Source organism: Ornithodoros turicata, chromosome 1 (genome assembly GCF_037126465.1).
Source record: "Ornithodoros turicata isolate Travis chromosome 1, ASM3712646v1, whole genome shotgun sequence".
NCBI classification, from domain to species: domain Eukaryota; kingdom Metazoa; phylum Arthropoda; class Arachnida; order Ixodida; family Argasidae; genus Ornithodoros; species Ornithodoros turicata.
In genome coordinates this window covers 78,948,639-79,092,817 of record NC_088201.1, presented here as the reverse complement: position 1 = coordinate 79,092,817, position 144,179 = coordinate 78,948,639, and the positions used below count along the sequence as shown (strand labels likewise).

Genomic DNA, 144,179 nt, shown 5'->3' with positions numbered 1-144,179 from the left:
TGAGAATTCTTACACACATTAAGAGAAGTGTGTGAAGTTAAAGTGTGGAATATTCGTCTTCTTAGCAATCTTCAATCTAATCATAAGCTCTTTTCGTTGCGATGTGTAGAATACGTTACAATGAAAGAATACAATTATTATTTCAATTATATGCTTGTTTATTCCGATAAATTACAATTCTATTCCAAACTCTGAAGTTTTCGTTTGTTGTCTTGATTCATGAATTCCGAAGACATCAAGTAGTTTATTCTGATTATTGGGCGCTTGAATCCAGCGTTGATTAACGCAGGTGATATGTTGTCGCCGTGTTTGAATTGCTTCAACAACTTGCACTTTGTCGCGATGAACTTGCACAGTCTCTTATTGATGTTTTCTTTCTTTGTATGAAGATTCTTGAATGGCGTACAAGAGAGTATTAGGTGAAAATCGTCCGGTGGTCCATCGCAATTGATATGTTTGTTGAGTTTCAATCAGTGATGATACATCAGACCTTGCACGACAATATTGAACTTCTGTTCATTCGACACCACTGACTGGTAGAATAAAATAATTGCGTTGCCGTGGTAGTGGAACATATCACGTGATAAGATTTTATGTACTTTTCATCTCAGATATGTGTAATTTCAACAAATCCGTAATTAACCGTGCGATATAGACCGCTTGTATATAATAATTTGATCTTACTGCTTTCTTGATGAACGCAATGCCCATTGCAATGATTACAATTACATCTGGTCTAGTGTATTTCAATTCTTCGTTAGCAAATCTAAAAAAAACCGCCATCAATCCCAGTGGCTCTTCCGACGTTGATGTGCAGATATTTTTAGATTTATTGTAGATTCGGCATATAAATTCTTGCATCTTCAGTTCTGTAGTTTGTACTATATCTCCGAATACGACCATGTCTAGGACGTATTGAAATGCAGCGATAATGGAATCGTTTCGCGGCTCTTCCTTTTCGAAGCAGTGTTTTATCACACCTTCCCATGACTTATGGTAGCGAGTACAAAATCCGTCTATCTTTTCAATGTAGAACAATTGTATCTTCTGTTTTCAAGTGCGCGTCGGCACTTAATTAAAAGCATATCAATGCTCATTTTATTGATTATTTTTTTTAGAATGTTATTAATATCCACATGCCATGAGAATTATGGAAATTGACTTACAAAAAGATGTGATGAGTAAGAAAAAATGTGTGCTTTCAATGATTCTATGTACACGGCCATACTCGATGTTGGTGTTTGGGGTCGTCGGGTTTCATCACAATTTATCGCTTGAATCCACTAGTTGAGCATGTTTATTCATTGAAAATGACAAGTTTCTGTACAGATTCTACGGTGTATTCACGCTGCTTGCTTAGAAATGATTTGTCTGAATTAATTATTGTTTTGCTTCAGGTTCGACTGATATTCTATGAGTTGGACATTATGTATGCATGATGTATTAATTGTGTCGTATTTGTTTCAATTGTTCACTCGATTGAGATAAGTAAAAATAATCTCTCAGTTGGGAATGCCTCACATTTCTGAGTTGTGTTTCACATTTGATTTTTCTGTGTGGTTCATCTATACAGGGTGTCCCAGAAAACGTGTCATTGAATTATAATTAAAAAACTACACCACCCAGAGTCATGCGGTCAAGGACATTTGTTCTTACTGGGTTTTTGCCACCTACTCATGTGAATGTCGTGTAACGTAAGTTTAATTATGTAAATTTTTGCGAGCTTAAGTCGGAAATTTGCCGAGTAAAGGTCACTTTTTTACCCCACCGATGTGAAGAGCGTGTCTAATTTAGTGAAATTAATGATAATTGACAGGGATATTCGGGAGCTATCCTATGGGAAAAAATAGCCGAACATCATGCTCTACGGAGGTCGCTCAGAATAGCGCACGATGAATTTTTCAGCGCAATCTTTGTCAGTCCGAAGAAAGGAGGTTGGAAACCCAGCCCTCCCCGACATCGCAGGAAGAGATAAAACAGGCACGGCTTATCACGTCCGACTTTCGCTGGGATAATGCTTTCCCTCTCCCAATTTTAGGAACTGTTACTTTTTCTACTATCACTCTGGGCTGGCTTCGGAACCTCCTTTCGTCGCACTGAGAGCGATTGCGCTCAAAAAGTCATTACGCGCTATGGTCCGGTGCTCCGAAAAGCATGATATTCGTCTATTTTTTCCGATGGGATAGCTCGTGAATATCACTGTGAATTATCATGAATTTGAGTGAATTCGGCACGCTCTTCATATTGGTGGGGTAAAAAAGTGACCTTTACTTGGCAAATTTCCGAGTTCAGTTCGCAAATATTTACATAATTAAACTTGGAGTACATGACATGCACATTAGGAGGTGGCAAAAACCTAATAAGGAGAAATGCTGTTGACCGCATGATTCTAGGTGGCGTAGTTTTTTTATTATAATTCAATGACACGTTTTCTGGGACACCCTGTATAGAACTTTCTGTTGCAAGATATTACAGAAATTGCTGTAATTAAATTTCTTTCTCGTTTTTGATTGAGTATTGTTGCTACCATTTAATAATTTGGACTTTCTCTACATGTTCAATAACAATATCGCATCTGTACAAACTTAGTCGACTTGTCAACCCCTTTGACCAAAGATTTCCGTTTCAAGGAAAGGATATGAAAAGATAGTGATCCCCGCGAATAATATCGGCATCTATTTGCGCTGCACAATAAAATATATCGCCTTTGAACTATCTTATCTGACCTCTAGAACGTCCTATTTTCTGAACGAAGGAATATAGCCCCCAACCCTTCGAGTGATAAAGCAAGGGAGCTTGGTCATATAGATACAGACATAAAGTCTCCCGGCTATGAGGAAAAGAGTGAAAACCGAGATGAAAACAGTGCATATTTTCTATGTCTTGGATACCTCCATCAAGGTTCGTAGTGTTTGTTAGAATGAAAATTGTATGTTGGTCGATTTTATGATGGTTCAATGATAGATTATTTTCCTCTGTTGTCGTTTACATGTCGCCGCTTAGAGTGTTCCCCTGTTCTTCAGCGTTAAGTCCGTGCTATATTGTAATATTTCTCCTTTTGATAGATTGATTAGCTATTATTTCTCTATGAGTTGGATGGTACGCAGGTTTGGCTCTCTATTAATTGTAGCTGTTGATTGTGTTGTTTCTCGTTATTTCCTTCTGTCTATGCTGTTCACTTAATAAGAAATTAAAAGTTGTGTAATGTTTGGAATTGCGCTCGAAATGTTATGACAGATATTCACGCTATTGCAATGATGGTTCTCACGTGTAGGAATATTAGACTTTTTATAATACAACTTGTAATTTGATTGTGATCATATTGATTAGGAATATCTTGTTTGTTGTGGAATAGATTTTATTTCCTCTTGTGTTCGGGTGTCGTTCTTGTTCCGTGGTCTTCCATACATCTAACGGCACCCGTCCTCTACAAATCAGGGCAGATATCATCAGAGTTGGTTGTTCGCTAGGAGCGTGCTATGTGGTGAAGTTCATTTTTAACATATCTATTTTCTGTGTTGGATTCATAAAACAAAGTAATGTTTGTAGTGTCTCTTAGAATGAAAATTGTATAGCGTTCGATTAGATTATGTCACGAGGATGATTTTATGATAGTTAAAATGATAAATTATTCTCCTCTGCTGTTTTTGATTAAGAATAACTTTTTTGTAGTGGTATAGATTTTATTTCCTCTTGTGTTCGTGTCGTTCTTGTCGTTCGTGTTCCGTGGTCTTCCATACATCTAACGGCACCCGTCTTCCACAAATCAGGGCAGATATCATCAGAGCTGGTTGTTGGCTAGGAGCGTGCTATGTGGTGAAGTTCATTTTTGAAATATCCATTTTCTGTGTTGGATTCATAAAACAAAGTAAGGTTTGTAGTGTCTCTTAGAATGAAAATTGTATAGTGTTCGATTAGATTATGTCATGAGGATAATTTTATGATAGTTACAATGATAGGTTATTCTCCTCTGTTGTTTTGATTAAGAATAACTTCTTTGTAGTGGTATAAATTTTATTTCCTCTTGCGTTTGTGTCGTTCGTGTCCCATGGCCTCCCAGGGTCTCTGCTGTTCACATTTAATTACATACAACTATCATAACTTCCCACTATTGCACTGATGGTTCTCACGTATAGGAATATTAGAATTTTTATAGTACAACATTGTAATTTTGTTTGTAATCATATTGATGAAGAATATCTCCTCTGATTAAATGTGGTGACTGTTTCTCGTTTTGATATGGTATTGTGTAGCTATTATTTCCCTACATATTGGAGGATTGGTTCTATATTAATGCTATGTGTTGATTCAAATTATTTCCTTATGTCTGTGCTATTCACTTCAATAGGAATTGGTTAATTAAATTTTTGTCATACTGGAACATTAAACTTAGCTTCCATATTGTGCTCGAAATTACTTAAATCTATCAGGTTCTCACATCTCAGACTTTTTATAATAAAACTTGTAATTTTGATTGTAATCGTATTGATTAAGAACATCTTTCATTAAATGTGCTACTGCATTTTAATTCTGATTCATTGAAAACTTGTGTGTATCATTACAGTTAATAAAAAATATTGTGTTTGATCTGTGATACCTATTCAATGCTATTGTATCGTACCTGTAATAAGTCTATTCTTTGTTATGTGTATTGTGTTTCTTCTGCTCCAGGTTTTTTGGCTGGGTTTTTCTCCTTCACACAGAGTCACAGCATAATTTCTGACACTAATGACTTTATTTATAAATATATTTTCACTTGTACTTTTTGTGTATGGCTATCCTTTGCATGTAAACAGCCTACTGCACAGCTGTTGCAGCTGAAAAAAAAAATACGATTGAAGTCGGCACAGATTGAAAAATCACGAAAGAAGTCGACCCAGGCTGAAAATGTGAGCAGGTAAGCGCGCAATCAGCCCTCCAGCCACGCGCCACCCACCAGTAAGCGCCTCCACCCGAGCGCCGCCCACCGGATGCGGAAAAAAATACGCGAACCAAGTTGGCCAATGCTCAAAAATGTCGAAAGAAGCCGGCCCAGGCTGAAAAATGTGAGAGGGTAATCGCGCACGCAGCCGTCCCCTAGCCGATAAGCACGCGGACAACTCTCCGCACACACGCCGCGCGGGGAAGAATACGCGCAGGGCTCAGGGCAGGGGTCATGGGTCCATGTTGCTGAGTGGACCCCCCTACCATACGACCAGACCAATTACTACTCATCGCCTCTGGGTAGCCACCCTTTCCTATCTTTGTCACCTGTGCGTGAAAACTGTCCGTAACACAGTGCTCGCATGACCTTGCAAGGGCTGAGTCCAGGGCGTTCATGACAATTCCCCTTTTGACGATCTTGGAGTGGGCTGACTTGTACGGGAGCACTTCCTTCCTTGACCTGGGATCATGTGCCCAGCACATATGGAGACTCGCGTCATGTAGGCGAAGGTCAAGAAAGTGAATGGTTCCATCCACGGGGATTTCGTATGTGAAATTGAGGCCCTTTGCGCACGTCCTGAATGTATTTAGGACGTCCTCTTTGGAGATGGGGTTACTACTTGTCACTCCCCGAAAAAAGACCAGAAAGTCATCCACGTACCGGAAAATTTGAAAGTCACAGGTCCCTTCTAGAGCCCGGTTGACGTTAACGTCACAGGCGCCGAGATATATATCACACAGCACGGGCGACAGTCCTGAGCCGATGGGGGTCCCACTGTTTTGTATGAAGAGCTGATCTGCTTGCCTGATGGTGGTTGACGACAGATATGCTGTTAGAAGCTCCATGAAAGCCGACGTCGCCATGCCTGTGTTGTTTTGGAATGCGATGATTCCAGACCTGCTGATCACTTCTTGTACCTCGGGGAGAAGGACCTCTTGAGGAATGGAATAAAATAGATCTTCCACGTCGATGGAGAAAACGTTCATGTCCTTCGAGGAACCGTTCTGTAGACATTGTAGCACCGGGTCCGAGTTTCTTACGAGGAAGGGATCCTCTATCTCTGGTCTGGACAGATGTTTCTGTAAAAAGCCCGAAACGCACTTCTGCCACGTGCCCTTCTCGGAAACAATGACCCTGAAAGGGATGCCCTCTTCTACACGGCCAAGACACATAAAGAGGACATCCCTTTCAGGGCCATTGTTTCGGAGAAGGGCACGTGGCAGAAGTGCGTTTCGGGCTTTTTACAGAAACATCTGTCCAGACTAGAGATATATAAATCACATTCACATCACAATTCACATCACACATTCATTCACATCACAATATAAAAAACGTCGCCAGTAGGCATGGCGTTCCCGTCGTCATGTCGGCACCCATCAAGTTTGGTTCCCTGTGCGCCAAGGTCAACCGACCGAAGAAAAAACAAGTGTGTGCCCTCCAATATAGGAACCCACATGTAGAATGCCAACAACGAGTGGTCTACCGGACCCCACTGCAGTGCGGACGCGTTTATATAGGGCAAACCGGAAGATGTCTTAACGGTAGACTTCAAGAACATGGTACATCCATTAAGAGAACACCATCCGGACACCTCGCTTTGCACTGTCGTGACTGTGGGTGCAAACCAGACCTCACGCGAACAGATGTCCTAACACAATGAGCAGCTAACGAGGGAAATAGTAGAGACATTTTTCATTACAAAACACGACGATGATCAATGCGTAAGCGCTCCGTCACTGAGCCTCTCCCCCGCGGAGATAAGTTATCTCGGGAACACATTGCAGTGCAATCCGATGGTGTCACGTTACTAGGAATAGGCTCCCCCTCCCCTTCTTTTGTGTATATAAGCACGTTTTGTTTGGTAAAAACTGCCAGTTGAGAGTTAGCAGTCGTCCTGTCTTCCTTTTTGTCCGTGTCTTTGTGCTGCTTAATCACGATCAGAGTGAGCGACATCAAATATATCAAATCATAACGCCCACTACAAGTTTTCAATCGACATCAGATGAACATAGTGCAATAAATATTCAACGTCCACTATCATGTTCACTGTTACAGAAATTTTACGCTACTTCTATATCGGAGGCCTAGTCGTTTTCAATGACCATGCATGTCATGCAGAAACGTAACAATCATTGTTCAGGCACGCACTACAGACATCAAAGCACAGCTCACAATGTGTTCAAGTAGCCGAACAAAAGGAGCAGAAATATAAATTGAAGTACATATTTTTAACCTATACAATGGCATCCATGATCAGTGTAGCAATTCTAAAGGCTAGTTCCCATATATAGCGATTTGCTACAGAGCGCTCTAAAAGAGCGCTATGTTTTCCTATCCCAGTGCTGCAAACCACTATAAAACAGCGCTTGACGAAGTAGAGCCCTCGTCAACTTTTCTAGCGCTATTTTGAGCGATAAGTCTGCATTAACAACGGTTGCTTCTTTCACCGGTGACGTCGCGGAAGCTGGTGTTTGTATTGCTTCCGGCCACTCAAGCAGCAAGGCGGGAAGGCGACGACGACACGTGAAATTGGCCACGAGTTTTCCAAAACGTTCATCTGCCGGTTGATGGCAACCACAGCATCAAAAGTGTCACCCGCCCTGGTGGTGCGAATATCCGACGCGGACAGTAAACAATCACGGTATTACCGGTGCATCACGTCGCAATGAGATTTCCCGTGACCCGAGCAGGATAGCGCTATGTGCTCGGTTTTATGTCAGAATGGCAAGCGGGAAAACATCGCTAGGTTTCAAGCGCTATTTTCTAGCGCTGTAGACCGAACCGCTGTATATGGGACCTGGCCTTAGGCCTGCTATATGCGGTCACTATTGTGCAACCCTAAAGCTCGGAACATCAAGCTAACCTTGTCATTATCCATTAAAAACGCTTGCACAAACACAATAGATCACAACTGGAATACATCAAAGCGTCTATACTATCCTTAAAGATACAGACATGTGCTGATCGCCGTCGGAACTTCCACGGAAGCGTTCACTGCAAGTTCACTGCATAGCACGCCTCTAGCCAACCATCATCCCGAATCAGATTGATCTGCCCCTGCTTTGTTGAAAACGTGGGGTGTACGCCGTATAGCAAAAAGCAGAGATGACGATATGACTGATTTGAGAGAATGGTCACTGAACGTCTTTTCCGAAGAAAAGTGAGACCGAAAATCCTTATACATTCGTTTTATAAAGCATCTTTTTTGCCATGTTTCTGCTGAGCTTCCACACTTCTTGAAATGTAGTGTTTCCGCGCACCTAGTTCAGAAAGGTTAATACTAAAGGTATCATTCACCTTGACAACCCCAGGCATTAACGTGTGCAAGTGGGCAGATTAATTATTGATAGAGCGAGATAACAAAAAGTGCACCCCACTTTTGCACGAAGCAAGTGTCACCCCCCCCCCCACGCACGTATCGGGAGAGAGGGAAAAGCAGGCGAAAAGAAATGTGGGACAGGAAGGTACAGCTCGAAGCAGAGTTAACTGGAACGCCGTTTCGACCGGCGGAGCAAGAGGGGAGCCACCCTGGCGGCCTTTAGCAGAAATAAAGAGAGAGGGCGTTTCGACATTTCCATTCCACACGGAGGGGTGCTCCCTGTGGTCTGCCGAACAGTGCCCAATCAAGCTGGCGTTATCAATGCTGCGCCTGTTTGTGTTTTGCGCAGGCGATTGTGTCTGAGATAATGCGAAGAATCGATGTCATGGCACGCGCCTGGAAACAGGTTGGCGCATGGGCACGCGTCATCCGAAACGCCCATTGTGTGATCGAATGAAATGAATAACAACTTCTCTTTCGGAAAATTTACTGTGCTCAGAATAGAGGATGCGAAGAGGCTTGAAATAATTAACGATGGTAATCGCGAAACCATCGTAATGAGTTTTTAAATAATAATGAAACAATTCTTTCATGGTGTAGCATCTCGCGTTTCTCGGGAGTTTCTCGGAAGAACAGCCAATTAGTACACACAAATATTTGTGTGCATGCTGCACACAGTGCAGGGAGTCACCGTGAAGGTTTTCTATTATTGGTGTAGTGAATGATGATCAGAGCTAGACAAATTGACCATGACCTTTGTCCTCACTTCAATTTCCGTCAGCAGAGGTTCGTCCCTACATCGACTGCACGTTCGCCAAAATTGACTCTTCCACCTTTCGTAAATCGGATTAAATCGGATAGGAACGCTCAACGAACGTGTGCATTTTTTATATACGTAGAGGCGGGGAGTCGCCTGCTGTATGCCGCGGCGACAACTAATATCGCGATGGTAGCACCCATAGCGAATTTCTGAGGAAACCTCAGCAAGTCTTATACTACTACCATCGCTCTCAGTTTCCCCGTCATAACGGTCCCAAAGGTGAAAACACGACTTCCTTCACCGAAGAATATATCTGTATGTATGTATCGTAATGTAATTGAACGCGTCACCGCAAAATATTTGGATTGTGTTTCATTACAGCCAACGACAGCTACCCCAAAAAATGCAGATAATTTCTTTTTACGAACACTGCACCTACAATTCTTCATTTCTAGGAAATAGAAGTGCAAGCACCACCTGGAAGGACAGTGGGCTTAGTCTACGAGTAATGTTCACTGTACAAATCATCATTCAGCATCTGCGACCGCAAGGGAATTCCGACAATGCGGGTGTATAGGGCCTTGCTTTACGCAGAGCTGGGCATGCTGCCCCGTTGTCAAGTTTCAGGTATTATTCTTGCTACTCGTTTCGCTTCCTTGTTCTACAGGGTGTCTTTTTTTAAGCGATACAGATTTTTAATTAAAAGCTATACGGGCTATAGACATGCTGTTTTCACTTCTATCATCTCTGGGCCGGCGGGCGTTCTTGGCCATATGTTGCTCAACCATCAAATGACTAATTACCTGAAAATGGTTACTTATTTTTTTAATTATAAAAGTTACGAAGTTGCCCCAATGAGAACATCTATTCCTTTCGGTGACCTGATATCGTAGCCGTTTTCAGAAGAAAAATCCGTTTGGTAGATCGTCCGCAAAAAATTCATAAAGCAACACAATTTTTTTCTTTATTTTGTTTATTGCACAACTTCGGAGACCTGTCTTTCCTTCACCCCAATGTGGAGAGGGTGAAAGAGCGCACTGTCGCCTCTTGCATCCTGGAAAAAGATTAAAAGAACACAGAAAATGCAACCCAAGACAAGGGCAGTTCGGATAGCCTCACCCGATACATGTGTTTTTGTTTTGTTTCCGCAAGTTAAAGCTCATCTTCGACGCATGAGGCTCCGTCACGCTCTCACATTGGGGGTGAAGGAAAGTCTCCGAAGATGCGCAATGAACAAAATAAAGAAAAGAATGGTGTTCCTTCACGAATTTTTTGCGGACGATCTACCGAACGGATTTTTGTTCTGAAAACGGCTACGATATCAGCACACCGAAAGGAATAGGTGTTCTCATTGGGACAACTTCGTAGCTTTGATAGTTAAAAAGGTCATTAATAATTTTTGATAATTAGTCATTTGAAGATTGAGTAACATATGGCCAAGAACGTCCGCCGTCCCAGAGATGATCGAAATGAAAACAGCATGTGTATAGCCCTCATAGTTTTTTAACGACAAATCTGTATCGCCTAAAAAAAGACACCCTGTATGCTCCAGCGTTGAAAAACACAGAACAATGTTTCAAAGTGTAGCGTGCCGCCGTCATGTGCCAAGTGAATAGATAAGAGAAACCCTCTTCCAACCTCAATGCTGACAACATATAATCCACTTGTTCACGCCTGAGGGAAAGCCGCCATGACTTCCTCGGCGAATCGTTGCTTAGGTAAAGCAGCAGCTTCCAGAGTGGTTTCATCGCACACTTCAATGCGCATACTTGTAGCTGTGAACGATCTGGGACACTGAATGGTCTGGGAAACTCTCCAAAGGGTTCCGTCTCCGAAAGGGACCTATAGGTAAAGATGAGTGCGGGTTTCCGCGGGTATACCTACGTAAGTTTGTTCTTCGCGGGTACACATTTCCGTGTCATCCCGGGTTGCGGATAATGCGCGGCTAGACCCGCACTGATTCCGCGTATCATGAGGCCCGCAGTACCCGCAAGCGCAAAGCCAGCCGTCGGCTTTTGGTGCCCGATTCATTGCGAATTGACCCAAAATACTTTAGGTCTGTAGGTTTAGGACTGTAGGTCTATCTATCGTTTACTGTCTTAATCCGTTTGTCCGCGTCCTTTTGCTGCAGTTTTTACTTTAGTATACCCAAAATACTTTCCAATATGCCTCCCCATACCCAGACCTTCCGTGGTGTATGAGATTTGGAGAGCTTTGTCGTTTACTGGCACCGCGTTCTATGCTTACTCTTTGACTAATGTTTGCCGCATGGGGCTAATTTGGGCAACCTTTCGGCACCGCGACTGATAAGCTTCGCGTTAGTAAGCTGGCAACCATTGGTCACAGCGTCTTGCGCGTTACAAAAATGGTTCGCTAATGGACAGTGTCTGCAGCATCAACAAATCATTTCGCGCTGCGAATATCATGTGGCATAACTGGGACCTGCGTACCCTTTGGACCGCTGGTACGTCTGCGGGTATGCGGGTACGCATCGCGATATGCGAGTGCGGGTTGCACCAATCGCGTTGCTGCGGGTGCGGTGCTGGTACGAATTTTCATACTCGCACTCATCTCTACCTGACCTGTCCCTGACTGAGCGCTATTGTGTGTAACACGACAGTTATCGCCTTATCAGTGTAAACCAAGCCATCAGGCCATCTGAAGGTAGACCATGAACGGTAACCGAAGTAAGTTTCCGCAGCACATTAAGGAGAAGATTTCACCGCCCCACCACTGGCAGTCGGAAGCAGGCACTCGCTTGCGAACGTGAAGTAGAAATGGAGAGTGGTAGGCGAACAGTGAATACAAACAAACTAGAGCCTGGGGATATACTCTGTGGTGGGGGTAAGTAATAAAAGGGGGATGGTTCGCAGAACCAGAGATGCCGGTGACCACAGGTATTGCGTGTATGATTTGATTTAGAGATATATTTGGAGCAAGATACTCAGTGCCAAGGAGGGGCAGGCGCCAAGACCGCCCACACGTTTCGCGGCTGCACGTTTCCTTCTCACGTATAAAGGGTTTTCGTTGTCACGTTCGGGTATACATCAACATGCAAACTACATGCCAGTTTCACATGCATTACATCAAGAAGAAGGAGGTCCAGTCCTTGGAAGAGCGTTTCCTTTCCCCATGCTTCCCCTTAACCTAGCGTACATTCCTTCTCGCTCCCAGACACGCAAGCAATAGGCATACAAAATTGCACATGTGAAAATATTTTATTAATCTAAAGTACTGGATATCAGCATAGAGAGGTGTAAAATTGAAACGAAGAATTGAAGCAGGCAACGTTCACGCACACTACAAATTTTATGATATCGTAATATCTGCAGTTAAAGCAATTTAATATCAAATGGATAGGTTCAATGACCCGAGCGCGCAGACTATCACTTCCCCAGAGCAGACAATATTTATTAAAGGACTTCCAGGAACACAACTTTTAATTAAGGAAGAGATTCTTAGCCCATACGATGATAATTAAAATTAAAATCTCTACCATAACAAGTCTGAGCTTCCTGTATGTGACCTCCATCTTCGCGATGTAAATCAGCATCAAACAAATCCTATACAGTCAATTAATCAATCAAACATGCAATTAATTAGTCCATGCTCGAATTATTTGAATGCAACTGAATACAAGTCTTTCGATTGAAGAGCACAACAGAGGTACACACCACAGCATCCAGGGAAGCAATAATTCAACAAGCAATAGTCAACACTATCAGAGAGATATCATTAACACAACTTTTAATTAAAGAATCTTTAATTTCTAAGCTGGCTATCAACGCGACCTGAGCTAGGACGAACGCTGAGGAACACGAATTTCAATATGGGGGACAATTTTCATTGATATGAAAGATGGTACAGAGCTCGCTTTCTTGTGCATTCAGAATCATTACATTACACACATTAAATGGAATTTTGACTGACATTCTCGCATTTTGCCGAACATTTCCATGAGAACACAGGCTGTGTAAGATCAGAACACAGTGACACACATACACATATGCTCAGATAGACATATCCACTGGAACAGATTTCACCTCTCCTTTCACACATCCCTTTTTTCCCTCTTTCCTCGAAACGTGCGGGAGATCTTCCTCCACCCCTAATCGACGATTCCCTCCCAAAGTCAAAATACATATTGGGTACCATCATCATTAGAGTGAAGCATTATATCAAAACAGAAGTAGCACCATAAATGCAACTACTAATCTTGCTGTTACATGAAGGCGACATTTTTTATTATCGTGATTGAACAATATATAATGGTCACAAATACTCCATGCGTAAGCATCAACATCCTGTAAGGAAATACTAATTATCTGCTCACATTAATCGAAAGCTACCAAATACGAATACATCAAGTGAAGAGCAGAATACAAGAACATGCAGATAAATGGGGAAAGTATGGAGGAGTAGAATCAGACACACACAGACAATTATGGCAATAATTATCATTAGTCAAAGCTAGAAATATTATGCTGATAGAGGAACAAGCACAACTTAGAAACATGTCGATAGATGGTGAAACTATGGAGAAGTATAATGAGACACGCAGAATCGTAGCAACAATTATAAATAGTCAATGCTAAAAGAAATAATAATTATCTGCTTATATTAATTGAAAGCTACCAAATACGAATCTGTCAAGTGAAGAGCAACGTACAGGAGCATGTAGTTAGACAGAGAAGTAGAATCAGACACACACACAGTCATAGCAACAATTAGCATTAGTCAACACTAGAAACATTATGCTAGAGGAGGAACAAGCAGAACTTAGGAAAATGTAGATAGATGAAGAAAGTATAGATTATACTCATTCTGACACGCAGAATCGTTGCAACAATTAACGTTAGTGAATGCAAGAAGTAACATGCTAACAGAGGAACATCAAATAATCATTAAAGCGACATAATCATCGCGAGCACACGAGCAGTCATAGAAGTAATTAAAGCTATCATAGTCAGTGCTAAAAACTGTCAGAGGGATGTCATTAACCATAGAGCACAATCTTTAATTAAGGAAGAGTTCACTTCTAAGCATGCTGTCATCGCGACCTGAGCCAGGGCGAAGACCGAGGAACACCAATTTCAATAGCAGGACAGCTTTCGTCAATCTGAAAGAGGCTACAGAGCTTACGTTCTTGTACATTCGGGATCATTACATGTGCACACATTAAACTCAATTTTGACTCACATTTTCGGATTTTGTCGAATATTTTCCATGAGAAGAACACAATAACACACACATGCACACAGACATAATCACTGACCCCCGCCACGCCAGAACTGGTTTTCCCTGTCTTTTCATACCTTTCTTTCCACCCTTTTCTGGAAACGTGCGGGAGATGTTCCCCACCGCAACCCACGGTTTCCCCAAGGCGGAAATTCATGTTGCGGGGCAATATCAGTGGACTGAAGGATGATAACAACACACAAGTAAGTCATAGATTTTACAACAGATTAATAAAATATTTTCACAGGTACAAATATGTGTGCCTACACTCTTAAAAATGAACTTCACCGCATAGCACGCTCTTAGCCAACAATCATCTCGAAGGATATTGATACCTGCCCTGAGTTGTTCAAAACGGGGGCGTACGCCTTTTTTGTGACACTTATGCTGTTCATAATTGTCACAAAAAAGGCGTACGCCTTCCATTTTCAACAAATCATGGCAGATAACGATATCATTCGAGATAATGGTTGGCTAGAAGCGTGTTATGCGGTGAAGTTCATTTTTAAGAGTGTATGGCTTGCCTGTCTGGGCGCGAGAAGGAAAGCACGCTATGTTAAGGGCAAGTATGGGGAGAGTAAACACTTCCAAGGAGTGGACCTCCTCGTTCGCGATGTAATGTATGTGAAACTCGCCTGAGAGGGAATAAGATGGATGGGCAATAACATTTTGGTTGATGGTTATGTACTTTGCCTGTTGATGTGTGGCCGAATGTGAGAAGGAAAGCCCTTTGTAAGCGAGAAGGAAACGCGCGGCGGCGAAACGCGTGGGCGGTCTTGGCGCCCGCTCCTCTTTGGTGCTTAGTATCTTGCTCCAAATATCTCTCTAAATCAGGCCATACACGCAACACCTGTGGTCACCAGTATCTCTGGTTCTGCGAATTTTCCCCCTTCTACTACTAGGGTACTTGGCTTTAGCGTGCATGTGCTTCATGCCAGAACAAGATTGACTGCCGATTTCGCGTTACCCTGAGAGCTTGCCATGGTTTGGTGTACCGAGCTTCATAATCGTATCAACATGTGATTCCAATAAAAGACCCGTGTACAGTACTTGCTCCCCATAGTTTTATTAATATTGGTAGATATGGTCAACCGGTATGCATTCTTGTAGTTCTGAATCGAATGTGCATTGATCTTCAGCGCATTCCCAGTCAAAAATTCCAGTTGTGTCCAATTGGGTTGCCTATGGGACCCAATAAGAACTCAATGTGTACAATGTGACTTCCAGTTGGGCGCAGTTGTTTTCCGTTTGTGCATTGGGAGACCAATAGGTATTACCTTTCCTGATTGAGATTCGTATCGTGTCCAATTGGGCAATTGCTAAAACACTGAGGTTGATTTATGTAGATGCACTCGTTTACATAACCTTGTCTTAGTCACTTAATGCCGCTACAACTCCAACCAATTTGCTAATCACTGATTGTAAATAAGAATTCTGCTAGATATGCTTTTAAGTCTTTTCGTGCCAGATGGTATTGGTTCAAAGTAACACCTAGCTGTTATTTGCTTATATAGATTCCCTCCTACTAAATAGGAGAGCTGTAACAAAACTTATGTTGGCACAAAAATCAAGAGAAGTTTTATATACTGTCAGTCTCGACATATGTATGACTGCCTCAAAAAGCCTGGCGGTGAAGCAGTTAGTTAATTTATATGGTGGTTTCACGAAGCACCATAACAAAAGCTGAACTGATTAAATGCAACATAAGCGAGGCAAGAGCATGCAGCAAGAGAAATGCATCAACACTTTTATTGGATTGGGATGGTCAATTACAACGCTGATATGTGCAATAAGAGAAAAGAGCTCTCCGTGAATGAGCTGGCACATAAGTACGATAGCAGTTAAGTCATACAAGTACAAACGTGTATATACAAATATCCTACAAATCCTACAAACTAGGAAGGTTAAGTATGAGACAGAAAGAGAAATAACGAGGAATAATAGCCTCTCGTATATGATGGAGATGAAATTTTCACTCTGATTGGACAATTACAAATACACAACATACTACCGCACAATGAGACTGTCACATACAAATGTTCAATTTGATATATCAATACATAGGAGCATATTTATATGACCAACGTATGTACAAACATGCGATAAGACATCGCATAAGTTAAGATAAGAGAGATAATATGACACGAGAGATAAGACATGACAGCAGCACTTTTGGTACAGCCATAACGTATGTCTTGCTGGTTTTCGCAAAGACACAGGGGCAACAGATATTAGTTGTTCTCACAACAATGGGCAACGCTGCTTCACCTGTCATCTCTACTACAAATGCGTCCTGCACTTGGCTGTAATTTGGTGGCTTATACTTCAGCAGCTTTATAACGGCAAAGCTGCAGTTCCTGTTATGTATACAACCCATCAAAAAGGTTGACTATTGAGTTATTGCTTTTTTGCTTTTTTTTTCGTTTTTTGTTGAGAACGTAACCAGAAGTTGTGTATAGGGTTTTTGCAATGAGCATTCTGCTGTACTGAACTGCGTCCACTGATAATTTCTCTTGCTGCAATGGATCAGAAGGCACAAATGCACCAGGCCGGCCAAAAAACTTGACTTGTTCTGAAGGCACCGCGGTTGTCTTCTTTATTAGCTGCTGGTCGAGCTCGGCACAGTACCTTACAACACTTTTGTTTGCTCTCAAATCTCCTAGCCTTTCGGCAAGGGCCTGCATTGCAAGCGTGCGGCACATTTGGTGCGGAATGCCTTTCGCAGCCTTAATAGAGGCTTTGATTTGGCCATTCCCACACTTAAATGGGAAAGATGAATGTGCCCACAAAGGTGTGGAAAGTCTGGAAAGTGTGAAAGTCTGTGGAAAGTCTCACACTTTTACTCATGTGCAACAATTCATGCACATTGAAAGTTATTCATGCTTCACCATACAAGTGCTGGTTTTTTACGACAAACGAAAGCAAAAGGCTCGCTGTAGCATCAACTGCGTTTCTTGGAATTGACGCTTGCATCATTGCATGCAGTGACACTACTAGCAACGCCCAGTGCTTCAGGTAAGTATTCCCTTGTATGCCCTCCAGAACTAGGATATAGTACTTGAGGATCTAGTTCTGCAACTCTCGCTGTCGCTGTCCAAAATCGTCTCTCTTTTAGTGATCCGGGAAGACGTCCAACTTCTGCCAATGACTTCCCTGCGTAATACGTCGTTCCTGCTCCTTCTAGCCAATAGTCCAAGAACTGACGACCAATGCCGAGAAGTATGCAGTGCATATAGTCGGACGCAAAGCTCCACCAATATTAAATTATGCCAGACCTATGGGAGGTGAGACAGCTTTGACGCCTCGTGCTGTATAGTTCCTTCTGTGCAGGCTGTCTACATGTCTTGTAACATCTGCACCTGTGTCCTATCAGAACTGTCTTCTTCTTGAACAGGATATTTTACAGAGCCTCCCACGTACTTCTCAGGATGTTGGCACCAGCTACAGCCGAAGTAATCATTGAATTGGCATACCCGTATCATGGGTGCTCGGGCTACCGAATCAACTGCACAGCAGATGCAAAACGCTTTGAATGTAACACCTTGCCTATTGTACCGCACTGTAAATCCATTTTCGCGCAGATCATCCATGATGTCCACAAAAACCTTTTGAAAGATGTCCATTCTGGGCTTCTCACGGCCAAACCAAAGGGCTGCTATCAGGCGTTTTTTTTTTTTTTTTTCATTCTTCTGTTCGCAGGAAGCTCATTAACTGTAAGCTGTATCGGCCATACAGCAGTTTTTGAAAACATAAAGATGGGCACCGGGTCAATGTTCAGAGACAGACGGACACGATGTCCCTCTTGAACAGTAGCCGCAACAAACTCCTTGTACGTGATTCAATCTTGAATGTTACACAGATTTGCACTGTCTGGATGATGGAGAGTTAAGTCCACATAATCACCTTCCTGTAGTACCCTCTAAAGCTGGTGGCGAACGTCAAATGTCACAAAAAAGGGCGCGTCTACCATGCTTGGCAGCTTGCATTTTGCCTTGCAGTCAGGGCACTCAAAAAACGAGACCTTACCTGAAAATTTTCCAACATAATGATAGCAAGAGGTGCAATTTAGTAATGACAACTGTCATCACCACCTGCTTTACTGCGGATAATTTTATCAATGTGATACTGAGTTTCTGGAAGAACAGGGTTGTGAAATATACTGTTCACTAATTTGATCAAATTTGCTAGCCCAGTAAATGTCAGTTGTTCTTACAGGCAAACTTGAGCACCATGAACAGTATGTCTCCATTGGATACAACAACACGTTCACTAATCACACCATCAAAAAGTCCTGGGAGTGAATTTGTGGCAGCAGCGCCCGGTGAGTTGGCGACCCTCTCTTGTGTAGGTGTGCTGTTTTCTTGATGCTCCTGAAAAATTGCATAAAATTGAACCTTGTACAGCCACAGGGAACCACAGGCTATAGAATTGGATATTATTTTTTGGCTCACCATGTTTAAGTCAAGGAAGGTATGGTTGCCACTTTGCAGACGCATGGCGATTGCCCTCGACACTGTCAGTGTTGTCTTCATCGTCCTAAAAAGACACTGTAATAGGTTTGCAACACAAGGCGTGCGCTTGGAATTTTACTCCTGCATCAAAAATGAGAACTCGCCAGGAGGCACAAGCAGGTGTGTTCAGTTGGCATTTAAACGTTTAGTGCATTATTATCGGGTCGTTACCATGTACAGGTGCACTAGTGGATTACTTTCTTCAATAAATCTTGTTGCAGGCAGGTCATCGACAGTAGTCTCGTCAGTGTCGTTTTGATCCTGAGAAAACGAAATACAGTAATGTATGAGATGATAAGCATGTAGAAGTATCTGTAATGAAGACACTCTGAGCAAAATACATACCAGGATAGGCTCAGGGTCTTTCAAAGGATGGGTGCTGGTGTCCTGTACTTCTTGTTCGACGCGTGACTCCTGTAAGAAAAATACAAAACTCGAATGAGACAATGGAAGGCTGTGAAAATTTCACTTCAAATTTGTACAATTATTTTCTTGTGCGTGTAAGTTCCCAAATGTGTGCGCAGCACCACTCACGTTCAACCCCGCTCGCTTCTTCCTGTTGGTTTCTGTGCCTCGTAGACTTCGGAACAGAGACTTGGGAGTTCATGAAGAGGTATTGCCTGTACTGTCCTCGTTTCCTCTTTCTTGAAGACGACGATGAAACAGCAGCGTCGGCGATTTCTTCCATTTCTTTCGACGACATGCGATAGTGCGCATGGACGAATCACACGGATATCCGCGCACTTTTACTTGAACCTTCTAACTTTAGCGTGCAGAATTACACAAGCTCGCGAAACCACAAAAGGAGTACGATCAAACTCACGAAAAGTTGAAAATGGGTTCGCATGTGATGAGGCGACAGCAGGGACGACGTGACAACGAATTCGCAGTATTATAGCAAAACTTGTAATAATGGCAAACAAAATATTATTAATCTTCATATTTTTATGGTCGAACTAACCTAGTAATATTAAAAAAACAGACAATTCGTAACACAAGCCTATCCACAGTAGCCACAACCACATCGCACGATTACGATATACGAAGGTCAGCAGCCCCATCGCCATCACTATCTAGCCACCATCGTATTAGGACGCCAGCCCGTCCAACCTGCGGCCCACGTTCGTATAATTAACTTATCTGTTTTCTATGGCGTGTGCGGACACACAACCTACGCACGCATATAGGAAGGGAGTTGCCTCAGGACAGAAGCCGCCGATATTTCGAACAGAGACTGTGAAATGGATGGAGACAGAGAAATATCGGCGGCTTCTGTCCTGAGGCAACTCCCTTCCTACATCTCTACCGGTTCGCTGGATTTCTACCCATCTACGCACGCATATGTTAGTTACGAAGAGGATCGTGTGTTTGCCGTTGTGCCAATATCTGATATTACGGCATTTAATCCGAGACACCACAAAGACTTTTGCGAACGTGCGACACATATGCTAAAATGGAGAGGTGACGACAGCGACACAGAAACGTACTGCAAAGCGAGGATTCTGCTGCTAGGACGTAAGTACACATAATTATATGAACTTATAGGTTGTGTATAACACGGGATGTACGCTGTTTTACACCATTAAGAATAAGTAATCGAAAAACACACGCTTAAAATTCCAGTCACCAAAATCCATCCGCTGAAATAAACCGCCGAAAAATTCATCTCTTTGAAATCCACACTTTCAAAATAAATCATAGTTAGGCTTATGTGTACGCTATACTGTGCTACATTGGGTGAACAACGCAGTGTTTTATGTGGGTGGTAATAAAAGACTGGGGCATTTTGCGATGTTCTGCCTCGCATTTATCGTGTTTCTTCAAGTTTATAGCTTGTATCATCGAAATATTGGCAAACTGAAGTGTCGCGTATGAATACACCGACCTACAGGTCCCTCAGCGGAAAGCAACGGAGACGAGGCTATCGGATGGTATCATGATGTCTGTACGAAGCCGAGGACGTAAACAACGAGAATTGTCGAGGCAGACCACAGTTAGGGAGGACACAAACAAGTAAGCCTCAAATGCCCAAAAATGAAGGAATTCAAGTAACTCAAGGAAAAGAGGTGGTGACGTCAGGAATGGAGCGATTGCTAGCGTGAGCACCTGTTTTCTCGGAGTTGTTTGAACTAGTGGTAGTTGTATCTGGTTGTGTTTCCTCAACCTAATATGGCGAGTAGGAGCATATAAAAACGTAGCGAATTACCGCATATGTATTCATTTCTCATGCGGCTGATCTTGACAGATAACATTTTCCCCCTTTCGTGTATCACAGATTGCTTGTGCGGCGTTTAGCTGTGTCTAACAACTATTACACTTCGTGTCTTCGTTTCTTTTTACACCTGTCATTCGTCCTTTCAAGTATCCCGAATCCTCCTCTATACACTTGCAGCAGGGTGGGAAAGCATAATATGTAAACTTATAACCTGCCTCCATCCATAAGTGTTACAATAGGTATTGCACAGATGACCCTATAGCTAATTTCTGAACTGCACGCATGCCATAAATCTCTGTTTTATCTTTATTGCGGCTGTGTCAGTAGCGATCCTCGCACAGGACCTTTTCAGGGATGGCCTCCTATTCGAGGAAGCAGGCGAACTGGTGATACAGCTGTGTCCTACCCATGCGCCCTACCTATGAATTGAATTGGATTGCCTGTTTAATTAAATAAAGAACATATCTAATTAATGAACATCTGCAAACCTGTACCAACATGCTGGTAATGGGCCTGATGCTATAATATACATTAACAGTCTTTAGGATCTAGAGGTCAGGATATCCTGACCACCCCCACCCCCTCAATTTCCATTGTTACATAAAGTTTCTATTGGCCTTGACAGTGTGGCAGCATGCTATCCTGGTGCAAATCTGCTTGCAACAATGTGAAAAGAACTAGAAAACAGCGATGGCACTAAAACACTTATACACTCTTGTGACGAATGCGTTACCTGATTTGGACAAATCTAATGGAGCCACTCCAAACATAGAGCCTAGTGAGGACAGGTTTAATGTTATGCACTCTATTTCTGCCTGCAGAATTCCATACCTTCTCCTTGAGATTCCTTGAAATGCTGCAGACATACGACCATATGCATTACTGATCTTCCTAAGATTGGAGTTCTCTAAATCCTTCTCCCTGGTCAATCTCAGTTTAGGATGTAACAAGTGAACTGAAAATGGAAAACTACAATTAGCAATACTATGCGTGAGAAACTGTACATTGTTTAACAACGTAATCAACTCTAGAACTTTTTTTTTAAAAAATAAGGTCAATGAGGGGCTGTAGTAGTTCGTAAGAGCCATGATTCATGACATCTTTTCTGTAACCTAAGAATAGGTTCAACATAGGGCTGTACACTGTGGCCCAAGGATTCTGAACAGTAAGCGAGATATGAATGACCTAGTGTGAAATAAATAGAGCGTAGTTCACTAATTGGAAACAGTTCTATAGCAAGTAAGAGCAGGGAGCAGGCTTTAGAAAGGTTTTGACAAATGTGCTGAATGTGATGTCCCCCCTGAAGATGTTCGTCCATAATTACACTGAGGTGACTTCATCAGCCTGCAGTATAAGTTTACCATGAACAGCAAGACTAAGTGTAAACCTTCAAATTTAGATAATGTACTACGAAAAACAATTGCACGAGACTCATTTATGTTTAACATAATTTTGTTTGATCTGAACCACTCATCAGCGTAATTCTGAATTATCTTCAGCGTGCTATCGAATTTGTGCGACACTTGCGCCAGACATAAAGAAATCGATGTCATCAGCGTACATTCTACATTTGGAATTTTTGAACCCCCTCTGAAGGTCATAATTGTATAAAGGAAAGTAATATTGGTCCCAAACCTGAGTTCTGTGGGACTCCTACACAGGTACACACAGGCTGGGATGGGACATTGTTACGTACGGCTGCTTGTGTAGCGAAGACAGGTAACTGCTGAAAAACTCTAAGGCATGGCCATGGAAGCCATTTTTGTCAACAAGATCTCGTGGTTTATTGTGTCACATACTTTTTTTAGTATATAGAGATGCCAGCAACTAAGGTTACAAGGTCAAGGATCTTTTAACACGTCATTAACAAATTTTGTGACAATTACAACAGCGGAAGAAGTGGATTGCTTTGCTCGAAAGCCATGTTGCTCGGAAGGAAGAATCTGAAACTTTTCTGAAAAAGAATTAACCCTAGCACTAACAGGTTTTTAAAAGACTGTGTTAAGTACGGATAGTACAGACATGGGCCCGTAATTATTCTAATCATTTCAGTCACCACTCTTATATATGGGAACAACCTTGGCCTTTTTTAGTATGTGTGTCCGGATACTTGTCTACCTCGTTAGAATGGCTATACAAATGTGTTAGTCCGTCACCCAGAACGTCAAAACTGTTGTTAACAACAGTAACAGTATCTAACAAGAATTTCTCAAGATAAGCTTTGAGGAATATTGTTTTAAATTCCAATGTTTGTTGTTGCTGAATTATGATACCTGTGCTTCCTAAAATACAAAAGATAGTATATGTTTCTGTTTTGTTACCCTTAGAGTACCAATAGGATTTTTACTTAAATGGGTTTAAACTTGTCGATGTCATCCAAGGACATGTCGGTTGGTCAAAACGTAAATACCGAAGAATACAGGGTGTTTATTTTTAGCATCTACAGATTTTTTTATAAAAAGCTGTGAGAGCAGTATAGATGTTGTATTTTGCTGTTGAGTTCTACGGCCAGGATAGCATATTGAGAGGCTATCTTCGTTGAATGCTATTCCACCTTTTAAAATGCTGAAATGTGCACGTGTGTTACAATATGCATCCCAGAATTTTTATATGCAAATGAGCCTAAACCGAAAAGCGTGGCGGGGAGCACCGCCCTCGCCGATGGAGGCTTATCTGGACGGAAAGCAGCTTATCTGGCCAGTCGAGCGGCACCTACTCCAATCATCTCCATTGCTCTAAAGCACATGGACCTCTGACGTGTTTTCTACTCCGTGCGTTAACGGTCGCCTCGGTTTCAGTTTCGGCTCATTGTCATATCAAAGTTCAGGGATGGATATTTTAACGCACATGTGTGTTTCAGTTTTTTTTTCTAGTCTGAAATGGCCTGCAACGAGGATAGTCTCTCAATCTGCCATCTTGCTTTTGTCCGAAATCCCATAATTAAAAAGTTGATTAATCAATTAGTAGATTAATGAATTAGTAAATAGGTAATTAGTCGTCTTGTAGTTGCGCACTTTCATTGAGAGGATGTCTGGCAGGGCGTAGAACTGAACTGGAAATACGACATCCTTGCTGCTCACAACTTTTTTATAATAATTCTCTAAAGGCCAAACATAAACACCCTGTATAACTAGATATAATAGATCTTGGTTTACACAGAAATATTGTGAACTATTCATTTATGTCAACAGTTTCTATTACTCAGATGAGTAATCCAGGTAATCTGGTAATCCAGAAGATGTGGGTTCCAGTCCTACAGCTGGCTAACCTTTTCAGTGACTTTCATCTTCCATCGTTAATTTCTATTACTGCCACGTTGGTTTTGTCCTCGTGTAAGAGAAATAACGAAATTCGTGGGCATTTTAAATTTCGTGCTCTATGTTCCGGGGAATCTAGTGGCATGATGTATAGGCACACTGATCAGTTAAGCACCAATCCCATAACACTAATCTAGTGGGTAGGGGAAGCTACTGCACCAAACACTTGAGACGAATCGAGCAATATCGTTTTAGGTCCAACTGCCAAAAAAATTCATTTTTTCCACGTACGTAGAAATTAATGTTGGAACCCAAGTAGAATTCACTTGAAAACCAAAATCCTTCCATTTTGTTTCCCAAGTGGTTCCACTTGTTTCTCAAGTGGAATCACTTGGGATTCCAGCAGCTGGGCAGCCGTCGAAATGAAAATGAAATGATATATATTTTAAATTGCAGTAAGCTGCCGAATGCGGCATGTTGTCCACTTCTACTAGCTAGAAAGTAAACCTTGGCACTGGCTTGACACAACAGAAAACATTTCAGAACAGACGTTTCATCTTTCATACGAGAGACATCATCAATGCAGCCACATGCAGAATTCAGGGAAAGGCCAGAGAGGCTACCTAAAAGGGTCAGAGTACAATTCGAGAAATGGGCCCACAGTTGCTGTTGCAGACAGTTCTGTCACTTCTTATGTGCCACGGTTCAAAGAATTTTCGTGGTCCCCACCTGTGTTCTCATCTTAGGGTCACAGCGTTGTTGAAATCAAACTCGTGTTTGTGGCCCTTCCTACACCTCGTCTACGCTCCTTGAGTCGTGTGCTTCTGTTTCGACCGTGAGTGCTGGAATCGTTAAGGAATCAGCGAAATCTTTATGGTTATAATCATTTCATTGACTCCACACGCAAACGCTCATGCAAAGACAGCAGCAGGATGGGAACAAAGATGTTCAAGACGTCATCCCTTATGTGAAGGGTATTTTAGAATCTATCTGTCGTGTCCTTTGGGACTGAGGACAGCTTTTAAACCTCATACCAGACTCCATGATCTCATTTCAAAGCCAGAATAGCTGGCCAACCCTGATTTCCAAAGTTGTGTCAAATATAAGTTGAATTGTCGTGGCGTTGGTGTCTCATACATTTTGCTAGACCAGACGATAGAGAAGCACGAGGTGTAGAAAAGGCCACACACACGATTAAATAAAAGACCAAACTTTTTGAACATTTTTGGAGAACCAGTCACAGTTTTGATTTTGACAGTACTCTGACCTGAAAAATAGAAGTAGGGCCTATGGGGACTTATGGCACATAAGGAGTGATAAGACCATCTACAATGGTAACTGCGGGCCCACTTCCCAAATTGTACACTGTTGTTTTTAAGTAGCCTGTATGGTCCTTCCCTGCGTTCTGCCCTGTGACTGCACTGACGATGTGTCTCGCATGAGGGACGAGACTTCTGTTATTAAATGTTGTGTTGTGTCAAGCCAGTGTTGAAGCTTCATTTTCTACCCGTAAGTCCCGAATTTTTGAACATTTTTTGTCTTCTGCTGCCTTAGTTGAAGGTTAGTTGAGTTGAATTTTTATTATCGTGTGCATTACTGTAGTGCTCGCCCTCTAAAGCGTATTGTTAAGCAGGAGATAAACAAACATTTCACCTGATGTTGATGGCATAGCTAAGGGCCAGATGAGCCATGTTTCCTCAGTACACATACAAAAATCTGGATGGGTGACCTAGTGAGTGAATACAGCTACGTAGCTTAAGTATCTGTGCCTTCTGTTGCTTCAACTTATGTGTTGTATCCTTTATACCAGAAACAAGATACCACAAGTCCATAGTATGTGGCCCGCTGACACCAATGAGTTCAGGTCCCTCATCTTGGCTTGAAACTGGAACTGAGGAGCTGTTGCAGGTGACCACTGCTCATTAGTCGCAGAAAACACCCTTGTCTACAACCTGTGGTCTGTCGGTAACAATTACCTTTTGTACCAGTCCTCTCCGGCTGTGAGTGATACACAATGCGGCTAGCGACTCCTTCAACTGGCTGGTGTCTGAAATTCTACCCCTCAATAACAGTGCCGTAATTTGCTCAGGCAACAATTGCTACTGACAGTGGTTTGAAAGTTGACCATACGTTGCTGACTATGGAGCATTACCTGAGGTGGACCCACACCCAGTGAGACAATGCTATGGACAACAAACCAATCCAACTGACCTTAGACAACTGAGCAATATACCCGGTCTGGCACATTTGGATCTGTGATGTCTTTGTGCCAGAAAATCCCAGTTCATACCAAATCAAAACCAAAGTCATACACAATACATGCATTAATGCATTCATCCAAATGCTACCATGCTCCAAATGCTACCGTAATTAAGAGGTGCAGAAAACAATGTCATATTGTGCTCTTGAACAGCTGCCAGGTCTAGATGAGTTGGTCTTTGTTTTCATTGAATAAAAAAGAAAGGAGGCAAACGAGTTGGTGTAAAATATGCAGGAGTGGCTTTTCCTTTACTTTGAGGAGCAGGGAACAAGACGCCAACACAACATATAAGAAGTCGGCCTACCTGCAGCAGCACTCTCGCAAGTAATCTGCAGCTGTAATGGAGTCACAATGAGATATTACGTATTGCCTTACACCAATCTATGACTACACATGGTTTTCCAACCACAGATTTCCTGGGCAATGTTGAAGGAAAGGGACAACGAAGAGCATCATGCTACATAGCTCCCCCCATATACAGCTCAGTTCATTACACACTCTTAAGAATGAACTTCACCACATAGCATGCTCCTAGCCAATCATCATCTCGAATGATAGCGTTATCTGCCCCGATTTGTTGAAAACGGGAGGCGTACGCCTTTTTTGTGACAATTATGAACAGCATAAGTGTCACAAAAAAGGCGTACGCCTCCCGTTTTCAACAAATCAGAGCAGACAGCGATATCATTCGAGATGATGGTTGGCTAGGAGCGTGCTATGCAGTGAAGTTCATTTGTAAGAGTGCAGAATTCTTGAGTACAAGTTGTTCATTGTTTCTGTCCAGACTTATTGTCAGTATTTAATGAACAGTCTGTGGACAAGTAGGCAAGTCCCATCCACAAAACACACTCTGGTCTCTGCAAGCAGGAGAAAGTGCTCTTCACTAGTGAAGCACAGTTTTGTGTTGCCCATTGCGCTCCAGGAGCCTCCTCCTGTTCAGTCTCACCATAGTAACCACTGAGTCCATCGTCTGCTGCAGCCTGTGGCCAGCAGTGACCTTTTTCACATTACATTACATTATGGCTTGGACAGTGTTGTACAAGAACATACCATACAATTCTAAATTGAAGAGTAAAATTTCTAATTAAAAATTCATATCTGAAGTATAATTTTTACTTCAAAAGCAGTGTCAAATTCTACAATGATTTCGCATTTTGTTCCAAATTCCAATTCTAAATTGAAGCATCATTCTAAATTGCAAATTTCAATTTCATTTGTTTTTGTATTTGATGTTAGTGTGTAATTGTGTTGCTTATAATTTATGTTGTGTGTTACTTTATCTTTATGCATGTCAAAAGGCCAGCATCTTTTGCCGGTGCTGCAGTGAAAATTAGAATGGCACCCCTTGTGTCGGGCAGGCATAAACACTACCCACAGTGCATCTATTTGAAGCCCAAAGCTATTGAAGATTTCTCTCGCATTTTCTGCTCAAAGCCTCCAAATGCTTGCTCATAGGCCTCCCGGCTGCTTCTAAGTATTAACAAGGCATTACGCATTTCTTGTTCTTGGGTTGTCAGTGTTGTCACCTAAATTTGTAGACAAATACACTGAAAATTCTCATATTCCACTCTAAATTCCAATTTTAAATGGAATCCATATTTTATGTTTAAAATTTCAATGTGCAGAGCCAAATTCTGAATTGTAAATCCTTATTGAATACAGTTGTCTTTTTTGTTAGAAATTCCATTTCTATATCACAGTACCAAACCCCTAATTGAAAATTATACGGACAACCTAGAATAAAGACTGTTCAAGCATGAGCTGGCACACTGATCTGGCCTATGGCCCAAAAGGGGGAGGTTCCCTTTTTTTCTTTACGGTAGATGCCTGGACGGTGCTATACAAGAGTATACTGTGGAATTACAAATCAATAATTCACATATTGCATTCTGAATTCCAATTCTAAATTCAAGTGTGCAATGTATCATTAGAATTTTGATTTTATGTTCAAAATTCCAAATTGCACAGGTAAACTTCGAATTGGAAATCCTCATTTTACATTCTAAATTCCATCCCCTAAGTGTGAAATCTACCATTACAATTCTTGTTTTATGTTTAGAATTCCAAATTGCAGAGCCAAATTCTGAAATGAATTGAAGCCCATGATATGAAATTCTTGTGTAAAAAAATCATCATGTTTTCATATAAATAATCTTGTTCAGTGAATGTCATTCGGCTAATTAATATGAGATGTAAGTATAGACAACTAGTGTGTTGTGGAATTTCAAATATTATGCAGGTGATCTTGAATTTTATTGAGATGTTGCTGTCAGAATACTCATTGGCCACCGTCTACATCTGTCCTAGTTGCTGACCATATTTCTGTAATGTGGAAAGGGCAGGAAGTTCATACCTGTGCCACGATTCCGTTGCATCATTTGTCCATGTACCACGGTTCCCATGTTGGTTCCATGTTAACAGAGAGTATTGCCCGTGCATCCATGTGTTTTCGAAGTAGGCTACAAAAGTCCTGAACCCTGGCACCTGGGGTGCATTAGCCTTCAGTAGGCCCTATGCCATGTGCACAAAAGCGACTGGCACAAATGCCAGGCTTAGTCTGTCTCACAAACACATTTATATGTTCATTTTGTGCTATTGTGTGTGTTTATGCTGCCGCTAGTCCACAGGCCTGCACGCTGCGCCACATTGCCTGCCCATTATGAAAATGGCACCCCCTATGCAGGGCAGGCATGAACACAGCCTGCAACGCACAAATGAATGCCTGTTCAAAGTCGCTCTTCGTCACGTCCAAGGATAATGCAAGGTCTCGATCTTGCATTTCCTGCAGAAGCTGACGAAACACACGTTCGTAGGTGTCCCGGCTCCTTCCCGGCATCAACACTAATAGTCAGTATTTTGTCGAAAATATGCGCTGTAAAAAATTGCCCTAAATTTAACGGCAGTACTTCTCCAGAAGTGGCCGTAATTTTGACGGGAAAGGTCCGGCAACATAGCTGCCATTAAAATATACGTAAATTTTACGGTAGTTTTTTTACAGTGTGTGGACAAGTGAAGGAACATAACTTCCACGAAAACCTTGAAAATTCTAATTTTTACATCCTACATTAAAGTGTGAAATTGATCATTCTAATTCTGATTTCATGTTCAATATTGCAAAGCCAAATTCTTATTTGAAAATTCTCATTTTACATTCTAAATTAAAGTGTGAAATTTATCATTCTAATTCTGATTTCATGTTCAAAATTGGAAAGCCAAATTCTTAATCAAAAATCCTCATGTTACTTTCTAAATTCCAATACTAAATTAAAGTGTGAAATTCGTCATAATTCTAAATTCATGTTCAAAATTCCAAACTGTAAAGCTGGACTCTTATTTGCAAATTATCATCTTATATTCCAAATTCCACTTCTAAATTAAAGCGTGAAATTTATTCTAATTATGATTTTATGTTCGAAATATTTTGTGTATACGCTGCCACTAGTCGGCCTGCACGTTGAGCCATATAGCCTGCCCATAATGAAAATGGCACCCCCTATGCCAGGCAGGCATAAACACAGCCTGCAACGCACCAGGGAACGCCTGTTCAAAGTCGCTCCCCGTCCAGTCCAAGGATAGTGCAAGATCTGGATCTTGCATTTCCTGCAGAAGCTGTTGAAACACACATTGGTTCAGGCTCCTTCCCGGCATCAAGAAGAAAGTCACAATTAAGGGCTTGTCATCCTTTTCTACACTAATAGTCAGTATTTGGTCAGAAATATGTGGGCAGGTGAAAAACGTGCCATCTACGAAAACGTTAAAGATTCTCATTTTACATTATAAATTCCAATTCTAAATTAAAGTTTGAAATTTTTCATTCTAATTCTCGTTTCCTGTTCAAAATTCCAAATTGCTAAGCCAAATTCTTATTTGAAAATTCTCATCTTAAATTCTAAATTCTATTTCTAAATTTAAGTCTGAAATGTATCATTATAATTCTGATTTCATGTTCTAAACTCCAATTTGAGAATTCTGTGAACTTGCATTTTTATACTGTGCATTCTCTACACTTATTGTTGTGCTCCATATTAACTTCGTTTTTGCTGTGGGTGTCTCAGGTCTATTTACATATCTATATCTATCTGTAGCACCAAAAATGATTCTAAGTTTAATAAAAGTTATATAGGTTACAGATGCACTATTTACATAAATATGTGTTGCTGTTGTAAGCAACTACAACCCGCAGTATCGTTGGGCTTCTCTGAGGAATGCATCCATCGTCATCTCCCCTGCCTGGAGTTTTTCTTCGAGGCGGAGGATTGCGGCATCTTTCTTCTGCCATTTTTTTTTTTCGTTGTCGTAGAGTGGCACCATTTGCTGCTTGAAGGAGCCCCACACGTTGTGCCGATTCGATGCGGCGGAGCGCCTCCAAGCATGTATAGATGTTTGGGTGGGGTTTTCCCACCACTCTCTTGAGTTTCCTGCAATAAGCCGCAGCATGTTAGGCCATGGATATTGCAGTGGTGAGGGGTTTCCTCAACAGCCATGAGGTAATAAGAATGTACGGTCGGTTTATTATTATGCTTTCATTTACACGTTCATGTTGCATGATTCTACAATGATTTCGCATTTTGTTCCAAATTCCAATTCTAAATTGAAGCATGATTCTAAATTGCAAATTTCAATTTCATTTGTTTTTGTATTTTATGTTAGTGTGTAATTGTGTTGCTTATATTATATGTTGTGTGTTACTTTATGTTTATGGATGTCAAAGGCTTGCATCTTTTGCCTGTGCTGCAGTGATTGCATGCACTATTATGCATATGCTTAGCATGTTATGGCATGCACTTTATGGTATTGGAAGTCGCCGGTGCCGCAATGCACACATAATAGTCAGCCAATCAGACAATCAACATGGAGGATGCCTAGAATTCCTCGCACAGAAATGGCCACAAAGCTAGACCAGGGACATTTTCCGAAGCTTTCGAACCTCTGGCATTGGCTAGTGGTGAAGGGAGACAGGAGGATCAGACGGCATTTATTGCTACGGGCATGATTGCTGTTATGCTCACAATAGTTTTATTAAACATTAAAATCTGTTACCTAATGACGGCACCATTAGATGGTCAGCAGTATTACGTTAAAATTCAATGGCACCTGTGTGACAGGCCAAAAGGACTTTGCCACAAGTTAGTAGTAGCCACACTATTAATTCTGTGTTAGTCCTTCACTCTTAAAAATGAACTTCACCGCATAGCACGCTCTTAGCCAACCATCACCTCGAATGATATCGTTATCTGCCCTGATTTGTTGAAAACTGGAGGAGTACGCCTTTTTTGTGACAATTATGAACAGCATAAGTGTCACAAAAAAGCGTACGCCTTCCCTTTTCAACAAATCAGGGCAGATAACGACATCATTCGAGATGATGGTTGGCTAAGAGCGTGCTATACGGTGAAGTTCATTTTTAAGAGTGTTCCACTTTCTGCAATCATATTGCATACTTTCTTGTGTTTAAATCCAGTAGAAATTTTTCAAGATGCCCTGCAATTTTGTAAAATGGTATCTTGCGGGCTTAACATGATATTTTTTGTCCAAAATTTTGTACAAAAAATGTTTGCATACAAATAATCTTGATCAATTGACGTCATTAATGTCATATGAAATGTAGCTACCAACAACTGATGTGTTGTGCAATTTTAAATATTATGCAGGTGATCTCGAATTTTAATCTCGAGTTGCTGCTTTCAGAATTCTCGTTGGGCACCGTCTTTATCTGTCCTAGTTGCTGTCCGCATTTCTATAACGTGGAAAGGGCAGGAAGTTCATACCTGTGCCACGATTCCGTCACATTATTGGTCCGCGCACCACGGTTCCCATGTTGGTTCCATATCGGTGGAGGGTACTGGCCGTCCATCTATGTATTTTGAAAATAAGCTACAAATGCCCCCATCCCAGGCACCTGGGGAGCAGTAGCCTTGAGTAGGCCTCATGCCATGCGCACAAAAGCAACTGGCACAAATGCCAGGCTTACAGTCTTTCTCACAAATACACGTACATTTTCATTTTGTGTGTATGTTGCTGCTAGCCCACAAGCCTGCACGTTGCGCCATACAGCCTGCCCATAGTGAAAATGGCACCCCCTATGCCGGGCAGGCATGAACACAGCCTGCAACGCACCAATGAGCGCTTGCTCGAAGTCGCTCCTCGTCAGGTCCAAGGATAATGCAAGGTCTCGATCTTGCATTTCCTGCAAAAGCCGTCGAAACGCACGTTCGTAGGTGTCCCGGCTCCTTCCCGGCATCAAGAAGAAAGCCACAATTAGGTGCTGGCCATCCTTGTCCACACTAATAGTCAATATTTGATCAAAAAAATGTGGACAGGTGAAGAACGTGCCATCCACGAAAACCTCATGGCTCTCCTCAAGCAGAAGAAGGTGCTGTTCGGTGGAGAAGCACAACGTACATTGGCCATTGTTCTCCGCATTGAAGAGCAGAAACCTCCTCCCGTTCACATTCTCCCTGTAGTGACCACTCAGCTGAAGATCTGCAGCAGTTTGTAGCAAGGGTGGTTGGCAGTGATGGCCAGTAGTTAACTACATGTAGTTAAACTACTAGTTAAACTACCTCATTGTAGTTAAAAAGTAGTTGTCAGCTACTTGCAGAAATGTAGTGGCAACTACTAGTTAAACTACTATTTTAAGTAGTTAACTACAGTAGTTAGGATACTGAAGGCGCCAACTACTTCCGATTTTGCCGCAAGCTTTACGGCAGGATTGTGTCTCCGACTTTTACCTTGAGCTACTTGTTTGATGAGAACGGAGGTGCAGAGCAATTGTGTCGTGCATGTGTACTAAATCTTCACTTTTAATGCTTGTCTAGTGAAGCCTCATTTGCTGTGAAATAATTCTGCAACTTAGTTTATCGCGTAGGCACAGAAAGAATCCCGCCGCAAGCTTTGTATTTGACGATCGTAGCAATGGCTTGAGCCAAAGTTTATTATTGCTTGTGATTCATATTTAGGTGTCCAAGAACACTACAAGGGATTGGTGTTGGTGGACAACGTTAAGTAGTTATAGATGTAGTTAAACTACATTGCAGTAGTTAAAAAAGTAGTTTTTACTACTCCCCTGAAAAGTAGTTGAACTACTAGTTAAACTACTCAATCACAAAGTAGTTAGTAGTTATAGTTAAACTACAGGGTGTATGCTATAAAAGGTCAGTGACATTTTCGCGCGTGACACTATATCTATTTGAGAGACGGAATTGTGCTGCCATACAGTGAATCACTTATGCCAGAGAAACCTACGAAAAAATTGTGGTTACCATTCACTGCGTAATAAAGTAAACACGGCCACGGAAACTTTAGTCTTCATGTGTTTCCTATGCGCAATACCGATGGATGGAGGTGAAAGTTTGCATGGTCATATTTATTTTGTTACACAATGCTAGGTAACCACAATCGTTTCGTAGGTTCCTCTAGCATAAATGATTCACTTTGAGGCAGAGAAAGTCTTTTCGTGATAGAGGTATAGCATCAAGGAGGTATCACTTTTTGCACGAAAATGTGACTGACCTTTTATAGCATACACCCTGTACTGTAGAAGTAGTTAGTGGCCATCACTGGTGGTTGGTTCCTCCTCCTTTCACGGTAGATTATACCCTGTATGGTGTTGTAGGAGGGCAGACTCTGGAATACGTCATCACCAACCTGCAAGTGAAGGGCACCAAGATAGTTCCACTTGCATATTTCTGTATGTTATGGTAGCATTTTTTGCTTCACCATTCTTTGTTGTTCTGTGCCTCTATTCTGTCTTTGTGTGTGGATGAATGTAATTTTTGTAGTATTATTTGTAGGTATTTGTGGTATTGTTCTGTGGTTATTGTTTTTGTGGTATGTCTGTGTGTACTTACTGTATTTCTACACTCTTAAAAATGAACTTCACCGCATAGCACGCCCCTAGCCAACCATAATCTCAAATGATATCGTTATCTGCCCTGATTCGTTGAAAACGGGAGGCGTACGCCTTTTTTGTGACACTTATGCTGTTCATAATTGTCACAAAAAAGGCGTACGCCTCCCGTTTTCAACAAATCAGGGGGCTTAATCGCTTCATCGTCGTTACGGTCGTTACAAGCTAACGAGTGGCGGGAAATTAAAAAAGGCGGACGGGAAATTTAAAAAGGTGGGCACGTGATAAAACACGTGCACGGCGCTCTTCGCGCGATACGTGAAGGCCGTGGTATACGCCAAGCGCAATGTGTCACGTGCCCACCTTTTTGAATTTCCCGCCACTCGTTAGCTTGTAACGACCGTAACGACGATGAAGCGATTATGCCCCCAGGGCAGATAACGATATCATTCCAGATTATGGTTGGCTAGGAACGTGCTATGCGGTGAAGTTCATTTTTAAGTGTGTAGTGGTCACGTTTTGTTCGTGTTGGTATCTGCAATTGTTGCTGTTGTATTGGAATTTTGCATCACAGAAGATGTGTGACTCATGCATTTTTTGTATCACTTTTTGTGATGCTGTGGAAATACTACTTACGTGTGCTCTGTCCAGGGATACAAGCTCCTGCTCGTAAATGTCAGGGGCAGGCAGGTGAGGCTCCTCCCGTGCTCGGTCTTTCAGCCTCGCCCGCAGCCTGTCTTCCGTTGCACAGGCAACGGCAGGAGCATGGTTGTGATCTCCTAGAACATAAATATTCATGGTATGAGAAGAGTTGTTCTAGTTCAGGAATGTGTTTAACTGACTTCCAACTTAAGATATACCATATTTTCTGGTGTATAACGTGCATGTTATACACGTTCTGAGAAAGAGTTGCAAAGAGGCAATGTGTGTTTTCTACCAGTGTGTGCTACACAGGGTGTTCTTTCTTTATTTGTTAGATTTTTATAGAAAGCTATGACATCAGCAGAGATGCCGCGATTCAGTTTCACATCAAGGCAGATGTCCTCTGGAAGACAGTATGTAGAGCTTGGGACAAAAGTTTACGGAACACCCGAGCAGCGTACTTTTTCTTCGGTGCCACACCCCAGCCGCTGCCGGAGGCGGGTGAGTTCACTGTTTCGGAGGGATGGAAAGGTGCGCTGTTAGCTTCACACAGTGGTACCTTCCACTTCCCTGGCACACCCAAACGACACGGGAACATCCACTGTGCATCGCTAACAGTGCACCCTTTCAGCCCTCCGAAACAGTGAACTCACGGGGTTCCGGCAGTCGCTAGGGTGTCGCACTGAAGAAAAAGTACACCGTTATTGTGTTCCGTAAACTTTTGTCCCAACTTGTAACTAGTGAATAACTAATGACCTAAAATTTCCTCATTAGCTCTTCATTTAGGGGACTTAGGATAAAAGCGATCTTTCAGAGTGAGAGAGAATACTAAATGAAAATCGTTCCACCTTCTAAAAACCCTGAAGCCAGTGCGTGCATTCAAATATCCATTGCCAAATATTGCTATGCGAATCAGGCAAAAGCACATATAAACCAGATGCGCTGGGGAAAAAGGGTTTTCGTTTCACTCAAGTATGTACTTCAACCAACTACTATTTCCCCCACGCATGTGCTTGGCACATATGCTTTGGAGCGATGGAGACAATTTGAGCTAGTGCTGAAGTGCTGGCAAGACTTTGCAGCCTTGATAAGGCTGCGGGGACCAAGAATATGTACTTCTCAGGTGAATAGATTCGTCTTTGCCTCATCTGCATACCAATGTTTGGCGATGGATATTTTAACACACGTGCTCACTTTATGCTTTTAGAAGATAGAATGGCTTTCAGCGAGAATTGCTTCTGACGCTGAATGCTCACTTTTATCCTAAGTCCCATCATTAAAGAGTTACGTTATCGATATAAAGAGTTATGTTATCGATATACGTTAATTAGGGAATTTTACGTAATTAATCACCTAGAAGCTACATACTATTTTCGAGAGGACGTCTGCCTGGTCGTACAGCTGAACTTCAAAAACCGCATCCCTACCGATCTCATAGCTTTTTTTTAATAAAAGATATGTGATGAACCAAAGAAAAATACACTCTGCATATCAGATCCTTTCCAAAAATTCAACCTTTCTGGGAGAGGTCAGGTGACCTATAGCCGGAGTTTGCATGCATAGAGTTTCAGTGCTGCACCTGATTATGACAGGGCAGTTGTCAAAGAAAAAAGGGACACTACATATTCGGTTCTGGATGGATAGTTGCTGTCCTTTGCACCTGTATTGCTCGTCACTGACGGCGACATAGTGCACATGAGTCAGCTGAGGGACCCCAGATATCTTTGGAATACCCGTCTACACCGCTGTTTTCACATGACATGATGTTCTCCAGATCATCACTCAGGTGGCAGACATTCCTACTTTAAAGTAGAGGGAGTACATTGTAGGTCATTCAAGTGTGATAATAATATAATAGCGATAGTAAATAATACACCATACTTGTACCCGGCGTGTTCCACTCTAGCTCCCGCTCAAAAGCAAAGAACTGGGAAGTGTATTAAATAGATGTTCGGTTAACTATCACTGTGCATCACACACTTAACTGTTAGTTTCTGCAAATTTTAAGTGGTGTGTGTTATACACTGGAAAATAAGGTACACAACATATATCGATTTGTATTCCATTCTGTATAGTTTCCTGTATACACACTCTTATCTTACGTTCGTATAGGTCTTTCCTTGCACACAAGCAATTAGCTATTTTCTTGACTGATGGGCCATCCCATGTTATAGATTGTGATTAATGAAGCAAAATCACACGAGACCTGAACTAGTTTCGGGACAGTTGGAAGAACTTCACGTAGGGGCACCTGTTTTCTGACCACCGGGGTCCGCAAGGAGAACGCAGAAAAACAGCGTGCCACAAAAAAGTAAATGTCACTTTCCAGTAATCTAGCAATTTGAAGTAAGCCATCCCACAAATAAATGTAGTAAAACAAACCATTGAATTTGATTTCGGTTGCCTAACATATCTGAAGCTTGTATATTTGTCACTTTGTTTAGTTAAATGTAAGCAGTCTTCGTTTAGTGCGGAGGAGGCCGTAAGGAAGCTATAATATGATCCATTGGTTTATCCAGAGTCCCATGCATGGGGGTAATCATTACACACATATAGTTATCAGCATGTCATCATAACATAAGTAACCGTCCCTGTGGGGTTTAAACATTTGGGGGTGTCACCAAACATGACGGGATTGGAAAAATAAATATGAGAGAGTCTCTTGAGCAGATTGGGAATTGTTTTGCTAGTGCTGATGAAACTTAATATTGTGCTGTTTTCCTAGTGCAGTTAAAGGTACTGGGTATTCAAACCTACCACTGATCTCTTGCAGCTGCCCTTCCACAGTCCGAGCAACAACTGGGCAGTTGATCGTCCAGTACTCCTTGCATTTCCACGTGGAATACATTAAATTGTGACGCTGGAGGACGTACTTATACCCGTCCACGTGCAAGGCATCTTTTCCCTTCTGAGTTTTGATGAATTGGACATCCATCTTGCCGCCTGGGAATCTTCGCGTCAAACGTCTCTGCGTCTCGTGCGCGTGCGGGTGGAGCGAACACGTGCAATTTTTATTTTGCATGATGCAATGATGCAAGAAGAGTAAAGTGAGAAATAAATATATTTTCCGAAGTGCAGCGACCCTGTTTGTGTGAATGTACAACGTTGCGGTGTTACAATCATTCTTGAGAGATCAGAGTGAGTTAGTTATCGAACGTACTCATATGGCGCATACAGGTCTGCAGGACTATGGCAGTGCAAGTTCAGATTCGGAAAGGACACAGGTGCCTTAGGCGGCTTTCCTCATGACAGTGTCTGGGAAACATCAGCGGAATTTATTTGTTTTTGAGCGAGTAGGAAACCGAAACATAACATTATAACGACCGTTACTCCGGCCATTGTTCTGAATGGCCTCTAAGCATTTTGCTTGTCAGGGGGAACTGTGGCAGTTGATGTGAAAAGTTCACCATTTCGAACCTAGGCCGTCGACCCAAACTCGTCGTTGAGACCAGGGGCGGATCTAGGATTTTTCCGAGGGGGGGGGGGGGTCAGCTATATGCTATATGGACAAGTGCCAGGTGCATGCTGGGATTGGTCAATTGAACCCTATGTTGAAGTCTGGAATTGAGGGGAGTCTGGACCCCCCCCCCCCCCTAGATCCGCGCCTGGTTGACACTCCGCTCCTCGTTTGCCGTTTCCTGGGTGAGGTCGGAATTGACGATTTCTTGCATTTCTAGGCTTTTTTTTTTTTCGCATTTCTAGGCTCTTAGCTTGATTGTTACTGCTCACGCAAGCATAGCAGGCGTTTATGTGCTTGGTGAAACAAAAAACTGTTCACGGGTTTCGGTTCCGCACGATGTCGCTTGTATTGATGGTCGAACTTAAAAATACCACAGAAGTCATTTTTTACATCCTGTTTTCTTCCTATAAAACTATTAAGTTGCAAGTACGATGCACCATGCGAAGTAATTCACACCACAGGGTCATAATTATTGCAGAAATCGAATTCAAACTATGCAGCAAAATGTGACCGTGCGCAACGGCGGCGGAGAGCAGCACCAGCCTATGATCTGCCTGGAACCCCGCGCTGACGCTACAAGGATCACGCTCGCTGATTGGTCTAGAGAAATGTCTGCTACTCCGCTGTCGTCTGCTACACGGCTATTCGGCGTTCTGAAAGATCAAGCTCGGTCATTATTCGGCCGCTCCTTCTAATCCCCAATTCTCCAGGAGAACCGGCAGAACTGGTTTACGGCGGCAAAGGGACAAGGCGCACATCACCACTGACCGGCGTACCAGAACTAGTTCTCTCTTTAACATCATCGGTGACGTGGCACCACCTCCTCCTCCTCGTTATACCCGGGTGAACGCCCTGTTTATTTGAGGGGAAAAAAGGGAAACGAATTGCACACTATAAAACCTTTCGCACTATCCGGTAAAATGACACACACACACACTTTCATCAGATGTCTTAACCTGAATTTGTTTCCTCTTTCTTTTTTTTTTTTTTGATGGCCCTTTGCACTCCTTTAAAACCAGATGGTGGTGATGGTGAAAGGGCTTGCCGTTCTTTAAAACCAGAGGTGGTGGTGGCGGTGGTGGTGAAAGGGCTCGCCGTTGTCGGCCGTAGGTGGACAACGTCACGACTGACGCCCTGGGGGAATGTGCGTCCTTGGCCGACGTCTAAGGGAACTGTGCCGGCATATGTCTGAAAGCGTCTGCGGAAAACCCAGGAAAAACCACAGACAGCACAACTGGCGCCGGGATTTGAACCCGGGTAAAACAGAGCTTCACAGCGTGGCATGCTCCCCGCCAACCACCATCCCGCACGACATTTTCTGCCTTCTGTTGTTGAAAAGAGGAGACATGCGCCTTTTTTTGTGACACTTACACAGTTCTTTATTGTCATAAAAAAGACGTACGCTTCAAAGTGATCAAACGAGCCGGCCTTTCCTCAGAGTGCAGAATGGAAACATTGAGATCAGCTGTTTCTTACGTTATTTGTTATTTGAAGCGAATATCGTGGAGTTGTGTGATTTGCAGTAATTCTAAACCGTCAGAAGCAAAATTGCTGATGGCGCATTCATAACTTAACCTGACAGTCAAGATCGCAGTGAAGATACATAATTTCATCGTGGCCGTATGGGTATTTAACGTGTTGATGTGTGTGTGTGTCTGTGTACTCCTCAGGTTCTAGCGCCTCCCCTCTGTGTGTATGCTGATGGCATCTGCGGGGTTAGGGTGGTTTGGGTACCGTAACAAAAACCTGTTTCTTTCTCTCTTTTTCCGGGAACGAGTCGGTGCTATTTGGGATGGTGCACCCATGAATCATCCACGTGAGGTCTCTGAAGGCTAAAAGCATACTGATGAGGTCATATATACAGATTCATGTACCCATCAGTGAACGAAGGGGTTTCGTGCATAGAAGTGCGCGTAACAACGGATACTTCCTTTGTACGTGAACCAAAACGAACAGGTGACAGTCTTTGTGTTATTCTCTTCGGCAAGCTGTGGGGATATACAGGTGGGAAATTTTTGTACAAAACATAGAATATCTCAAACATCAGCAACTGCTACTATAATGCGTCTTCCATATATTCTTTTACTCTGCGTGCATTTCTTTGTTCGTTGTATTCCTTCTATCTGATGGTTCACACTACATTGTTACACATCATGGATGTTCCATGGGATCAGGGGCAAACCTAGGATATTTCATAGAGGGAGGTACAGGCTTGGCACTTTGAAGGGAGAGAAATTGAGGAGGGGGTCAAGACATCGTGAATTCCTCATCCCCTCTAGATCCGCCACTGCATGGGATCTGTTCCACAAGTGTGGCCTCAAAGGATATTGGTGCCTGTCCTGGATGTGTCAGCTGTACTGTAGGTTGCTTTATGGCATAGCGTGGTTTATTCTAACAATAGAATGTTCCTGAATACAAAATACAAAGGGTGAGGAAGTGTGCGACAACAGGATTGCCAATACAGGCATGCTGTTCATGCTAACCAACAAAGAGACCCCAAAGAAGCAACGAATTAAGCACTTCATTGCCATATAGCCATTATAAGGATGTTGCCTTAAACTTGTTAGCATTACAAAGAAGGCTGTTAGGTGTATTTTGCTTAGTCTACTTATTGTAACACTGTAAAAGTGATGTATGTATAGTGTATATTGATGTATAGTGTATAGATAAAATAGGACAAGGCAATCCTAAAAGTGAACTTTATTCATAGACAAGCCAATGTTAAATCCAGGAAAAACCCCATCCCTCTCCTTTATTGGCACATCCTTTAACTCCCTTCTTGATCTCTAGGATATTTTAGGACTACATCTTCCTTGGAGAGATCAACTGCTCAGCAGACTTTGTAGTGCCACAATGATTACAAAACATATTGTTCTTGTTATTCATATCCTGTTGGTAGCAGAAAACACAAGACATACATATGCAAGACTGTCTACGACTTACCTCCCCTGCGAGATTTCATCAGTGATTATCACTTTTTGCTGCCAGTAATGCGTGTGACACGACCAAGTTTTCAGATTGGATAACTTAGGGTGACCGCATCTCGGCCCCGTGCAAAAACCTTGCCCTACAGCACCATCTCCAGTGAGCTCAGTTAACCTCACAGTGCAATGATTCCTAAACATGCTGTTCTTGTTAGTCAGGTCAGTGCATTTTCTGCTATACATAGTGATGACTGCACCTTCTACATCTTATCAATCCCAACAGTGTACATGAAACTCTTGTGTGTTTCCAAGCAGCTTTTATTATACCGTGATTCTCGAAGTAATACGGGCCCTATTCTCATCATACACTCTTAAAAATGAGTTTCACCACATAGCACGCTCCTAAATATAGTTCAATTGCCGGAAGTAGACATCTTTACTTGTTTGAACCGCACCGGCTTTCAACAAACATAACAAAATACAGTTAACGTTTCGGGTCCCATTCGGGTCCCATCATCAGAATGACGCTGTCCTGGTCGTCACCGGGTATTTACGTAGAAGAGGAGCGTAGCATTCTGGGAGGGGGCCTGGTTGTCGATTGATAGCTTCTTTTGTTTTCTTTATGTGCCATGACTCCAGCTGTCTCCTCACCCCCCATTTGTTCTTTTTCGCCAGAATGCATGGGTTGTCAAGGTCTAACACGTGCATGCATTCTGGCGAAAAAGAACAAATGGGGGGTGAGGAGACAGCTGGAGTCATGACACATAAAGAAAACAAAAGAAGCTATCAATCGACAACCAGGCCCCCTCCCAGAATGCTACGCTCCTCTTCTACGTAAATACCCGGTGACGACCAGGACAGCGTCATTCTGATGATGGGACCCGAATGGGACCCGAAACGTTAACTGTATTTTGTTATGTTTGTTGAAAGCCGGTGCGGTTCAAACTAGTAAAGGAGCACGCTCCTAGCCAACCATCATTCCGATTGACAACGTTCTCGCCCCTGATTTGTTGAAAACGTGGGGCGGAGCCTACTTTGTGACACTTATGCTGTTCATAATTGTCACAGAAAAGGCGTACGCCTCCCGTTTTCAACAAATCAGGGCAGATAACGATGTCATTCGAGATGATGGTTGGCTAGGAGCGTGCTATGCGGTGAAGTTCATTTTTAAGAGTGTATGTGATCGACCTTGACTACTTTAACTGTTGGGTGGAGCAACCTGGACAAGCTCCGCCCATTTCTAGGGACGTCTATCCTAAATGCATGCACAGTATGTTACTCAGACATTTAGCTAGTTGATAACTCATAAACACTTTCCTTCACGGCCACAGAGTCACATTCAGATTTCTGTCACGATAAAGCCTTCCACTTTTGGTGAGAACACACAATGTTTGTCCAACACAACTGGCGATACAAATCAAGTGATTGACTGTTGGTTGAGAGCGTGTGACATTTGTCTCTTTTCTTCACGCTTTCTTCACATAACAACTAATGGCATGCGAAGTACTTACTAATCGAGGTAGATTATATTGAGGAGAATAGTGCACCTTGAACCAAAGTGAAAGTCAACCCCAAAACAAGCAACCCGATGAAGTATTACAATTACTATACAAGCTCGATGCCCACACCACAAGCCATAATACAACCGCCCTCATGCAACTGGACAATGAGGTGAACCAGAACCAGCAATCGTTTGAAAACAATCTATCAAATGCCAGTAACCATCCTGACAACGTACAACAAAAACAATTGTCAATAGTTGCTTTTCATGCTGCGAGAGATGGCAGCCAGTATGAAACATGATAACATTGTCCTTTCAGGTACTCTTAGATGAGTATGAGGGTTGGTCTCAGCAGGATAACCTGATAATGCACGTTTCTTCAACAGTGGCTCGTGGCAGTTTCATCTGAGATGAACTCATGTCAGAGTGTCTGATTGATATTAACAGTGTACTTAACATTGTGTGGATGTTACTAGGATAGTACTACTTACCGTAGAATAATATTTAGTGTTTGTTATCTCTCCTGACCTTATCCTTGAACATTTGTTTATGACTTACTCTGTGAACCTCGCAACATTGTCACTGTTTGTCATCCGGGTATGCCGCTTTTTCTTTTGGGGGATTCAGCTATTCAAACATTTGTCTCTAGTGCCACCTTGTATAGTCGACCCCCGTTTATTCGGATTTCACCGTTCCCAGCAAAAATGTCCAAGTAGTGGGGTATCCAGATAAGTGAAATATGATACCTTGAGCTGTCTGCGAGGTCCGCACTTATTTCATAATGCATATAAAACTGCCCATACTAATTTGTTCAAGGTTCCTGAAAATTCTTGTCTAGATCTGGAAGCTGAAGCCCAGATAAATCAAGCTAAAATGCAAGGACTGAAATCTGTCCCCATGATTTTTGTCCGGATAGCGCAGGATCCGCGTAAGTGAAGCCCGGAAAAACAGGGTCTGACTGTACAGTATATTTTTTAAAATTCAAACCCTGATAATTCAAATCTTAAGTTAATTCAAACAAATATGGAATTTTGTTTAAACTGCTACGTTCTCCATAAGAAGCTACCTGGATCATTCAAAGTGCACCTTCCCCTAATTCAAACTTTTAACGCATTGGTAGAATTTCCCAAGAAAAAAAAGTGCTGACCGACAAGTTATTTGCATGCTGACAGAGCACCATTCTATGCCTAAAAGGGCTACAGAAGGTACTGACAACGCATCCTGATCTTGTCACATCACTTATTTCCTTGGATGGTCAAAGCGATCATGCCAGAATTTATTCCACAGTGAATTTTTGGTATTACAAAATCACGAGTAAAGGGAAAACGGTTGAGAGCATTAAACAGTTTAATTTGCGAAAAACAAGACTTTCGTGTAGGCTGCACTTCTTCAGGTTTGAGGACCTACGGACCTACCTAGGACCTACCTTCACGTTCTACAATATTACAAAATCACAAAACATACCACACAAAAAATATATCAATGATCATGCGAGAGGCGATTACAACACAGTTGTTTCTAATCGCTTAAAGTTGCGCTCATGTCTTTAAATTATTTTCAAAAATGCTCAATCCAACAAAACTGATATATTCAGGCATAAAATCCGGTACCTTATAAACAAATACATACTGCTCCATACTGTGAAGAGTTCACATATGTACGCCATGGTATAAGAAAGCTCTGAGTAGGCTACACAATAAAAACCAGCGTCTGTATCAAGCAGCCAAATTGTCAAAACCTCCTTCCTGCTGAGCTACTTATCACAGAGCTGAGGACTATAGGTACAAGAGAGGGTTTAAAAATGAAAAATGTTCCTTCTTCCATGAAACATTATGCCAGATACTTAAAAGTGTCAAAAAATGCACTTTGGAGCATGTCAAGAAGGGAGAGAATTGTCCTTCAGTGGTACAGTGGTAAAAAGATTTCACCCAAGTTATTGTGAGAACTATGTAAACCAGTGTTTCACTGAAACATTGTAATCCCTGTGACCGCTATACCTCTTCTTTACACACGATATGAATTGTGTCCATGGATCCATTACGTATTAATGTGTCTTGCATAGTCAAGATAAATGTCATACTCATCTGGTACTGATAATATTAACTCAAGGCTCTTGAAAAATACTGAATTGTGGTCTTCCATCACTGTCGCTAAGCTTTTTGAGCAGTCTCTGTCATGTGGACAATAGGTAAGGTGGTTCCAACTCACAAAAGAAGTAGTAAATAAGTGCCTACCAATTATAGATCAATATCCCTAACAAGTGCCTCATGCAAATGTTTGTAGACACCTTATATTTAGTCACTAGCAAAGCATCTTGAATCCCATGCCTTTTCATTTTATTATCAGCTGGATTTTTTAAAATCCTTTTCCTGTGTGGCACACTGGTATTCCTAACCCATCACTAGGGTTCCGGGATTTCGGATTTAACGTACTCCGGTAAAATTTTAAGCAATTCGGATTAATCCGAAAAAGTCTGCTTGGCAGATGTTTTCCCTGATAGCCGGGTTATTGTCCTTGGCATTCTTTTGTGTCCTGGGTTAGTTCTGACCTCGGATACCGGCCCCACCACAGCGTAATAATGGTTTCCGTGACCTAATGTTTTCCTCGGCGGTCATCTTGACCACTTGAGGATTCACCGCCCGGGTTTTCCCCCAATCTGTTTCCCGATTTCCTTGTCCTACCCCTGACCTAAGCACTAAAATAAGCATCGAACTGAGGTAATACGGAGTGGTGTTTTTGAATGGGCAACTAGATGCAGTGCTGACGACAAGATGGACGCAAGCGAAAGCTGCCCTGCGACTACGTCAAGGCGACTACCCTGATTTCGAGGATTTCACATCATCCCGCTATTGCGATGCAGAAGTTGTGGTATTTAAGCACTACCACATAACAGTGAGCACTGCACGGAGAGGGTGCACTTGGAATTGCGGAACATCTCAGTGTGTGTCGCACAAAACGTATTGTTAAGCTTGTGACTCTTTAGTGTCGAAGCAATAAATGTTGCATAATGTAAAAACCCCGAGACTAGGGAGCACGAAGGGACAGACACAACACGAAGCCTTGGGACTTCGTGTTGTGTCTGTCCCTTCGTGTTCCCTAGTCTCGGGGTTTTTACATTATGAGTCATCTTCACCAGCTCGCTTGCTTCCTAGCCATTTTTTCATTGCAATAAATGTGACAGCGCGTTTTCGATACAGTACTGTGCATTCGTCGTCAAGTTTTCTCCGAATTTCTGATATTAATTGAGCTGTAACCATACACTCCGAAAAACCCTGTTTTTTCAAAAAACAATATACTCCGAAAAACGTCCTCCGGTAACGGCCAGAAATAAACTCTGAAAACCCGGAACCCTACCCATCACTTACGTAGTTTTCTTGACTATGGTTGTGATACAGATTGCATTTTTTTTACATTTCTGGAAAGTATGTGATAAGGTATCCCACTCACTTTTAAAACTGTACAGTCTTAATATGGTGATTGGTTTGGTTGGCATGGTTGGAACGCTTGCCGGCTGGTTGTTTGCAATATGTAAATGCCACTGCTTATGAGTAACTACTCAGATGTAAAATCTTAAGTGCAGCAGTGCTCAGCCCTTGGTCTGCTACTCTTTCTAACCTATATTAATGACATTGTTAAATCTGTTTCTTCATCTCCGATCTAACTTACCTCTAATCTCTACCTGGTGTAAAGAGTGTGGCATGGAACTTGTGTAAGCAAATGCACGTATCTTGTCCACATAGCGTTATCTGCTCCTATTTCATAAGTAACATTCATCTGGGAACTGTAACCACAAACTAGTATATAGGTGTGCTAGCAACTTCCGATCTTTCCTGGAAGGGACAGGTTGGATGCATTATTAACAATGCTTATTGTGCACAGTCGTATATATTACTTACACTTCTCAAAACATTAGTTAAGCCAAAGTTAGAGTACACATCACAACATCAGTTGGCTTTTTCTTTTTCACTGTAGCCATTTTCACAACCTCATCTTAAAGATCATCTTCTCGCAACCTCTACGTACCACGTGTCATCTCACATTGACCATCAGTTCAAAGTACCGATACCACAATGGAGGACTAACACATTCTTCATTTCTTTCTCTCCTCCAACGAGTGTGTGATAGACCCAACTTCCACCACCATAGTTTTGTATGAAGGGTTAAATGTTACTTTGCATTATAACTAACGATTCCCCTCCGTAGTGCTCTGCCTTTGGGGGCATATTAATAAGTAACTAACTACATAAACTGATGGCCTTTTTGTACATGTGGTACCGTTCTTGATGTCAGGGTATGTACAGGGCGTTCAAACACGTGAGAACCCTGGAACAAAAAATGGTATATTTCAGGGCCTTAAATTGCTTTGAATTTTGAGGCATCCTTGAAATTGGTTACGAAAGTCCTGCGTAAAAATTATCAGTGATCAGTTTAGCTAAAGTGCCATAGCTCTAACATTGTGTTGTAAATCATACTCTCCAGGCCAAATCTGCCATATTTTTTCTCTTGCCTCGGCCATACTTTGAATGAGGACCATGTCATCCGCATCACCATTATTTATAAACACCACTTGGCAACTTTTACTGCAAGCATTTCATCAGCATAACATTGGGCTACAGTACACGAAGAGCTGGTAACGCTGTCTTAGTGTGTAATATTGACACTTGACTCTAGCGGCATAAATGGTCTCCTATATACACAAAATGCTGAAGCGTGCGACTGATTCCACGTTGACTGCAAAATATAGTTGTCTTCGGCAAACTGCAAAAGTGAAAGTCTTCGTATGCGCATACATCATGAGACTAAGCAAAACGGGAAGCAACACTAGACATGGCATGCTCCAATTAGTCAATGTGTATAGGTACCTAAAAACCGTTGAAAGAATTCTCAAATTCTCTATACGAACAATGTATGTACATAAACTTGGTTATCTAAAAAGAAATCGTTAATGCAGTAAATAATGTTCTTGAAATAATTCCAAAGGCTACATCATTATTTATCCATATAGTCCACCAACATAACTGGTAATGACTGATAATAAGTACTGTTAGCAATCAGAGACAGGGTGTCGAACCGAAACGTTTTTCGTTCCGTTTTTCGTTCCGGTTACATCATAAACGATCCGGTACCGGTTCTGCTCCGGAGCAAAAAAATAACGGTTCATACCGGTTTTTAACCGGTTCCGCTTCTGCTGGGAATATTCATCCCCACAAAAAAAAAAAAATCAATGTTACAAAATGTAAACCCGTTTATTCCGCATACATGATATTTAATATTAATAGACAGCTGTGAAATTGGTAGCTCCTGGTTCCTGTATAGGTTACTGTCTGTGCAAATGGGCTTTCTCCTTTCTTGAAGCGCATGCTACAAACGGACTTGTTTGTCGTGATGTCATACGTAAAGTGCTTTCTTGCTGGGTTGGAGCGATTGCGTCCCATCCGAATGTCTGTTGCTACTGTCTAACCAGCAAGCACCACCGCACGAGTACGGTTGCAAATCGAGGAACACCTTCACTCACTAAAGCGCTCGACGGCTTCGTTTTATTTTCTTCGTGTCCTGTCCACAAAAGAGTTACCACTTTGCACGGGCTTGCCCTCGCGTATACGTAAATGTATTCAACTTAGCTGCTCTCAAACAAGGGACGCGTTGCGCGACATTACCGATAAAGAAGCCATTATGCAGCCCCCTTGGGTCGCTGTTTAGTTGAGGAGAGTTTGGGGGGATCAAATCAAATTAAATGGGGGGGGATCGGATCAAATTAAAACCAACATTACGGCACATTGCTAGAGAGTCACATGCACCTCGAAGTCTGTGTGCGTGCGCGAACTACAAAGGGAGCCTAAGGGTCATACTATACCGACATACATTCCACCGTAATCGTCACCCTCGTATAGTATCCATGACATGACTTCAGAGCACACGACATCTGTTTCATTCGCCTATCCGTAGTCCAAAAACCGGCGAAGTTTTTTCTTGGACCGAAAACCGGCAAATATATTTTTCGGTTTCCCTCCTGAGCGAAAAAAAAAACGTATACGGTTTCGATTCCGTTCCGGTTCGCACCAAAATAGCGTGTTTTTTTTCGGTTTTCGGTACCGGTTTTCGGTTCGCTCCGACACTCTGATCAGAGAGAAACATAATATCACGCAGAGCAGTAACTCACAGGTGCTACCTCCATCACTCTACATACACAATTTGGATTTACTTATACTGCAGGGCATACTTTTAGTCCAAACAAAAACAGCTGGAAGGAGATTCTGTGGCATAAGTCAAAGATGTCTATACTAGTTTCAAGCCGGCCATTTTGCATGATTTTTTTTAGGTAATGCACATCAGAAGAGAAGATGTTATTCTTGCTTTTGTTCTGGTGCAATATAAGGTGGTCTAACTTGATGAGATGCTTTTGACAAGCCTTTCCTGGAAAGGCTTGCTCTATTTGCTTATCCAAGAATCTGTTATTTGGGCAAAGAGGGAAGATTTCTGAGGTATCTGGATAAGTCACACCCGACTGTATACAATGTGCACGAAAGCAAATGGCCAGGCAATGTTCAAAAGTACTAGATATTCAAGAGGTAATGTAACATTTTCCATTTGAGTTGAGTAAAACTCTTACAGTTATGGCTTAAAAATCTTACAGTTACAAGCGATGTCATCCCTCACGATCTATGTTTTCACCTGCCTTCAACACCGATGACGGTTGCTCGCAAACTACGTTACCAATGATCCCTTCTTCTCCCATAAACCCCGTCGATGTCATCACCCACAGAATTTTCCACAATGATAATAACCATCAAACTGATGCCATCGTCTTAGATTTCCCCAAAGCTTTCGATATGGTGCCTCACCTGAAGCTTCTGTACACAATTGTGCTTGACCCGATTCAATTTCTTTCCAAGCTTTCGTTCTCAGCCTCGTGTAACAGTCACATATCTTCAAGTGTTCCTGTTCTTTCAGGACTGTCACAAGGCTCAGTTCTTGGTCTCATCCAATTTCTTATAGACAGGGTGTCTCAGTTAAATCCCCGAGTGAATAATTCGCGAACGGGTGCACCAATCGAAGAACTCTCTTTTTTAAAAGTATCTGTCCGATACCACCTGCAAGCCGTGCACAGTGTGAATGATTCCGAGGGGCTTATTATTTAAATAAAAACTCAAATCAGTTTTGTGGAAAACATAACTTCTGAAGCAGGGCACCGCCGGCATTAAAATGGGTGTTAGCCCCTTTCGGGCCTTCAGTGCACACCTTTTAGAGAAAAATATCTCAACGAAGCGGGTCATTTGTTCCAGTAATAATTTGTATGAATAATAATTGCAGTAATAATAAGTTCCAGCTGGTCGCGGTGAAGCGCAAAAGGATACTCTTCCACTTCCTTATGCACCAATGAATTGCATGTTATTGAGCTTACTTCGCTATGGGGAGTGCTGAAGAAAAAATGGAAAGCATGTGATTAACTGTGTTTCATCTGTGCGATCCTAACAGAGAATTCTCTGCAGCAAAATGTACTGAAAGTCGAGTGCAATAGGGGTGGACGGGTAGGTGGAAGGCCTCGAACAGACTCATGAAACTAAAGAACATTGATAAGACACATACCGTCCACCCCTATTGCACTCGACTTTCAGTACATTGTGCTGCTTGGGAAAGGGCGCATATCACTCAGATAAGGTCGGTGGGGACTGGCGTAGCCTGTCTGACGCTGTTACGTTTTCTTCAGCACTCCCCGTTGCGTTATTTAGCCTGGGGATTTAACTGAGACATCCTGTATATATAAAAAATATACAGTAAGTAACATTCCCTACACTAGGGCATCAACATCTTTTGGAGAAATCTGGAGCTATTAGATTGCATGAATATGAACTCTGCCTCTGGGACAACACAGTAACATGAAAAATTAGTGAGAGTTGCAGACTAATGGGGAGAACCCTCCTCCCAGTACACTTAACAGAATAAACATGACCCCCGCAACAAGGTAAATATGGTCTTGAAGCACAGCTGTACAGATATTAAACACCCTATGTTATGGCCAACTGCACCTGCTATATTGAAACATGTCACCTATGGTTACAACAATTTTAAAATGGTTGATTTCATTACGTAATGTTGTGGATACTTGAAGCCCTTATGTCTTCAATTTAATACATGTTCCTCTCTCTTTAGCAGTGCCAAACTTGCCATAACCAGTGAAGCCGTTCTGGTGTATGTGGTACTACATCGAGGATGCTGTTACAGACTTTTTCTCTTTTATTCAGGGTGTACTTTTATAGCAGGAATGTAGTTCCAGAATTGTCAACACAAAGAAAACAAAATAAAGTTTGTAATTTATTCTGTTCAGTAGTCGTAAGTCTCCTTTAATGCAATGAAACACACAAATACATGAGTATATGACTTCAGGCATACATAAGATAGAAAAGCATGACATTGAACTCAGTACAACGTTCTGTGCTAAAAGCACCGTAAAAGCACGTGTGTGGACACCGTAGTACATCAGCCCTCATTCTGAGGTGACTAATTACTCAATTTCACCACATTTCTACCAGCAAAGGGGTAGGACATCACCCCTGGCATTGAAACTCTCTAATCATTAAAAATCCCATTGCATGGAGACACTTAAAAACAACATAAGACCCAGACATTTTATTTTCCAACTTGAGTCACCCCTCGTATCTCAAACTTCTTCAATCATCAATAAAATAAAGTTGTTGCTCATGGGGATGTTTGGCTTGTTCCAGGGGGGCTGTGAAGGCACACCCTTAACATTTCACTCTTGCTGTCAAATGGTCATAGAAAATAATGCTACCTGATCAATACTTCACCATGAAGAACGTAATGCCGTAGCTCCAACTGGTCCTCGAAACCCTTGAGTACACTAAAAATAACTGTTTGAAGGCTTTGAAAACTGGAATTTTCCAGCACTCCTTGAAACCTTGAATTTGCATCTTCTCCTTATTCCCACGGATCACCATGCAGCGCATACTCTGTGATCCGACGTGTGAACGATAGCTCGAAAACACAAGAATTAGCACTCATTGTAATAACAACTTTATTGCGAGATGATGACCGAGGGACCCCTGGCAAAGGGTATTAGATAATGAAGAGGACTGAAAAGGTGCACTACCAGATACTTCATTGAATGCAGCACTCCCAATGCACCTATTCTGTCGTGTGATGACTCTAGCTTATATTTTTGTGAAATATGGATGGCGATAACACTTGGACCCCTGGCAGAACCACGGTTGAGCCTTGAAAGGTCCTTGAAGCACCTTTGAATTGTTTATCCAAAATTGATTGGGAACAGCATTTTCCTCTGAGTAATATTTATCTCAGTTGCGGAAAAATGTGGAAAGTAGGTCTGTACTTTTATGCACTGTGCACAGCCATTGTATGTTACAAAAACTCAGTTTGCAAAATAGAAAGCCTCATTATTATTATTCAGCTCATAAAACTCAACGAAATGGTTTCTTCAGAGGCGTAAACAGTACGTCACAAGTAGATGGGTGATTCTAAATCACTGACTTCGGTGAAATCCTCCACACTCTAGATGCATAAGGTTTTTAAAACAAACTCTGTCATGGTATATGGAATTTGAGACGCTTTGTGAGGTTTTGGAGATTAATGATGAAAGGCTGATGAGGTTTTCTATGTATTTGTCCATTCTATGTGTTCCAGCTTCAGAACATCAATTGCCATCATGTTTGGAGAGTCCCATTGTAATTTTTCTCAACTCTATTTTGTAATCAAACTTTTCTACACTAGTTATTACTGCCATAACCTTCACAGTGTATTGGTCTATAGTTACTGTCAAGAACAGGTCTGTATCACCTTGTGCCGTATAGAAGTAATACATAAGTAGAATACGTCATCCGTACGAGTTTGTGGGATGCCATCTCCAGTACATTCAACATACCTAGAATCCAGCCATAGTTTTCTACTCACATAACCTTAATAAATAAATTACCGGCAGTGACAACCTCTCGGCGACAGACATCGCCCTTACACGGATGACGAAGACAACGTATAATTTCCTAGAGATGCGAAGATATGCAGTGATGGTAAAAAAGGATGCGACGCGACGTAAACCAATATGTACATCACTGCTAGAATTAAAACCCGGCACTGCTTTAACAGCGACAAAGCAATACGCCAATATATATCTGAACTCAAGAGCAGCACAATGAAATACACGCAGTACTAATCAACACAATCAGTCAACCGCAGCACATCGAAATATGAGAGCCGTCGAAAAGGCTAGGCAACAAGAGGTTTCGTCTTGTCTGGTTAATCCTGTTCATTCCCCGTTCACTAAGCACAGCAGAACAGCACATCCATCAACACACAGGTCCATTAACCGACATTTTCGCCAAAGAATAATAAATGGCAGAAGCGCACGGGTATAGCACGGGTGAGCTGGCACCTAGTACTTCCGGCAGGTATTCTCGGCCCCGGGAGAACACACTCAGGGAGGGAACTACATTAGACGTGGATGCGGAGAGCCTCGGCTGCTCGTCTTGTCGACCAATCACAGAGGGTTTATTTCGAGGGTTTTATTTCGCTGGATACAAAGTTGATGTTTACGACTTTATTTTTCCATCGTGGATATGTACATGATTGATTTTGACGTGTTTATTTCGAGGGTTTTATTGTTAAAGGATTGATTTTTCAGGGTTTAATTTTTACAAGATGTATTTCAGCGGACTGCCATAACACGTGCGTAATGGTAATACAAGTGTTGCACATTGTGATACCAATTAAATGCGATTCATTTCAGTCTCTGAGGCTGACGTTCAAGCCAAGGGCAAGAATAGGAGTCTCTGGATACCAAAAATAATTGATACGGATTCTCAGATAGTGATATTTGCGATAGAGAGGAACTGCAAAAAAAGGTATTGTATACAATTGCCTATATGAATGTATTTGTGTGCTTTGAGCTCTTGGACTCTCTAATTTAAGCAACAAAGAGAAAACAAGCAGCTTCCTCTACATCTGCAAACCTCTTAGGCATGCTTCAAGAGAAGCAGAGGAAGCCGAATCTCCAGCAGAAGCAGCGCGTGCAAGTCCTAGACAGGGCTGTTGAACCTGCTAGGGATGTAGCAAGTGAGAACTCGCACCTGAAGGTAGAGTTAGTGAAATTGACAAAGAAGAGGAGCTCTGTACCTATCAGAGGCTTAACAGGGAGCTGCAGGCAGCTTTGCTGCTTAAGTTGAACTCTTCAGGTAATTATGCAACACACACATCGTGTTGAGACTCATGTGGTGACACTGTTTCATTTTAGATACACAGCCAGCACACGAAGACAACCATGAAGTTAGTGGTGGCGGATCAAGGAGACCCCAGCCTCACGTCAGCCACAGACAAAGCCACACAAATGGAGATAAGGAAAATGAGATAAGCATTCATTTTTGCAGATAGAGGTGGAATCCGACAAATTGAGTGCTCCTGTGGTACCACAGTCTTTTTGGTACCTCATTTATCTGTTACAAATTTTGATGAACAGGTGAACTTTGGAGCTGGGGTGTTCATAAGGTCTGACACATGGAGGAACATGCAAGCTCAACGAAAGGACAGCAAATTTGTGAGGGATCTTTTGCTGGCTATGTGGGGTGCAACATACCTGAAAAGCAGGTCAATTGAAGGTATGATATTAGATTTGACCTTATTGAAATGTACTGTTTATACTCTGTGATCTTATCTGCACTCTATATCTCACCAACTTAAGGTGCTCATATTGTAGCTGGATCACAAATCACGAATCACAAAAGGAGAAAGCAGAACAGACACGTTTATTGACGGAACCTTTTTCTACACATGAAGAACAGTGTCATCATGATCATCAAAATCTGGTTTTCAAATGTGCAGAGTTATTGGTGACATCATGTTGTTGACAGTGCTGGCTCAGATACTTTTTCTTGCTTAGTCAAAGTCAAGGACAATTCACTGGTGCATTGCTTTCCCCCTTTTCTCTATACAGAATGCATCCATTGTTTCGCATACAGTCTTATCAACATTTCTACCTGCACTGACGTGCTTTTAAATTCAGGCATGCATGCAGGCACAATCCCTGTGATGCAAACTGAAGAAGTAGGAAGAGAAGAGTATCTCGGTCAAGATTTTCAATAAGAACGTGACATTCTCAGTGAGGGTGTCGAACTGGAACCGAACCGAAAACCGGAGCTGAACCGAAATTTTTTCAAGATGTGAGGCAAGATAGACAAGGGGAAAGGGGTGAAGAAAGGTGTTAACGTCGATGATGAACTCGATGTCCCTGGCTATCTGCCAAACTAAAAAACGTTTCAGGAATACGGCATTTGGATAACACACATGCAGTTTACTACTACTCTGGTATGATACAAACAATGAATAAATGACTGGAAAGATATACCTAGCAATTTGGGTTGTGAAGGGCCGAATGAACTAAAGCGAGGATCCAACAGACCAGCGACGTACGAGTATGATGACGAACGTACAACAGCACGTGGCGCGCGCTTATAAGCATGTAGCGGCGCCACCGCTGACTCATGACAATGACGGTGAGGCTAAAATGAACAGATTGGCTCTCACACGCCCACCTCTAACAAAAATGAAATGTCCTCGTTTCGTTATTACAGTGAGGAAAAATTAAACGTTACAATAGCAGTAATGCAGAAGTTGTAAAATCCAAGCTGTTCTGGAAGAGGATAAAAACAAAACAAAAGAGAACATGATTCATGCCACGGCCCTTGGCAGGACCATGCAGCATCTTTTGTCCTGAAATGCAGAACAACCTAGATTTAAGAGCGTTTAATAATCCATCCTCAAAGGAAGAAGTAGAATCTTCTGATTCTAAACACATTGAATTTTAACATTGCAGTAAATTAAAATTAGAACATGACACAGCACAGGATAGCATGAGTATCATTGTGGCATGCCAACATACACAGTACATGCAGTGATGCGAAATATGAAGCGAAATAGTTCGAAGAAGTGACACTAAATTCGATATGCGCAGAGAGTTGATCTGAAGAGGTCAGTAAAAGGGAAATGCCAAACAGCAACAATGTAAGCATGTGTTTGAGTGTGGCTATGTGTGTGAGTGTGGCTATGTGTGTGAGTAACTAAGAAATGTGGAAGTAACCCAAAGTGAAAAGCAAAGGAAGAATGACCGTAAAAAATTCACATTGAAGACACTGGATACATAGCAAGCAATAAAGTACAAAGTCATTTATGAACCAGAGCGTCCCCTGTCCATGAATGAACGACAAGCCGTGTAAGGTGGACTATGTGTTTCTTCGGGTTCTGAAGAATTGTCTTGATAAACAGAGACATTCGCGTCACTGTCTATAACATGAAACGTAATGTTAGGATCCCAATCTGGTTGATCCTTGAACAGTTTCATTTGTGAAACATGAACTGTTTTTGTTACTCCTTCGTCCAGATTTTGAACAGTACAAATGTCATGGGGGTGGGGGGGGGATATGTTTATGGGGATGAGTGGAAATAACTTTGAATACCTTATCATTCTACTTAAGATCAAAAGCAACATGAAAAACGGTTAGGAGCAACTAATATTTATTCGAACAAGAACTTTCGTGCAAGAGACTGCACTTCTTCAACCGGCCTCGGTGGCTCAGTCGGTAGCGTGTTCGCCTTCTGATCCCGAGATCGCGGGTTCGAACCCGGCCGAGGACGCCAGCAACTTCGTGGCAGGATACAAGTTGCTTAGACACGCCGTCTTCCGCGAGGGACGTTAAATACGGGGTGCCGTGTGATGAGCTTTCATCGCACGTTAAAGAACCCTCAGGTGGGCAAAAGCAATCCACAGACCGACCGCTGTGGCGTCGCTCATGATCTCAGTTGTCTCGCGACGTAAACCCCCAATTATTATTGCACTTCTTCGGGTTACACAACTAAGTGCGACACGAGTATATATACCAAGTGAACAGATACAATAAAACAGGTTTCCAGAACTAAGTAAACACAAAACAACCAGACAGTAATACAATGCATCACGTGAGCAACCGTTTTGATGCTGAATTGATCATCTATGCAGACGACACCAGTATCCTTCTCTCTGTCGCCCAAGGTTATCCTTTGGTAGAGAAAACCAACTTCATCCTACGAAAAATAAGCCAATGGGTAGAATAAAATTATTTAAAGATCAACGCCAGTAAAACTGGAGCGGTATTGTTTAAGCCGAATAACAAATATGTTGTATTAACTTCCAGTATTAAAAGTGGTAACAATTAAATCGAATTATGCAATATGGTACAATCCTTATGCATGTACTTTACACACTCGATGTGCTGGTCTTATCGTATTGAACAAATACGAGAAGAGTCTAAGGTATCCAGAGGGATTGGTGCACTGCACAGATGTAGGTACCAGTTTCTTCAAAAGAAAAAAGAAAAGAGGAAAACTATTAGACGTATACATTAATACAGTCGCAATTTCATTACTGTGCAACTAAGCATGCTTATTGCACAAAAAAGAATGTTGCGCATAATGGAAGATCTTCAGTACTGTCACACTACAAAATGGCTTTTTGAAAAATATAAAATATTTAATATATGGAAGGTTTACAACTATAGACTAGCCATGACTTATCGTGCAGCAATCAGAACAATAGAGCATTTTTAGAATTATATCAACTAGCACGACCGGCGCAGTAGTATCCTTTTCGTCGAGGATTTCGGTGGGCTCTTCCCAGGTAGCAAACCGAATATAGCAAACAACTATTGGGTTATACTTTACTTCTGCTCCTGAATAAAGCAGCAGCAGCGAATATTGATGGGTACTATGTAAAAAATGATGTTACAGATTACTTATTAAGCCTCTAAATGTTGCTTGTGTTTCTCTGAGTCACTGTATTCTCGAAACTGTAAGTTAGTCAGTGTTCTGTTCATGAACGCTGTGCTGTTCGAGGGAGATGAGCGTCGTCAAGCTGCTTTTACGGAGTTTTGCTTCTCTCCTTTTCAAGATATATATTCACATTCTCGAAAAAAAAACATTATCATTATTATTATTATATACTTCTGACTTTGCGGTTCTGTTGCCGTGCGTTATCCAACATCAGCAACGAATGCGCAACACATAATGCGGCACCTGGAATATGCATTTGCCCAAGGTGTGTATGTTAAACTTCCACGTGAAGGGCAACTAAAGTTTTCCTTGCGGAGTGAAAGATACCGTTACCTTGATGCCAACACAAATGGAACGGGAGCGACCCGTTGCGCCGGTCGTGATTTATGAACGAAAGAATGATCACTTAACGGTTCCATCACCGTCTCCTTCTGAAGAAGGCCGACAAATAGGGGCTGTCATTGGTCTCCGCGTACGATTTGTCCAATCATAACAGCAGATCGTTTAAGGAGACCAATACATGCTTGTACAATATACTCACAAAACGTACTGACATTAACTTACTGAGTACCGGGCGAAAAAAGTAAGTGAGTAGAGTACTAAATACCCAATCTTCAAAAGCATTTAAGATTAAGTACTATTACTATACTTATATTACTATATACTTGTCATATGATATATTATATACTATATATATGATATACTTGTTATGTGATATATGATATACGATATAGTATATAACTCGTTGCTTTCAAGATGCTTTGACGTCACATTTGGAATTCGCGACCAAAGGAATACAACGCGCGTGAAATTGAAAATGACATTACCAAAATGCTTTATAAGTTCGTAGGAACAACTGCTTTTCAAAATTACTATTCGATAGCTTGACCTGTTATCTTTTTAGCACATTACTCCCAATACTGAACGGGCGGATTACAGATGCGAAATATGATATGAAGTGGCAGAATTTACTGTAGTTCTCCTTATCGTTGCTTTAGTATCATACAGAGTTAATGTTTGACGTGTCCTGTCTCACTATGGCTTTCAGTACGGCTCCTATATGCTGCCTGACAGGAATCTCAGTGGTTTACTCGCTCACCCTTCAGAACAACACATCGCATCATGCATGTTCCAAAACCCGAGGCGCTGCACGCCACCCATTCCGAAGAGGGACGTCGATGTCCTGAATATATCAGACGCTAAAGTGTATGTACAACACGAAGTGCATTGCCGATATCTCCGTGTCACGCATAGGGAAGTATCAAAGTAGCTTGGAAAATGAGTAGAAGTAACAAAAAGAAGTACTGAAGCTAGATTACTAAATACTGACTTTGAAAGTATTTGCGAGATACCAAGTCACTCGCAAAAGTATTTAAGAAACGTAACTTAAATACTCTATACTCAAGTTCCTGTACATTTCTGAACCAGTCCGAGGCTTCTACGAATTGCAGGACCTTTTGAGAAGGAACTAAGAGGGAATGTGCAAACCGGCGGTTTCGTTCTCGCATAAATATACGACCGACGCAACGGATGAATTCAGTTCCTTTTGTCTTGGTGTGAAAGTAACGGCATCTTTCAATCCACTACACGTTTTTCCAAGTCAGTGTCCCTTTAATATGCCGAAGCTTTATCGTAATTTGTTTACCCTACCTGCACTCCCTTTTCGTGAAGGCACGCGGTTCAATAACTCATTTCGCATCAGCCCAATAAAATAACAACATTGTAATTTAGCACTAGCAGTTAAATGAAGTGCTCCGAGAACAATAGAGAGTTTTAGTACATCGTATGGTATCGCCTTAGCGTACGTAAGAGATATCGTTGGTGGTATTGCGCACACACGCTATGTGCGCAGTAACAGCAACGCAAAGCATACCAATAGCAAAGCATAGCTTGGTAGTGCGCAGAAACATTACGCTATCCCTTACGTACGCAAAGGCAATAGCGTACGATACACTAAAATGCGCTATTTTCACTGTGAAGCTACCGTACCTATCGGAACCAACGACAGCGTGCATGACTCAGAGTCGTAGCTATTTTATTGGGGGTGGTAGACACTCTTCGTAAGATACAATAGAGAGTTTTAGTGCATCGTACGCTATCGTCTTTGCGTACGTAAGGAATAGCGTTGGCGGTTCTGCGCACGCGCAATACATAAAGAGAGCTTCGCACAGTGCGCAGAACCATCACGCTATCCCTTACGTACCCAAAGACGATAGCGTGCGATGCACTAAAACTCGCTATTATCAATGGTCTACTCGCTACTGATTTTCTTTCTACTTACCGTAAGCAACGGATACCAGGAAAAGTACCAAGTGTGGCTGCATCATCAATTGTGCTGCTCCGACGTAACCCCCTCAAGTGCCGCCCGTCTCGAAAGCTATCCCTATTTTATAACGAACATGTCTGAATTGCATGCTTCCTGTCCCATCGTTTAATTACCGAGTAGCACCTGCATGCCTCAAGGTGTTGCTCAAATTACACGAAGCATTTGACAGATGGATCAACTGGTTGTTTACATTCACTTCCTTCCGTTCGTCATCCTCAGCAATTAGTTTTGCACAATTGTTCTCCTCGATAAAGGTTGTACTTGCTCATGTAAACGTCAACCATTGTACGTACGACTGCAATCATTCAAATGGTAAGCGAATGTATGTGGTGAAAACAAAACAAATCAGTAGCATAAATCTGTAGTTCAGTATAGCAGCGCCTAGGTAATTTGCACGCGGTGTTCATTTCAAGAGCAGTGCAAAATCGCGATATCTCATGATCAGAGCTGACGAGAATGAGAGCTGCGTCACAACCAGACATGGGCAGCTTACGTGGAGTACAAAGCACTAAATCACTACTTACATTTCTGAATGCTTCATTTCAAATTGTGTACTTTGCACTGCATTAAAAGAACATTTGGTCGGTGCTCTTCCGTCATTCACTCAAGTACCATACTGGGGGGAAGGGGGGGTATATGTTTAATAGAAGGAAAAGAAATGTCAGTCAGGCTGATGCCGGCTTGCTATTCCACACAAAAAACTTAAAATATGCGTTAAAAAAGAAAGAGAAGAAGAAAGGGTTAACGCAAGAAAGAAAGAAAAAGAGTCAGTGCAGCACAAGCACAATGGCGCGAGAAAGCCCGGTCAGAGGGTGGACGCCAGGCCCGAATCTTCCAGGAAGCGGAGCAGGGCTCTGGTGACGGCCCATTGGGTACAGGCCGAGGGAAAAAGAAAAGAAAGGAAATGGGAAACGGCGGTAGACGGCGGCTCAGGCTTTCTTGGAATGGATTCAGTCGATTGCGCTGTTCCTTTCTGTTTGCAGTTCAATGATTATAATATTTTGCTATGCGCGATTGGTTTTTAATTAGTGTATGATGAATGAAAAAGAGCGACATTAGAGGCACCGTTCGTTTCACCGTTTGACAGATTAGCGAGTTTTAGTACACCGTTCATAACATCACCGTCAAGTTACCGTGCCTACCGGAACCAATGATAGCGTGCGTGACTCAGAGTCTTATCTGTTGATTGGCTGCGGTATAGATGCGGTAGCGTACCGCGCTCCCGACAGCGGTATACGCGAACATATATACGAAGGACAGTTTGCATTGCGCTTCCAGCTCATTCATGGCTTGATTTCTTTCTCCGTTGAGACAGCCTGTGATATGTTAGAAGGCTGCGTTCACCTAGACCACTGCCTGTTTACCAACAAATGATGTTAGGTGGATCAATAGCACCGCCAACTTGGTAGACTAGAACTACTATAGCAATAAATCACAAGAAAGCCACTTTTAAATATATGAAGGGAATGGCTTCAGAACGAGAGCCGCCGATATTTCGAACAGAGACTGTGCTTCAGAAGAAGCACAGTCTCTGTTCGAAATATCGGCGACTCTCGTCCTGAGGCCATTTCCTTTCGCTGGATTTCTACCCACCTAGGTTTAAATATAGTTTCGCATATTGTAAGGTTTTTATGCAATTCATGTATATTATTAGTTCTATGGCCTTGTTCTGCTCCATTGTACCAGTACAGTAACCCTATCTTTCCGGTAGCCCTTTCTAAAGATGGCTACCGGGCTTTTCCATCTTCAGAAGCCTGAAGGGCACGGGTTCATCTCGGAGTGCACGTGGTGTATCTATACAAAGTAAGCGCGAACTCGTAATAACAAACCACATTCCGCACAGATACGAGGTTGAGTTTCGAGACGATGCAACCAACCCTTGGGTGGAGACTTCTTTTCTTTCCAAAGCGACTAAAAACGTCACCCCATTTCTGTCTACCATTAATACAAAGAAGGTACCCTTAACCTTCGTGAAGGAATACAGCTTTGTGAAACAGCAGTGTTTTCCGTCCGAGCTGTTTGGGTTTCGGTATGTCTACCAACGTCATGATTACGTCACGGTGGCGTTTCTTCGGTAGAGGTCTATCGTAACCAGCGGCTGGCACCGCAGTGCTATGCACTGGGAACACCGATAGCTCGAGAAATAGTACCTTGCACTAGTAGAGCTGATTTCTTGTGCACGTTTAAATGCAAAGTATTTCATTTGTGTAATTTCATATTCATTAGTAAACAATGTTTCATAGCAACCACATGCTAAAATCCGAATGAAAATCTCTTTTCCACTTTTTGCCACGAACAGTGAGATGTAATTTAGACTAGAAATGGCACCGACCAAGGTCCACCAGAAGGAGGGTCCCGACGTACCTCACGTTGCCGTGAGATGTGCAACGATACGAACTTCAGTATACTTTACAAACGCTATACAGCACTTCGCCCTAGTAGTACTTTGTACATGCAATGTGGTAAGTTGTACCGTATTTCAAGTAACAATGATGCTATGTAGCTGGTACTTTACGTTCAGAACAGTTTTGAAGTATGTTGGTCATCACTGTTCACGGCACATGTACTATCAACCACACTGTGGGTCACAGATTAGTATAATATAGTTAAATCCCGCTGCACTGGCCTGGGGTGCTGTGCCGTTTAATGACGGGGAATTTGTCCGCCAAATAAATGCACTCTGAACAGTGCCGCGCTGGTGCACTGCAAAACCTTGGAGTGCGAATGTGCTACATTCGTTTACAGCGACTGTACGCACTGGAAAAAAAAAAAGCCATAAATCTGCCATGTTACACAGAAGCGACGGCTAACACTGTTGCCGGTATATTTGCCATAAAGTAGTTATTGCAAAAAAAAAAAAAAAAAATTCGGGGGCGCACACTGACAGCTCCCATAAGCCAAAAGAATTCGTTGATTCGTTAAGCCGAACAAGTTCGGCATATTATATTAAAATGATATTAAACTGCGAAAACTGAGTCCGGAACTGTGCAGTGTGCACTCAAAACGGATTTTGCGCAACATATACGGCGCAGTTTTAAGTTTACGGCACATATGCCGGCAACAGAGTTAGCAGTCACTCGTGCAGTAAAATTACGGATATTTTTTCTGACAGTGCGGAATCAAAACCGCTAACAACATAATGTCACATGGATTTTTCACGATGTTGAAGGACCTTTGCAATTTGTCTCCAATTATATTCAGGGAATATTATCTGCACTCTAAGAAAAAAATGTGTAATTTTATGCACTTACGGGTGCATGTGGGCACGTCCTTCTACCTTGCCTCTGTCTCTCCCTTCAGAGCAAGGGTGCACCTAACGGGCTTGAGTACAACGGTTTGGGATGCGTTTACAACACTGGAAACGGTAGCGGCAGTGCGCCGAACATTATTCCTTCTGATTGACTCCCGGCACTGATGTCACACTTCTCGAGGCTGGTTGGTGACATTTATTTCAAGCGAAGAATCCTCTCACGTCTGCTCACACCAGCCTGGCACATGCTCTCTCGCCCGCCCGTTTTCATGCGGTTTGCTCAGACGCAGGCTGATGTATCCGCGCTTGAAAGTGCTGCGCCAATATTGTATGTAAAGGTGAACGATGTGCTGCACGTGTTTACTACTCGAAAGAAATAGTCTTGCAACACCTGGAGATTTGAGATGGGATAAACCACGGAGTGCTGATTTTAGACAGCCGTGTCCCCTACAGTACATATGCTTTAGCGTCTGAGATATTCTGGACATCGTCGTCCCTCTTGGGAAGGGGTACCGTGAAGGGTAGCGGGTTTGGGAGTGTGCATGTGGCGGTGTGTTGTACTGAAGGGTATGCGAGTAAACCATTGAGACCCCTATCAGTCAGGATAGCAGACCCATGCCGAAAGCCGTAGCGAGAGAGCGCACGCAAAATATTAATAACTCTTTATGAGGTTAAAGCAACGATAAGGAGAAAAACGACACTAAATTCCACCGTTTCTGTAGAAGATTGGTTCGCATTTGTAGAGCGCCTGTTCAGTATTGGGGGTAATGTGTTGAACAACAACAACAACAACAAAAAAAAAAAGGGGGGGGGGCAGGTTATCGGATAGTGTTTTTGAAAAGCAGCTGTTTCTGGGAGCTAATAAAGCTTTTTGGTAATGCAATTTTCAACTTCACGCGAATTCCAACTGTGACGTCAAAGTATCTTGAAAGTAACGAGTTACTTTTACGAGTATTTAATAATCTATCTTAAATATTTTTAAAGATTGGGTATTTAATACTCTGCTAGTTACCATTTGCATGGTACTCAGTAACTTAAGAAAATACTTTTTCTGAGTATATTGTACAAGCCTGATGCTCAGTGAACCAATGAAGAACTACACAGGGATGCGGAAAAGAAGAACGACACCAAAACCACAGGGAGGGTCTACTGTACGACTAAAGGGCGAAGTGACAAATCGCACCAAAGCCACCATTCTTCCCTTGGATTTCGCCAGGACAAAAGGTAAATCAAGTTTGGGTACACATCACGTGCTCAAAGAGCAAGCCTGTAAGCCAATGTACTGGCTTTGGAAGCAAAAGGTTCCTAATGTCATACATAAGCGTGCGTTGTTTGAATATACGGTTTCATGCACAATCGCTTCTGCTTTCCGCTGTCGTGACTTTGTAGTGTACCTGCTGGCTCCCGTGCCACAGTGTAGGTACCTTTATGTCCCGATTTTTTCGAACGTTTCCTACGCATATTCTCACGCGTGCAGGAAATTGGTGTGGATCCATGCCCCAACGGTTCCGAGTTCCACAGGGTGTCCGATTTGGACTGTTCACGAGATAATATTTGGAGTTTGGATTCGGTTGAGGATAATCGTTATCCTGCCAGTTATTCTACTCTAAGGAAGGTACGTGTTTCCATTTCTCAACATGCGGTTCCGATACAGTACATATTATCCATTATCTTCATTCCTTCTTCATTACCTTCTTCATTAATCTTCATTACCTTCCTTATTGTGTGTTGTTATTATGGAATACGTGAAGTAACCACTAAAGGAAAGTTTTTCTTTATGATAGCCACGCACATGCTTTATGCGGAAGTTCCTAGGCGGTGCGTAGCAAGAATGGCCATACTGAATATTACTTATACTCATATTTTTTCTGTATTTAACAGTGAGTGGTACTAGTTTTGCGATGCACTGGATGTGTTGATTTTATTCTTGAAGGGGTCACGTAAGGGATCATGGATATACGTACAGATATCAACCACTGGTGTCTTTACAGCATGCAGCTACTACTTTATTCCAAGGAGATCATGCTACCGAACGAAACAGCACCATCGGGGGTGCTTCAGTACAACGCTTTACTTCCTGAAAATAACTGAAAACACAGAATGAAGTTGCAAAATGGCCGCAGAATGGCTATGCGCTTCTTGCTTCATGTGGTGTTCAAAGGTGTTATGTTGCTTTTGTGCGAGACTTTGGCATGCACTCATTGGACCTATTGCCCTTATTCACTACCTCTTTTCGAATGCTTCTGGATCCGATGCTGGTGTGGTGCGTCACGGCGTAGTGATAGACTGCAGTCAAGCAGACTGCAGGTATCATGTAAATTAATGTAGTTTGATATTTTGCATATACAGTGATAGCAAACAAGCATTTCATTTTTTTCTGTGCAGGGGGGCTTCCCTCAAGGTCACTCACTAATGAGCGACTATCACTACCAGAGACTTAGGTTCTCTGTAATAGGGATAGAGGTTCTCTGTGTATGCAGATGACTTTACCCTTTGAACAGTAAGAAAATCACGACCAGCCATTCAGTGCCGCTTGCATCTGGCTTTAAATAACATCCACAAGTACATCCTCAAATTGAGATGGACCTTTCGACCGAAAAGTGCGTTGAGCTCCCGTTTAGACGCAAGGCTATGATAGGTGAGAGCGGGGCAAAACGCGACACAAATTTGCGATTCGTTATTTCTCTTTATTTGCTTTAGATATGGATAAGCAAATGTACCAGGAAGATGTGTCACCACCTGGGCATCACAGTTTATAAATATAAAAAATCCTGTCATATTGGAACAGCAAAAAAAATATAATATTTGAAATTGCAAAGTGTCGCGTTTCGCCCCGACCCCCAGGGCAAAACGAGACGCCCCTTGAAAATTAGGTCATTACTTCGTTGTACAATAAATACAAGCGAATCGTGATCCATGGGTGTCAACACAATCTTCGTGAGCCCACACACACACCTATATGGTCTTTCATCCATGGCAGAAGACAATTGCTCATCATAATCTCGACCTTGTGTGTTGTGGTGCTAAGCTCAAACAAGTTGATGAAGTAAATTTTTCGGGTATGTATCCAGATTCTTGTCTAGGTTGTCAATCTCATATTATACATGTAAGAAAGAAAGTCTCTCAAGGTTTATTTGCTTTATAGGGATTAAAGCAACTCGTCCCCACAAGTGTGTTATTGCATGTTTATTTTGCACTAGTCCACAGCCACATTCCCTATTGTTTGGAAGCGTATGGGATCACGTACACGTCAAATCTGCAGCCTATATATCTGCTGCAAAAAAAGGCACTACGGATAATTATTACGGACTCTTTCACCTTCTGAATCGACCACCTTTGCTTCCTCTGCTCTTGGTATCACAGATATTTTCACGCTTGTCCGGTACAAGTACCTTATTCTCACGTATAAACTCTTGCATAATATGGTTCATTCTTCGTTGTTATCTGTGAAGTTTTCCACTGGCATGTATACTTTAAGGAATAATGAACTCTGTGTCAAATTACTACAGCCACGCATTAATTACAGTCTTTATTGCTTTCTATATTTTGCAGCAAAGAATTGGAACTCGCTATCTTCAGAAGTTAGGGGGGCAGGTAGCCTTAACATGTTTAAACGTATGCTTTCAGGTGTGATTTGACTTCCTTAGTTTTGTCTTGCTTTTGTTATCATTGTGCTATCTATGTACATGAAGTTTTTTGTCAGTTTTCTGTTGTATACTTTGAATGCAAAATAGGACCGCAACACAGGGTTGCCTAGCAGTCCTATCTCAGTATTATGTAAGAAAAACGTATAATAAAAAGGATTCCAATCCAATCCAATCCAATCAACATCCATGATGCGAGCGCAACATGCTGCAAGACCTCCTTTTCTTGATTCTTCCGCTATCCGTGAAGTTAAACCTGCCAGCTTTCCTTGTGCATCCCAGTCTACTTCAAAAAGATGCAGCAGGAGAATCACCAGGCAGTCGCGCAGCAGTAGCTACTAGCGAATCTGTCACACCTCGGCGAGTGTCACCTCCAGTGCGCGCGCTGCAAAGCGTGCTCGACAGCTAACATGAACGCCATACTGAGGAATCCGAGCGGAGAGGAACAAGGAGAATACCTCCAAGATGAGAACATACTGCTTCACTTCCCTGCAAGGCATCATAAAAAGGTATTGGTGATGCTCCAGTTTAGAACAACTGTCTTGGCATACGGCGACAGTGGAAGAGTGATCTGCCATGGCAAAGTGGTTCCAAACTGATCCACTGTCGAACTCCTAAAGTACGCCTTCGCAGGTATCGCTATCCGCTGTAAGCATCATAAAATGGTATCCTTGAGTGGCCTAGCGGATAGCTGACGGGCTACTATCGGGCTAGGATCGAATCCTCGATGTGACAAAAGTTTCTACATGCGTGACGTCAGGGGGATAGTGGCACCGTCTCTTGAACACAGTTCCAAGCGCGTGACGCGGTCTGTCATCGCTCCCAGATAGTGTTTTCTAAGCTACTCGAGAACTTGGTATGGATGAAAGTGAGAAAAATATGTACTACAAGTAATGAAAGAGACCTGGGGAAGCTGTATGAGGTTTAAAGGAAAACTCTGGAACACTTCGAATAGTCTTATTGTAACTGTGTAAGTAAGTTTGGTGCATTTCTTCGGAAACAAGAAAGACATTTGGTCTGGCAGCTGGGGGAACCGTTCGTTGCAAAAAGAGGCGGGAAGCTTATATCAAAATCTCAACTCCTGAAGGCTCCCTCTCCGTTCTCCTGTACCGTGTGTGACGTCACAGCTAGTCTCGTGCGGGCCGTCGGCTGTTTTAGTTTTGGGCATGCGCTTGGTAATGTTTTGTGCGACATGGATGAGGAGTCATCTGCTTCCTCGATTTCGCTGTAAAGTACTCGCCACCAGTGCAACAGAATCTACAGAAAGGCTCACGCGAAGACTGCCTGTGAGGTGAAGCCCAGTGTTGCTGGACCGCAGTTGCTGGACAGTGTTGTTCTGTGGAGGAGTGCGGAATCACTCAAAGGAAAATATTTGTCTTCTAATTATCTGTGCCACCTGGTGATGAGAAATTGTGTCCACTGAAACATCATACAGTATGGATTGATGTCGCACTCTCCAGATAACACAAAATTATTCGAGGAATGTCTCCGGGACGTCCCTCTGCGGATGTTGAGGACGTCCGAGCGATGTGCAAGTTTGGTTCAATACAAGTCCAAAACGCGTCTATATGAAACTCCGATAGATGTAGTAATTCATATTATAGGGACGCCCATTGCTATCTCTATTGGGCTTCCAGGAGTCCTTATTGGGATATTATGCAGTCACTAGAAGCGGGCTTCCCTGCACAGCATGTCAGCTCTGCAGAGTTGCTAGCCTTATTGATATTACCGCGTTCAACATGGTAGAGGTTTTCAAACAGCATCGGTCAGGGCATGTGCTGATCTATGCTGTCTCAGAGCCTTGTTGAAGAGATTACTGTCATAAAATCAGAGCAAATGCTCACTTGCTCCGACGTAATAAACCCTGGTCCTTCATTAGTTCCCGAAACTAGCTTAGGCGGATCCAGACCATTGGTTAGGGGAGGGCGGTTTCTTTGTCCAAGCGCGTAGTGAGGAGGGGAGAAATGGAAATCCAATGCATAGACTAACGTTTTTTTGGGGAGCGATAGCCCAACCGCCCCTCCCCCAGATCCGTCACTGCACTAACCCGAGAATAAAACCAGGGCTGCATCAAGTGGTAGCTTACTATCGGCCTACTTCACGACAGATCACTACTTTAAACACACACAATGAATATTCCATCACTAAATGCCTACCAGGAAGTAATACGAAAAATATATACCTCATACAGTCGATTGGATGTAGAGGGAGGGGTGCCTATCTTAGGCTTTATAGTGTGTAGCTTGTTGATTGTCTGTGGGTCCCAAAAGCTCTGCTAGTGTCTGTTGATGCTGCTTTTTAAACATAGCCTGAGATCTCGTGATGGGATGTCGAAGAGCGTTATGTCGTTTGTTAGGGCAGCAGCGGCTGCTCGATCGGCCTTTTCGTTTCCGGGTATCCCAACATGGCTGGGTACCCAGCAGAAAAGTAACCGATAAGCCCTGTTAGCTATACACTCTAAAAAATAAAACTCCTTTTTAGGTGTAATTGGGGTGTATTTGGGGTGTATCAATTGCTTTACTCCCTTATTACACCCTAAAGAAAAAGAATACACCCTGTTTTTGGTCTGAAATGGGTGTAATATGTGTATGTCCCGCTCTGCAGGGTGTAATTTCGAGAATTGGTGTGAAAAAGGTGTAGTGGCCATCAAATTTCTAATGCTTCGCTACGGCAGGTCTGGCAACAGTGTGCTGTTTACTCCGTGTTCTCCAGCTATGGCGGTTGGAGTTAGTTATGGTAGTTTTCGTGTTCTTTTGGGAGGTTGTTTGTTGAACTACAGGTCATTTGACCATCTGAGTTTAGTATGCACTGCAAGGATTATGGTTCCGGGTCTCGAACGGATGCAAGCAACAGATGCGCCGTGCCCATCGGATCGAGTAGCTTGTCCGAGCGTCTCGCTGCAGCATGCTGTTTGGTAAGTGCTGTCGGTGTATTTTGTCTTGTCTGCTTGTCTGGTTGATTGAGGTGCCTTTGAAGCGGGTATTTTGAGATTATGTTTGAACCTAAAGTGGAATGCACGGATTAGATCAGAGAACAGTGCGCGTCGCGTTGTAACGGTCACATGTGGCCGTTAGGGAAAGTCAAGGGGTATACGTAACAAACGAAGTTGGTGCAATTTGTGCTAGCAAGTAAAGCAGCTGGCAAGAGTCAACAACTCAAGAGGCAAGTGGTAGCGGGCAATGAAACCACAAGGCCACAACCCTCTGATTTCCGGTCAGATGTGCTGAGTCAATGGCTGTGCGCATCTTCTAAACAAGGCCCTGGCAAGTTTGTGTGTTGGCGATGTCAGAATGGTGTAATTGGTAATACACTTGACCAGAAATCAGAGAAGTATGGTTTCGGGTCTCGCTACCGACACTTCGCTGACCCTTTACCGATTGCAGCTTTGTAGGGACATTGGTCTTTTAACTACACTATGATTGTGTGCTTCTTAATTTCTACGTTATTTTAGTACTATAATCGTCTGATTTTTAACTAGTCACAATATTACCACGGTTTTGGCGCATTATAGCTTCAGTTGCTTTTGCGGCAATAAAATTCAATCATCATCATTTTTCGATTGCTTCGCTTTCTATCTTGAGCTGCTTGCATGTTGACGACGGCTGTGTTTGTGTATACTCTTAATTCTTCTCTAGCCTCAGCCATCTGCGTAACTATAATGGAATTTGTGGTTCGCCCTTAATTTGTTTAAGGCATTTCACAGTTCATTTTTTCTTTCACCACAGAGGCAGGACTTCTCTTGGCCTCACCGTAATACCTTCATCTTGGTCGACATGTTGGTGGACACTTTTATGTTTTGTATTGTGCGACTATGTAATTCTTATTGCAGTGCATGCAGTGTATTATAGGTAATCCAAATAAAGAATATGCCTGTTATTTTAACCGTTGTGTTTCTGTTGCCCTCGGCATAACACCCTTACTAAAGGGTGTTGTCTTGCCTGGGGGTGTAGACATACACCAAAAAGGGAGTCAGTTAGGGTACCGCTAGATTACACCAAAAGAGGTGTTCGGAGAACACCCTTTCTGAGGGGTGTATTTTTGCCAGAGGGTGTATATATACACCAAAAAGGGAGTCAGTTAGGGTATCGTCAAATTACACCCAAAAAGGAGTTATATTTTTTAGAGTGTAGTGCTTGCTAGGCTCTTTGCACGATGGACAATGGGGTCTTTTTTGCAATGAATGCTACAGATAGTCTGTAAGGAACTCAAAGAATCTGTATATATGGCTGATGATCTGTTACGATTTTGCAAGATATAATTGAGGGCTAAAATTATGGCATACACTTCCACTTTAAAGACAGACATGGTCACCTTCAAACGATGTGACCTTGTAACTGTGCCAGTGACCATAGCGCACGATACCCCGGAAACAGTCTTTGGACCATCAGTGTACAACTCTACATAGTTGCCAAAGGTATCCTTTAGCACCTCAAACTCCTGTTGCAAAGTTGTGGGATGCACCCCGACGGTATTCGGTGTACAATGTACAATGTGGGCGACATTTTGGCGCGTATCAAAAGTAGTCGAGCAAATGGTATTGAAATGGGTGGCGGAAAAGAAACTCATGTACAAGATAAGAGTGTCTGCACGACTTCGTTGCACGCTGTATTTGAAGTACGCACATAATTTGCTGTTTTTCCAGTTCCGATTGGTGACTCCCCGTGACCAGAAGCGATCATTACATCCAGTAGGGATGGATCAGACAATCACGGTACAGTTTAATCCGTATAGGTAAGCTGGCCACAAGAACACCAAGCAAGCTCTCTTCTGGTTACTGTCCACGTAACGCCACTGCATTATATATTATTGTGTAGAGCTGAGCTCGAGCATTGTTGAACGACTTTCAGATTTTTTTCCTTGGAGTTCCCGGACAGAAGCACGTCCAAAGCTCATTTTCTTCGAAGAACATGTAATCCTGAAAAAAATTAACACATTCCACATAAACCTTATTGTCCTCGTTTTCATCAATTGATAATGCGTGACCGTACGTCTCGAGACAGTGATGATTATGGCGACGCCGCAGTGGTGGGTCTGCCGATAATTTTTGCTGACCTGAGGGCAGTGTTGTACGTATCGCCTTTGCAAGTAACGTTGGTAAAGTAATCGATACTTTTTCGGTATCGGAGTGAGTATATCGTGATACTTTTTTAATTCGGTATCGGAAAAGTTTTCTTCACGCCAAACCGCAAAGTGCGTTATCCTCTCCATCGTCTACCTATCGTCTTTCCTCTCTACGGATGTACGACAGGGCTCTCTGAGGATCTATTTGGGTTACCTAGCCCTATTTAAAATTTGTCTCTGGGTCTTGGCGTTACCCCAGGAACTAGACCCCAGCCCCCCCCCCCCCCCCCCAGACCCCAAGACCTCAGGCTCTGGGCTAACCGTAGGCCCTGGGGTAACTCCAGGAACGAATTTTCAATAGGGACGGGTAACCAGAGTAGATCCTCAGAGAGCACTGTCGAACATATGTAGTGCTGGGGTCCTGTGGGCAGCTCCTCAGAGTATTTGCGGGCCACCCCGCGACCTTTCCCATTACCCCCAGAATATGTTGAATTGAATATGTTGAATATGTTAATGCCAAGGACTTTAGGGGTAAGACCCCTAGGGTTCCTAGGGTAACCCCAGAAAGTCCTGTGTAAACACAAAACATTTTAGGCCGACTACACGGTTTCTTAGGGTATCCTCACAACGCGTCTTTTCTGAGAAATTGAACGATTGTTATCGCTTTACTCTTCGTTGTATCACCAGGGAAATCGCTAATTTTTCTTTTCACTATTGTCTCGATGTCTGCGCATGTGCTGCTTGTTTTCGCTGTTGATTTTTTTAGCGTCACTACAGAACACCCCAAGCAGCACAATGTACTGAAAGTCGAGTGCAATAGGGGTGGACGGTATGTGTCTTATCAATGTTCTTTGGTTTCAGGAGTCTGTTCAAGGCCTTCCACCTACCCGTCCACCCCTATTGCACTCGACTTTCAGTACATTTTGCTGCTTGGGACCTTTTCTTATCGGTGTACACACATTTTATCTCAGCTTGATTGCAGAAATACCTAATCAGAAAATTCCCACAAAGTGTCTGTACCACTAATAGAGGTCTAAGTGGGGTCAAAGCCTTCATCGTCCACCGAAGCAATGGATCATTGTATGTATAATGTTACGCGCAGAACAAGTGCGCACTGCACGGCTGTCCTGTAGGGAGCATGGTGACACTGATGAGTACATTTCATGGCAGCAAAACCCCGAAACTAGGAAAAGCCAGATACACACAGATAAAGTGAAGAAACTGAGGCGTTGTGTGTGGCTGTTTATTTCTTTCTTTCTTTCTTTTTTACTATTAGTCTCGGGGTTTTACTATCATGGACCCTTTTGTTCACGTTACTGAGGTCAAGTGAGCAAAATAAAGCAATTAGTTTGCTGATCATCACTAGCCCTACGATGTCCAAGCATCCAGTCCGTCAATTGCTGACTCCTTGTGTATGTGATCCAGTTCTATTCAGACTGTAGGCGACCGCCATGAAGACGCCGTATGCGCAAGAGATATACTCCTTACCCATATATAGAGTAGCGCAGTCAGAAAAATGTTTCGCGAGAGGCTTTACGGGTACTTCACTGGGGGGAGAATATCCCACACTCGTTTTCCCTCTCATAAATGCACTACCCAATGCGCAAATGTACTATTTCTTGGGGGGGGAGGGGGGAGCCCCTGAAACCCGCCCTCTGGCTACGCCAGTATATATTAGATCAACTGGTAGCTTCACGAGAAGGAAGTTACATCGTGCTGATTACATTTAGTAATGGTAAAGTATTTTCGCATTAGCTACTCTCTCTTGGTGTCCTTACCAATTGAATGTTGATCTCTGCACTAGCAAAAAATAGCTAAAAGCTTCATATGGACTCGAACATGATGAACGCATTCTTCACGTAGAAGTCTGCGATGTACATAGCCTTTAGGCCGGTGCGTATATAGGGGGGACTAAAAGAAAGAAAATCTTCTTACAATTAGCATCGCACAGGCGATGAGGCAGGTCTTGGCGTGCACGTCAAGCTCGACGGGAAAAGCGATGCTGAAGCCCCACGCCTCGACGAATTTCTCCTGTCCAGCCCCGGCACCTTGCTTCGTTATCGCGCCGAGCCTCTTGTTTCCCAGTGTGTAAACCTGAGAAGTAAACAGAAACATCTTGCAGTACTGGCGCAAAGTCTCGAAACGCCTTCATAATGAAGCCCTCGAAATAGTGCTATAAACCGTCTATACTCCAGCTTGTTTCAGTGTGTTTGTTGTACCATCTTCTTCTTATCGCGTAATGCAAATTGCCTTATATCTTATAGTATAATAGAATATATAATACTATGCAGGGTGTTTCCTTTTATCTGCAACAAATTTTCATAAAAAGGGGAGTTTCCTTAGCGCGATTTTACTTATGGCATTCGATTACTCGACAGGGCTGCTACTAGGAATCCAACTTTTTCCTCAGTTAACAGATATATTTTAATCAACTTTTTAATTATTGGCTTTAGGGAGCACATTGTAATTGCAGTATTAAAGCCTGATCACCACATGATCCGCTCAAACCACTGATGAAGCACTAATGTCATCTCAGGGCGTGCTATAGCCCCAAGTATTTCACCTCGACCGTCCGCTAGAAACAGAAAGTGATCACAAAAAGAGCGACGGTGACGTCGATACCTCCGTCCTCAGCAAAACGTCACACGCGATGTTGGCAAACCCTTATTGCGGTATGTTTAATGATCTTTGCTTTGTTTTTGTTTTTCCTTCCTTTCGTCCTTTTATGTCTTCTCAGTTGCCTGCCATACGAGACATTTCATTCTGCCGGACACAGCTCTTGCCCTTCCCCGGTATGATAAGAGCTGATTTGTAGTGGTGATGCGCAAACTTCTTTGCAAGCAAAGAAGAAAAACAAAAGAAAACAAAGGTCGTGAAGCATTACGTGTTTCTGTGACGGTACGTGAGGGCGGAGATATCGACGTCACCGTCGCTCTTTTGGCGATCACTTTGTTTCCAGCGGACGGCCGAGGTGAAATACTTGGCTCTATAGCACGCGCTGAGATTACTTTAGTGCTTCATCAGTGGTTCGAGCGGATCATGTGGTGACCAGGCTTTAGTATTGTAATTGCAACGAGCTCCCTAAAGTCAACAATTAAAAAGTTGATTAAGATATCTATGTTAATTAGGTCCCTAATTCAGCAAAAAATTGGTTTCCTAGTAGCAGCCCCGTCGAATAATCCAATGCCAAAAGTAAAACCGCCCTAAGGCAACTCCCCTTTTTATGAAAATTTGTTGCAGATAAAAGGAAACACCCTGTATATATATATATATGACGGTGGCATGGCGTTCTGGAAAGGTCATGCTTTACAACAGTGGTCCCCAACCGGGGTTCCGCGTAACCGAGGGGTTGCGCCAACCTTCTCCTGAGGTGCCTCGAACATCATTACGTTGTGACTTCCCCTTGGCTAGCCTTGGTATCAAAGCATGCCGGCATCTCACCGTTAGCATAGGGACTGGAATGAATGGGCCAACCACGATATCCAATCATACCAAATCCCGCATCTCAAAATCTACAATGCAAAAATCGCGAATTGCAATACCAATAAAGCGTATACATATGCGAGGACCGAGAATGACCAGAACACGATATCACTGAGCAACGTGTCAGCTTCGCAGGTTTTCAATGTCTGCAGAAGTCGTTTTAGCGAATGAATGGAACAAACAACGAAGCGTCGCTACTTAGTCTTTGTTTAGGTGAGACCTACGCAATGGCTGTAGTCAGATCAAGGTTAGTCCAAGTTTGTTGACTACACGTCCCTGCGTGTGTTATTGACTATGCCGCCGCTAGACTGCCGACTTAGCTGTGGAACTTGGAACAGCCCCGCATCATAGCGCCCCACATCGCGGCTGACGCTAATGATGCACACGTCCAACAGCTCACCGTTTGTATCAGCCAACAAACAATAACGCCAACATCAATAACAACGTAAAATAATAACTAAATAAAATTTGATAATTCGCTACGTGTACAGCATTCATCTTGCATTCACCACTTCTCCAGTGTCACGCTTACCGCTGTGTGGTAGGTTTCTCGAAATCATGCAGGCACGATCACGCATAACATAAGTTGAGAACCCCTACGAAACAACTCCTTTACAAAAACATCCCTTGTAACCTTTACGCATAGCCTTCCCTCCTTCTACCTCAACATATCGTTCATAAGCACCGGATTTTCGCGTAAGACTTCTGCGGTGAGCCTCACGAAAGGTTGAATGACTAAACACGAAAGACAGTTCCTTATTTATAAAGCGCAAAGTTAACTAAAAATATAAATGAACCCATGCAGAATAAGAGAGCCATCCTCGAATCAAGAAAGCCTTCGAAAGCCAGTCGAGAATTCCAGTTGTGTACAATTGGACAATTTGCAATTACTTCCAATCTGCCATACCAACCACCATTTGGGACTTCCAATCGGACAAAATGCAATTGCATCCTATTGGAATTCTAATTGGGCCCTAATGAGATTTCCAATTGGACCCTAATCAGAATTCCAATTGGTTACCAAATTGAAGCTCCAAATGGTCTCCCATTGGTACTCTAACTGGATATCTAACTAAAGTTCCAATTGGGGTTCTAATTGGGTCCCTAACTGGAACAGGCCTTGTTCTGGCTCCATGGCCAATTAGGTTAAAACCGCTAACCAGTGTCCATGAAAAATATAGTGCAAAACTGCTGATGTACTTAAATATCAATTTATTAGTCAAGTGAATAAGCTTGTCTTCAATGGACGTTGGGTCCTTTCCTGTGGAAATAGAACATACAAAAGTCAACCAAACTGAAGTATTTTGTTCATAAACATGTGTAATTGCATATACATGCACCTTGCACCAGTTTCTGTCGTCGAATCAGCTATGTGGTTCATTTTGTGTCTCATGAAATCATTTCTTCCGTTACACTTCTCAACCTCTGTGCTTGGCCGTGCCATGTGAACGTCAAAAATTGTATTTGCATACCTTGCACCGGTTTGTTTTGTGGAATTAGCTATGTGGTTCATTTTCTGTCTCATGAAATGATTTCTGCCGTTACACTTCTCAACCTCTGTGCTTGGCCGTGCCATGTGAACGTGAAAAAATTGTATTTGCATACCTTGCACGAGGTTGTTTCGTCGAATTGGCTATGTGGTTCATTTTCTGTCTCATGAAATCATTTCTGCCGTTACACTGCTCAACCTCTCTGCTTGGCCGTGCCATGTGAATGTGAAAAATTGCATTTGCATGCCTTGCACCGGTTTGTTTCGTCATTTGTTAAACACATTTCAGTGTCCATTCTCCAGAAGTAAATTTTCGTGCTGGTGAAAATATCATTTTTGTATAATTTTATTGCTGTGCCTGTGTTAAGTGCCCCCACTCTCCATTTACCTTGCAAGTTTTTCTACCTATTTTACTAGTTGCTGCCAATAAAAAATGTCAGTCATTTGTCAAGCAAGAATCAATTGACCTGTGAAAACCTCAGTCAATCAAAACACTGTTAACCAGTTGTCAATAACAAGTCGATAGCCACTTATTGATTTCTATCAATAAAATATCATTGCATGTAGGATGTCAATAGAATCAGTAGAAAGTCAGTCATCGGCCAATACGAAGTCAATTTTCATTTTTGTAAGGGATGGAAGAAATCGCCGACGCTGCTGTTTCATCGTCGCCTTCAAGAAAGAGGAAACGAGGACAGTACAGGCAATACCTCTTCCTGAACTCCCAAGTCCCTGGTCCGAAGTCTACGAAGCACAGAAAACAACAGGAAGAAGCGAGCAAGGTTGAACGTGAGTGGTGCTGCGCGCACATTTGGGAGCTTACACGCACAATAAAATAATTGTACAAATTTGAAGTGAAATTTTCACAGAATAAAAATCGTGAATAGTCACCTTCCATTGTCTCATTCGAGTTTTGTATTTTCATACAGGAGTCACACGTCGAACACGAAGTACAGGACACCAGCACCCCTCCTTTGAAGGATTCTGAGCCTATCCTGGTATGTATTATGCTCAGAGTGTCTTCATTACAAATACTTCTACATACTTATCATCTCATACATTACTCACACCTGCTTGTGTCTCCTGGCGAGCTCTTATTTTTGATGCAGGAGTAAAATTCAAAGCGCACGGCTTGTGTTGCACCATAAACCTATTACAGTGTCTTTTTAGGACGATGAAGACACAACTGAAAGTGTCGAGGGCAATCGTCATGCATCTGAAGAGCGAAGTGGCAACCATACCTTCCTTGACTTGTACATGGCGAGCCAAAAAATAATAATATCCAATTCTATAGCCTGTGGTTCCCTGTGGCTGTACAAGGTTCTTTTATGCAATTTTTCAGGGGCATCAAGAAAACAGCACACCCAGAGGGTCGCCAACTCATCGCGCGCTGCTGCCACCAATTCACTCCCAGGACTTTTTGATGGTGTGATTGGTGAACGTGTTGTTGTATCCAGCGGAGACATACTGTTCATGGTGCTGAAGCTTGCCTGTAACAACCAGACATTTACTGGGCTAGCAAATTTGATCAAGTTAGTGAACAGTATATTTCACAATCCTGTTCTTCCAGAAACTCAGTACCACATTGATAAAATTATCCGCAGTAAAGCAGGTGGTGATGACAGATGTCATTACTACTTCACCTCTTGCTATCATTACGTTGGAGAACTTTCAGGCAAGGTCTCGTTTTTTGAGTGCCCTGACGGAAAGGGAAAATGCAAGCTGTCAAGGTGGCAGACGCGCCCTTTTTTGTGACATTTGACGTTCGCCACCAGCTTCGGAAGGTACTACAGGAAGGTGATTTTGTGGACTTAACTCTCCATCATCCAGACAGTGCAAATACGTGTGACATTCAAGATGGAATCATGTACAAGGAATTTGTTCCGGCTACTCTTGAAGAGGGACATCGCCTCAGTCTATCTCTGGACATTGACGGGGTGCCCATCTTTAAGTCTTCAAAAACTGCTGTATGGCCGATACAGCTTACAGCTAATGAGCTTCCTGCAAACAGAAGAATGGAAAAAAAAACGCCTGATAGCAGTCCTTTGGTTTGGCCGTGAGAAGCCCAGAATGGACATCTTTCAAAAGTTTTTGTGGACATCATGGATGATCTGCGCGAAAATGGATTTACAGTGCGGTACAATGGGCAAGATGTTACATTCAAAGCGTTTTGCATCTGGTGTGCAGTTGATTCGGTAGCCCGAGCACCCATGCAAGGGGTATGCCAATTCAATGATTACTTCGGCTGTAACTGGTGCCTACATCCTGGGAAGTACGTGGGAGGCTCTGCAAAATATCCTGTTCAAGAAGAAGACAGTCCTGAGAGGACAAAGGTGCAGATATTACAAGACATGCAGGCAGCGTGCACAGAAGGAACTAGAGTACGAGGCGTTAAAGCTGTCTCACCTCCCATAGGTCTGGCACAATTTAATATTGGTGGAACTTTGTGCCATACTTTATGCACTGCATACTTCTCGGCATTGGTCGCCAGTTCTTAGACTATTGGCTAGAAGGAGTAGGAACGCCGTATTACGTAGGGAAGTCATTGGCAACGTTGGACCAGAGGCTGCTGGGAATAACTCCTCCGCAAGAAGCTGGACGTCTTCCATGATCACTAAAAGAGACACGATTTTGGAGAGCGACCGAGTTGCAGAACTGGATCCTGTACTACAGTATCCCAGTTCTGGAGGGCATACAAGGGAAGACTTACCTGAAGCACTGGGCATTGCTAGTAGTGTCATTGCATGCAATGATGCAAACATCAATTCCAAGAAACGCAGTTGATGCTACAGAGAGCATTTTGCTTTCGTTTGTCGTAAAAACCCAGCACTTGTATGGTGAAGCATGGATGACTTTCAATTTCCATCAATTGTTGCACATGAGTAAAAGTGTGAGACTGCGGGGACCTTTGTGGGCACATTCATCTTTCCCATTTGAGTGTGGGAATGGCCAAATCAAAGCTTCTATTAAGGCTGCGAATGGCATTCCACACCAAGTGTGCCGCACGCTTGCAATGCAGGCCCTTGCCGAAAGGCCAGGAGATTTGACAGCAAACGAAAGTGCTGTTGTGCCGAGCTCGAGCAGCAGTTAATAAAGAAGACAACCGCGGTGCCTTCAGAGCAAGTCAAGTTTTTTTGGCCGGCCTCGTGCATTTGTGCCGTCTGATCCATTGCAGCAAGAGAAATTATCAGTGGACGCAGTTCAGTACAGCAAAATGCTCATTGCAAAAACCCTATACACAAGTTCTGGTTACGTTCTCAACAAAAAGCATTAACTGAATTGTCAAACTTTTTGATGGGTTGTATAGTGTAATCAGTCACTTAGTACATGACAGGAACTGCAGCTTTGCAGTTATAAAGCTGATTAAGTGTAAGCCACCAAATTACAGCCAAGTGCAGGACGCATTTGTAGTAGAGGTGACAGGTGAAGCAGCGTTGCCCATTGTTGTGATAACAACTAATAGCTATTGCCCCTGTGTCTTTGCAAAAACCAGCAAGACATACGTTATGGCTGTACCAAAAGTGCTACTGTCATAAGCCGATGTCTTATCGCATGCTTGTACATACGTTTGTCATGTAAATATGCTGCTATGTATTGATATATCAAATTGTCATTTGTATGTGACAGTGTCATTGTGTGTTACTATGTTGTGTATTTGTAATTGTCCAATAAAAGTGGAAATTTCATCTCCATCATACAGGGTGTCCCAGAAAACGTGTCATTGAATTATAATAAAAAAACTACGCCATCTAGAATCATGCGGTCAACAGCATTTGTTCTTATTAGGTTTTTGCCACCTCCTAACGTGAATGTCATGTACTCCAAGTTTAATTATGTAAATATTTGAGAACTGAACTCGGAAATTTGCCAAGTAAAGTCGCTTTTTTACCCCACCAATATGAAGAGCGTGCCGAATTCACTCAAATTCATGATAATTGACAGTGATATTCACGAGCTATCCCATCGGAAAAAATAGCCGAATATCATGCTTTTCGGGGCACTGGACCATAACGCGCGATGACTTTTTCAGCGCAATCGCTCTCAGTGCAACGAAAGGAGGTTCCGAAGCCAGCCCACAGAGTGATAGTAGAAAAAGTAACAGTTCCTAAAATTGGGAGAGGGAAAGCATTATCCCAGCGAAGGTCAGACGCGATAAGCCGTGCCTCTTTTATCTCTTTCTGCGATGTCGGGGAAGGCTGGGTTTCCAACCTCCTTTCGTCGGACTGACAAAGATTGCGCTGAAAAATTCGTCGTGCGCTATTCTGTGCGACCTCCGTAGAGCATGATGTTCGGCTATTTTTTCCGATGGGATAGCTCCTGAATATCCCTGTCAATTATCATTAATTTGACTAAATTAGACACGCTCTTCACATTGGTGGCGTAAAAAAGTGACCTTTACTAGGCAAATTTCCGACTTAAGCTCGCAAAAATTTACATAATTAAACTTACGTTACACGACATTCACACGAGGAGGTGGCAAAACCCCTGTAAGAACAAATGCCGTTGACCGCATGACTCTAGGTGGTGTAGTTTTTGAATTATAATTCAATGACACGTTTTCTGGGACACCCTGTATACGAGCAGCCATTATTCCTCATTCTTTCTCTCTCGTACTTAACCTTCCTAGTTTGTAGGATTTGTAGGATATTTGTATATACACGTTTGTACTTGTATGACTTAACTATCGTACTTATGTGCCAGCTCATTCATGGAGGACTCTTTTCTCTTATTGCACATTTCAGCGTTGTAGTTGACCATCCCCATTCAATAAAAGTGTTGATGCATTTCTCGTGCTACATGCTCTTGCCTCCCTTATGTTGCATTTATTCAGTTCAGCTTTTGTTATGGTGCTTCGTGAAATACCATGTAAATTAACTAACTGCTTCACTGCCAGGCTTTTTGAAGGCAGTCATAGATATGTCAAGACTGACAGCATGTGAAACTTCTCTTGATTTTTGTGCCAACATAGGTTTTGTTGCAGCTCTCCTATTTAGCAGCATGGAACCTATATCAGCGAAGAACAGCTAGGTGTTACTTTGAACCAATACCATCTGGCATGAAAAGACTTAGAAGCATATCTAGCAGAATTCTTATTTACAATCAGTGATTAACAAATTGATTGGAGTTGTAGCGGCATTATGCAGCTAAGACAAGGTTATGTAAACGAACGCGCTACTGAAATCAACCTCAGTGTTTTAGCAATTGCCCAATTGGACGCAATAAGAATCTCAATCAGGAAAGGTAATACCTATTGGTCTCCAACTGCACAAACGGAAAACAATTGGGCCGAATTGGAAGTCCCATTGTACACATTGAGTTCTTATTGAGTCCCATAGGAAACCCAATTGGACACAATTGGAATTTTTGACTGGGAATGCGCTGATGATCAATGCACATTCCATTCAGAACTTCAGGAATGCATACCGGTTGACCATATGTACCAATATTAATATAGCCATAAGAATCGCAAACTATGGTGACCAAGTACTGTACACGGGTCTTTTATTGGAATCACGTGTTGATACGATTATGAAGCTTGGTACACCCAACCATGGCAAGCTCTCAGGCTAACGCGAACTCGGCAGTCAATCTTGTTCTGGCATGAAGCACATGTACGCTATAGCCAAGTACCCTAGTAGTAGAAGGGGGAAGATTCGTAGAACCAGAGATACTGGTGACCATGGGTGTTGCGTGTATGGCCTGATTTAGAGAGATATTTGGAGCAAGATACTAAGCACCAAGGAGGAGCGGGCGCCAAGACCGCCCACGCGCTTCGCCGCCGCGCGTTTCCTTCTCGCGTACAAAGGGCTTTCCTTCTCACATTCGGCCACACATCAACAGGCAAAGCACATAACCATCAACCAAGATGTTATTGCCCGTCCATCTTATTCCCTCTCAGGCTAGTTTCACGTACATTACATCGCGAACAAGGAGGTCCACTCCTTGGAAGAGCGTTTCCTCTCCCCATACTTCTCCTTAACATAGCGTACTTTCCTTCTCGCGCCCAGACAGGCAAGCAATAGGCATGCGTATTTCTACCTGTGAGAATATTTTATTAATCTGTTGTAAAATCTATGACTTACTTGTGTGTTGTTATCATCCTTCAGTCCACTGATATTGCCATGCAATGTGGATTTCGGCCTTGGGGAAACCATGGGTTGCGGTGGGGAACTCTCCCGCACGTTTCCAGGAAAGGGTGGAAAGGAATGTATGAAACGACAGGGAAAACCAATTCTGGCGGGGCAGGGGTCAGTGAATATGTCTGTGTGTGCATGTGTGTTATAATGTTCCTCTCATGGAAAATATTCGACAAAATCCGAGAATGTGAGTCAAGGTTGAGTTTAATGTGTGCACATGTAATGATCTCGAATGCACAAGAATGTAAGCTCTGTAGCCTCTTTCAGATTGACGAAAACTGCCCTGCTATTGAAATTCGTGTTCCTCGGTCTCCGCCCTGGCTCAGGTCACGATGACAGCATGCTTAGAAGTGAACTGTTCTTTAATTAAAGGTTGTGCTCTATGGTTAATGACATCCCTCTGACAGTTTTTAGCATTGACTATGATAGCTTTAATCACTTCTATGACTGCTCGCCATGATTCTGTCCCTTTAATGATTATTCTTTACGATTCTTCGTGTCAGACTAAGTATAATCTATACTTTCTTCATCTATCTACATTGTCCCAAGTTCTGTTTGTTCCTCTTTTAGCATAAAATTTCTAGTGTTGATTAATGTAATTGTTACTATGACTGTGTGTGTGTGTGTCTGATTCTACATCTCCGTCTATCTACATGTTCCTGTCTCTTGCTCTTCACTTGACAGATTCGTATTTGGTAGCTTTCAATTAATATAAGCGGATAATTATTATAACTTTAAGCATTGACTATTGATAATTTTTGCTACGATTCTGCGTGTCTCATTATACTTCTCCATAGTTTCACCATCTATCGACATGTTCCTAAGTTCTGCTTGTTCCTCTTTCAGCATAATATTCCTAGCTTCGACTAATGATAATTGTTGCCATCATTGTCTGTGTGTGATTCTACTCCTCCATACTTTCTCCATTTATCTGCATGTTCTTGTATTCTGCTCTTCACTTGATGCATTCGTATTTTGGTAGCGTTCGTTTAATGTGAGCAGGTAATTAGTATTTCCCTTACAGGATTTTCCTCAGGATGCTTACACATAGAGTATTTGTGACCATTATATATTGTTCAATCACGATAACAAAAAATGCCGCCTACATATAACAGCAAAATCAGTTGTCGCATTTATGGTGCACTTGTGTTTTTATAGAATCCTTCACTCTAATTATGATGGCACCCAATATGTATTTTGACTTTGGGAAAGAATCGTCGATTAGGGGTGGAGGGAGATCTCCCGCGCGTTTCGAGGAAAGAGTGAAAAAAGGGATGTGTGAAAGGACAGGTGAAATCTGTTCTAGTGGACTGGGGTCAGTGAATATGTCTATCTGGGCATGTGTGTGTGTGTGTGTGTGTGTGTGTGTGTGTGTGTGTGTGTGTGTGTGTCACTGTGTTCTCATGGAAATGTTTTGCAAATGCGAGAATGTCAGTCAAAACTGCATTTAATGTGTGTACATGTAATGATTATGAATGCACAAGAAAGTGAGCTCTGTACCATCTTTCATATCAACAAAAATTATCCCCCATATTGCAATTCGTGTTCCTCAGCGTTCGTCCTAGCTCAGGTCGCGTTGATAGCCAACTTAGAAGTTAATGATTCTTCAATTAAAAGTTGTGTTAATGATACTTCTCTGACAGTGTTGACTATTGCTTCCCTGGATGCTGTGGTGTGTCCCTCTGTTGTGCTCTTCAATCGAAAGACTTGTATTCAGTAGCATTCAAATAATTCGAGCATGAAATAATTAATTGCATGTTTGATTGATTAATTGATTGTATAGGACTTGTTTGATGCTGATTTACATCGCGAAGATGGAGGTCACATACAGGAAGCTCAGACTTGTTATGATAGAAAGTTAAATTTAAATTATCATTGTATGGGATAAGATTCTCTTCCTTAATTAAAAGTTGTATTCCAGGAAGTTCTTTAATAAATATTGTCTGCTCTGGGGAAGTGATAGTCTGCACGCTCGGGTCATTGAATCTATCCATTTGATATTAAATTGCTTTAACTGCAGATATTACAATATCATAAAATTTGTAGTGTGTGTAAGATACGAACCTTGCCTGCTTCAATTCCTTGTTTCAACTTTACACCTCTCTATGCCGATTGCCAGTACTTTAGATTAATAAAATATTTTCACATGTAGAATTGTGTATGCCTATTGCTTGCATGTCTGGGCGCGAGAAGGAAAGTACGCTATGTTAAGGGAAAGCATGGGGAGAGGAAACGCTCTTCCAAGGACTGGACCTCCTCCTTCGGGATGGAATGCATGTGAAACTGGCCGGAGAGGGAATAAGATGGGCAGGCAATAACATTTTGGTTTATGGTTATGTACTTTGCATGTTGATGTATACCCGAATGTGAGAAGGAAAGCCCTTTGTACGCGAGAAGGAAACGTGCAGCCGCGAAACGCGTGGGCGGTCTTGTCGCCTGCCCCTCCTTGGCGCTGAGTATCTTGCTCTAAATCAGATCATACACGCAATACCTATGGTCACCAGTACCTCTGGTTCTGCGAACCTTCCCCCTTTTACTACTTACCCTCACCACAGAGTATATCCCCAGGCTCTAGCTTGTTTGTATTCGCTGTTCGCCAACCACTCTTCAATTCTACTTAACGTTCGCAAGCGAGTGCCTGCTCCCGACTGCAGCGGTGGGGCGGTGAAATCTTCTCCTTAATGTCCTGCGGAAACTTACTTCAATTACCGTTCATGGCCTACCTTCAGATGGCCAGATGGCTTGGTTTACACTGATAAGGCGATAAGTGTCGTGTTTCAAACAATCGCTCACTCAGGGACAGGTCAGGTAGAGATGAGTATGAGTATGAAAAATCGTATCCGCACCGCACCCGCAGCGATGCGATTGGTGCAACCTGCACCTGGTGCATCGCGATGCGTACCCGCATGCCCGCAGACGTACCAGCGGTCCAATGCGTACGCAGGTCCCATCAGTTATGCCACATGATCGTCGCAGCGCGAAATGATTTATTGATACTGCGGACACTGCCCATTAGTGAGCCATTTTTCCAACGCGCAAGACGCTGTGGCCAATGATTGCCAGCTTACTAACGCGAAGCTTATCAGTCGCGGTGCCAAAACGTTGCCAAAATTAGCCCCATGCGGCAAACATAGTCAAAGAGTAAGCATAGAACGTGGTGCCAGTAAACGACAAAGCTGTCCTCATCTCACACATCACGGAAGGTCTGGGTATGAGGGGAAGCGTCTTGGAAAGTATTTTGGGTATACTAAAGTAAAAACTGCAGCAAAAGGACGCGGACAAGCGGATTAAGACAGTAAACGACAGATAGACCTGCAGTCCTAAACCTACAGATCTGAAGTATTTTGGGTCAATTCGCAATGAATCGGCCCGTGCACCAAAAGCCGACGGCTGGCTTTGCGCCTGCGGTATACCCTTGTCATCCGCGGAATCACTGCGGGTCTACCCGCGCATTATCCGCAACCCGCGATGACACGGAAATGTGTACCCGCGACGAACAAACTTGCGCAGGTATACCCGCGAATACCCGCACCCGCACTCATCTTTACCAATAGGTCCCTTTCGGAGACGGAACCTTTTGGAGAGTCTCCTAGACCGTTCAGTTTCCCAGGCCGTTCACAGCTACACGGATGTGCAGTGAAGTGCGCGATGAAACCACTCTGGAAGCTGCGGCTTTACCTAAGCAACGATTCGCGGAGGAAGTCGTGGCGGCTTTCCCTCAGGCGTGAACAAGTGGATTAAATGTGGTCAGTATTGACGTTGGAAGAGGGTTTCTCGTATCTATTCACTTGGCACACGACGACGGCACGCTACACTTTGAAACATTGTTCGGTGTTTTTCAACGCTGGAGTATAGACAAGGAAACGAAACGAGCAGCAAGAATAATACCTGAAACTTGACATCGGGGCAACATGCCCAGCTCTGCGTAAAGCAAGGCCCTATGACCCGCATTGTCGGAATTCCCTTGCGGTCGCAGATGCTGAATGACGATTTGTACAGTGAACATTCCTCGTAGACGAAGCCCACTGTCCTTCCAGGTGGTGCTTGCACTTCTATTTCCTAGAAATGAAGAATTGTAAGTGCAGTGTTCGTAAAAAGAAATTATATGCATTTTTTGAGGTAGCTGTCGTCGGCTGTAATGAAACACAATCCAAATATTTGGCGGTCACGCGTTTAAATACATTACGATAGATACATACAGATATATTCTTCGGTGAAGGAAGTCGTGTTTTCACCTTTGGGACCGTTATGACGGGGGAACTGACAGCGAGGATAGTAGTATAGGACTTACTGAGGTTTCTTGAGAAATTCGCTATGGGTGCTACCATCGCGATATTCGTTGTCGCCGCGGCATACAGCAGGCGACTCCCCGCCTCTACGTATACAAAAAATACACACGTTCGTTGAGCGTTGTCGCTGCGCCACAAATCTCCCAATCATCATCATCATCGTTTGTTGAGCGCCGACTGGAACTTCCGAAGAAGCGTAGTATCTATCTACCAAGTACCTTCCTCTCCCACATTGCTTTTCGCCTGCTTTTCCCTCTCTCCCGATACGTCCGTGGGGGGGGGGGGGGGGGGGACAATTGCGGGGTGCAAAAGTGGGGTGCGTTTTTTGTCATCTCGTTCTATCAATAATTACTCTGCCCACTTGCACATGTTAATGCCTAGGGTTGTCAGGTTGAATGATACCTTTAGTATCAGCCTTTCTGAACTAGGTGCGCGGCAACACTACATTTCAAGAAGTGTGGAAGCACAGCAGAAACACGGCAAAAAATATTCTTTATAAAAGGAATGTATAAGGATTTTCGGTCTCACTTTTCTTCGGAAAAGATGTTCAGTGACTATTCTCTCAAACCAGTCATATCGTCATCTGTGCTGTTTGCTATACAGCGTACACCCCACGTTTTCAACAATGCAGGGGGCAGAACGATCTCATTCGGGATGATGGTTGGCTAGGGGCGTGCTACGCGGTGAACTGTACTTTGAAGAAATTACGCTTCCGTGGAAGTTCCGACGGCGATGATCACATGTCTGTATCTTTCTAGATAGTATAGACGCTTTGATGTATTCCAGTTGTGATCTATTGTATTTGTGCTAGCGGTTTTAAGGGATAATGAGAAGGTAAGCTTGATGTTCCGAGCTTTAGGGTTGCACAATAGTGACCGCATATAGCAGGCCTAAGGCCAGGTCTCATATACAGCGGTTCGGTCTATAGCGCTAGAAAATAGCGCTTGAAACCTAGCGCTGTTTTTCCGCTTGCCGTTCTCACATAAAACCGAGCACATAGCGCTATCCTGCTCAGGTCACGAGAAATCTCATTGCGACGTGATGCACCGGTACTACCGTGATTGCTTACTGTCCGTGTCGGATATTCGCACCACCAGGGCGGGTGACACTTTTGATGCTGTGGTTGCCATCAATTGGCAGATGAACGTTTTGGAAAACTCGTGGCCAATTTCACGTGTCGCCGTCGCCTTCCCGCCTTGCTGCTTCGAGTGGCCGGAAGCAATGCAAACACCAGCTTCCGCGAGGTCACCGGTGAAAGAAGCTACTGGTTGGTTAACGCAGACTTAGCGCTCAAAATAGCGCTAGAAAAGTTGACGAGGGCTCTACTTCGTCAAGCGCTGTTTTATAGCGGTTCGCAGCACTGGGAAAAAGAAAACACAGCGCTCTTTTAGAGCGCTCTGTAGCAAATCGCTATATGTTGGAACTGGCCTTTAGAATTGCTACACTGATCATGGATGCCATTGTATAGGTTAAAAATATGTACTTGAATCTACATTTCTGCTGCTTTTGTTCGGCTCACATTGTGAGCTGTGCTTTGATATCCGTAGTGCGTGCCTGAACAATAACTGTTACGTTTCTGCGTAGCATGCATGATCATTGAAAACGACTAGGCCTCCGATATAGAAATTGCGTAAATTTTGTGTAAGAATGATCATGATAGCGGACGTTGAATATTTATTGCACGATGCTCCTCTGATTTCGATTGAAAACTTGTAGTGAGCGTTATGATTTGATATACTTGATATCGCTCACTTTGATTATGTTCTTCTGCCTCGATTGAGTACTTCAGATTTCAGCTGAAAATTTGTAGCGAGTGAGAGAAACGATTATGTCATGTCAGATGGAATAATTATTGGTCAGTATGATTCTGCTTCTCAGACATTCGTTGATATGAACATAGTATAACATCTGTGAGCGTTATGATTCGATATTGTTTTTCATTGATATTGTTCCTCTGATTTCGAATGACATAATGTAAAATTTTGTAGTGTGTATTATAAATCGATATGAAGATTATTGGTAGCTTTATGATAAGCTTTGATATCTAGAGTGTTGGCTGTGCCAGGTATTATAATTATCCATCGCCCTCTCATTTCAATTCATACTAACATAGTATAAAATTTGTAGAGCGTGTAAGAAGTACTTATGATAATAGATGTAGAATAATTATTACTAGCTCTTTCTCTATGACTTGGTTTAAAAAATTCTTACACCAAACGAGAGTTTGTGTTGGTTCGGAAAAAAAAAACCCTTGGAAATGTGAGATGAGTCGGTTGAATTCAATTGGTTGTATAACTGTGCATGTCTAGGCTTTACATGTACATGTCGCGAGGTACTGGAAGATTTATTGTTCGCATTGACCACGTTTGTCGCACATCTGAGTTGATTGAATTCAGTGAATAAAAAAAAATAGTGGGCGTCTGTGTATGCATTGCATGGCCAAATATGCGGGGTTAATGCATCGGCGCGCGGGTTCGCGTGTGCTGATTGAGGGCGTCGGGTCGTAGGGCTCCAGCGGGTCGTCATCTGTCCGATGGCGGAAATGTCAACGCGGCTGATCGGAGGTAACTAATCTAAATCACGCACCTGGGACCTTAATTGCTTCCACCACTCGCGAGCTAACGAGGTGCGGGGCTCTCGTTAACACAGACGGGTGACGCGCTTTTTTTGTTAACGCGACAAAGGCGTAATCTCTCGCTCGCGTAACGACCGGCGGTGTCTTCTGCTCAACGGGTGTGTTCACACACTCTTAGGCGTCATCGCCTACATGGATCTAACGAAGTGCGTGGCACTCGAAAACTCGGGCACGTGGTGTATGACGCGCTCTTTTCGCTAACGTGACAGGGGCGTAATCTCTCAGTCCAGTAACGGTCGAACGAGATCGTTTGCCTTACGACTAGATCCACCCACTGGCAAGGTGTTGAACTACTTCGTTTAAAGATTTGCAGAAACGGAATTTCTTGCAGAAACGAACATACTCCACGACTATGTAGAAAATGACATCCTTTCCGTTTCATCGTATTTGCACCAGTGGTTACATGAGGTGTGAGATGTTCTCGAGAAACTGCAGATCGAGACGAGAAAGATGATGATGAAGTGACAACGACAAGCCATAGACAAGCCATGCGAGCTGTGCAAACAAAATTAAACAACCCCATTGGTCGAAAACATTGCGGCCTCGTTGGCAGCTGTACTTCGTTCAGGGCGGTGGCACCACAGCACATAACGGCTGGTAACGAGCACGATAGCCTCAACGACTAGGCTAAACGAGGAGCAGAGATTGTGACCACAGCAAAACGTCGATAATGTCCCTTGTTTCGTTTTTCCTAACGACTCGCTCACGTTGAAGCTGCCAAAGAAAGATGGCGGAAAGATTCTTCGCTCGGGAGATCACACAAGCGGCTAACCGTACCCCACGAACTCGATGGCGTCAGGATGCCTTTCAACTGGACGAGACAGATTTTGTAAAGTTGTTCCCTCCGCCAAAAAACGCTGTCCGCACCGTTTGTGAGGACTTGCGAGTTGCGACCGTACTTCACACCGTCTTGATGGCGACGGGTGTTGTGATGAACAACTAAGGGGAATTGGACGCCTATATCAGTTTTCGAATTCTTCGCTTTTAGAATACATTGCGGAAATAGTGTTGATGTTGCAATGAATGTGAACAGCGAAGCATTATGTATATTTCCTTAGGTATATTCTCTTGAATAGTTCCATAAAGTTCTCTTGCTTCGTGGCGTTAACATGGAATTAAAAACGTTCAATAGCATTCTGTTCAAGCTCACTAGAAAAAACGTTTCATTGCACTGCAAATTTATTTTAAGTCTGCTGTTTATGAAGCCTGACAGTAAGGCTGCCGTTGTACATCCGTGCTGGAAGGAAAAAATTACTAGCCGTGATCAAACAAGTGTGTACGCTGAGGAGAAAGGGCAGCCACCTCCTCTTTCTTCTTCTGATACTACTGATACCACTACATCTTCCCTTTCTGGCCTCGGACTCCCAGGTGCCCCAGAACTCAGCGCACACTACTTCTCGTGTCATCTAATACCATTCTCACCCGACACCATCGTCGTGGCAGGAATATTATTTACAATTTTTGTGGATTGCTCGACGATGATACATACAGTGACATACTTTTTTCTTCATTATTTTTACACGACTAGCGAGACATATAAGGGGACGGGAAGAAGAAGAAGATGAACTAGCATGGCAATCAACATTGGAACAATATTGGAACGGAACCAGCACGTATGAGAGCACGAGAATGCGAGCTATTGGAACAAATAAAACAGACCTCTTGGTCGGAGAAAATGCAGCTTCGCTGGCAGCCTGTTTTTTACTCAGGGCGGTGACATCACAACGCGTGAGCGCTCGTAACCTGCACAATAGCCACAAAGAAGAATCTTTACGAGAAGCACAGATTGTGACCACAGCAAAGCATCGATAAAATTGCTCGTTTCGTTAGCCTGAACGACTCGTTCAGCTGTCTCATGTCGTTAAGTTGAACGTCCGAAGCGATTAAGCCCCCTGTTTTGATTCCTATTTGCCACGGGTATACGTTGGCACTATATCATGGCATCAACAAGAAACCCGTGTATGCTTTGCGTGGGGAAACGCGCGGGCGGGGATTATGCGCGGAGAGTATGCGCGGGCGACGAAAATATCGCAATGGTAGCGCCACTAGCGCATTTTGCAGGCGAGTCGACTGAGTCCTATACGACTGGCGGTGCGGGGTTGATGAAAGTTTTGAATGGTTTTCGATGTCTAACACAGTTGTGGCTTTGGTCAACCAGATGTATATTATGTCGGACGGCACTTATTGCCAAGGCATTTCGAAATATCTGGATAATTGATGTCAAGTGTCACTCTTTACGCGCCAGATACTACACTGACCTGTATGAGGCAACAGCAAAAGCATCCCCGATAGGTACTCTGCCATCGATAGGGCCGAACGAATCTCATAGCAACACGGCCTTTCACGTCGAAGGCGTGCATTTCCAAGCTCCGGGATTGCTTCCACCAGTATCGGGTAGGACATGTGTGTACTGCAAAGTACATTATCGTACAGAGGCGAACGATCATGCTGTAGGGTGCGCGTGCCGTTGTGCATCATTATACAAATATAAGTGACCAGAACAATAATCAGGACATACGACAACTCAACTGTTCGGCACATGGTGGTCTAGTAATGGACAACCGTCAAGTATCATTTCACAACTTGAATATTTCGGACGAGGTAATAACAAGCGCTCACACTGTACAAAAAAATCTAAATAAAAAAAACTGCGCAACGTGCACTACAAACGGCTTTTGTGCAGCATACGGGTTACGGCACGTATGCCGGCAACAGAGTTAGCAGTCACCTATACAGCAAAATTACGAAAATTCTTCTTACAGTGCAGTGTGTAAATGATCAAGTTGTGAGAGGTGGCGAGGGGCGCGTCCCGTTCCACAATTCCAGAATTATATCAAGAAAAGGAAAGTGTTCTGTACTGTGTAAACAGAACAGGCGTGTTTGTTGTAGACACTCTAGTCCTAACGCTCGAACGGACAACTTATGGACTGACACATCTGTTGAAATTTACCCGAGAAACGACTATTCGTTCAGCTTGACCTCCAGTGAAGTCCAACGTCATATAGCAGGAAGAATTCGACGTGTGCAATGCCGAATTTTACCCACTCGTCGCTCAGTTAACCCTGCTGTTCTTGAACGGTTAGAAGTGCGTGTTTGCCGTGTGCCTTTTGATATCAAGAGTGCTCCTTACCTTCGCCGATATTGTAGAGAGTTTCATTTAGGTTGTTTTTCGCAACGTATCTGTCCTCGGGATTGTAGCGATTCAGCACTGAAAAACACAACATAACATACTTCATCCTTCTAAATTTCATTCCAAGAGAACCGTGACAGGTGTACCTTATATGCAAGCCGTATGCCTTCGTTTTTCATATCGCGTAATACGCGAAGGTTTTTTTTTTGTCATCTACATACCTTTTTTTTAAAAGCTACGATATGAGTTATACGACGAGGAGGACATCCTCTCGAAGACAGCATGGTGCTACAAGATGTCCGATTACTTAAAATTCATTAATTAGCTCTTGAATTAGGAGATTTGGGGCAAAAGCGACATTGCAGAAGGGGAGACAATCCTCGTTGGAAGCTATCCAATTTTTAGAACAGCCTAAGACGCGCACGCACGCTGAACTATCGTTAGCCGAATTTTCCTATGCGAATCAGGCGAAACCGAAACCGCGCCAATTGGAAGCGCAGCGAGGATGGCGCTCATTCCACGTTAGAGAGCGACGTGCTTTGGAGTGATGGAGATGATTGGAGTTGGTGTTCATCTGCCTCAGCTTGGCGACTCAGATGAGCCACTGTCGGCGAAGGTCATGCTCTCCTGGGAAGCTCAGTTTTAGTTTCCGCTCATCTGCACGGCAAAATTCGGCGATGGATATTTCACAGCACGCGCCCGTTTCAGGATTAGAAGAAAAAAAGAAAAGAGAAGAAAGTAAAGTGGATGGCTTCGACAACAAGTGGAAAACAATGATTGTCTCCCATTCTGTTATCTCACTTTCGCACGAAATTTTCAATTTCAGGTACTTATTAATCTTGTAGATAATACACTTTTCGGAGAATGCCCACCTTGCCGTATAATTCAACTGCAAAAACGACATCCATGCTGCTCTCATGGCTGCATATGTACGCATATCGTCCTGTAATGTACAATACATTCGTTACTGGGCTAGTCTCCCATGTCAAAGCGTGCTTTACGGAAGTAATACACTTTCGTTTCTGTCGTGCCCTCGAACCCTACGAGGGGCATGCCACTTCTACCTCTACAGTGCTGGGCCAAAGTTTACGGAACACGCTCCGGCGTATTCTTTCGTCAGAGTGACTCGCGAATGGTACCGTTCGGACTTGCAAACAGGTGACTGGGTTACCTAGGCACATGTCTGTAAGTCTGTACGGTCCCATTCGCTGCTAGCTTGCCACTCTGAGTAAACAATGCGCCAGAGCGTGTTCCGTAAACTTTTGTCCAGCACTGTACGTATGCTAGTGTTATTACACACATTATGAGTCGCATTAATTTCGTTATACCCAGTACCATCGTATACGTGAGCGTTGTCTGTATAGAAATCACCGAGAAGATCTGTGTGACGCGCCGATGATTTTCTTGGGAGACTGGCGGGAGAACACGGATATACTATGCTATATTTGCAATGAAACAGGAGCACAGATAGATTGGTGAAAAATACGTGGGTAGCGTAAATTTATTAATGCGTAAATCTCGTAGTCGCCTATGGCAAGTCGAGAGCAAATTCAAGGAACCATGTCATTTGTTCGGATGTCATATTTAACGATTAGCCTCTCCGAAGTGGGGAGACGAAGAAGCTTGTATGTTCGATGGCTGTGAACGATATCTGCGATCGAGACTGGTGTACTGCTGATCCCAGAGGCGACAATAGGCAGAGGAACTGACACATGGACACTTCCCCCCTCCAAAAATAAATAAATTAAAAAACAGTGGCCCCATTTTCTTGACGAAACTTTCAAGCATCATGCGCACCCTTCGTAAGGCGGCTCCTCGTGGACCAAACGTTGCAGTTCCCTTTGGTAGAACCACGGTTCCGTTACTCGCGACATCAAACCGAATTTATGCCAATGGAATGTACGTGTCTCACACTGTATTCTGCCTAACTATTGTTTCTCTATGTGAAGCGGGAATATTACAAAGCTCATGTCTAGTTTTGTGAAGTATGACGTCATGCGGTGTCCAATCTACCCGGGCGGCTGGCAACATTGTTTCTCTAAGGTCAATTTCCGTCTCCTCACCACAGGCATTCTTTCTCCCCAAGCAGAAAAGAAAAATTGGGAGTGAAAGTGACGTCATTCTGCGCGATGGTGGAAGCTTGGGTGAGAGGAAACAACTGGGACAAACAATTCTCTCCCAGCTCGCTGAGGAGCTTAACCGTGTAGCTTAATCGTAGCTTAATTGAAGCGTAATTGTTTCTCCCAAAAGTGTACAGCGTACAGCGGCACTGCTACGAAGTTTATCACATCACGCCGTGGCGGCGTTAAAGAACGTGCCGCAACGAGGCGGCCACGGAGGCCTCATACCACCCTCCCCGCCAAACAGCAGCTCGATAACAACAGGTCTCCCTTCACAAAAGAAATGAAAAAAATAAATGAACCACTTGTTCGGTATGCTGGTCGCTTCGCGGTCTGGGCAGCTAGTCATCCATCCATGTTGCTATAAAAAATAGTGAGCAGATCCAGATCATAAAAAAAAAAAAAGAATCCGGTAATCCACAGACGAAGATGACCGCTGCCATCCTGTCCAGGGGGAAAGCTGCTCATGCTCACTATAGCTGCGATTGATGGCCCTGGGACGGATTCCGCCCCCGCTCGCCCTGGCTCTAATGTCGCCACTACTTGTACTTGTCCGTCGCTATTGTCTCGTATCTATGCCTGTGTACGCCATCTACGCTGGCAGCTGAATTGTTTGTCCCAGTTGTAGAGACGTCTCACTGCAGATTGGTCGGCTCCGGTCACCTGATCTATATAACGTGCTTATGACGTGCGATATATGTCGTCTCTATTTGCGATGAATACTGCAAACCGGCGGTTGCCGTAGTCGCGATACAGAACAGCGTAACAATTATAAGTTATTTATTTCTAGCACGCATTTTGAATGACAATTCTGTGTCTTTATCTGCTTCTCAGGTACGCGTCATCTTCTGTTCCTTGCGGCGTGTCGGTTAGAGTCACTAAATAGGGAGCAGGGTAGCGACACTGAACCACGCCGGCGAGCGAGACCGCCATATTGGGTCCGGCGCGGCTGCGTCCCCTAGCAATGGAACGCCGATCTCCCCCTTCTCCGCTGGAGAATAGCGCGCAGTCAAGGCAGCTCACAAACGAGGAAACTGGTTTTGGACCGGTTGGTGACTCTAGTGTCGATAAGCTGGATTCAATTGTTCACTCCTCTGACGGTAACATCTCATTACGGCCGAAAGTCTTATTACGGCCGAAAATCCTTTAATCCCCAAGTGTCTCATTACGGCCAAAGTCTCAATACGGCCGATGGTAGTCTCATTTCGGCCGAAGATGTTTCATTACGGCCAAAAAGAAAAAAGAAGCACCCACCATATTAGCCATCGCTGTGTTTTATGCTTCCCCAAGTGTGTCCGAGGCGGTGTGCCCCCATGGCTTGTGTCACACACAATGGTTCATGCACACAATACTGCGACACAGTTGCATGCACCCCGCGTGAAAAATGTTTTGATTCCCATATGTATCTGTTACGCCATTTTCTCTCAGTATTCGAGCAACATTCTACTCATTGGTTCTGCGAGCAAACTGTCTGTGTGTGTTCTGAAAAGGTTACTCCACAAGGGCATGTACCAGGAGCCACATGACCTATGACCATGATCTTTTCCCCCACTAGCTGCCTTCTACAATGTACGTCCACCTGAAATTTTAAAAAAAGTACATAAGGTGCTGAACAAAACGAGATATGCTCTTGTTTGATGCTGATCGTAAGACATATGTTGTCAACCAGACTTTTTTTTTCATATATTCAAAATATATTCAAGAAACTACAGTAAACAATGACAATTATGTCATCATGATGCAGTTGCATAGTCAGAAAAATATTTCAGAAGGTGTTTTATGAGGCTTTACATGGGGTGGTTGCGTCCCCCTCGTTCATCTTTCAGGGGCACTACATTAGTGCTTATGCCACTGCACTGATGTCACAATGTTGTAAGCGTGTGTCACCCTGAGCGTTCGGAATTACTCTAAGAAGGGTAAGCAGCAAATGTTACCTGCAGGCTTCACGCTGAAACGCTTGTGCGCAAAACACTCGTTAGTTTAATCATAAACGCAGGACAATTGCGGGCACATGGAGCTGTGGTAGCAACCTGAAAACGGTACATTTTCTCGTTATATATGAGCAATGAAAAATATACCTTCCCACATGTTGGGTTTTGTCGTTTGTAGGAAGCGCTAGTAGGGGAACAGCTCTTGGTTGGTCACATGCAAGCTACAGCACGCAAGGTGCCGATATTTCGATTACGCGATCAAAAAAGGTCTAGAACCATGCACACTTCCTTATGCAAATATTTTCCCAGCATCGCGAGACACCGTACCCATGTATCCACGTAAATCAGGTGCAGGAATGAAAAAGATGCCAAAATACCTGTAATCCAGTGTCCCATAAGTTTGATTCGATTTTCTGGCAGCTACCATGGAGAGCAAATGCACGATTCACAAGTTTCGTTTCGCCATTTTCATTGCTGTAGATTTCGCAAGCGTTAAGCAATCCCACGTGACCTCCTTTGGATCAGTGAAAAGTGAAACTTACTCGCATCATGAACATATATGTTCGTCTCAGCGCAAATCATGTTTTGCATGCTATAGAAGGAGGGGGATCAATACTCTTCCTTTCGTGTTTTGATATCTTGTTTTGCTACTCTCACTTCGGAGTTCGGATGCTGCCTAGCAACGTTGGGTATCTTGTTTCTTGTGTGAGCGAGTGGTTGCTGTTTACGACGTGTTCATATATCGATTTGTAGTGCCGTAATGTGCAAATTAGCAGACTTTATAGCGGCTCTCTATTTTCCGTCGTTGTCTTTCGAGCAGCGCCTGTTGTTCCGGTGAAAATCTACAGCTTTTTCCGGCGTTATTAATCCTCTTGTCGTACATTTTAATCCTTATGCCATGACATTTAATCCTTTTGCCATCGGAATTAATCCTCCTTTCATTATTTTTAATCCCCATTTCACATAATTTAATCCGTTTCTCATGCAATTTAATCCAAGTGACTATGTGTGGGCTACATGACTTTTTTTTTGTATTTTGGGACAATTCCCATGTGTACGCATATTGCACATGCTTTTCACTAATATTGTGGGTTTCTGCACCATAATGGGACACCGCGGGACTGTCAATCTGGATTACGGTGTTGTGGGACTATAACCATGTCTACGAGTATTACCCATCGTTTTCATTAAAAACGTGGGTTTGTGCATTGTAATGGGATACTCTCGGACTCTGTATATGGATTACGATACTGTGGGACTATTTCCATGTGTACGGTGTTACCCATGCTTTTCATTAGATATGCGGGTTTCTGCATTGTAATGGGAAAATGTGAGACTGTCGATCTTCGTCGCAATATCCATATTGCAAGTCTACGGTTATTCCCAGTGCTTTCCATTAGAAACGCGTTTTTTTGCACTGTAATGGGATATTGTTTGACCGTCAATCTTAATTACGATATTGTGGGACAATTTCCATGTGCAGGTTCCTGGAGTATAACGGGACAGTGTGGGAATGTCTCTCTGGTTTAGGATATTGTGGAACTATTCCCATGTGTGCGGGTATTACCCAGGCTTTTCGTTAAATATGTGGGTTTCTGCACTGTCATTGGATACTGTGGGACTATTCCCATGTGTGCGGGTGTTACCCACGCTTTTCGTTAAATATGTGAGATTCTGCACCGTCATGGCATACTGTGGGAATATTCCCATGTGTGCGGGTATTACCCATGCTTTTTGTGAAATATGTGGGATTCTGCACTGTAATGGGATAATGTGGGACTATTCCCATGTGCCTGGGTATTACCCATGCTTTTTGTGAAATATGTGGGATTCTGCACTGCAATGGGATACAGTGGGTCTATTCCCATGTGTGCGGGTAGTACCCATGCTTTCTGTTAAATATGTGGGATTCTGCACTGTAATGGGATACTGTGGGACGATTCCCAAGTACCGGGTATTACCCATGCTTTTTGTTAAATATGTGGGTTTCTGCACTGTGATGGGATACTGTGGGACTATTCCCATGTGTGCGGGTATTACCCATGCTTTTTGTGAAATATGTGGGATTCTGCACTGTAATGGGATAATGTGGGACTATTCCCATGTGCCTGGGTATTACCCATGCTTTTTGTGAAATATGTGGGATTCTGCACTGCAATTGGATACAGTGGGTCTATTCCCATGTGTGCGGGTAGTACCCATGCTTTCTGTTAAATATGTGAGATTCTGCACTGTAATGGGATACTGTGGGACTATTCCCATGCGTGTGGGTATTACCCATGCTTTTTATTAAATACGTGGGATTCTGCACTGTACTGGGATACTGTGGAGCTATTCACATGTGTGCGGGTATTACCCATGCTTTTTGTTAAATATGTGGGATTCTGCACTGCAATGGGACACTGGGAGACTATTCCCATGTGTGCGGGTATTACCCATGCTTTTCGTTAAATATGTAGGATTCTGCACAGTAATGGGATGCTGTGGGACTGACAACCTTGATTACGATATCCTGGAACTATACGCGTGTCTATGGGTATTCCCCTGCTTTTGAATAAGAACGCGGGTTTTTGCACTAATGGGATACTGCGGGGCTGTCAATCTTGATTACGGTATTTTGAAACAACTCCCATCTCTACGGGTATTTGCTTTTCATTAATAATGCGGGTTTCCTCACCATAATGAGATACTGTGGGACGGTCCACATAGATTGCGGTATCGTGGGACTATTCCCATGTCTACGTACTTGACCCATAGTTTTGATTAAAAATACGGGTTTCTGTACCGTCAAAGGTTACAGTGGGACCGTCAACCCCTCTTACGATATTGTGGGACTACTCACATGTGTGCTGGTATTACCCATGCTTTTTATTAGATATGCGGGTTTCTGCACCTTAATGGGATACTGTGGGACTGCCGATCTTGATTACGATATCCTGGGACTATATGCATGTCTATGTGTATTCCCTCTGCTTTCAATTAAAAACGTGGTTATTTGCACTGTAATGGGATACTGTGGGTCTGTCAATCTGGATTATGATATCGTTGGACTATTTCAGCGTCTATGGGTATTACCCATGCTTTTCATTCAAAATGCGAGTTTCTGCAGTATAAAGGGATACTGTGGGACTGTCTATCTGGTTTAGGATATTGTGAGACTACTCCCATGTGTGAGGGTATTACCCACGCTTTTCATTATTTATGCGAATTTCTGGACTGTAATGGGATACTGTGATCCAGATAGACAGTCCCATAGTATCCCATTACAGTGCAGAAACCCTCATTTTGAGTTAAAAGCGTGAGTAATACCCGTAGACATGGAAATAGTCCCACAATATTGTGATCCAAATTGACGGACCCACAGAGTCCTATCACAGCGCAAAAACCCACGTTTGTAATTAAAAGCAAGGGGAATACCCGTAGACGTGGGAATAGCCCAACAGTATCGTAAGGATTGACAGTCCCATTACATTATCACATTACAGTGCAGAAACCCACATTTTTATTCCGTAGACATGGGAATGGTCCCACAATACCGCTACCAAGATTGACAGTCCCACAGTATCCCATAAGTGCAAAAACCTGCGATTTTATTGAAAAGCAAGGGGAATACCCATAGACATGCTTATAGTCCCAGGATATCGTAATCAATATTGCCAGTCCCACACTATCCCATTACGGTGTAGAAACGCACATATTTGATGAAAAGCATGGGTAGCACCCGCGCACATGGGAACAGTCCCACAGTATCCCATTACAGTGCAGAATCCCACATATTTAATAAGAAGAATGGGTAATACCCACACACATGGGAATTGTCCCGCAGTATCTCATTACAGTGCAGAATCTCAGATATTTAACAGAAAGCATGGGTAATACCTGCACACATGGGAATTGCCTCGCAGTATCCCATTACAGTGCAGAATCCCACATATTTAACAAAAAGCATGGGTAATACCCGCACACATGGGAATAGTCTCACAGTATCCCATTACAGTGCAGAATCCCACATAAGTAACAGAAAGCATAGGTAATACCCGGACACCTGGGAATAGTCCCACAGTATCCCATTACAGTGCAGAATCCCACATAAGTAACAGAAAGCATAGGTAATATCCGCACACATGGGAATTGCCCCACAGTATCCCATTACAGTGCAGAATCCCACATATGTAAGAGAAAGCATGGGTAATACCCGCATACATGGGAATTGTCCCACAGTATCCCATCACAGAGCAGGATCCCACATATTTAACAGAAATCATGGGTAATACCCGCACACTTGGGAATAGTCCCACAGTATCCCAATACAGTGCAGAATCCCACATATTTAACAAAAAGCATAGGTAATACCCGCACACCTGGTGATAGTCCCACAGTATCCCATCACAGTGCAGAATCCCACATATTTAACGAAAAGCATGGGTAATACCCGCACACATGGGAATAGTCCCACAGTATCCCATCACAGAGCAGAATCTTACATATTTAACAGAAATCATGGGTAATACCCGCACACATGGGAATAGTCCCACAGTATCCCAATACAGTGCAGAATCCCACATATTTAACAAAAAGCATGGGTAACAACCGCACATATGCGAATAGTTCCACAATATCCTAAACCAGAGAGACATTCCCACACTGTCCCGTTATACTCCAGGAACCTGCATTTGAACGAAAAGCATGGGTAATACCCATAGACATGGAAATTGTCCCAGAATATCGTAATTAAGATTGACGGTCAAACAGTATCCCATTACAGTGCAAAAACGCGTTTCTAATGGAAAGCACTGGGAATAACCGTAGACTTGCTTATAGTCCCAGGATATCGTAATCAAGATCGACAGTCTCACATTTTCCCATTACAGTGCAGAAAACCGCATATCTAAAAAAGCATGGGTAATATCCGTACACATGGAAATAGTCCCACAATATCGTAATTCATATACAGAGTCGCAGAGTATCCCATTACAATGCACAAACCCATGTTTTTAATGAAAACAATGGGTAATACTCGTAGACATGGTTATAGTCCCACAACACCGTAATCCAGATTGACAGTCCCGCAGTATCCCATTATGGTGCAGAAACCCACAATATTAGTGAAAAGCATGTGCAATATGCGTACAGATGGGAACTGTCCCCAAATAGACAAAAAAAATCATGTAGCCCACACATTGTCACTTGGATTAAATTGCATGAGATACGGATTAAATTATGTGAAATGAGGATTAAAAATAATGAAAGGAGGATTAATTCCGATGGCAAAAGGATTAAATGTCATGGCATAAGGATTAAAATGTACGACAAGAGGATTAATAACGCCAGAAAAAGCTGTAGTTGAATGAATCGCCACAGTCCCAACGTATATCGCGCAGTGTTGACCAAGACCAAGTCAAGCAGGAATTCTGGTGAGTTATGCTTTCGTAGACTGCCTGGCTTAGTAGTGTGCTGTCCACACATAGTTGCATTCTCATACGAGTAATTTAAATGAATCAAAACAGCCGAAGTGCCTGTAATAGGTGTAACTCGGAATCCGTTCGTAGGTTTGCGCCGTTTTTAGTGGTTGCACGTTTAGGAACAACAAATTTATTCGAAGACGATAAGACACCGATAATGCATCACCGTACAGCAGCATTTCCTCGTATTATTGTGAGCCATATTTAATGTGTTAAAATTTGTCGTCGAATTTGTTCAAAAATAAAAGCGCAAGTCGGCGTACTTGAATTGATCTCCTTGAACTGCTGACGTCGAACGTCTGCAAATGTTGTACTTATGTGCCTCCGCGCACCATACTAGGCACAAAAGCATATCTGATTAGAATAAATACTTCAAGAGGAAGTCATTCAAATATATTGTTATTTATAGCTGGTTTTCCATTCCAGGCATGGTATGTGGCTGCACGGAGGATTCCGAAAAAGAAAAACAGCAACATGGCTAATAGGATGTTGCTGCCGAGGGAGTCCTGGCCGAAGAGGTGAGCTGTTAAGATCATCATAAGGTTCTGTTGTGAAGTGAGAAATTTTGTAGTAGTGCACGAATGTTTGATTTGATTTGATTTGATTTGACTTTACTGGCGCAAGGATATCAAAGATCATGCTGCGCCGTATAATTTTGTTGAGTTACTCTACATTAGGTCCAGTTCAGTCAGGTATTTGCATTATCAGAGACTATGAATTTCCTATGCCCATTGTCAGATCTGAGACAGTGTATGTTCTCATCATGCTGCAGAGCCCACATCATTGTGACACTGGGTAAGGACAACCCAGCTCGCTACCGGCCGAATGGTGCCAAACGTGTGGGCAGGTCGCAGCAAAGTTAGTATGGGGTGATGTGTAATGTACATAGAAGATGATCTGTGGTTTAATAAAGTATATGGTTGTGTGTGAATATAACATTTGCAACGAAAAGCCACGGAGCTTTGATGTACCACCAGGCGAGGGAGTCACCAATATTCCTCCGTTTCATTATGAAACTTCGGAGGTACATCTGGCGAGGGGCTCACCGAACCCTCTACCCAGAGGGATTCCGAGGGTGCCCCCGGCGAGGGAGTCACCTATATTCCTCTGTCCTTCTGGACTTCGGGGCACACTCGGGCGAGGGTTTACAGCCCTGCTCCAGCAACCTATGTTGCTAAATAAACTGCAGGAGCTTAATGTCTTTCAAAAAGCCAACACCGCATTAAAAGCGACCAGTGGTTCATCTCCCACAAGTAACCTCGAGTGGAGTGGAATGCACAAATCGTACAACTTTTTGAAGTGTCTTCGTCTAAGCTGCTGATATGCAGGACATACCAACAGAAGGTGAAGAACTGTGACGACCTCACCGCAGAACTCACAAATGGGTGGGTCTTCTCCCATAAGCAAGTGTGCATGGGTGAGGTGAGTGCATGTTAATTCGTGCACGAATGTTAATTCGTGCACTACTTTTATAAAAAAGAAACCAGAAATGGAAAGTTATGCACGCATCATTTCATGAATTGTAATGTATCACTATTTGATATTCACATGTTTCCATTAAGGGAATGAACTAATGAACCTAAATTCATCTCATGGTCATGCTCTGTGTTTACCTGGAAGTCACATTTTTAAGGCTTGTCATTCTTTTGTCTAGATGAAGATTTATGTTAACCTTGTATGAAATAACAGACACATATCAACACGTGTGCAGCTTGTGCACATTAAAAACAACCATGTAGAGACAAATGTTTTTTTTTTTAATATTCTAGCCTATTCATGGTTGCTCTTGGCTTCTTGCAGGTTTACTCATTCCAGAAGCAAGAATTGTACCATTGTAAGGCGAATGGAAATAAATTGACATCGACTGAGATAGGTGTTCCTTCTTGGCCAGTGACTGTAGGATGGCTCCAAAAGCGTCACAACAAAGCCAATATTCATCTAGCTCTCTACAAGTAGCTAACTCCACATAGTAGCCTGCTTCACAGCAACATCAACACTACCTTGTGGGAGTACACATTACACAGTATGTTGCATTGTGCTGTGGTATGATAACATACCGTTTGTCTCGCAATATGTGTATATAAATATGATAAGGTCCCTAAGGGCACAGTGCATGGCTTAGACCCAGCTGAATATATATCCATACCTGGCTGCGACATTGCATATCAATGCAGGTTACAATACACATTTTGACATTTGGCCGTTATGAGACATCTTGGGCCGTAATGAGACTGCCTTCGGCCGTAATGAGACTTTGGCCGTAATGAGACACTCGGGGATTAAAGGATTATCGGCCGTATTGAGACTTTCGGCCGTATTGAGACATCGCCCGTATTGAGATACAATCCCTCTGACACACGTGCCGGAGTTACGTAGCTTTTATCGTTTGAGGGGCATCGGCCTTTATAGGGGCGCGCACGTGAATAACAGCGCAAATAAGGAGAGAAAAAAGGGAAGTGTTTTAAAAAACCAGCCTTTTCATGGACATTAAGCAGGTGGAAGCATTCACATCCTGTTGCTTGGTCATTTTTCAAACTTCCGTTGCTGTGTCTCTGTTGCGTTTTTTGCCATGGTGCATGGTAACCAACATGCTTTCCATCTCCTTACGTTCAGTGATTGAGTTTTCTTTTTGCTCATTTCCCTTGCAATGGTGTACCCAACCCCTGTCTAGGCAGGGCAGTGGACCATGTTACAATAAAAAAATAAGGTACCCAACAACACAAAATGAATACAAAATCCACACCAAGAAAAAAAAAATCAGCACATGGTGCAAGAAAGAATGCAAATACAAGATGGTAAGAGTAAGCTCTACAATAGGTTGCCAAGTTGGTGGTGTTTTAGTTCGCCCATGACTTTGGTGCTCGTTAAAGTCGAATCTCTGTTTCGTATCTAGTAATAAGAGTTTTAGTATACCGTTGATAAGGTTATCGTGTCTATCGGAACCAATCGTAGTCGCGCGTGACTCAGAATCTTATCCACTGATTGGATCCGGTTGATACGGTTCGACGCAAGCCACGTTAACAACGGTCAGCTAAAACTCTCTAATAATAATAATAAATCGGTAGGCGCTACGCGCGACAACTGCGAATAAAAACAGGTCTTTATTTGAGGAGAACATCAATCGGGCCTTATCAGTTTTTGGATAGAACGTGTTATATGTTAAAAACAAAAGTTTTGATGAATATGAGTGACAGAACGCTGAGGAGACAGACAAAAAACGCACACAGGAATCATTCCAGTTACTACCCAAAGGTTATGTATGCGTGCTGTTTGGGTTTTATATCAATCCTGAAATCTCGTCTCGGGATCCCCGGATTAGTCAGGAAACATCCCGACAATTGTCCGGGATTCCAACAAACGGCGGTGCTCCTTCCTTAGTTTTCCTTCCTCCTTGCTTCGAACGTTTGGTCTCGTGCTAGGCGGAAGACACCCTCTCTCAATGACGTTACCTACTCTTGCCGAATCAAACTCTGCGGAGTGTCGCGGGTTCTTCCAAAATTCGTGGAAGCGCGTAATCTCCACAGACGTTTTGCCTGCAGAGTCTTTGAGTGAAGGTCATTTGTAATTAAGAAAAATGTCTTTTTTTTTTTTTTTGTCAGTTCGCAGTGGCACTAAGCTCCGCTCGAAGACGATTATTTGTGATAACTTTTGGGATCATGAGCACTTCATGTAAACTGTTCAATTAATTAAATGGGGTCTCGCAAAACACAAAACGTCAATTCACTGCTCCTTTCACGTACCTTCGACAAGAAGTGGTTGTGGATGGATGAAAATCTGAGATACACCCACTAGGTATTCCAGTCCTGGAGTGCACCCAGGTATAGACGCACGAGTTCTCGGTTTCGCTGGTTGCTCGTGCACGGAGCCGCTACGGTGTGCTAGCACTATTTGCGGCTGTTGTATCACTGGTGCCCCTTGAACCTGAGCCTCCGCCGGAACTCCTGGAAGAGTGAAATAATTACTGATATCATTGGTGCAGTTCTAACCATTTATTTGGCACACGAAAACCATAATTAAGCAAGGTACAAGCACTGTGTTGGCTGCTTCCAACGACCTTGATCAACCGAACCCAAGCAGCACAATGTACTGAAAGTCGAGTGCAATAGGGGTGGACGGTATGTGTATTATCAATGTTCTTTAGTTTCAGGAGTCTGTTCAAGGCCTTCCGCCTACCCGTCCACCCCTATTGCACTCGACTTTCAGTACATTTTGCTGCTTGGGAAGTCATCAACAGCGATGTTTAGTACATCGGAAGAATTCTACGAAAACGATACGATAAAGGAAGTTATCAAATACAAGCCTAGCAATGTGATGCGACTCACCTTAGAGATACAAGGCGATGGGGTTATCAGATTTTCTGAACTGTTATCGTGAATACCTTCCCAAGCAGCACAATGTACTGAAAGTCGAGTGCAATAGGGGTGGGCGGTATGTGTCTTATCAATGTTCTTTAGTTTCAGGAGTCTGTTCAAGGCCTTCCACCTACCCGTCCACCCCTATTGCACTCGACTTTCAGTACATTTTGCTGCTTGGGTTCCGACGTACTAAATCAGCTAATGCTAGCAGGATAGTGACAATAGGCGGGTGGGGAAATATGTAGCACCTGCCTTAAAGGGACAGTCTGGAAAAACCGGAAGTTGATTTTTTCCAACTGCCACGGAGGCTTACATGCTGGGTGGAAAGTTTCAGCTCACAAAATGGCGTGGTTTTCGAGATATCGAATAAAAAATACTCCTCTGAAGGCATCCGGTTTCGTTTTTTTCCCTCGCATACTCCTTGCCCCAAAGATCCTCTATGTACGTCAGCCGTCACGTGAGCATGACGTCCCCAATGGACAAAGTGGAGCGGAGGACTGCGCCGTTGCTGGGAATGCAGAGAGGTGTTTTTGTCTATGAGTGTACTGAACAGAAGGCTACGTCGTGATACCTGTGTTTACATTGACGCTACTCTGCATTTTAGTCTACATAACGCGTGATTGCTACTCAAAAAACATCATAATGGACAAATGCTAGCACACAACAATTAACTATCGCGCAAACAGGCATGCGCAAGTCACGTGCGGCATTGCTGTTATGCACGTCACGCGAGAGCTCGCTGCGGCCTTTACTCAGGACCAACTGCGGCATAGAAAATAGTCGATTATTAATCGTGCGATACGATTTCTTTTGAAATATTTTGCACAGTTGTTGTGAGGAATATTAGAAATCATAAGGCGGTGTTTCCCAGACCTATGTTCTCAACCGGACTGTCACTTTAAGGCTGTGTGAGTGCGCCATATTGAAATTAGTCGGCTGATCAGCGCTTTGTATTAAGGAATGCCTAGGTATTATCCACCCACATCATGGGTGATGATATGCGCGCTCTAACTTACAGTGTCTCCCTCCCTCCCTCCGTAGAGGTGTCACTCACGCGTAACGAAGGATTCCTTACCGTGCACCTCCTCGTTTCGTCTCACAGATTTGTTGCAATCCAGTTCACACGGTGCAGTGTGGACGGATTATATGTGTGTGTCTCTTGCGAGTTTGAGCTGTCGTCAGTATCGTACTGTTTGTGTCGTGCCCCAGTTCAGACTTTGCTCACCGTGAACTCTAGGCATTACAGCCTACATTCTAGCTCACTAATCTCTACATCTACTATTTTGTTGATATGTTCTGTGGATACAAAAGGTTCTTTTTTTATTGCGTGTTAGCGTCACGAAGGAACTGCAGCTCATGAGCGGCGACAGGGTTGGGCAGAGGGTGGGAGATGACAACAGGAAGAGGGGGGGGAGGGGTTGTCTGCGTCCTGTGCTGACTCAGGTGGAACAGTGAACATCTCTCTGAACACTGAGGTGATTCGAACCCACTACCTCCCAAACCGCAGAATGACCTTGTAGTTATCACCAACGGGCGGATGCTTTACTCAACTCAGCCATGTCGCTATAGTTTATACAGATAACACTGCACATTGCGCGAGGCTTAGCAGTGTTCATTTAAATGTCCCTCAGAAGAGAAGCTGGTTAAAATTAAATTTGTAAGAAACGTAAGCTTGTTACAGTTCGGTGAACAGAAACCTCGAAAAGCAGTGATTACGTATAATACATCAAGATTATCTCAAAGGAGGGCTACTTGAAGGAGCATTACGTATGCTTCGTAGCATCGCATTTATTTACCCTTCGAAAAAAAAAAATGAAAACAGTATTTCCAAAAGGGTGACACCTTGACGATGCCATCGAAACTTACGAAATGGTTCTTGCCAAGCCTTCGAACCCCGAGTTGTAACTGGTGCGCCTAAGATTCGTCCTGGCACAGGTTGAGCTGCGGCACTGGCTCCTGTCATCCCTGCTTGTGGCCACGCAGCAGTAGGCGCACCAAGGAATTGCGGCATCGCTTGCGGCGCTGCAGCTCCCATTCGTTCCGGACCTGTTTTCCGTTGTGTCATGATGGGTACACGTGCATGTTATCAAGACGCAAGTTCTATCGTAATATTGATAGTGATGAGGGTAGCGGAACGTTTTCCGGAAAAGGGGGTAAATACCTCGGTTAAAGCACCGTCCCGTTCTGGTAGCCTGACGCTGCGGAGCGTCAAGCTGCATGAACGGCATAGTCTCAAATCCTTCACGTGTTTGCGTTCACCCAATCATTCTTTTTTTTACTTACACTACTGTTTTCTCTATTTCGTGGCTTTGAGGCACTCCGCTCACAATCGCCAAACTAAAGTACTGCTGTTGTTCTTTACTACCAGACTACAAAGATTGGATTGGGGGCCAGGGAAGAACTAAGTTGGACAACCCCTGATTGCGAGTATGACGTTCGCCTTTTACAAGTGTCACATGATATATGCACACTGTTAAAACAGAACTTCACTACTAACCCGTTCCTAGCCAACCGTCATTCCGAATGATATCATTCTGTGTCCTGGGACACATGTGCCAGATAGGCGTCTTCCCCCCCCCCCTTTTTTTTTAAATCCGGTAGCAGGATGGAGCATTTGCTTCTGCTGCGTAGTCTAATGCGGGAACCGACTACAGGACGCGGACGAACTATATTCAAGAAACTTGAACTAACCTTGGTCTCACTACAAGCACTATAAGTCTCAACTAACCAACGCCGCTTCGTTCTGTGTTGCTCCCGCGCCCGCCGTCCTAAGCCTAACCGACGCCATTTCATTACGTAAAACGAGGGACTCCAACGAGGTAAATCAATTTCTTGTTTTTCCTGTGTTATCGTGCCGTCGGTGTCCGCCCTACTTTAAAGATATTGGAACCCCTGAAAGTGATAACAAAAACCGCAATGAAGAACGTCGTGCGGAGTGCGCCCCGAACGCTCTCGCGCTGCGTAGAAAGACGGCGCCACTTACGCTCTCTCTTACACTAGAGACAGGGGGAAAAACGCTCACCGAACGACAACACTGGGCAACTCAACCACTCGCGGGTAACATGAGAAGGCATGCAGGATAACAAATTAAGAAAGCGATGAACAAAATAAGAAAGCGTTACCGCGCACGGTCTTTAGACCGCTCTACACGTGTTTACAGGACTCGTGAAGGACGGATCCTTACGTAAAATGCTGGCAAACGCGGTGCCCATGAGATCAGCTATCACATCACAACCACAGACATTCGATCGCCCCTGCCACCTGTCACCTGAAAATCTACACGTCGGCCGACGTTTTAACCAATATTTGATTCTCACAAGTTGAAGTGGACACAATAGGGTACACACAAGACTCCGTGAATATAGAGGAAGCCGTATATTTTCGCGTGAACAGCAGAGCAGCTTCAACTTTATTCATCCCCTACCAGACCTCGACGAAATCACACATGATCGCGATAACCCACAATAACCGCCATCACGATCACGAAAGGGATGAGTGTGGCTGTGATTGCAATCGTCATTGAAGTGCGACGATCACGGCGCGTTGAAATAACATCAGGAAAACCTGCGGTGATAGCGATCGCACTCACGGCAGTAATCTGGATTTCGTGATTCCTGTATTGCGATCACGATGCCGCCCCAAGCAGCAAAATGTACTGAAAGTCGGGTGCAATAGGGGTGGACGGGTAGGTGGAAGGCCTTGAACAGACTCGTGAAACTAAGGAACATCGATAAGACACATACCGTCCACCCCTATTGCACTCGACTTTCAGTACATTGTGCTGCTGGGGGCCCCTCTGCAGGCACTCGTGGGAATTACAATGTGATTGCGATCAGGCTGTTTTCCATGAGCGCGATTAATGCGTGATCGCGCTCATCGCCGCGATCATGTTGTTCTGCAAAAGCGCAAAGTATAGGGAAGCGCGCACTTTCTGGGCGCGTTCGCAACGCCGTGTTTCTGAGGAAAAAAAAAGAGAGGAGAAATTGAACTCGCCTGTCCCGACTTGTTCTGCTACTGCCAACATAAATTCTCTCCCCCCCCCCAAAAAAAAACAAAAAAACTTGTCATGTGCTCTATTAGTAAGTTCGCTATTCACTATGCATACGGTCGCTAATCAGAAGTCCAATGTTCACATGTTTACGCAACACCGTGTGTTCCGTCCCATTCTGATTAGTTTTATATTATGGTTGTTGCTCTTGCTTCACTACTGTCTACCCTCAACATGCCCCTGCCCATAAAATTCAAATATAAGATGCGAAATTTGCATAACGCTTGCCTTTGGATGCTTTCTTAACTATTGCTATCATGCTCCGACATCCCTCATTATTCGTATTTCGTCTTCGCCGATCACTGTGTCGTTGTGAACCTGTTGCCGGGTGACCAAACCTCTGTTGTCACGATACTAGAATTCTGCAATGTCGGCTTGTGGTGGTGTGTGTCGTTTTCTGCTTGTCGCAGTTTGCTTCGCGGACCGGCATGTAGACATACTGGCGACGAGGGCCAATGGCTGCGTCAGTTAGAAATCTGTCATAATCGGTAGCCTACACTCTGCTTCTAACACCAATCATTTATTCAGCGCGCGGAAATACATGAAGGAATAAACATCCTAACATTGACATTGAGAAATACGTGTAGGGTAGTGAGCTTTTAATGGCTACGTCGTGGAATTTCTCCGGCTTCCTGCGGTTTTGACCCCTTCACGCTTTCCGCCACGAGGATGAGTTTTTCAACTGTAGTCGGGAGAAGTGAGCCGTTTGTATTGCTTGTTTAATATTTGAAGTGGTCCTGCAGTCAATCGGGGACAGCGAAGTCACCCATGGTGTGGGGCATAGGCGGAGAGTTTTCAATCTGCCGAAGGGGGCGTGACACAACGCCCCCCCCCCCTTTCATGCACAGAGGTCGGGAAGGGTGTCTGGAATTTCGTGTTGCGACGTTGTGAGGCAAATTTTTACACGATTTTCATGATCACTCGCGTGGAACACGCAATTCTTAGGATATACCTCGAAACTTTAATCTTGAGTGTCAGCTGGGTAGACTTCCCGGAGGGGGCCTGGACCCCCCTGGGAAAGTTCCAAGGGGGGACTGTTTCGTAGGCGTTTTTTCACATCACCTGCTGGCTTTGTGCGCTTTTTTAACTTTTTTGCAGCTGGTTTTTTTTTGGGGGGGGGAGGGGGATGCGCACTCTAAAATCATAACTTCACCGCATAGCACGCTGTGCGGCAACCATTGCCAAGAATGATGGGAATATAGCTTCTGATTCGAAGAAGAGAGGCGTACGTCTTTTTGTGTCAATTTGGATGAACTGTAATCGACAGCAAAAGCCGTACGCCGCCCTCTTTCTTCGAATCAGAAGCGATAACCCTATCGTTCGTGGCAATGGTTGGCGGCCGGCATGGTATGCCGTCATGTTCTGTTTTGTAGTGTTGGAGTCTTCGGGGTGTTCGACGGGTGTGAGGGAGGCGCTAGAACAATCTCTGCAGGTCAGGTTGCAGGTGCTGAACTCATTCAGTCGCCTATTACCATAATTGTATTAAATGCCATAGCATTTATGAGCGATCCCACTGCGTTTGCTTGAGCAGGGTGTATCGCCGCGTAAGACCTGCACTCATTGGTTGCTGCTTGGAGATCACATGTGTAGTGGTAACGCTGAAATCTCCCAGGCGGTAACAAACGTGGCCACGAAACGAGGAAAAACTCCTCTCGCAGTGACGATGGAGCAGGGCCGTTAAATGCGGCATTGTCAGGAGCACGAAACAGAGAGAAAAAATCCAGTGGCGGTTTTGCGGTAAACGCGAGAGAAATGCGAGAGCATTAAGCGTCTTTTACGGTCTAAACGACTTCCAGTTGTCCACCCCCGTTCTATACTAGACTTTTTCCGGTTCGACACTTTCAAGTCCATTTAATTAACCTTTAGTTAGACTCAGTTACTTCCAATTACCATTTAATTGTCATTTAATGGCCCTGGTCAACTGCAGGTTACATGAGGTAATCTTGAATTTCATTTAATTCCCTTTAATTAGGTTAACTTGCTTTAAGGGGGCACTAAAATGGAAAAACAACTTGTTCTCTAATGAAACTCCGTGCTTCAATTAGTGCAATTCAAACAAAATGACTTCACAAAACGCTACCGTTTAGGAGAAAAACGCAATGAAACCACAGCTGTCTTTGGCGGCAACGAATGGGACGCAGGGGATGCAGGGATTGGCGTCATCCAATGAAACAGCAGGAGAAGCGCGCATACCTATAGTGCGCATGTGGATTTGGAAGGGGTTGGATCGAGGTGTTCCGTATATGCGCGGCATGATGCGCACTGCTCCGTTTTTCAATACCGATTCACTGAATTGTAACCCACAACAGTTCTCGAGAATGTTCCACTGACAACATTTATCTTCAAGTCCTTCGGACAGCGATGTCAGTCCGCTTCCCATCGCGCACTATGTTTTTTACCGGGACTGCTCCATGGTGTGGCACGCGCAGCATGGACTAAAAACACCGATGCACGAGCTGAAGGGGCGTTTACTGCTTAGCGCCGAAGCTAGAAAGAGTCCAGTATAATTTCGATTGTACCTTCGTAACGGAATCAAAGTTTTGAATTATGATAACAAGTACGAAATTAACATAGCGTGTAGCATAATTTGAAGTCAACTTGTTTTTTGCATTTTAGTGCCCCTTTAATAACTATCATTTTTCTTTAATTGACGTTAATTACCATTAATTACATTTAATGTCCTCCAATAATCTTGAATTTAATTTAATATTTCTCTTAATTACACATATCTTACATTCATTACCTTTAAACTCAACTCTCTTGCTTTAATTGCCTTTAATTACCTCTCATTACCTTTCATTACATTTACCTCTTACTCTTAATTACCTTCAACTACTTCAACTTCATATCATTGACCTTCATTTGCATTCACCCTTTTATCTCCCCATTACACGTCCACTTGTACCTCTGTCTCGCTGAGGCTTCACCATCTCACACACACACATACCACGCACACACACACACACACACGCACACAAAAAAACAGTTTTTCCATTTTGACACTCCTACTTTACAAAAACAGCATTGCACAGAGCAGACAGTACAGAGGAAACATGGCAGAATTGCATGTAAGCAACTAAACACCTTTGCTTTTCGTTAAGTTGTACGCTGCAGTGTTGCCTGGGGAAGCGGCTGTGGTCAGACAGGTCGGCGTGTGATTTTGAGGTGGAATTTCCCATACGTGTTCAAGCGTGGATATAAAACCGGCATGAGAGAGGATGCGCTTTCAGCTGTCACACCGTGGATGTCCCGACGCCACGCACATCGGCGCAAGCAATTGTCGGAGGAGGAACTTCTCCGGTTCAAGCGTTGTCTGTGTACGAGGGGGACTCAGACCAACGCAAAGCCGTTGGTCCAAAATTCGACAAGCTAAACCGGCGATGCAAGACGGATGAAATACACAGACTGCAGCGAGCTATGCAGTCCACATCTGAACTCCAACCACAGGTGATTGTGCTCACCAACAAGTAAGTGAACGGCCCTGCCCTTCCCTTCCATCCCACTGCCCTCTCCCCCGAGCAACAAGCCGTTAGCCTAGGCAGGCGGATCGCTCGGCTACCAAACATTACCCCCCCCCTTTTCTTTAGCTGGCGAGAGTGTCTCACGAACTTCATCACGCGCCAACTTCATCTACAAAGCAAGGGGGCCGCGCGCTAGACGAGAGAGAGAGAGAGAGAGCTACCTCCTAGTCTCGAGATTTCCGAAGAAAACGTGCAACAGGCCAAGGAGAACGACAAACATGGAGGACCTTAACATTCAGAACCCCAATGCGTATGTTACCAACATAGCGACTGACCCGGTGCTGGCCACTGCAACATCCTCGCCCTTTCGGAGACCTGAACCAAGCTACCGCGACACTGGAAGGCTTGTGATGCGTTTCCCTCACGAAGAGAGAAGACAACCGAAATGCCGGTGCCGCCACCTACTCGAGAAAATACGAGACTATCTTAGCAACCGCAACAGCTACGCTCAAAGTTGACAATAAGGTCGAACACGCCCTAGCCGCTGCAGACGAAGTTGGTGACGTATGCATAGTGGAGACGGAGGAATGGTGCTTGAGGGAGGTGCGGTCAGCCTGCTCGTGACTGGCGGCTCGGTGGAGCTAAGCAGTGGGGTAGATTGAAGGGTAAAAAAAACGAAAAAGAAAAGAGGAAATGTGGTACAGAAGAGAGGGCTTTGTGCAGTTGCTCCTAGACTGGGAATAGGGTAGGCATGAACTACTCGCCGCAGAAAACGCACGAGCATCCCTTAGTAGCCTTCATTGGGATGCTCTCTGTACCACGGTAACTGCCAGTATGATTGGCGAAGTTACCCCACCTATGCGTGTAAAAGTGGATGCCACCCACCCTAGAGCCCTGCACGGGCCCGGGCCCGACCCGGCCCGCGGGCCGAGCCGGACTTGTTATTGGCTGTTTGCTCCGTGCAGGGCCGAGCCCGGGCCGACAAAATACGCTAGCACTGCGGGCCGTGCCGGGCCCGGGCCGTTAAAATACGCCAGCACCGCGGGCCGGGCCGGGCCCGGGCCGACAAATATGTTTCCGAGAGTCAGGCTCGGCCGGGCCACGCAGCTAATTCCACACAATGGAGATGCATTAGTTCATATCATCATGCGCTTGCGTCATTCCTGTGCATATTTTGCAAAGACAAGCAAAGGATACTGCATTAGGCATATGATTCGACCCTCTAGAACATTCTGAAAGCCACTTTACATTGCTCGTCAGTCCTCACGTATTTCACAATCATTTGGCAAAGCTTGGTGAGAGGGGTATGGACTGGGAGAAGGAGTTTGTCGACAGCATCGTCTACCTCCGCAAAACCTTGACAGTGTAACGATAACGCCCATGCCCGCGTACGTTCTGGATTTAATTTGGTCTGTTGCGGTTATGGTGTTAAACCGCCATCACTTGTATGTTTGTCTTCTCTCCTTATAAAGTTACTGATAAATTTGTTTGATAATCGCCAGAAACGCGTACGTCGCGGCTGGAAATACTATGCCGGGATCTACTCGCCGGGTCACCGGGCCGGGCCGCGCCGGGCCGGGCTCTATTTGCTTAGATTTCGGGCCGGGCCGGGCTCTAGTCACTGGGTCACCGGGCCGGGCCGGGTCGGGCCGCATAAAAATATGAAGGTCCGGGCCTGGGTCGGGCCAGGCCATTTTTCGATGCGCCCGGAACGGGCCCGGAAAAGTCGGCCCGTGCAGGGCTCTAACCCACCCTCATCGTGCTGTATACATTACGCCGGGATCCCCTAAAGGCAAGATCAAGAAGCTCATTCTAGCAAAACTCTTCAATTACTCTGCAAGCAACACCTTCACAGAAAAAGTGAAGGAACATAGCATGCCCATGATTGTTATGGGAGACTTCAATATGGACATTAAGAAGCTCAAAGAAAACTGGTTCGCGGACTTTACCTAGCAAAGCTTCGAGTAGGCTTCGGCAAGTCAGTGACGATAAATTACTAAAACACCGGTACGGGAAGTGTTATAGATTGTGCCTTCGTGAGGGAGCATAGACAAGCTTGTGGTGGCGTCAGTCAAGTACGTCAGCTACTGCAGTCTTCACAGTCCTCTACTGTCCATCGTCGAAGAATGCTAGCCGATGAGCTCTTAAATACTATCGCGTTTCAACGCAGAGCTCGAAGCTTTCTAACCCATAACGTTTATGGCGTACACTATGCGAGGTGAGATGCGAGTAAAATGTCAGGGCAACTGGTTTGCAGAATACAGTGGCTGCAGCTGGACATATAGGCTGACTCACGTATCGCAGGGCAATGTGGCCAAAACGCTAATACCCATAATGCAGAAAGCCTGAGCTATGGGCGAAGACACAACACACACTTTCTTCGAATCACAAGCGATAACCCTATCATTCGTGGCAATGGTTGCCGCAGAGCGTGCTATGCGGTGAAGTTTTGTTTTTTGAGTGTAGGACCCCAAGGAACACAAGGACGTCCAACTTTCTCCCGCAATGATATATCGAAAGATTAAAACTAAAGGTACCACTACGTACGTTTTACTTCACATGTCATAGTGGTGTCGTAATGACTTCGGAGATGCATGTGCTGTTGCCCAATTTTTTCTCGTAAGCGTCAGTTCAAAAATCAACTGAAAACGCCACTGTCGCAGAGCAATGTTGACTGTCTAAAACATGAGCCTTGCAACGTCATCAGCGGTAACCAAGTTCCTTGAAAACCTGTGGGGTCATAATCACCTGGTGTGACTAGATTTGGTCCCACGAAGGGTTGAGGTGCAACGAGCATTGGTGCCAGTCGTGCTTGTGGTTGCGTATTGATGGGTGGCCCAGGGAGCCGCATCGGCGTCGACTGGCGTCTGACTCCCGCTCCTGCAACTCGGGTCTTTGATTGTGCTCCTGAGTTCATCGGAATTCGTGACAACCAGTTCATCAGACAAGTATATTACAAAAAATCTACGAAGCTTTGGAATCACACTAGTTTTTTTGTCCGATTAAAAGCGACCCTAATGTAATATAGAAAGCAACACTTGGATCTAGTTCCGTATCAGGACAACTGGCTCAAAAATAAATAAAATAACAGAAACAAAAATCAAACGCTTTTACGTAAAAGAGGAACTAATTAGTAACGAAATTAAATAGGAATGACTCTCGTATATTGCGTGAAACGTATAAAAATTAAATTTTATCGCCCGTTTCTTGAAGGCGATCCGCCATCTTTACTGAGGCCTTCTGATCTAGCCCGAGGCACAGTCTCGACGCCCGCACCGCCTAGTGCGTGCCTGGGGGGACCCCCCAATCTCGAGAACCCAATCTGGACTAACCTCACTAAAGTGAGGTGATTCAGCCCAATTCAACGACCCTACCTTTTGCAAGATGGCAAGTTTCGAATCCGTTAGGCTTAGCATTCCCGTGTTTCTCCTGCGCTAGAAGTGCACCAGATGGGGTTGTTGAAATGCATATAAAGAAACTTCTAGTCAACAGAATTTTATAATTCTTACATTTTTAGATCCAGTATATGACCTTCTTCCACTTCTATGCAATATTCACCTTCCTAACGCTTTCACTGATTAAAAAAAAAAAACGTGGTCCCGATACGGAACTACACCCGATCTCACGACCACAGCCACTCGTATCTCAAAAACGAATATTTCATACTGAGTCTAATATCCGCTTCCAATATCAAGGTGACAGTAGCAAGGCCAAATCACAAGGGTAGACATACTCAGTGATTTCCCCAGAAATTCACTGCTGGGGAGGGGGGGGGGGGGGATAATGCTTGGTGAAGGTTCCACTTAAGGAATTCTTCTAAGACACGGAAATAATCTCTGCACAGCTTTCCCGTTTTATTTGTGCATGTTATTACGTTAGAACACAGTACATTAGAATACAGATTCATTATGAACGCCATTTCAACATTAAGATGCATAATCAAATCGCAAATGGTTCTTGATGATCCACATTGAGTTTGCGTGCCCACACGCATTTTTGCTCGTATATGCGCGCAATATATGCATTGAACAGTCACTTTCAAATGATTTTGGACAAATGCATGATAAGATCATCTGTATGACTCTGGCCCTACAGCCCAAGTTTGACAGTACAGGATGTAATTCGCTGTGCCGGGCTCTCTACCAGAACGTGTTGGTGGCCGAGCTGGGTGGGGTCACCTGAGAAATGTGAGGGAGGGGGGTTGCAAAAAAATCCAGGGGGGTGTACACCCCCCCGGGGGGATGTAAGGAAATCCCTGGACATACTGCCTTTCATTTCGTGTCATGACTTACGTGAAAGAGCCATGCTGATGTCACCCAATGTTTTTCAGATCGGCTTCCAAACGATCACAAGAACTTCCTTCTCCTCTTCTTCTTCCGGGGCCCGATGTTCTCCTGCACAGAACTGTCCAGCGGTTATCATTTCGGTCGGACCCAAGTCATATGTGCGTCGAGTGAAGAACTCGTTCGCGAACAATTCGTGCCTTCCGTGTGGTCGGTACATTTCGCATTACCACCCTGGCCTGCAATACTCAATCACTTCCAGGGATTAAAACGCCTCCAGAACTTTCGCCTGCATCGAGAAATTGCTGTGCACGGCATGCTGGCACTGGTCCACTTGTTGTTGTTTTGTAGGTCACCACTGTAGGTCGCCACCCTGCACAGTGATGTTCCTCGGTTTCATACTTTAACGGGCGTGTCACACTAGTGCGACAAGACGGGACACGACAGGATGCGACAGCCGGAAGTTCAGTACACTGTCATGTTGAATATCAAGTCACACCGGCGAGACACGTCCGCTCCGAACACATCATTCTGCGACAAGTTGAGTCGTGCCCAGTTTACAACACCTCTAGGCATGTGTCCTGTCGTGTCGCGAGTCACACTGGCTGGGCCAGGGCAGCTGACATGCACCTGACACTGTGTGGCGAATGCAAATGACGTAGGCAGAGGCGTACGCTGGTTTTTTCGCGTTTTCAATTTATTTTGCCGTCGACAGCAGTGTAGTGATGCAAAAATACGAGCCAGCCCTATTGGAAAAAAATTCTGAAGAACCATCAGGATAATGGTCCTGATGTGTTGTGGGACCCACCAGGTTCATCAGGTCCAGTAGGCCATCAAGTCCAGTAGGTCCACAAGTCCCATTATAGTCGTGTACACCCTCAAGAACAAACGAAAATAAGGTCCGCCATTTGGGTTGGAAATTCTATCCCGTTGGATGGTGTAAATGGAGGCAATTTGTTTATTATGAAACCTAAAGGGGCTCATAACATTGCGCATAGTATAAAATTCTAATGAAATTTCCCTACAAGCTTTGTTAGAGCAATTATTACTGCAAAATGGTGATGCAAAAATGGTGCAAAATGTTTTTTGTCCCATGTGCTCATTGTTGTGACACGTCATTACATGCACATGGGTAAATAGGTTGAAAAAACGGTGTATATTTGCCATGTTACATTTTGAGTAGCACCTGTAGCACTCAGTGCCGCGTTTTCCTTTTATCGTTATTTTTGTCAAGTGCTCCTTTTGGAAAAAGACTCTTTCACAGTGTGTCTGTCCCCTCCTATATACTTCCTATTTTTTAGAGGAGCGCTTCACAAAAATGGGGATAAACGTACGTTTATCCCCGAAAGCCGGACGCTATATCGCTCGTTCGCGGCGCTTGTGTTACAACCATGTGCTACATTTTATGGAGCACCTATCCATATCCCAAGGAGCAGAAAAGCAGCGCTGCATTTTCTTTTGCCGCTGTTTTTGTTAACCTCTGGTCCAAACAAACTGCTTCAGAATGTCAGCGAAGTAAAGCGTTTGTGAAGATTTTGCGACGCTAAAAAGAGACCACGTTTGACCTCTCTGTAGCACAACTGGAGGCAAGCTTTGTGTTAGTTGAGTAACAAACAGGTGCTGCTCTTGATGTAGCACCCGTTTATTACTGAAGTACCACAAAGGAGCCCTCCGGTTTCCGTTTAATGCTGTCATTATGAAGCGCGCTTCGGTGAGCCATTCGTGAATCACCCTGCATATATGCACGTGCGCCACTTGGGGCTGTGGACTGTACTTAATGAAAGCTTGCAGGAAGTACGTCTTTTAATGAACGATTGAGCATGCAAAAACATGCACGGCGTGCTCCCATCAGATTCTCCCGTCGGCCTTTGACTTCCATCAGGACTTTCTTGATGGCGCTTCACGGCCATGTTTTGTGACTGTCACAAAAGTCACAAAAGTCCTGATGGAAGTCAAAGGCCGACGGGAGAATCTGATGGGAGCACGCCGTGCATGTTTTTGCATGCTCAATCGTTCATTAAAAGACGTGTGGTGACCATCAAGACACCATCTGGACTACCTGAAGGAGGAATATAGTTCCATCAGGGCCCATCAAGGGGTCTCGATGGTACCATCAACATGCCCTAATGGCCATCAAGTGGCCATCAGGTACCATCAGAAATCATCACCATCAAACATTTCTGATGGACCATTAGACATTTTTCCAATAGGGAGTCGAGTGTAGAAAGTGTTCGTCCTGACGGCGCCTTGGAAAAAGACACGAGAGCTATTCGTGCAAAATCGACAAATGGCTAGCGGGCAGATAGACGGGGAAAGCTGAACGGAACTGACAGACCGAGCTGCACGGTCAAACCTGGCCGCAGAATCGGCGAGCACATTCCCCGAGATATCAACATGGCTCGGAATCCACCGGAACGACACACTGTGGCCTAGAGACGACATCAAAGTAAAAAAAAGAAACGGGCATGTTGGAGTTGATCTTGCATGACGGAACATTGAGAAGAGACGACAGGACAGGTGCTAGACTTCCAACAAAAGAATTTATTGGCAACGTAATACTGTATTTAAATATCACACTCAGACGGCCAATACGTCATCCACGCACTCATCATCCTTCGCCTTGTCCCACATTTTTAAGAATTTTACTTCGTTATGAAACAAAGTGATAGAAGCATGACTTACACACTGTTGTTCGTTTTTTCTTATTTTGAATGCCTCCATTATTTCTCTGGTACACCGATCACATGAACGACCTTTTATCCTCGTCTCCGAGAATCTTGGGGAACAACTACACGTGCTACATGCACAGACAAGTCACCAGACGGGAGTGATGTCTTGGAGACGAGGACAAAAGGTCGTTCTTGCGATCAGCGTACCAGAGAAATAATAGATGCATCCGAAGTAAGAAATACGAGCAACAGTGAAGTCATGCTTCTAACACTTTGTTTGATAACGAAGTAATCCCGTATTTCTTCGTTGAGGTCTTAGCTCTATGCCGTTTCTGTATGTATGTTTTTCATGTCATCTCTCTTTGGCGTTTCCTGCCAGTGGATTAGTCCATATCATTTATAGAGCACTGACCCCCTTTGTTTGTTGAACAGTGTATCCCCTTCGTTCCAATGCCACAGAGTCTGACTGTTCTCCAACCTACTTTGGACCCCGTCTTGCCTTTATTCCCTAGAATTGTGTAACCGGTCTGGCTCGTTTATGTCCACTTCCTTGTATATGTTTCTTGTTTATATAGAATGGTTAGCCTCCCTGACGGGTCTTGCGGCCACGCGCCTTTTTTCTCCAACGAATGTTGTTGTTGATTGTGTGAGTACTTTTCTGGACAAAAACATCCGCAGTCTCATTCATATAGGTTTTAGTCTCTCCAATGGGTCTCAATGCCACGCGTATTTTGTCTTCTTTCCCGGTTTTACTTTCTTTCTCTTTTTGAATATTTTTGTGCCATCAAATGTTTCAAGCAGTTCATCACCATGTACTCCCTCACCTTCTTCCTTTCTGCCCTCACCCATGTTGGTGCTATACAGGGTGTCCCAGAAAACGTGTCATTGAATTGTAATAAAAAAACTACACCACCTAGAGTCATGCGGTCAACGGCATTTGTTCTTACTAGGTTTTTACCACCTCCTGACGTGAATGTCGTGTAACGTAAGTTTCGTTATGTAAATTTTTGTGAGCTTAAGTCGGAAATATGCCAAGTAAAGGTCACTTTTTACCCTAGCAATATGAAGAGCGTGTCTAATTTACTCAAATTAATGATAATTGACAGGAATATTCAGGAGCTATCCCATCGGAAAAAATAGCCGAACATCATGTTCTACGGGGTTCCTACAGGATAGCGCGCGGTGAATTATTCAGCGCAGTCTTTGTCAGACCGACGAAAGGAGGTTGGAAACCCAGCCCACCCCGACATCGCAGAAAGAGATAACACAGGCATGGCTTATCGCGTCCGAGTTTCGCTGGGATAATGCCTCCCTCTCCCAATTTTACGAACTGTTACTTTTTCTACTATCACTCTGTGGGCTGGCTTTGAAACCTCCTTTCGTCGCACTGAGAGCGATTGCGCTCAAAAAGTCATAGCGCGTTATGGTCCGCATGCTCCGAAAAGCATGATATTCGGCTATTTTTCCGATGGGATAGCTCGTGAATATAACTGTCAATTATCGTGAATTTGAGTGAATTCGGCACGCTCTTCATATTGCTGGGGTAAAAAAGTGCCCTTTATTTGGCAAATTTCCGAGTTCAGTTCGCAAATATTTACATAATTAAACTTACGATACATGACATTCACATCAGGAGGTGGCAAAAACCTAATAAGGACAAATGCCGTTGACCGCATGATTCTAGTTGGCGTAGTTTTTTTATTATAATTCAATGACACGTTTTCAGGGACACCCTGTATATAGTTTTGTAACATGTGCGCAATGTACCTGAAGAAGGGCAGTCTCTGCCTGAAAGCTCGTAATAAATCTCTAAATTTTCGATGCTTCCTACGTCTTCCATTCTGAAGTAAATTTCCTAAAAATGTGGGACAAGGTGAAGGATGATGAGTGCGTAGATGACGTCTTAGCCGTCTGAGTGTGATATTTAAAGACAGCATTATGTTGCCCATAAATTATTTTGTTGGGAGTCTAGCACCTGTCCTGTAGTCTCTTCTCTCTGTCCCGTTCCCAGTGCTGGTTCATCATGCTAGAGACAACAACATGGCGCGCAGGCAAAGGATCTCCATGTAGGTGTCCTTGATCACTTTGGGCGAATATGATGCCAGGGCCTCCACGGCTGACTTACTGTCCGAAAGAATAGTCCACGCTCTTGGTGTCGACGAAGATCCGCCGAAGGTGCCGCAGAGCAGATACTATAGCAAAGGCTTCTGCTTCGGTTGATGACAGCGAGGGCAGGACCTTGAAACCGCACTCATATGCCTCCTCAGGAACATAAAAAGCAGATGATCATCCATCGGACGACACCGACTCGTCAGTGTAAACCTCCGTAAACAATGCACACTTATGTATGACATTACGAACTTTTTGCTTGGAACACCAGTACATTAGCTTACAGGCTTACTCTTCAAGCAAGTGATGTGCATACAAACTTCATTTACCTTTTGTCCAGGGGCAGTCGAAGGAAGGAATGGTGGCTTTGGTGCGATTTTTCACTGCGCCCATTAGCCATACAGTAGTCCGACCCTGTGGTTTTGGTGTCGTTCTTCTTTCCCGTATACCTGTCTAGTTATCCATGGCTTCACTGAGAATCAGGCTAGTACAATATAGCCACAAAATGTAACAAAAGTAACTGAGCAGAGCATTAAATACCCAATCATGAAAATTATCTAAGACAGAGTGTTAAATACTCGGAAAAATAACACGCTGTTTCCAAGATTCTTTGACGTCACAATTGGAATTCACTATCAAAGAAATACGAAGACCGTGAAGTTGAAAACTGCATTCCCAAAAGGGTTTATTAGCTCACTGGAACAACTGCTGTTCAAAATCACTATCGAATACCGTGCTCCGTTTCTTTCTTTTCTTTTTTTTTTTCAACACATTACCGGCAATAATAAACGGGCGCTCCGCAAATGCGAACCAATGTTCTACAGAACGACAGAATTTACTGTCGTTTTGCTCCTTATCACTGATTTAACCTCATAACGAATTATTAATATCTTGCGTGCCCTCTCTCGCTAGGGCTTTCGGCACAGGTATTCTATCCTGCCTGATACACTCTTTTAAAAAAATGGTGTATTGTAACTCAGCGGAGTACACCCTTGATACATATTTCACTCCATTTTTGAGTGTACAATAATTACTCTCACATAGGAGTCCACTCCAACTGGAGAGTAATTATACACTCCAAAGGGAGTGATATATGTGGCAAGGGTTACTCCCAGAAAGGAGTTAAAATACACCCCTTTTTTTAAGAGTGTACGGCAGGGAAGGGTAACGGTAATGGTGACGGAAACAGAAACGGTATATTACCGAAATTGGAGATGGTAACGATAACTGAAAAAGAAACGCATACCATGGTCCTCCATTACCGGAAACAGAAGCGGAAATGATAATTATCGTCCGGTATTGAGCTCGGGTAATACCTAGTTCTGTTGTGCGGCTTTTCATTTTATTTTTGTATGTTGATGACTCTATTCCCTGTAATGCTCTAAATACTACACGAGTGCATGGAAACAAAGCACGATATTAGATATCGAGGCTGCATCCCTCGCTTACCTCGTCCGAATCCTCATAACTCCATCACATCAACACATGACTATGCTGCACCACAGTAAGAGGATGACAGCCTACGATTTTTAGTTACTTATTTTTACTTTTGTTTTCATTTCACTGTGGCTATGGCAGTATTATTTATTACTGAGAGCGTCCGCTTATGAATGCGACATTAGATGAAGGTTTCCGCCCATCCTGAGTTGCTGGACTCAGAGTTAGTCATGTCTGGAGACACGTTCGTACATTTAAAAAAAATCTTGCAAGATGTGCGCATCCGAACTACTTAAAATTAAATGTGTAGTGTGTACGCGTAACACCGCAGCAGCAGTTGTGCAAAACAGGGTGTTGACAGAGCCCGACTTAGCTCTGTAACAGCCTTTCCATTACCGGAAACAGTAACGGAAACGAAATTGAAAGGCTGCTATCAGAAACGGTTAACGGAGACGAAAATACAGTGCTCAGTAACTAAAATGGAAACTGTAACGAAAATACGTCCGTTACCCTTCCCCGGTGTATGGGTCTCAATGGTTTACTCGTATACCCTCCATTACAACACACCGCCTCGTGCACGTTTTCATACCCCATATATACCCCTTCTCAAGAGGTACTTCGACGCCCAGAATATCTCGGACGCTAAAACATATGTACAGCATAATGCGCATTGCAGAGGCAAAAAGAGAATCTTTCTCTCGACTTCCGTTTCACGCACAGAAGGTACCTTCAATGTAACTTGGAAAATGAGTAGGTGCTGTTGAAAAAGTATTTAAGTTACATTACTTAATACTGATCTTTGACAGTATCTGCAAGATACCAAGCTACTTGCAAAAGTATTTAAGATACGCAACTTACAGGTACTACAAAGCACTAGACATATACTGGCGGCGTGATTTGAGACTTTGTTGCGTGTAAATACCATATGCGCAACCATACGACCGATAACGTGCTCTAAATATTTTTAATTTGTGATGAAAAATGCGGCGTGGTTCAGCGGTGCGGCGCCTGGTGTTCAAAAACGCTGTATAGCGGGCAACACTGTGAATAGATGGGCAGCCTTATTCCGTCGCGACTTCTTTCTTTTGGTGATCATATTATTGATTTTCTTGTCTGCCTAAGCCTTCTGAAAACCCTGTTCGCCATATTTTTGCAAAATAAAATGAAAACGGTATGGCCGGTATGAAAAAAACTGGCCGCTGTTCGATGGAGGCGCCACCTGAACCAGCCTACCGAAAAAAAAGCGAGAACGCCAAATCAGACACATCGGCAAGGGTATCATCATGAGACGAGAGCGATCCTGGGCGTTGGCAGTAGAGGTGCAATCGTAAACAAAAAAAATTTCCAACATAGGCTTGGTGTGTATGTGTACTAATAGATTATTGATAATTTCAATGTAGAAAAAACATATGTTGCCCCACTCGTGCACATATACGAAATCATTTACCACCCGAGTACGTTTCCGAACCCTGCTCCCCTGCGCATGTGTGACACAGTGAACTTGTTTATCCGTGCATCTTTCTATCCGCGCCGCGTGTCCGTGCATTGTAATACGGAGTTCGTACACTTTCAGGGCTATACAAGAAGCGAAGTTCACATCCCTGAGTTGGAGATCAAGATTACCACGTGTGAACAGATGAATACAATGTATCCCCTGTTGCTGACCTCGCAAAAAAAAAAAAAAAAAATTCTTCATGGCATGACCAGCCAGGATGGCGCGAGTCCTAGCAGGAATCAGCTGTGCACCAACGATGTCATGTTTTCTTTCTTTTTTTTTCTTTTTTGTTTTGCAATGAACCCTTATCCATATATTATATCCACTCATTGAAGAAATGCAAACGTGTAATCACTACGTATATATAAAACTCTAGATTCCTAATTTCAGCGTGGTCATCACGGTGGCCTTCTGCTTGGAGTTCTCAAAATATTTGTGATAACTGTATGTATTTCGAATTGATATGTGTCATTAAACCTGATATGATTTATTTTTGTCTGTTCTCCTCCGGTATTCTTGCACTGGGTGATTAGTATGGTTCGGTCACGAAAAGGGAAAAAGAATACAACGCAAACGAAGTGCACGAATGTAAACGTGCCATGACTAATATTGCACTGCTTATTTTTCATACTACTAACGTAATCTCTGACGTCATTTATTTACAATCGCGCAATCGTAGTAGTCCGCGCAATGGATGGATGGCGCTGACCGTCTCTATCAAGGCGTCATTCTGAAGACACAGGGGCCTATGGAAGTTACGCTACCTGTTTAGATATACCTTGCCGCATCCTCTTGTGATTGCAATGCATAGCTGCGTTGCTGTCGCGAATTACTCATTTTAAATGTTCATGCTTAATGACTTTCATGCTTGAGTGAAGTTGGTGCACTCAAGGTACGTACAAGGTACACAGCGCTGTGTTTCGGTCTGCGGGGATGCGCGATGGAATACGTTATCTTGTAGTACCACGCCGTACCAAGTTTGAAGAGCAAAGACGAGAATGGTCTCGGTTGCTGGGCATGGATTTGCAGTCAGACCATCCTGTGTGCTCGAAACACTTCGCGTTGGACTCTTTCGAGAAGTTCCTACCTGGCTCACAACGTTGTCGCGTAAAAAAGTCAGCACTGCCCAGCAAGTTCGAAGCAAAAGCACCGACAGGAAACGCCGATGTTGGCGCGGTTCGTTGGGTTATGTATATATCAGTATGACATGCACAGTAGCAGGTTGTCATTGTGTACCCAGGTATTTCCTCGCTCTATTACTGCTATTGTAATGCATTAGAAATGTATAACGGTATCGGGGTCAACTGTGCTGTGCAATAATTGCTGTCATGTTTGTATGGGAGAAGGATTCTGAGGTGTGCATATTTCACAAGGTGCAAGCTGTGGTTCCCCACTGGTCCTTGAAACCTCTGAACACCCTGGAATTCAAAAATGCTATTTTCAGATCTGGAAAACCCTAGAGTTTTCCACAGGCCTTGAAAACACCTGGTATGTCATCTTAGATGCACGTTATAGTGTAGCGACTCGCCAAGTACGGTCGCACTGCCAGATGTACAACGTTTTTCTTTATTATTTCTCCCGTCTCCTTCTCAGAAAACACTGCGCTCCCATTCTCTCTATCCTTCCTCTCGCTTCCCTTTTTCCCTTACCGCGCTCTGCGGCTGAAAAGCTGTAAATACAGGCCAGTAGGCCTCCGACCTCGGAAGTAAATAGATTGCTTTTAAACACACTCAACTGCTTCCGTGTTCTCCTTGCCATTACTTGTGACGACCCGACATATCGGTGACCCGATTTTTGGACTTGCCTTCTGTTTATGTCAACTCCACATCAATGGCCACTCAACAAGCGCTTGCTGACATCTCTGCCATCCAGATCAAACTCCCGAAATTCTGGCCCAACCACCCCCAAGTCTGGTTCACCCAAGTGGAGGCACAGTTTGCATTACAGAACATACACTCTAAACCCAGTGACGGAAAGGTGCCGTCTGATCAACTGGCACATTTAAAAAAAAAAATGTTCCAGATGACTTCATGGGGCACGCGGTGCCTGCGAATGCTGCAGGTGCCCTGTGCCCCCTGAAACAACTGGTACGACATCCCTGCTGACGCCAGGAGCCACAGTGTACCGGACGTATTGAAGGGTTACTTGTACCCACTAATACGGGAAACACATTGCGCCTCTCGAGTTCCCTAACAGAAAAATTACCTCCAGGCTTCGCAAAAAAAGAAAAGCAAGGAAGAAAATGCTCCAAGCACATCGAACATGAAACACCAAATTTTATTCGCTTGCACATACCTTTAAATTGCGTCCAGTACATCATCGTTTGCCGAATGGAAAGCATACACGGTTCACTAACATACATAACATACATAACATAACATATAACAACATACAATAACATATATATATATACATATATATATATACATATATATAACAACATACAATAACATATATATATATACATACATATATATACATATATATATACATATATATAACAACATAACATACACGGTTCACGGTGCGGTGGCCACAGCGACTTGTGCTCGGACATTGACGAATATTTTTTTTTTTTCTCACTCGTTCCCTCACTAGAGGGGGAGTATGTAGCGCCCCGCCAAGTACGGTCGCACTGCCAGATGTACAACGTTTTTCTTTATCTTTACTGTCTCCCTTCTCCTTCTCAGAAAACACTGCGCTCTCGTTCTCACTTTCCTTTCTCTCGCTTTACTTTGTCCCTTGCCGCGCTCTGCTGCTGAAAAGCTGTAAATACAGGCCAGTAGGCCTCCGACCTTTGAAGATTGCTTTTAAACACACCCAACTGTTCCGTGTTCTCCTTCCCCTTACTTGTGACGACCCGACAACAAGTGTAGTTGCACATTGACCACTTACCAGTACTCGTTGTTTAAGTCTCTTACCAGTAGTTGCACATTGACCTCTTACCAGTGCTCGTTGTTTAAGTCTCTTACCAGTAGTTTTTCATTCCCTCTCTTTTGAATTGATTAGCTTGTGAGTTCCTTTCCCACAATGGAAGACGTTGAACGTTTTGAGATTGATGACTTTGTACTCTGTATGACTGCAGATGATGTGTGTACACAATAATTTTGCCTTCTGATGCACGGCACAAAACCAATTGACAATATAGGGCCTTTGAACTTGCACAATTGCTTTTCTTTCCGAACCTGGCCCAACTATTGTATGTAGTCTCCATCATCACAGGCCATGCATACTTACAGTCTCGTCCCAAGAAGGCCAAATCATCCTGTATTTATTTCAGCTACAATACCTTTACAGGTGCTGCAGTACAATATCAGTTGATTTCTGGTATTTTGTTCCAGAGATGACCAAGCAAACCTTCATTCAGAACCTGATACCCCTGGCGTGAAATATGGCGGAGGATCAAGTCACGGTGCTTTACCGAACACGTGTAACTAACGTCACCTGTAAAGGTATCCACCCTAAAATTTAGAAGAGTATGTGCAGCCGAGAAAGAACTGAATGGCACAGAATCCACACTTCAAGACGAAAAACACAACAGTGCATACTGTCAAACAACAACTTTATTACGAGATGATGAGTGAGGAGTTTCAATGCCGGGGGCGATACTCTACCTCCTTGCTGATGGTGATGCGGGGAATGAAATAATGAGCTCCTTCACAATAAGGATCGAAGTCCTGTGGTGCTGAAAGGTGAAGAGAGCCTTGAGGGCAGAGCGTTGGTGGGCTGGGTGTGTGTATACTGTCTGCACAGAAGGAACAGATAAGAAATGTGCTAGCCAGCAGGTGACCATTGGATGAGGGCAGCATTTTTAGGGGAATGAACATTATACAGAAGATAGTCACTAACACGACAAGGCTTAATTCACGCCCTTTAGTTTCTGCTTCTTTACAACTTACACAGTCATGATATCCATTCACTTCAGCGGCATTTTCACATACTCACAGCCATTCAAACGAAGCTTTGCTTTCTCCTGGTAGAAGTAACGGCTTCCATAATCAACATTGTTTCAATATCAGGTGCATTAAATTGCTTTCGCCTTTTATAGGTATGGTCCTTTTATAGGTATGGTATTTCTCTTTCTTTCTTTTTTTCCTGAGGTATTGAACTCAAACGTTTCCCAGGTCATCAACCAGCACACATCCTTCACAACAAACAGTGCTTTGAATTTTGGCAAAATTCAGCTCTGGCCATTTTATTTTTGTTCTTACTCAGATTGAATAGGTTACGAGTTCTGAATTTACAGCAATATAGCAAAAACAAGACTTTGACATGTAATGATCCTAGATAGAAGGCTGAATCATATAAGGCTCCCAAATTGAAATCAAGCTTCCAAATAGAGAAACACACCTAGTCATAAAAGGCAATGCTGAAAATGAGACTGCTCCATGCGTGAACAAACCTTAATTCTCAGGGTGTGCAGTGCTTTCTAGAATTTGGAGTCTTTTTTTTCTTCAGAACTTTAATGGTGTACCCAGTACTTAGTTTCCCAGTCCTACACTACCCTCCCCTGTCTGCAGTCCTACCCTGCAGCACGTCGCCACACAAATAGGCTGACTCACCTTACGTGTCAACCTACGCCTAATTAATAGTAGTTTGGGATGCGGAGGCCCCAACTCGGCTACAGAAAGGACCCTGACGTTTGAAGCCGACTTTGCTCCTTCAGGGATGACATTGGAGACCAGGGAACAGCACATTTTATACTCTGAGAATGTCGACTCACTGCCATCCCTGAATGAAGCCAAGTTCACTTTCAAATGTCTGATCACCTTCTGCAGTAGCGTGATTGGAGCTTCAGCACTGCTCTTGATTCCCACTCAACCAGGCACATCTGTGTCGAATATGTTCACTTTCAGCTACTCAGTTTGTTTGCCCCCTTGTTCACCTTTGTGCAAAATAGTGCGACCTAACACTGTCACCAGCGATATGTGCCATTACGTAAGCAATGAATGAGAATAAAGAACGTATACTGATAAGCACTGTGGTCGAGCACCAAGAAGCTTTCTACACAAGCCCCTGGATGGCGCTTCAGCAAGTGTTTCAACCTTGGCCACCGATAAGAGGGGCGTTGCTTCAAAGAAGATAAAAAGGCAGGGTGCGACAGGGGAAGGGACCTTTTTCCGGGAGATGCTTGCCCTGACGCGGTACACGTCGTGGCAGAGAAGGTGAATAAACCATGTTGTTGCATTGAATTTCTGGTTGTGCTGCTGGTTCCTGCGCGCGCGGAACGGACGGGCTGACGCCCCAGGTTGCGGATACTTAGGTTTCCACAGCACTTTGCTTACGTTGCACAGGAAGGGAATAGAAACGTACTTCATCTGAGCTGCCTCTATTTTTCGTCTGGACTTAACTGCGTTCAACCAGGTTCTCCTTCGATTGTTGACGGGTTATACCGCAATGCCAATCAATTTTTCGAAGTCACAGAAACTTCTCATATGAATGACTCAGACAGACCACATTATGGCGGGTGGGGAAGCATTGCAAACATGACGGCTAGCGGCATCTTTATTCTGCATACCCTCTATTGTTGACCCTCTTGTGCACAATGTCTGATGTTCATGACTGGGAAGGAGTATTTTAAGCATCCTTCATACATAAACTTTTCAGCATTGTAGTTCTACGGCCCTGAGCTGTTTATGCCCTTCTTATATGTCACATGTGATTGACAGCGATTTATGTTGTGTAATGATGCCTTGTAATCAGTTCGAGAAAACTGTGATGAGCAGATGCACTAAAACACTAAACTGCAACAGAATAGAGCAGAATAAAGCAGGGTAGCAGAATTCGCTCGCGCGAATTCAACCTCCCCTTGTTATTTACCAACCACCACCACCACCAAAGCAAGTTCGGGAATTTTTCAGCAGAGTGTTGTACTGTGTGCGAATGGTTCTTTAGAACCTCCAGAGCATGGCAAAGCTATCCTATTCTGGATGTGTTGCTATGGTGGACAGATACCATCATTGTCCTCGAGGGGTGTGCATCCTCGACTCTCAGGGAAAGTTTGATAATTGCCCGACACTTGGACATCACTTGTGAGCTCATGTAATCCACCCTCTGAGGTGACAGCGGCGTAGTTCCATCATAGGATCGTGTTTGATCCAGTTTCACTTGATGTTTTTGCATTCCTTTTGTTCCTGAATGCTCAGCAAATAAACTTCCTGCTCCTCTTTATTTGTTTTTAATCTCGCTCTTCACATTTTCCCTTTGTATGCTATTGTCCGAATTTTGTGATCACAACATGCCACCTACCAAATTGATCAAATTGATACCATAATGTTCGGTATCGCTCGTTGGTCTACTTGACCAATTTTCATGACTGGGAATTGCTTAAATATTAAATAAACGAATTTTAAAGATCAGAGCCGCCTCTGCAGCCACGGAGGTTCCAGCGGGACCGACATCAACGTGACGTATTTATCTAAGCGAACCAGAGGGCTGCGCTGACTGCGAGCAGTCGACAGTGTTGTTATTGTCTCCAAGTTCGTCTGCTCTGCTACATTTCTTTCACTTCTGGAAGCTCCGAAGTAATCGTGTCAGGCGGTGCACGTTGTTACGGTCCTGGTTGTATGAAGACGCCCACAGCTAACCCAGAGGTATTTCACGAGCCGAGGGACCGCGAGGCGAAGCGAAAGTGGGAAGATGCAATTTCCTGTGCAAACCCTGACCTACGAGAAAAACTACGCGTCTGTTCTTCGCATTTTTTCGGACGACGTCTACAGGTCCACTGACATTAAGCGAATGTGCGTAGGGATTCCAGTAAAAAAGAAAGCGTTTGAGTTGACGCCGTGCCGATATCCACTGAACAAAGACAACTTCTCAGTATGCCATTGTCCGAGGTAAGTTACATTTGTTTCCCAGCCTCAATGCGCTATAATGGTTTGAAGATATGCTGCTACGACGACGCTTTCGCGGAATTCGTGTGTGCCAGCTAGGATGTACGACCCGTCGTAAAACAATAAAACCAGCAGGGGCTCAGCCACACACCATGCGAGGAAGATAGATAGCTGTTCCAACCTGCGCACCCAGTAGTACTGCATGACGTTATGCCTTTTGCAGTTAAGATTTGCGTGAAATCTAAAATGTTGTATGCACACACTTGGAACGCACCCACTCGTTCAAATCTGTGCAGAATAAGTTGATTAATTTGATGGGGGCATTTGATCTTATTTATCGACTAAAATCAGTTGATCAGATTAGAGGTAACTTTTTCCCACAATAAAAAGTACTTCAAATTGAATGGGGTTCAATATATGGCACAGAGCATAAATAGTACCTTATTAGCATGAAATAATATTTCTTGTTCAGAGCAATATTGGATTATCGCTGCCTAAAAGAGTAGACTGCATAGGGCAACATCTCCGCTGTAGAATGTGACTCATCGAAATAGTATTGTAGTGTCATTTTATCATGAATTGATGCAACATTACGATACAGTTACACTTTTCAGAAACCCACAACTGTTTGTAACCTTGCCTTGCACGTACTCAGAGACCCACTTCCTGATGCCAAGTAGGACAAACCTCCCACCTTCTAACACCCTCCCTCTAACATAATGTCAGTCGTTCTTGGGGTATGCAAAGACGAGCACAGCAGAAAGTGTGCAACTGGCATCCTTTGGCGATACCAGCTGTTCCACACCAGCACCTCGAGATCCTGATATAACAGCTGTGTAAACGTGGTATGGTGAATATGATGTCAGATCAGAATGTCAGATGTCAGAATCAGATGTCATATCTGAATCCACCTTGCTTAGTGAGGAGTACAGAAAACAGTTACAGTCACAGCCTCATGAAATCTCGTGTGCATGCGACGTAGGACATACTTTCCACAGTATGCCCATAGGCTATACAGATATTAATCTACATTTTAGATTAAATCCAGAAGAATGCTTGTATCTCATGGCTGAATTGAGACATGTGGAGATGTTGGAGATAAGGAGGTGCAATAGTAAAATTTGGAGTTTTCTCACACATACGATACAATTGGCAATAGTGAAATAGATACAATTACATTATCTGGCACAGCGACTGAACGTGACCTCTCTGCATCCAACCATCCTATCTGCCGTGCAGTAATATTTTGAGAGCTGACAAACTAGATTCTGTTTCCTTCTTAAGTCGAACCAGACTATAGAACCCTTGTCGAAGGGCCCACCTTGCGCCAACAGCAATACTCACGTCATAATAACAACAAGAGGCACGTGGCTGAAAGCAACAACTGCCTGCAGTTGCGGCATCCCGAGCACATGGTCAAGCCAGCCCTGAGTAGAAAATAGGTCACTGGGAAGCACCCTCCTGTGCTCAGCCATTCTCTTTTAGGGCATGAATGTCGCAAAGGCGCTTCGCATGTTTGACATCATGAAAGTGTCTACCCTGATGAAATCACAGTATTTAAGGGCACAAAGCAGCATTTCTTATTTCTTGCTGTGAATGGCATGAGTGCATTAATGTGGTACAACTTTGAACAGTATAAGTCTCATGCTCGTAACTGTATCTACTTCCTACATGAAATTAAGACTTAAGTACACTAAGAGGCGAAACTTTGATGCCATGCTTATGAGTCTTTTGTTGAGATGTTTTCATATTCTGCACAGGGCTTTTAATTATAATTATCCCATCATATTTGTTCTCGAGTCCTTCCATGCCCTTTAAAGACTGTGGCAATGATGAGGAGATAAGAACGCAGAAGAACAACAGTCAAAATATTGGTAGCTGTCCTCCAGAGGCACTTTCCTTCACATTTCCTAACCAATTCGCCGGATTTTTACCAGTTTACATTTATGGACAAAGATGTCCAAAGTGGCATCAGGGAGAAATTGTTTCATAAACTACTTGTTATTGCCGACATATTTTGTGTGGGTTAGTTGCTGTTTCATTTGCCTCTCACTTGTACTGGTGTTGCATTTCAGGGATGCGTTAGGTTGACCCTCCCCTGTGCACATCTGATGCCCATGCACCTTGAACCACCTGGCTAGGCTGCTAGCTCTTGGTACATTAACCCATCCCACAAGCAAATGGGGAACCAATGCCCTGCACCTGAATGCATCACTGTGAAGTTGAACATGGTGGAGAACCCACAGGGACAAGTACAACAAACACACACAGCATTCAACTAGCATCTGGTTTATTTGGACAAACACCCCTAGTCCAAATAAATCTGTTACTAGTTCAACACTCTGTGTTTGTTGTCCTTGTCCCTGTCCATTCTCCAATATGTTAAGTCCAAACAGACATGCTCTATTGTTGCACTGTAAAGTTTTCAAGATAAAGCAAAATTTCAGTCATGCTTTGCTTATCCTTTTATTGTGCAGTTCAATGTACATCTACACCACATTACAGAGCTGAAACAAGAGATGGACAGCAGGAATGAGACAGGTCTCAATGTTATGCTGCCTGACATGAGTTACAACTGGACTGATCAGAAAGATTTACTTGCAGCTTGTTAGTTTACAACACGAGATTGCTGTGGAGCAAAAGGATGCAAAGAGCAGCAATTTATATGAAAGAAACCTGCATAAAATGGAATAAGTGTGCAAACACATGTACACTCACATAATTTCTATGTCCTATGAATACAGGCAGTCATCTTCAACCAGCAAGAGACAGGGACACAAACATGCACAACAAGACTATCTACTTCACTATAGCAGCTGCGTGACAGAATACAACAAACACATATCTTTTACTTGATGAAAAATTTAAGAACACAGGTGCGAGACCTGGAAAATCTGGGATCTCTTCTGGAAAAACTGTGGGCAGCTTCTTCTAGTAATCTTTTACTTAGTTGTTAGTAAAGCAGATTGTCTTGCTGTGTGTGTTCGTGTCTCTTCCTGTTGGAGGATGCTCGCTCAGTACAAACTACCCCACTTCGCAAGTTTGCTCCGAATACAGACAAGTAGCAAAACTCAGTGTCACCAATATACTGCATTGTAAAAAAAATGGTATCTATAGTAAGGTAAGTTATAACATATAAATGGAATATGTTATCCTTCTGAATCTGTTAGTACCCTCATATGGCGATTGGACGAGCAACAGCACATCCAGGTATCTCAGATCCAGCTGGTGAATCATAGACACCTGTGAGAAAAAAAAATCCTTAAATCTGCTGTGTCAATTAAAAAGGGTAAAGGCACTGAAGTATACCTTGTGCCATGAAAGACAACCAAGCTAAACTCTACACAGGATATAAACATGAAGCAACATATATACAAAGTATGGCACTAAAGTGTGTTTGGTGTGTGTGTGTGACCCTTCTTAGTGTTTGTCCTGTGCAATGACATCGTAGTCCAACATGCCCAACAAGATGTTTCACGTAATATAATAAGCAGGGTGGGACTGGTTCAAATGAGACGCTTTTCTGAATTCAGGCGGTAAAAAGTGGGGTGCTAGTTGTAGAGAAACATGCATTCATGTGAAATACAGCACAAAAGGAATTCCTGTTGTGCTGCATTTCACATGAAATCTCGTAAGATATAGACGCAAGATTTGATACGGAACTTGTAGCGATGGCTGCGAGATTTCTAGCTATCTAGCTATCGTTTGGTAGTTAGAACCAATGACCCTCAAAGAAATAAAAAAAAACATGTTACTGTACCTGTTGTCTGTTGGAGCAGGAAGTTGCAGCCGGTAGCATAGGTCGGGGAAAAAAGACGATGCTCCGTAATGCACTAGAACAATGTGCTAGTGCAGAGCGTCGCTACCGGGCCCACTGCACGGCAACACAGTACACGTTCGGCTCCTCTGATTGCAAAACCCGCAGGGGCAGCTGTTGGGGCTGTTGATTTTGTAGTGGGCGTCTGTGAAACACTGAAACGAGAAGCTGCTCGTAACTGACGAACGGCGTATGATCGTCGCGACCATTTTCGTCTCGATATCTCCAGTATGCAGTGTCGTTGTAACGGATCCGTAGAATAAGGATCATTGTCCTCAATTACTGCATCACTGCTGTCTTCGCGAGGAAATCTCTGGATAGCGACGACAGGTAACATTCGCTCGCGTCGGACATGTTGACATCCAAATGCCTTGCAGAGCTAGCAGACGACGGCGGATCAAAAGCGTCCCGGTCCAGATTCCAACCAACCAGATTCCAGACCACCATCCAGAACCACCAACCATCAAGAACCAGATTCGAACCAATCAGGCGTCCCGCCTGATGGGTTCTTAGATAAATACGTTTCCACACTTTTTGAGAGAGGGATTAGCGGAATACAACATCCGTCGTCTGCTCTTGTCGTGTATTCCATCGAATAACAGCCGAACAACGCCACAATTTGGTGTGGGATTTTCGATGGCATGCTCAGCAGTCCATAAGGAATGAAATGATACTAGAGTTTCGAAATCGCCCGAAACGGATGCGACTGTCAGCTTAAGAACACGACCGCCTCGATGGAACCTTTCCCGCGCGGATTGAAGTAATTTTAAGAAAACAGTCGATTTGTCATCTCTGTCTCTTCAGAGAGGAGATATTGAAGAAGCAAACAGAGTGGTGACTGATGCGATCATAAATGCAGCTGTTCTATCCATTCCACAAACGTCTGGGAACCTGCCAAAGCGCTCCAAGCCTTGGTGGAACACCGACTGCAAGGATACGCGGAAGGAGCAAAATCGGGCATGGAGTATCTTTCGCAAATGTCCAACCACAACAAACCTAATCCGGTTTAAAAAGGCTAGGGCTAAAGCCCGTTGGACACGGCGCCAAGCCAAAAAAGCGTCGTGGAAGGATTTTGTCTCAAGTCTGAATAACAACACACCTTCAAAGGTAATTTGGGACAGGCTCCGAAAAGTAAAGGGTGATTATGCTAGTTTTTCTGTTCCTCTACTACAAGTAAATGGCGTTGTGTGCCAAAACGTGCAAGAACAGGCAGACGCCCTTGAAGAACACTTTCAGAGCATATCGAACTCTTCACATTATAGCGCTGACTTCCTTAAAATCAAAGAACAGTCAGATGAGCAGACCCTCCCCCCTGGATCTGGCAATGGGTACACTTATAACTCCTTATTTACAATGACAGAACTGCTGAGGGCCCTATCACGCAGAAAGGTTACTGCACCAGGTCCAGATCGTGTGACATACAGCATGCTAGAAAACATATCCAATTCCTCGTTAGAATGTGTTTTAGATTTCTTCAACACCGTATGGCGAGAAGGATCACTTCCTTCTGGTTGAAAAGTAGCGACCATAATCCTGCTGTTGAAGCCAGGAAAGGATTCATCAGATCCATCTAGCTATAGGCCCATAGCGCTCACAAGTCGTTTGGGAAAAACTTTTGAATGCATGGTCAACAACCGCGTCATATATTTTTTAGAGGAAAATAACTGCTTGGATCGATACCAATGTGGCTTTAGGGCTGCACGGTCGACAACGGACCAGCTTTTGCGCCTTGAAACAACAATTAGGGAGGCTTTTGTAAGAAGTAGGCATTGTGTAAGTGTATTTTTTGACCTGCACAAGGCCTATGACACCACATGGCGGTACGGTATTGTTCGAGACTTGCATGCAATGGGACTTCGCGGTCGCATGCTGCGCTGTATTTTGAACTTCCTCGAAGGGAGAACCTTCAGAGTCCTGGTGGGAACAACACTGTCCCGACCATTTGTACTGGAGAATGGTGTTCCGCGGGGGTCAGTTCCAAGTGTCACGCTCTTTATCGTGAAAATGAACTCAATAGCAAAAGTAATTCCTCGTTCAATTAAGTACTCGTTCTACGCTGATGACGTGCAGATTTCCTATTGCTCTTCAAATGTGTCTGCATGCGAGCGCCAGCTCCAGCTGGCAATCAACAGGTTAGTGAAGTGGTCAAATGAAAATGGCTTCCAGTTTTCTCCTGAAAAGCCTGTCTGTGTCCACTTTTCGAGGCTTCGGGGAGTTTTCCCTGAGCCAGCTTTGAAGTTGCGCAGCTACCCAATTAATGTACAGCCTGAGCACAAATTTCTCGGACTCATCTTTGACAAAAAACTGACATTTATGCCACACATGAAACAACTCAAGAATAAGTGCATTAAATCCCTTAGCATTCTAAAGGTACTTTCACACCGGTCCTGGGGAGCAGATCGCGAAGTACTGAACCGCATCTACATCTCCACTGACCTTTCTAGATTGGACTACGGATGTGCTGTTTATGGATCGGCTCGACCAACTGCTTTGAAGATACTCGATCCGATACATCACCAGGGACTACGCTTAGTCCTTGGTGCATTCAGAACATCGCCAGTGGAGAGTTTGTATGTCGAGTCGAACGACTGGTCACTCGCAAGACGAAGGTTTTTTCTTAGCGCCACATATGCACTTAGGGTTCGGTGTTACCCCCAACATCTAGCGCTCGAATGTGTGCAGGACACTCAATACAAGCAACAATTTTTGAATAAACCGTCACAATCACTTCCTTTTTGTATGCGCATCTCTCAGGAAGTTAAACGATGCAACTTTGCTGAATACGATTACAAGGTCATGGAATTGAACCAAAGGCTGCCTCCATGGCAACCACCTCCAAGTTTCAACAAGTCATTAACAAAATTCAAGAAATCTGACACTTCACAGGCTGTTTTGTTACAAGGATTCCTTCATGTTAGAGAAAGCTTCAGCAAGCACACAGAGTTTTACACTGACAGTTCAAAAACCAGCACAGGGGTTTCGTGCGCCATGGTTACGGGTTCACCCACGAGCTCACACCGTCTCAGAACCAGCATGTCCATTTTTACGGCAGAAATGTATGCGATAATTGAACACTCAAGTACATATTGCACAGTGAAATTACATCATCTGTAGTATATACAGATTATCTGAGCTCACTGCAAGCTATTTGAAACTTGCACCCAACAAAGAACTTGCTTGTTCATGATGCGAGGTGTTTAGCGAGTATGACCTCGGAGAGGTCTTACAACCTGATGTTCTGCTGGGTACCCAGCCATGTCGAGATACCTGGTAATGAGAGAGCTGATAGTGTTGCCACAAGTGCACTAACTGAAGATATAACCCCTCTTGAGGCCCCGATCCAGGATATTAGACGGGCATTAAGAAACTTTCTTAATGCCCGTCTAATATCCTGGATCGGGGCCTCATCGGGATCTCATACTGTTATTTTAGTCATTTTATCATATGTGGTAACGGTCTCCGGTAGTTCTTAAATAATCATCTCTGCTTTTACTTTTGCCATCGTACATACCATTGCTTGGCGCTCTATAGCCTTGGTAGCTTTTGCGCCAATAAACCCTAATTATTATTATTATTATTAATATCAGAAGATGAACTCCTCGGATGCACAGAATCTGAGATTGAAGATGGACTGAGTGAGCAGGGCGTGGTCTCTGCAAAACGGATCATCATGAGGAGGGATGGTAAGGAAATCCCAACGAAGCACATTATTCTTTCTTTTCAACTACATGCGTTACCTTCTAATATAAAGGCTGGTTACCTCAGTTGCAATGTCAGACCATACATTCCAAACCCAAGACGTTGTTTCAAGTGCCAGCATTTTGGGCACAGTTCGCTTCTCTGCCGCGGACACTCCACCTGCCCAAAGTGTTCTGGCAAAGACCATTCGCCAGAGATTTGCAGCAATGAGTACCGTTGTGCCAACTGGCAGGGCAACCACCCGGTGTACTCTCGATCGTGTCCACGTTGGAAAGAAGAAAAAGAAATCATAAAGATCAAAACCGTACAAAACATTCCTTACAGAGCTGCAAAGACACAATACGAATTTCAAATGAAAGGATCTTTCTCCGAAGTGGTGCGCAGGGGAGTGGCACCACCAAGGAAATTTGTGGAAACTCAAACCTGCTCGCAGGTCACTGAATTCCCACCCTACACTTCCCAACAGGAGGCTGGAGACACTCAAGTGACACCTGCAGTTACGGAGGCCAGCCGTTCAACTGGCCACAAACAGCCACGGCCTCCTCTAAGGTCGATGGCAAACAATCAGTTTGGGACGGGGTCGTAAAAACCCCTTCCCAAAGAGGCACCCAAAGTATGGAGGTCGATGATGACGACTGCATGTCGCAGAAGTCATCGTCGAGCCTCCCTAGTATTCCTTCACAAGGGAAAGAAAAACGGGAAAAAGGACGAGGAAGGGGTTTCGAAGGGAATGAGCAACAGAAACAACCCCCGCGAAGGGTCCAACCCCCCTAAATGGTACAAGTCTTTCCTAGTCGGTGTCACCGAGTGCTGCCCTTTTTTTCCTCCTTTTTAGTGTGACCATTATGAACCACTTCCTCCAGTGGAACTGCCGTGGTTTACTTTCTAACTTAGACGACATTAACGATCTCTTCGACAAGTACAGTGCGGCGTGTTTCTGTCTCCAAGAAACATTTAAACACATACACACCAAATCTAATCCGTAGACACAACGTATTTCGAAGAGATCGAACCGACGCCACTCGCGCATCTGGTGGTGTGGCTATCGTCACACGAGGAACTGTTCCGTCCAAAGAAGTCCACTTGGTTACAGACTTGGAAGCCGTAGCCGTGCAGATGTGTCTGGACAGAATTGTCACCATCTGCTCGGTCTACTTGCCACCATCAGGAAGTTTTGCACAGAGGGATATAGAACACTTAATCAGTCAACTTCCAACTCCATTTATACTCTTAGGCGACTTTAATGCCCACAATCCGCTTTGGGGTAGTGCAAGAACCGACGGCCGAGGGAAAATGTTGGAAAGGGTCTTGTTATCAACCTCCATCTGTCTTTTAAATACAGGAGCACCGACGTACGTCCACTGTTCAAGTCAGTCCTTCTCGGTCTTAGATTTATCGCTTTGCAGTCCATGTCTATATCAAGATATAGAATGGAGCGTGGAAGAAAACCCACTTGGGAGTGATCACTTTCCAGTGGTCCTGAAATATATGTGTGCAGTCAATAGTCTAACAGCATGCCCCCCCCCCCCCCCCTAGATGGAAGCTCCAACATGTCGACTGGAATGCTTTCTCTAAAAAATGTGACCTGTCGTTAATCCCTGTGGAGAGGATGACGATTGAAGAGGCCAACAATGTAATTACCAACGTCATCCTCGATGCAGCAACACAATCCATTCCCCAGACTTCCGGACGTCTACCGAAACGACCGAAGCCATGGTGGAACAGCGAGTGCAAGGAAACTCGTAAACTGCAAAATCGTGCGTGGGGTACATTTCGAAGGTATCCCACATCACAAAATCTTCTTTTGTTTAAAAAGGCGAGAGCCAAGGCCAGATGGACGCGGAAACAAGCAAACCGGTCATCTTGGCGCAACTTCGTGTCCTACCTATCTCACAGTACCCCATCCAAAGTGGTGTGGGACAGACTTCGCAAAATTAGAGAACACCGTAGTTATATCCCTCTTTTAGAAGTCAACGGGCAGGTGTGCGGAAGCCTACAAGAACAGGCGGATGCGCTCGGACAACATTTTGAACGCATATCTGATTCATCCCATTACAGTCCCGAATTTCTTAGAGTGAAAACAAACGCTGAGAAACGAAAAATTCCCATGAGTGGTGGTGATGAGTACGTATACAATCAGCCGTTCACGATGGTGGAGCTTCAGCGATCTCTATCCGCTGCTAAAGCCACTGCCCCGGGCCCAGACAAAGTAACCTACTCTATGCTGTGCCACTTGTCTGATGACTCAAAAAAGCTGTTGCTCCTTTTCTTTAACCGCATTTGTGCAGAGGGAACATTACCATTATTATGGAAGACTGCAACTGTCATTTGCCTTCTCAAACTTAAACAGGAAACATCGAATCCAGCCAGTTACAGACCTATCGCCCTTACGAGTTGTATTGGGAAGACGTTTGAGAGAATGGTCAACAACCGGCTGGTTCATCATCTGGAAGAAAATAATTGCCTTTCTGAATTTCAATGTGGTTTTCGAATGGGGTGCTCCACTATGGATCACCTTGTTCGGCTAGAAACCACTATCCGTGAAGCCTTCGTCAGAAGACAACATTGCTTATCGGTTTTCTTTGATTTAGAGAAAGCGTATGACACCGCGCGGCGACACGGTATTCTTCAGGATCTTTACTCTTTTGGCGTGGAGGGCAGACTCCTTTGATGCATTTCAAACTTACTCCAGCACGGATCCTTTAGAGTGAGAGTGGGAACCACTCTATCCCGCCCCTTCGTACAAGAGAATGGTGTCCCGCAGGGATCTGTTCTCAGTGCTGTCTTATTTATTGTGAAAAACAACTCCGTGACTAATGTTAGCCCACTCTCCATATCATTCTCCTTGTACGTGGATGACATTCAAATATCTTGTTGCTCGGCGAACCTGTCAGTATGCGAACGACAGATGCAGGTGGCCATCAATAATATGGCCAAGTGGTCTTCATCAAATGGATTTAAATTTTCAGCTGAGAAAACTGTGTGTGTCGATTTCTCTAGGATTAGGGGACTGTTTTCACCACCTACGCTGCAGCTTAACCGACAAGACATCCTTGTTCAACCAGCAGCCAAATTTCTTGGCATCACTTTCCACTCGAAGCTGACCTTCAAGACTCATGTCCAAAACCTAAAGATAAAGTGTGTCAACTCACTAAACATTCTAAAAATCATTTCTCACAGATCTTGGGGTGCAGACCAGGAAACACTGCACCGAGTGTATACTGCATGTATTCGCTCGAAACTTGATTATGGGTCCTTTGTCTACGGCTCTGCTCGCGAGTCGGTGTTGAAAGCCCTGGACCCTGTCCATCACCAGGGGCTCAGGCTCGT

The 144,179-nt window shown here is 43.6% G+C and overlaps 1 protein-coding gene across 1 annotated transcript; it reads right to left on the bottom strand.

Annotated features, from left to right (window-relative positions):
* Positions 1-71,600: 71,600 nt before the first annotated feature.
* On the bottom strand, positions 71,601-118,876 carry LOC135401347 (phospholipid scramblase 2-like). The gene is made up of 9 exons (XM_064633714.1): positions 118,800-118,876; positions 117,256-117,414; positions 108,865-109,044; positions 106,384-106,584; positions 93,131-93,208; positions 92,259-92,410; positions 86,965-87,135; positions 73,903-74,061; positions 71,601-71,821 (listed from the first exon to the last, which is right to left on the bottom strand). The coding sequence occupies exons 1-9, from the start codon at positions 118,810-118,812 to the stop codon at positions 71,750-71,752; spliced, it is 1,185 nt and encodes a 394-aa protein (XP_064489784.1). The 5' UTR covers positions 118,813-118,876; the 3' UTR covers positions 71,601-71,749.
* Between the last annotated feature and the right edge of the window lie 25,303 nt (positions 118,877-144,179).

What these genes read in the sequence shown, in the direction of transcription:
- LOC135401347 (XM_064633714.1), bottom strand. An exon ending in ACAACCACTTCTTGTCGAAG is followed by an intron (nt 93,209 to 106,383) that starts GTACGTGAAAGG and finishes TGTGTTTTTCAG; the next exon opens with TGCTGAATCGCTACAATCCC. An exon ending in TCGCCTGTGCGATGCTAATT is followed by an intron (nt 71,822 to 73,902) that starts GTAAGAAGATTT and finishes AATTTTTTTCAG; the next exon opens with GATTACATGTTCTTCGAAGA.